The following is a 112,611-nucleotide window of genomic DNA, read 5'->3' on the forward strand; positions in this document are numbered from 1 at the left end:
AAATGCCAGGGCAGTATAAATACCCCACATGTGACCCCATTTTGGAAAGAAGACACCCCAAGGAATTCCGTGAGGGGCATGGAAATTTTTTTTTTTTTTTTTTTTTTTTTTTTTGGGCACAAGTTAGTGGAAACTGATCTATTATATTTTTATTTATTTTTTCGCTAACTTGTGACAAAAAGTTCAATCTTTCATGGACTCAATATGCCCCTCAGCGAATACCTTGGGGTGTCTACTTTCCAAAATGGGGTCACATGTGGGGTATTTATACTGCCCTGGCTTTTTGGGGGCCCTAAAGCGTGAGAAAAAGTCTGGAATCTAAATGTCTAAAAAATTTTACGCATTTGGATTCCGTGAGGGGTATGGTGAGATTTTATTTTTTTGTCACAAGTTAGTGGAATATGAGACTTTGTAAGAAAAAAAAATCAATTTCCGCTAACTTGTGCCCAAAAAAAAAAATCTTGTATGAACTCGCCATGCCCCTCAAAAGTAATCTTTTTATAGCGCCGCAGCGATTTTAACGGTGTTTTTGCAGTGATCATAAAAAAAAAAATTCTGTCACTGCGGTGGGGCGGACTGAACGCAAGTGTGCGCACAAGATCGGGCGAACACTGCGTTTTTTTGTAGAGCCTATAGAACATGTCCTATTCTTGTCTGCAATTGCGGACAAGAAAAGGCATTTTCTATATAGTTCTGGCAATGTGCGGATCCGCAAAATGCGGAAAGCATATTGCCGGTTTCCACGTTTTGCAGATCCACGCTGTCCGTGTTTTGCGGATCTGCAAAACACATACGGACGTCTGAATGGACCCTTACAGGGGGGTGATCAGGGAGTCTATATGGGGTGATCAGGGGTTAATAAGTGACAGGGGGGGGGGGGGTGTTTGGTGCTACTTACAGAGCTGCCTGTGTCCTCTGGTGGTCGATCCAAGCAAAAGGGACCACCAGAGGACCAGGTAGCAGGTATATTAGACGCTGTTATCAAATAGGTGTCTAATATACCTTTTTGGGGTAAAAAAAAAAAATGGCATCTACAGCCTGCCAGCGAATGATTGCCGCTGGCAGGCCGTAGATCCACTCGTTTACCTCCCGATCCTGTGTGCGCGCGTTCACAGGAAATCTCGCCTCTCGCGAGATGATGCGCTGGTGCGTCCAGGAGGAATAACCTGGCCGCCTGCAGGATGCAATCCTGCGTTAGGCGGTCGGGAGGTGGTTAAAGAGGTTGTCTGGTCCCAAAATCTAAATTATTTTTATGTGCTCCGAACAACCCTCAACATGCATAGATACCCACACTACCTGTTTTTCATGTCTGCTTTCCTTCCCCCTGTCTGGGCATCAGACTATCCTGGCAGATCTGTTTGTATTCGAAGCTGTGCCCATCTTATTACACCCATACATTAATCCTGATAACCTATGTCCTACTCCGTTTCTAAATCGCATCACTGACAGTCCACAGGCAGTTCCCTCACCATCTAGGAGTGCAATAATCAGCAAACACATCTGTATTAGTGTTGAGCGAGTATGCTCGGCCGAATTGCTGTTCCGCTCGGGCAACGCTATGCTCGGCACATGGCGGTTCTCAGCCGTGTACCTCGTGCTCGAGCGCCATGCTAGAGTGTCCTCCCCGCACATTTCTTGGCTGCTATGCAGCCAATAAATGTGCAGGTAAGTACTGCCATCATTGTTGTGCCGTAGCCTTGTTGGTTACTGGCATTACAGTGATTGGCCGCTATATAGTTAGGGAGAGCTGTGCTTAGGTAAGGACAGATAGTGTAGGGATGTATTTAGTTGAAAAATGTTTCAAAGACCCAAAAGTCCTTTTTAAGGACTATTGTGTGTGGTGTGGCAGCAATACCATATAGCCATCAATTTTTTTATTTTTTTTTCCTCTCAATACTTTTTCTATAGAGGATGTCTGCAGTGACTTGTGACATCTGTGCAATTCCTTGTGTGTGTGTGTGTGTGTGTGTCAGGGCCAGAGATTTCACTTATATTTTTTTCTATTTTCCTTTTTCCATATACTGTGCTTGCTGTGAACTGTGCCACATCTTGTGTGTCAAGCGTGCATATAACATTTTAATATAAAGGTGAGCGATAGCCCTGCCTTGTCTGAGGAAAATAAGTCGCTTCTTGAGGAGGACATAACCCTGGAGGAATTGGAAATGGCATTGAACTCTTTACCCAATGAGAAGTCGCCTGGTTGGGAACTATTACTTCCGCACCTTCTTACGATATTTAAAAACTCTTATAGTAATGGTAGTTTACCCTGTTCCATGAGAGAGGCGATAGTTGTAGTGATACCCAAGCCAGGTAAAGACCCCTCACTAGTGGATTCATATAGGCCCATTTCTCTCCTGACAGTAGATGTAAAACTTTTAGCTAAAGTTCTGGCCAATCGATTAACCCCTTAAGGACCGAGGACGTACCGGTACGCCCTATTTCCCGAGTCCTTAAGGACCGAGGACGTACCGGTACGTCCTGACTTAAAATCTGAATTCCGGCGCCGCGGGGGTTAATCGAAACGGGATTTCGGCTGAAATCATTCAGCCGGCATCCCGTAACAACGCAGGGGGGGGTCATTGGACCCCCCCGTATCGGCGATCGCAGAAAACCGCAGGTCAATTCAGACCTGCGGTTTTCTGCGTTTCCGGTCCATTCGGGTGTCCTGTGACCCGATGAACCGGAAAAAGACTGCGATCGGTGGCGTAATTTTACACCACAAATCGCAGTCCGAGGATTTGCAGAGGCGGAGCTGGCCCTGGTGCTGAACGCCGCTGTCCAGGGTGCTGATTGGTGCAGGGGAGAGAGGCGCGAGATTCAAACTTCCTGCGCTCCTCTCTCCCCTCCTCTTCCTGTCCAGCACCCTGACCGTGCAGCATCGTCCAGCACCAGCTCCTGTGTCCCCCTAAATCGGCATCCATCACCCTCCTGCACCCATCGCCACCCAGGTAGGTTAGGGTCAGTGAGGGAGAGGCACCTTTAGGCAGGGATAGAAGGGAAAAGTTAAAAAAAAAAAAAAAAAAAAACACATTTATTCCAAACTTTTTTGTTTCGACTTTCAGACCACTGCCACTTGCCATCTCCCCCCCCCCCACCACCCCATTCCTCCAATTCTATGAGGCAGTCCTCAAGGACCTGATCTTTTCGGAGCGGGAAAGAGCAGGCCGGAGTACCTCGGGAACTGGAGGCGCCCGAATCGTCACTGGCCAACACTTTCCAGGTGTGGTCCCCCATACTGGAAAGAAGGGACGAACCCAAAAAAAGTGTAGAGTGTGTCACAAGAGGGGGATACGGAAGGACACCACCACTCAATGTGACACGTGCCCCGATCATCCGGGCCTCTGCATTATCGATTGCTTCAGGGAGTATCACACTTCCATGGAGTACTACATTTTTATAATCCCCAACAGTCCACTAGAGAACATAAAACACTATGGCTCTCAGACTTTGGAGACACGAAAACAATTTTTCTTTCCCCAAAAAATATTAGTTTTAGTGCAGGCATCCTCAAACTGCGGCCCTCCAGATGTTGTAAAACTGTAACTCCCAGCATGGCCAGACAACCTACAGCCATCAGCAGGGCATGGTGGGAATTGTAGTTTTACAACATCTGGAGGGCCGCAGTTTTAGGATGCCTGCTTAGTGTCTCCAAAGTCTGAGAGCCATACATATTGGGCATCGTCGCGTGCGTAAAAGTCGTCGCTATAAAAATAACTTTTTACCAAACGCCTCGGATGAACGGTGTTAAAAATAAATAAAAACGGTGCCAAAACACCTATTTTTGGGCAAAATTTTAATTTAAATCCATTTTGCCGGTAATAAAGCAAGGGTTAACAGCCAAACAAAACTAAACATTTATTGCCCCAATTCTGTAGTTTGCAGAAACACCCCATATGTGGTCGTAAATGGCTATATAGCCGCACGGCAGGGCATAGAACGAAGGGAACTCCATACGGTTTCTGGAAGGCAGATTTTGATGGACAGTTTTCTTTTTTTTACACCATGTCCCATTAGAAGCCCCCCCCCTGATGTAGCCTAGACTAGAAACTCCAAAAAAGTGACCCCATCTAAGAAACTACACCCCTCAAGGTATTCAAAAGTTACTTTACAAACTATGTTAACCCTTTAGGTGTTCCACAAAACTAAATAGCGAATGTAGAAACAATTTTAGAATTTAATTTTTTTGTTACATTGCCTCAAAAAAGAGTAATATAGAGCAACCAAAAATCTAATTTTCCCCAAAAATAGTCCCAAAACAACAACCACCTTATCCCGTAGTTTCCTAGATGGGGTCACTTTTATGGAGTTTCTACTCTAGGGGGGCATCAGGGGGCTTGAAAGGGTACATGGTGTAAATAAACCAGTCCAGCAAAATCTGCCTTCCAAAAACCGTATGGCGTTCCCCTTCTATGTCCTGCCGTTTAGCCAAATAGTAGTTTACCACCACATATGGGGTGTTTCTGCAAACTACAGAATCAGGGCAACCCATTTTGAGTGTTGTTTGGCAGTTAACCCTTGTTTTACTCCTGGAAAAAATTGATTATATTGGAAAATTTTCCAAAAAATAGAAATTTCAAAATTGTTTCTCCATCTGCCATTAACTCTTGTGGAAGACCTAAAGGGTTAATAAAGTTTGAAAAAACAGTTTTGAATACCTTGAGGGGTGTAGTTTCTAGAATGGGGTCATTTTTGGGAGGTTTCTATTATCTAAGCCTCACAATATGACTTCAAACCTGAACTGGTCCATAAAAAGTGGGATTTTGAAGATTTCTCAAAAATTTCAAAATTTGCTTCTAAACTTCTAAGCCTTGTAACATCCCCAAAAAATAAAATATCATTCCCAAAATGCTACAAACATGAAGTAGACATATGGGGAATGTAAAGTCATCACAATTTTTGGGGGTATTACTATGTATTACAGAAGTAGAGAAACTGAAACTTTGAAATTTGCTAATTTTTCAAAAATTTTGGTAACAAAATGTATTTTTTTATGCAAAAAAATTTACTTTTTTGACCCAATTTTAGCAGTGTCATGAAGTACAATATGTGACGAAAAAACTATCTCAGAACGGCCTGGGTAAGTCGAAGCGTTTTAAAGTTATGAGCACTTAAAGTGACACTGGTCAGATTTGCAAAAAATGGCCTGGTCCTTAAGGTGAAAATGAGCCTGGTCCTTAAGGGGTTAAACAGTCATTCACACCATTATTCATGACTATCAATCTGGCTTCATGCCCGGTAAATCCACGGCTTTGAATCTTAGACGGCTGTTCTTAAATCTCCAGATAGAAGGAAGGGATGTTCAGGATAATAGAGCTGCGGTAGTCTCTCTTGATGCTGCCAAAGCTTTTGACAACATCGAGTGGAAATATCTATGGGCGGTCATGACTAAGATGGGCTTTGGAACTGTGTTGTTTTGTTTTTGTTTTTTATAATGGGTCAAGCTTTTATACTGTGAGCCTAGGGCTAGAATCAGAGTGAATGGCCATCTTTCACCAACAATTGCTCTGGAGAGGGGGACGAGACAAGGTTGTCCGTTGTCTCCTTTACTATTTGCAATAGCAATTGAACCTTTGGCATGTCTTTTACGTTCTACGCCTTTGAGGGGTTCTATTGAGGAACGTGTATCGTTATACGCGGATGATATGTTGATATGTAAGTGACTTAGAGAAATCCATGGATTCTATAATATCTGTGGTATCTCAGTTTGGTGACCAGTCTGGACTTCTCATAAATTGGGATAAGTCGGTGATTCTCCCAGTATCCTCTCAAATACCGTCTCGTTCTGCTGCTTTCTCTGAGCTTAAGGTGGTGCACTCCTTTAAGTACCTCGGAGTGATAGTGTCAATGAACCCTGCAGAGTATATTACTAATAGCCTCCTACCTTTTGATAGGGAAGTTTAAAAGTAAGATTGCTGTATGGCATAAATTGCCTCTGTCGTTAATAGGTAGAGGCAATCTGCTAAAAATAATATTCATGCCTCAGTTGCTCTATATTCTGCACAATTCCCCTATATGGATCCCTGTGCACTACTTCCATAAAATACAACAGTTATTTAGTTTTTTTTATATAGAAAAACAATAGGGGCAGAATAAAGTACGAAATATTGCAGAGGAATAAAGATGCAGGGGGTCTTGCTCTACCTAATCCTGTGCTGTATTTTTTTTATCGGCCCAATTGCAACATTTCAAAGGATGGGGGGTGATAGGTGACCCAGGTGGGAAGAGTGGTCATTTGATGGGATGGGTGTCGAATAGATCTCCCCCGTTGGCAGTTATTAAGGAGAGGTGAAAGGGGAAGTAGGGCGTATCCCAATACGGATACTCATGAGGAAGGGATGGAATAAGGCTAGACATATTCTAGGGATAGGGGGATTAACTAATATCTCGCCTATTTGGAATAATTCGGCACTCCATGAATTGGAGGGCCTGACTGGATTCTCTAGGTGGAATGATAAAGGAATATGGAACTTAGGTCATATTTACTCGGGTGGGATTCTAAAACAATATCAGCAATTATGTTCTGAGTTTGGGTTACCCTCTTCACAATTCTATAGGTACTTGCAACTCAGGCATGCATTGGATGCTCGAGCCAAAATGGCTCCGATAGCATTTACATTTAATCATACATTGAGCACAGTGGTAGCTGCTGGATCAGTAAAAGGGGCGATCTCTGTGGTATATCAGGCTTTTTTGGAGGACTTTGTTAAAGGGCATCCACTGAAAAGCAGACATCACTGGGAAAGGGATCTAGGTAAGCTCACGGATGAACAATGGTCAGAGGCAATAGCACTTACCCCCCACATTATCTCTTAGTGAGGCTGCACGTCTCTCCCGGTTGTACGTAATACACAGAGTGTATAAGACCCCGGTGTTTCTACATAAAATAGGTTGCAGGGATAGTCCAGATTGTCTGAAATGTGTAAGTGCTGAAGCTGGTCTATTACATATGATGTGGTCGTGCCCCTCATTGACTTCTTACTGGAAGGCGGTATTGCATCTTATAATAAGGGTATATAACAAAGTTCAAGCTGGACCGAAAATTTGCATTTTAGATTATGCCAGAGGATAATTTACATTCTGCAGTAGCTAATGGGTTAGAGAGAATGTTATATCAGGCGAGGAAAACTATAGCGGCAAAATGGATCCCGGCATGCCCCCAGATATCTCAGAATATGTTGCTAGATTGAATATGGTGGTTCACCTTGAGAGGGTGAGTTTATCAAGAAAAGGAATGTCTGTCCAAGTTTGAGGCAATATGGGGCAGCTGGATAGATAACTCTGGATGTTGTTGCCCTGGTTAGCACTTACGAGAAGTCTACTGTGTGCTTCGTTGAGTATGTTGAACGAAGATATTGTTTGTATCCTCAGTATGATTCTGAAATGCGGAAAGTGGGAGGGGTAACTCACGTTAGTGATGTGTTTGTTGGTGCATGCTAGTTATGACTGATGACTTTCTACATTTGGACGAGATATAGGTGCATGGGTTAAATGATAAAACTATATGGAAGTATAGGTGACTGGGAATTGATGCTGATTATCAATATAAGAGTTATTAGTACTGTGCCGGCGCTCCAGGAGTGTGGAGCTGAAGAGAAACTACCATAATTATGTCCTGCTCTTAGAGGGTCTGGGAGGGGGGTAGGTTTGTAGGGTTTCCTGTTGGTGGGTGGTTACGGGTTTATGTTAAAATTGAGTATCCCACTTGATTCTATGCATAGATATATGCCATGTCTTTTGTAGTCATGTGTTGTGCATTGTATATACTATATATGACTGATATTGTACATGCCTATTGTCCTGTAAACAATGTCTTACTGATGCTTAAAAAGACAAAAAAACGATAATAAAGAATTATCTGATAAAAAAATATATATATATATAAATATGAGAGCATTAAGGGACGGGGAAGTGGCCGTGATGCTGATGGTTCACGAAGAGGCCGTGGCCCTGGGTGTGTTAAAACTGTGCCTGCTGCCAAAGCGCAAGAAAAACAATCATCCACGATACGTAGCTTCTTGTCCCAGTTTGCAGGGTGTCGCAGGACAAAACTCTTGAAGTCAGACCAGTGCGACCAGGTGGTCGGTTGGATTGCAGCAGATAATGCTTCCAGTTGGTTAAGCACCACCCTGTCTTCCACCAAGTCCAGTCTCAGTAGCCAAGAGTCTGGTCAACAGAATCCTCACCCTGATCCTCCTACCATGGAGAGTCTGGCCAAACAAGTGATCCCACACTCTGATATTCCAAGGAGCTCTTTTCATCGCCATTACTTGATTTGGCCCTCTCTCCAAGCACGCTTGAAGAGGGACATGAGATCTTGTGCCCTGATTCCCAACCTCTTGAGCATCCACAGTCACAAGAACATGACTGTGGGGAATGGCAATTAGTGTTTAATGAGGTGCATGATGATGAGACACAATTGCCAAGAAGTCCACCGCAATTACTGTCTCAAGAGGTTGATGAACAGGATGAGACACAGTTGTCAATCACAGGTTGTGGTTAGGTCAACAAATAAAGAGGACGATCAGAGTGAGGAAGAGGAGGTGGTGGACGATGAGGTCACTAACCCAACCTGGGAAGGTGGAAAGCTGAGCGAGGACAGCAGTACAGAGGGGGAGGGATCTGCAACAGGCTGGAAGAGGCAGTGGGGTGGCAAAAGGGAGAAGGCGGGCCACACCACACATGCCCGCAACTGTTCCACAGAGCACCCCCTTGCGGAAATCTCCCTTACCATGGGGTAGGTGTTCCGCAGTATGGCGCTTTTTTGAGGAAAGTGCGGACGACAAAAGAATAGTAGTTTGCAACCTGTGTCACACCAAAATGAGCTGGGGCGTGAACACTAGCAACCTCACCAGCATGATCCGCCACATGGTATCCAAGCACCGCAATAAGTGGGACGAACGCATGGGCCCACAATCTGTATCTGCGGGTCACACCACTGCCTCCTCGTCCCCTATGATATGTGCTGGCCAATCGCCTGTCCTAGGCGAGGATGCCTCCCACCCTGCACCTGGACCTTCACAAGCACAATCAGCGACCACATCCACTTCCCTGTCCCAGAGCAGCATCGAAATGTCCTTTAACCCCAGGCATTTGAACGCAAGCGCAAATACCCAGCCACCCAACTCTGTGAGGTTTTAAGAAACTTTGAGAAATCAACACAGATGGTGAGCGGCGATAACGCTATTTTCAGCGTAACCATTCCACTTTTGTGTCTACGCAAACGCTCGCTGCTCAGAATTAAGGCCGACGCTTTGCATGTGGAAATGGGGGAAGAAGACATTACACAGGGTGATGGCCAGACCACCCTCTGTCCGTCTTCTCAGCGCGGATTGGACGATGAAGAGAAGGAGGAGCGGGAGACTGTTGCATCCGCTACAGAGGGTAGTACCCATGGAAGTTTAATTCCATCTGTTCAGCGTGCGTGTGCAGATGAGGAGATGGACAGTCATCCTCCTGATGAAGACAGCGAAGTCTTGCCTGTTGGTACTCTGGCACACATGACTGACTTCATGTTAGGCTGCCTTTCCCGCGACCCGTGCGTTTTAGACAACACTGATTACTGGGTGTTCACCCTTCTCGACCCCTGCTACAAAGAGAACTTCTCATTCCTCTGGTGGAGAGAATGAGCAAAACAGTGCAATACCAGAAGATCCTTGTTGAAAAATTGCTCCAAAAATGTCCATCTGACAATGCTGGCGGCAGAGTCCATACTTCCTTGGGCAACCGAGGAGGGGGGACAAGGGGAACACACAGCAGTTCAAACAGAGGCAGGGCAACTCTCTCCAAGGCCTCGGACAGTTTCATGACACCCCCCCAGAACCCTCACCCTGATGCCTAGTGTCACAAGGAGGGAAAAGTTTTGAAAGATGGTGAAGGAGTACGTAGCAGACCATGTCGCGTCCTCAGTGATCCCTCAGTGCCTTACAACTACGGAGTGTCCAAGCTGGACACGTGGCACGAACTGGCGCTCTATGCCTTGGAGGTGCTGGCCTGCCCTGCCGCCAGCATTTTGTCTGAGAGGGTATTTAGTGCTGCTAGGGGCATTATAACAGATAAGCATATCCGCCTGTCAACTGAAAATGCTGATTGACTCTTAAAAAATAAACCAGGCCTGAATTGCCCCTGACTTCTCGACTCCACCAGAGGAAAGCAGATGAACAAAGGCACTTTAAATGTGTTGTTTAATGTACTCAATACACTGTATTCCCATGCACCCCTTCCACCACAAAAAAGGGTATATGGTTAAATCTTCCTTTTCTCATCCTCCTCTTCCATCATATAAACATGCTTATTCGTCGCATATAATTTTTTACAGGGTCAGCTCACCTGCAGGCCCTTGCATATGTTTTACAGGTTCAGCTCACCTGCAGGCCCTTGCATATGTTTTACAGGTTCAGCTCACCTGCAGGCCCTCACCTACAATCATCTACAGGGTCAGCTCACCTGCAGGCCCTCGCATATAATGTTCTACAGCAGGCATGTCCAAAGTGCGGCCCTCCAGCTGTTGCAAAACTACAACTCCCAGCATGCCTGGATAGCTTACAGCTATTAGGGCATGCTGGGAGTTGTAGTTTTGCAACAGCTGGAGGGCGGCACTTTGGACATGCCTGTTCTACAGGGTCAACTCACCTGCAGGCCCTCACCTACAATCTTTTACAGGGTCAGCTCACCTTCTGATGACGATAGCGAAGTTTTGCCTGTTGGTACTCTGGCACACATGGCTGACTTCATGTTAGGCTGCCTTTCCCACAAACCGCGCATTATATGCATTTTAGATAACACAGATTACTGGTTGTTCACCCTTCTCGACCCCCGCTGCAAAGAGAACTTCTCATCTCTCATTCCTCTGGTGGAGAGGACAAGCAAAACAATGCTATACCAGAAGGTCCCTGTTGAAAAATTGCTCTGAAGTTGATAGGGCAGACATCCAAATGGATTGTCGCCGTCATCTAGAGTCAACAAAGCGGCAGCAGGCCCTCACCTACAACTCCACTCTCAGTAGCCAAGAGTCTGGTTAACACAATCCTCACCATGACGGCACACTGGGTGAACGTTGTGGAGGCTGGGAGCAAGTCGGCTGCTGGCACCAGACTTTCCCTCCAATGGATCCTCGTTAACGGAAAGTGTACTCATTCCAATAACAGGGCCTCTTGTTATTTATCGTCACTACCTCCCCGAGTCGGGAGTGGGTAATTGCTGCCGCCTGCTGCCTTCATTGGACGCTTGTGCTTTAATAACTTGACCCATCCTCTCTGGGTGGTTCAAAAATAGGGGGAAAAAAGGGGCAAGGCACCAACAGCCAATCAGATTTCAGCCACTGACCTCCCTTGGATGTGGTAGCCCTTTCTCAGGCTCTCTTTCCGGCATAGAACCCTGATTCCCCGGCCGTTACCCGTGATCACCATGGTAGGCGCAGAAAAGAACATCGAAAGTTGATAGTGCAGACATCCGAATGGATCGTCGCTATCACAGGGACTTGCAATCGCCCAGAGGTTATCTAGAGTCACCAGTGCGGCAGCAGGCCCTTGACCCTAATGTTTTAGATGGTAAGATCAGCAGGCCCTGGCTCCAAATGTTTTTGAGGGTCACCAGCACGCCATCAATCATCATTTTTCAAGGGTGTGTATGATGCCCTCATTTATGTGTAATAAAGGGTGTATTGGAGTGCAGGTTCCTTGTAATTTTCGGCAGCCCTTTCACTTAGTGCATAGGCTTTATGAGTGTAGGAGTCCCACTACCTGAACAATTGTACCACAATGTGAATGAGGCCCTCCTTTATGTGATATACAGGTTGTATCGGAGTGCCTCTTCCTTGTAATTTTTGGCAGCACTTACACTTTATATACAAGTAAATATACAGGAAAAAAATGTTTCTTAACAATTTTTTCCTCCTAAAATAGTATTTTTTATTTTTTTCCCCCCCAGTTTTGTGCGTATCATTGTCAATCTGTAAAAGTGGCGTACTACTCGGACAACATCGTTCCCAGCAGCGACCTGGAAGTCCAAGATGCATCCAGACATCCCCCCCATGCTGTTCCCGAACTATTTCAGTGGTGTTTCCATCAATTTCTGACCTTTTCCTGTGAACCAGACACCCTCCCGTCTTCAGAGCAGGGGGTGCCTGGTTTAATGCTCGGGTTCCCCCACGGACTTCCATTATACTCGGGTGCTCTGTATCTAATCCTCTAATGTACAATACAGCCTGCTGTGTATCCAATTCTATCTTGTATGATATAGTGTGGTGTGTGTCTAAGCTTATCATGTCAGATACGGTCTGCTGTGGCTCTGTATCTAAACCTATCATCTGCGATACAGTGTACTGTTCCTGTATCAAAGATTCTTGTGTGATCCTGTCTGCTGAGCTGTGTATCTAATCCTATTTTGTGTGATACTGCCTGTTGAAGTGTGTACCTGAGGCATCATGCACACGGCCATATTCGTTTTGCAGTCTGCAAATTGCGGATCCGCTAAATAATTATACTGGCCGTGTGTGGTCATCCGGGTGCTTTCCACATCCATATGTTAATGGGTCTGCAAAAAAATGCGGATCTGCGACTTACAGACCGCAAAGCGGATATGGTCGTTTGCATGAGGCCTAATCGTATCTTTTTGGTCCTTCCGGCTGAAGTGTTTTTATCTTGGCCTATCATGTGTGATACACCGTTTGACAGGACCATGATCAGCCCGTGGAACGTGGTCCGTATGCATCTCTCAGGCCGACTGCCGCTCTCGTGACTGTATCACAGTAATTAGATACAGCTGGTATCTGATTGGTGGGTATGTATCTACATTGCCCCCATAACGGTGACATCCAGGCCCCAACATAGCTGTGCTGTGACTCATACTCAATGCTTACATCGTACTGTGCATGAGGCGGTGAAGTAAAGGCTTCACACAGGAGCCTGTACCTTGACAAGACTTCCGGTGGTCCCGGCGCTACTGTGCAGGTGTCGGGACCCAGTAAAGCCGGTAGGAGGCACTGACGTCAGTGATGACGCGCCATCTCCTGCTTCAGAGAAGAAAAGAACAAAGTGCTGCAGGAGCAGTCATTTGACTGTGGAGAGGATCCTGGAAACGCCTGCAGGGCGGGGGGTAAGTATTAGGCCTCTTTCACACAACCGTTTTTTTGGGGTCTGTATACAGTCCGTATACGGAACCATTCATTTCAATGGTTCCGCAAAAAAAAAGAATATACTCTGTATGCATTCCGTTTCCGTATTTTATTTTTTTAATTCCGTTGAAAGATAGAACACATACGGAAATGCATTCGTATGTCTTCCGTATCCGTTCCGTTTTTACGGAACCATCTATTGAAAATGTTATGCCCAGCCCAATTTTTTCTATGTAATTACTGTATACTGTATATGCCATACGGAAAAACAGAACGGAAACAAAAAACTAAACAACGGATCAGTGAAAAACGGACCGCAAAACACTGAAAAAGCCATATGGTCGTGTGAAAGAGGCCTTAATGTAATAATCTTCCCTCCACAGGTAAAGTTCTAGAAATAATGTTGAACATGGGGCCGAGAACCCCTTTTAATACTGGAACTGGCTGGCATGAATCATCAACTTTGGATCAGAAGGAAGAGGCCATTCCTGGTTCATTTTCTCTCTGGATCCTGGTGAAGTTCAACAATTCTTGTTCTAATTTACTGACTTGAGACATTTTAAAAGTTTTTGTTTTCTGGTAATCTACAGTTTTCCTACAGTAAACTACTTGCGTCATCATTGTCCGATGTAAATTTTGCTATTACCAGTCCACTTTCGGGCAAGTGTGTCCTGGCTAGCAGTATGAGAACGATTTGAAAAGGAATGGTTTCTGAGGGTAGGTTTATTTTTTATTTTTTTGGGGGGTATAGTTTTCTTTGTGCGTGTGTTTTTTTTGTTTGTTTGTTTTTTATACTCTGTCCCCAAATGGTCATGAAAAAAAAACATTGTGGGACTTTCACTATAACTGCAGTGGTCCAGGTAGTGGCCTCCAAGAACCTGAATCTTGGTGATCATGTGAAGAGGGACATGATCACTGTGACTCTCCCAGTGTGGAGCTGACATTAAGCTGCCTGATCATTTGGGTGGCTCCCTTAAACCTAGGGTATATATATATATATACATATTTATATTTTTATTTTATTTTTTTGCATTTACTTATTTTGGGCTAAAAAATTTTTTTTCAGTTGGTCGTTATTAAAAAAAATGTTCAGCCGTTTTTGACATACAAGGCTTAAAGATCAGTCTGTTTGCAGAATATCAGTTCTTGGTCCCATCAGCTGACTGCTCATGTGAAGCCTTTTCTCTGTCCTCAAACAATTATTTAAGCCATATTCGTATCAGTTTGATAACAGTTTAGCTATAATGAGTGTTTGAGGTCAGGAGATCAGAAACAAGCCTTCACATCAGCTGATGGGACTGAGAAGTGATACTCTTCAAACAGACAGATTTTTTTTTTAACCCTTGTTTATCAAAAACAGCTAAACATAAAAAAATACTGAAAAATTGATTTGCAGGCCAAAATGAGTAAAATGCAACCCTAACCCTCTATACTACACCACATGGGAGAGCCGACAGATCCTGTATACTACACCGAACAGGAGAGCTGACAGATCCTGTATACTACACCGAACAGGAGAGCTGACAGATCCTGTATACTACACCGAACAGGAGAGCTGACAGATCCTGTATACTACACCGAACAGGAGAGCTGACAGATCCTGTATACTACACCGAACAGGAGAGCTGACAGATCCTGTATACTACACCGAACAGGAGAGCTGACAGATCCTCTATACTACACCGAACAGGAGAGCTGACAGATCCTGTATACTACACCGAACAGGAGAGCTGACAGATCCTGTATACTACACCGAACAGGAGAGCTGACAGATCCTGTATACTACACTGAACAGGAGAGCTGACAGATCCTGTATACTACACCGAACAGGAGAGATGACAGATCCTGTATACTACACCGAACAGGAGAGCTGACAGATCCTGTATACTACACCGAACAGGAGAGCTGACAGATCCTGTATACTACACCGAACAGGAGAGCTGACAGATCCTGTATACTACACCGAACAGGAGAGCTGACAGATCCTGTATACTACACCGAACAGGAGAGCTGACAGATCCTGTATACTACACCGAACCAAAATAAAGGAAATTCAGCATGTTTGTAACGGAAGATGAGAAAAATATCTCACACTAATTAACTACCATAACCTTCATCTGGGGGTTCGCCAAAACGCGCGTTGGGGTTGGCGCCATCCCTGAGGAGACACACTATGGGTAACTGATTCTGCCTATAGATTTTGGCTATATTTTTTGCACTTTATTTAGGATTTTACTTTTTGGACTAGTATGACTTTGTTGCCATTGTGTCCTCTTCCTGTTGATGCCGCCATTTCCCTGCACTTGTTTTGGAATACAAGTATTTTATCTATATGAATTTTGCAAATAAAGATTGCTATTGATTTCATGTGGTCTGGCTGTTTTTCATAGGTCTTTCCTAAACTAACAGTCTCTCTGAATTCTGTGATAAATCCAAAGTCCAAACAGGCTGCCAGCTCACTGAAGTATAGGCTATATAATCTGATAGAAGTTTATAGAGAAGGAAGCGGGAGGAGCATTGAGCAGCAGAATGAGACAGATACATGATTCGGCAGAGCTAGCAGCAAATTATACGTGTTGAATCTCACCCCAAGTGCTTTATTCACATCTAAACTGCTCAGTACGTCTCTGTAATGTCTTGTATGGTGCTTTTGAGGGAGTGAGAGCAAGCAGAATCTCATGTTTTCATGTGTAGTCTATGGGGGACATCAATACAGAAAGTCTGATGCACCAACTCAGAGACAACTGAGAATTAGAGGTGGGGCCTGCAGAGGGGAAGACTGAATGGCCAGATATGTCATATATAGTGCAATCACTCATGTATACACCCATAGCTTATTCAGAAAAGTCACCTGAAATGACAGGTATGCTTTAAAATTTACGATTACATTCACCATTCTTCCCTGACTGGTACTTTGGGACAATATCCTCTCCTCTGAGACCTCACCTCTTTACTGCAGTTAGTGGTCGTGCAATATCCATAGACAAAAAGTAGAGATAAATGGGTTATACGTCCCAGTGACTGACTGGTCCTATCACGTGATGATTCGGCTTTCCGAGTCAGATTAATGCATTCATGCTGTCCTGGTCACCTGTGCACTGGGGCCCGGATTGAATGGTGGATTCCACACTGAAAATGCCCATCCACACATACTGAGAAACTATTTCTCTGGCTTTTAGGGCATGCTGCAAATTTTAAAATCTGTAAAAAAAAAAATCATGTACCACAAGGCACCTACATGCCACTAAGGCCTCTTTCACACGGGTTTGCACCAGATGCGTCGCGCGCGCATTACGGGAAACCCGCTCGAGTGTGCACGCAATTTCAGTCCGTTTTGACTGCGATTGCGCTGCATTGTTCAGTTTTTATCGCGTGGGTGCAGTGCGTTTTGCACACGCATGATAAAAAACTAAATGTGGTACCCAGACCGCAAAAAAAACAGGACGGACACGGAAAGAAAATACGTTTGTGTGCATGAGCCCTAAGGGTGATGCAGAAACTTTAAACAGGCATTCCCATCTCGCACACTAATGGCATATCATTAGGATATGCCATCAATGTCAGATAGGTGCGGGTCCCACCTCTGGGTCCTCCAGAATGGGCCCGCCTTAAGTAAAGGAGAGCGTTCTCGCAACCGTGGCCACTCTCCATTCACCGAAAACAGGCGAGAACGCTGGCTCAGCTATTTCCTGCAGTGCCATAGTGGTGAATGGAACAGCAGCCGTTTCGGAACTTCCATAGCAATGAATGCGGGTGCACTCTGCTTCACTTTGGGGGCCTCGTTCTGGAGATAGGAGTGGATTCCAGAGGTGTTTCAGCACCTGACACTGATAGCATATCCTACCGCAGGGACCAGCAACCTCTGTCACTCCAGCTGCTGTAAAACTACAACTCCCAACATTCACACCTGCTCAGCTGTTCTTGTAACTACCATAGAAGTGAAAGGAGGATTCTGGGAGTTGTAGTTTTAGAGAAGCTGGAGTGACAAAGGTTGCTGATCCCTGTTCTAGTGAAGTGCCACCAATGTCTGAGATAGGCCAATCCCTTTCATGTAGAAATGTCCTCATGTCTTCAGTTAAGCAATAAACTTGTACTGGTAGACTGGTCCTCCATAGACCAAAAGGGATTGATGACAAACCCTTCCCACCGACATTTCTGAAACATATACGCTGATTTATATTATCACTCTTTGTAATGCACATTTTATAGATGTCCACAAGATGGCACTAAATCCTAAAAGTTTTCAGAAGTTAAAATGAACTCCAAAACCACAATCTACATTTGCTTAAAAATCTACATGAATCAGGGGCACACCTAGCCTTTTCTGCTGCCTGAGGTGAAAACTGAAATGGCGCCCCCCTCCCCAATGCCAATTTCTTAACCTAACCCCTTTGCCACAATGAAAGCGCTCATTGCCCATTGGCCCTTCCGCTGCCCCCCTCTTGCCCTTTCCTGGTGCTGCCTGAGGCATTCGCCTCACCCGGCCTCATTGGCGGTGCGCCCCTGACATGAATACAATAAGTATATGTATTAAATCATCTACCCCTAATAGTAGGATAAAACCCAGGAAAACTTCTACATGGAGATGGCTGGTAAAGCACACACACGGGTAAAGCACTGTTGTTTGAACCCAGTATGGTGGTACTACTTGGACTGTTACTTGTGCATAATATGGTGGTATTATTTGGGCACATGTACGGCACTGTTACTTGAGCACAGTATGGTGGTATTATTTGGGCACAGTACAGGGTTGTTACCAGGGGCGTAGCTATAGGGGGTGCAGAGGTAGTAGTCGCAACCAGGCCCAGGAGCCGGAGGGGGCCCAAAGACCCTTGTGCCGCATAAGAAGACATCGGTATTATAGAAAGTGCATGCTGGTCAAGTTACACCTCAGGCTGGAGGGAAGGGGTTAGGTCAAGAATTTCAGCCTCAGGCAGCACGAAGGATATGTGCTTCACTGCTCCTGGCCACAAAGCACTGAGGGAAGGGGGGCCCTAGCTGAACTCTTGCACCAGGGCCCATGAGCCTTTAGCTATGCTCCTGGTTGTTACTTGAGCACATTATGGTGGTTTTATTTGGGCATAGTATGGTGGTCTTTGGGCATAGTATGGTGGTATTTGGGCACAGTGCAGCACTGTTACTTGAGCATAGTATGGTGATATTTGGGCACAGTACAGGGTTGCTACTTGGGCACAGAATGATGTTATTTGGGCACAGTACAGCACTGTTGAGCACAGTATGGTGATATTATTTGGGCGTAGTATGGTGTTATTATTTTGGCTCAATATGGTGATATTTGGGCACAGTATAGCCCTGTTACTTGAGCACAGTATGGTGGTATTATCTCGGCACAGCACAGCCCTGTTACTTGAGCACAGAATGATGTTATTATCTGGGCACAGTACAGCCCTGTTACTTGAGCACAGTATGGTGGTATTATCTGGGCACAGTACAGCCCTGTTACTTGAGCACAGTATGGTGGTATTATCTGGGCACAGTGCAGCCCTGTTACTTGAGCACAGTATGGTGGTATTATCTGAGCACAGTGCAGCCCTGTTACTTGAGCACAGTATGGTGGTATTATCTGGGCACAGTGCAGCCCTGTTACTTGAGCACAGTATGGTGGTATTATCTGGGCACAGTACAGCCCTGTTACTTGAGCACAGAATGGTGGTATTATCTGGGCACAGTATAGCCTAGCCCTGTTACTTGAGCACATAATGGTGGTATTATCTGGGCACAGTGCAGCCCTGTTACTTGAGCACAGTATGGTGGTATTATCTGGGCACAGTACAGCCCTGTTACTTGAGCACAGAATGGTGGTATTATCTGGGCACAGTGCAGCCCTGTTACTTGAGCACAGTATGGTGGTATTATCTGGGCACAGTGCAGCCCTGTTACTTGAGCACAGAATGGTGGTATTATCTGGGCACAGTATAGCCTAGCCCTGTTACTTGAGCACAGAATGGTGGTATTATCTGGGCACAGTGCAGCCCTGTTACTTGAGCACAGAATGGTGGTATTATCTGGGCACAGTATAGCCCTGTTACTTGAGCACAGTATGGTGGTATTATCTGGGCACAGTACAGCCCTGTTACTTGAACACAGTATGGTGGTATTATCTGGGGAAAAAACAGCCCTGTTACTTGAGCACAGTATGGTGGTATTTTTTGGGCATAGTACAGTCCTGTTACTTAAGCACAGTAAGGTGGTAATATTTGAACTTGTGCATTGTTTGCTAATTTTCTAAGTATCCTTGCCTTGATTTTGCTGCCATTTGTAAACTTTCATGCCATCTTTTAGCTTCCCTCGCCCCTCCTTCCCCTACGCTGTATTGTCCACAGGCCTTGATCTAGAGCCGTACTTAGAAAGAAATAATCCCTAACCTATTCCCATATCGGAACATGTGTTTCCCATTTCCTATCCCTTTTAACCTGAGCGCTTTCACTTCTGTGTTTTAAATTACATTATAAATACCAATTATTGGAACAAGGACGCTGCTCATGATTTCACGTCGGGAGATTCATCCTTTGTGGATCTTTTCTGTTCAACATGGAAAGTGCGATTTTCACACCTTTCAGTACGTGAGATGTTTTTCTTTCTCTCCTGGCGGCCCTCCCTCTGTCCGGTACCCCGCCTCGGAGCTCTCCGGCCTGCACTGTGACCCAGGAGCGAGGACTGAGTGCGGGACCAGGAGAGATTTAATACTGAGGTGTTATGTATACCTGAGGAAGAGCCAGGTCTTAGTACATAGCTCCCCGGCTCTCCATCTCTGGAGGGCTCTCAGGCTTGTTTGAGTTGGCCGGTGGGCCGCAGCTGAACAGATGCCGCAGGCAGGTTTATAAGGGTATTAATTCTGCTCTCGGCCTAATGTAGTGCTGAGTTTCATGAGAATAGCACCGTATTCACTTCTCCGTGCATGATATTTTCTTTGAGAGCCGAGAGGTAGCCAGACACAGGAGGCGGTTAATACCAAAGTCAGGGGCTCGAATGTAAAAGTTAAAGAGGAAATGTTAAAACGGGAATGCAGGGCTGGAAATGGCGATCATATAATAATTAGTCAGCTGGAAAAGTTTATCATTTCACATAAAGTTCCATTTGATTTTCGTCGCCACTTAATACTTTCCAGGTCCTCCGGGCGTATCGGCTGTCGGGGCTGACAATAAGCCGTCTATGGGGCCCGCTCCCTGGGAAGGTCATTGTGGCGCTGGGTTACAGTGACACCGTTTTATATATTGTCAGCTCTCAGGCAGGACATAAATCACAATTTAACATTCACATTTGCTGTGCACGGGGCATTCACGAGGCTGGAAGTCTCCTGTGTGAGAATGAACGCAGGCAAGGCATAGAGAAAGGAGCAGGACCTGCAACGTCTGTGCAGGATAGTGGGGGGGGGGTCCATCTAAAAACAGTCAATAAGTCATGAGACTAAAATGTCCGAATATCTAAGAATACAAAAGGCATTAACGGGACAGAAAACTAAGATGTACATCTATTTGCTAAAGCTAGCCGTACAATTCAGATAGATATTTGGATATTCTTCCAGACCTGTCTACAAGCACTTGGCTCGGCTGAGCATGCATGTGTCCTCAATAGGATGATAGGAATAAGCTGCTGCTAGACACCTCTGGCCGCATGCCCGCATCTGATCTCCCATGAGAACATAAGGATTGGGCATGTTGAAATTCAGCATGTCTGACCTTTCCTTCACTGCCATCTGCTATTGGCCCCTTTCAGACGAGCAAGTTCCATGTATCGAACTTGCAGCGTGAGTATGCGGCAGCTCCCTCCCTGACCTCCCAGCACTGCCGGGGTCACATAGCAAGCATTATATTCATTTATGATGCTCTGTAACCCTTGGAGGTCTGGAATGTAGTGTATAACACTGACATAAGGCTGTCAGTGTTATCCAATACATCCAGAACTGTGAGGCCCCCTGCAGACGAGCGTGTCCGGATAAGGCCCAGGTGCGTTGCGGCAAACCCGTGCGAGTAGGTACCCAATTGCAGTCAGTTTTGACTGCGATTGCGTTTCGTTGTTCAGTTTTTATCACGCGGGTGCAATGTGTTTTGCACGCGCGTGATAAAAAACTGAATGTGGTACCCAGACCCGAACTTCTTCACAGAAGTTCAGGTTTGGGTTCAAGGTTGTGTAGATTGTATTATTTCCCCTTATAACATGGTTATAAGAGAAAATAAAAAATTCACAGTAGAGAAATATATATATAGTGTAGGAATATAGGCTGTATATCACTGAATAGTTATCCTACTTAAAACTTAACTTTTAGTCATTATCATTTAAAATAGGTCCCACAGAAGTGTTTCGATAGCTGCATATATCAGATACAGTGGACTTATGCACAATGAGACACAGGGTAAATGAACAAAATAAAGAGCACGAATTTGGACTAAATAGTCCCACTCACAGTTTGATGATTATTCTGTTTACGGAGATGAATCGTACCGCACCAGGATGTACGTGTTTATAGTGGGAGGTCCACAGGAACTGATAGAGGAGTGTTGTAGTTACCGGCTCTTCTTATAGAGGACAGGTGGATAACTGGGAAGATAAAATCCCTATCCGACTGGTGAGGCCCTGCCTAAAAGCGGAGAGGTCTCCCGCCTATATGCGGGAGAATCACCCCCAGAGGGAGCGACCCCACTTATCGACGGCTGTCCCTGTTATCCTGTCCCTGAAAAATATCTCCCAGTGTCAGTGCAGCCAAAAAAGAGTTGTTCTATAATTCCAACGCGTTTCCTCCGATATATATATATTACCGGATTCATCAGGGGATGTAAAAAATATAAAGATAGAGATAACCAGATGGATAAGTGGCACGATAGCCGTCAGCCCAATAGCTCTCTGTAGATATGTCCAACTGAATGGTGCAGTCCCAGGGACTATCGAAACACTTCTGTGGGACCTATTTTAAATGATAATGACTAAAAGTTAAGTTTTAAGTAGGATAACTATTCAGTGTTATAAGAGAAAATAATAGCATTCTGAATACAGAATGCTTAGTACAATAGCGCTGGAGGGGTTAAAAAATAATAAACAATAATTTAACTCACCTTAATCCACTTGTTCGCGCAGCCGGCATCTCTTCTGTCTTCTTCTTTGAGGAATAGGGCCTTTGATGACGTCACTGCGCTCATCACATGGTCCATCACATGATCTTTAATCATGGTGATGGATCATGTGACGGACCATGTGATGAACGTAGTGACGTCATCAAAGGTCCTATTCCTCAAAGAAGAAGACAGAAGAGATGCCGGCTGCGCGAGCAAGTGGATTAAGGTGAGTTAAATTATTTTTATTTATTTTTTAACCCCTCCAGCGCTATTGTACTATGCATTCTGTATTCAGAATGCTATTATTTTCCCTTATAACCATGTTATAAGGGAAAATAATAATGATCGGGTCCCCATCCCGATTGTCTCCTAGCAACCGTGCGTGAAAATCGCACTGCATCCGCACTTGCTTGCGGATGCTTGCAATTTTCACGCAGCCCTATTCACTTCTATGGGGCCTGCGTTGCGTGGAAAACGCACAAAGAGGAGCATGCTGCGATTTTCACGCAACGCACAAGTGATGCGTGAAAATCACCGCTCATGTGCACAGCCCCATAGAAATGAATGGGCCCGGATTCAGTGCGGGTGCAATGCGTTCACCTCACGCATTGCACTCACGCGGAAAACTTGCCAGTGTGAAAGGGGCCTAATAGCATTCTGAATACAGAATGCTAAGTAAAATAGGGCTGGAGGGGTTAAAAAAATAATAATAATAATAACTTAATTCACCTTAATCCACTTGTTATAAGGGAAAATAGCACAATCTACACAACCTTGAACCCAAACCTGAACTTCTGAGAAGAAGTTCGGGTCTGGGTACCACAGTCAGTTTTTTATCACGCGAGTGCAAAACACATTGCACCCGCGTGATAAAAACTGAACAATGGAAGGCAATCGCAGTCAAAACTGACTGCAATTGGGTACCTACTCGCACGGGTTTTCCGCAACGCATCCGGACCTTATCCGGACACGCTCGTGTGAAAGAGGCCTAAGAGTTACATAGCATCATAAATCAATATAATGCTATGTGACCCGGTCAGGACTGGAGCTGCCGCATACTCACGCTGTGAGTCTGATGCATAGAACTTGCTCGTCTGAAAAGTGCCATTATGGGAGATTTTAGAGGCACATACATACACACAAAACAGTCAACCGGTCAAATGTAGCTCTGTCCTTAAAGGCTAAGGATTTTTTTTTATTATGATTGCATTTTACGTATTTTGGTCTAAAAATCATTTTTTTAAATTGGTCTTTATTAAAAAGTTTCAGCGGGGTTAAAAATCTGTTTGCAGAGTATCACTTGTCAGTCCCGTCAGCTGATGACTCTTTATTTCTGATCTTCTGTCCTCATAAAACACTCATTCCAGCCATATTCTTATCAGTTTGATAAAAGTTTAGCTATAACCCTGCTTTCACACCTGAGCGTTTCTCAAACGCGCGTTTTACGCGCGTTTTTATGCGCGTTTTTTGTAATAGTAAACGCGCGTTTGACGCGCGTTTGTGTGATTGACTGCAGTGTCCTATGGCCACAAACGGGCGTCAAAACGCCCCAAAGAAGCTCAAGTACTTGTTTGAGTGTCGGGCGTTTTACAGCGCGTTCGTACGCGCTGTAAAACGCCCAGGTGTGAACCATTCCCATAGGGAAGCATTGCTTTTCATGTCTTGAGCGTTTTACAGCGCGTTTGAACGCGCTGTAAAACGCTCAGGTGTGAACTTAGGGTAAGTGTTTATGAGGTCAGGAGATCAGAGACAAGGCTTGACACGAGCCCTCAGCTGACTGGACTGGGAACCGATACACTGCAAATAGACCGATTTTTAACCCCTGTATCTAAAAAATGGCTGTTAATTTTTAATAAAGACCAAATGGAAAAAAAAAATTTGCCCAAAATGAGTAAAATGCAATCATTAAAAAAATTTACCTCACAGTGTCCATAGCCTTTAAGTGAACAGATTATAGAATATGGAAAATGTGGTGCCGGATGACACTGGCCAAACTGACAACTTTATTTGCTTTTCCTGATTGTTTTCACTTTATTCCTTTTTATGTACAGCATCATTATCAATAACAAGGAAAAACATATTTAATACAAAAAAAAATGGTTGGGTATCAGATAATAATGATAATTTTATGTCACATGTCTCCCATTCTAAGAACCTACAGTACATTTAGATGCTGCTCACCTTAAAGATTCCCATGTATGTACATCTTCCTCATGCTTTTTCTTTTTTCACTTTGAACTCTCCTGACCCGTTTTCACCATGTAGTCCGATCCCTCTGGTGTGTTTCCATCCTGTATGTGGCACTTCCTGTTCCTGAATCCAACCAAACCCATGATGCACTTCTCCTTCCTGTGCCACAGCTTCAGCCCCGCCACTAACAACGCCCAGCTATTTTTTAGCCCCTCCCACCCAGCTAGTTACATAGACACTCCCCTATCACTGCCCCGCCCATGCACATGACATCACAGGAAATAAGAAAGCGCTGCATGGACATGGTCATGTGACCACAGTCCAGAGTGGGAGATAGGAGCGATAAAAGGTAAAAGAAATACATGACAAAGTTACCTTCATGAATGATTATTTTACAGGATGTTGATGCAAACCGGAAAACCCATTTAATGGGGTTGTCCCACATAAATGAAAAATTTATGATAGACAAGATACACTCACCTTTTGAAATTCTCACATTTAGGCCTCATGCACACGGCCGTTGTTTTGGTCCGCATCCGAGCCGCAGTTTTGGCGGCTCGGATGCGGACCCATTCACTTCAATTGGGCCGCAAAAGATACGGACAGCACTCTGTGTGCTGTCCGCATCCGTTGCTCCGTCCTGTGGCCCCGCAAAAAAATATAAAATCTCCTATTCTTGTCCGCACTTTGCGGACAAGAATAGGCAGTTATATTAAAGGCTGTCCGCGCGGTTCCGCAAATTGCGGAACGCGCACGGATGCCATCTGTGTTTTGCGGATCCGCGGTTTGCGGACCGCAAAAAATGGAACGGTCGTGTGCATGTAGCCTAATAGAGGCGCGGCTCCAGTCTCCACGGACCAGAAGTGACAATGTCCTTTCTGTGGTCAAGTCAATCACAAGCACTATCGGTGACTCGAGAATACTTTCCTACCTGATTCATTTTTAATTATTTTTTAACATTTATTTAGGACAATCCCTTTAAGGCCTAGTTCACACGACCGTATGGCTTTTATTGTTTTTTGCGGTCCGTTTTCACGGATCCGTTGTTCCGTTTTTGAGTTCCGTTGTGTTTCCATTTCCTTTCCGTTTTTCCGTATGCCATGTACAGTATAGAGTAATTACATAGAAAAAATTGGGCTGGGCATAACATTTTCAATAGATGGTTCAGAAAAAACGGAACGGAAACGGAAGACATACGGATGCATTTCGGTAGGTGTTCAGTTTTTTTTGCGGACCCATTGACTTGAATGGAGCCACGGAACGTGATTTACGGCCAAATATAGGACAAGTTCTATCTTTCAACGGAACGGAAAAATGGAAATACGGAAACGGAATGCATACGGAACACATTCAGTTTTTTTTACGGAACCATTGGAATGAATGGTTCCGTATACAGACCATATACGGAACACAAAAAACGGCCCGTACACTCGCAAAAAAAACGTTCGTGTGAACTAGGCCTAAGCTTCATTGCTTTTTTTTTCCTTTCTATCTCTTCAATCAGTGTCGCTTCCCGGTAATCATTAGGACAATAGTGACAGGGGTCACAGTTTTACGATGTCACAATTTCAGGGCCTTTTTCTCTGCCCTTGGAGCTGCTATAATATCTCTATTTATTTTAAAAATGATAATGATAAAAAAAGGTCACAAACCCATACGGCATCTGTCATCCATGTCCTTGTTCTAGCACAATTCTTTTAACTAGAGCAAGGGTCAGCAACTGGCGCTCCAGCTGTTGTGAAACTACTACTCCCAGCATGCACAATTGCTTGGCTTTTCTCGGAACTCCCATGGAAATAAAAGGCGCATGCTGGGATTTGTAGTTTCCCCCTAAACGTGGGTATGTAAGAGTACATTCACACTAGCGTTTTTCTTTTCCGGCACTGAGTTCCGTCACAGGGGCTCTATACCGGAAAAGAACTGATCAGTTTTATCCCCATGCATTCTGAATGGAGAGTAATCCGTTCAGTTTGCATCAGGATGTCTTCAGTTCAGTCTTTTTGACTGATCAGGCAAAAGATAAAACCGTAGCATGCTACGGTTTTCTCTCTGGCGAAAAAAACTGAACACTTGCCTGAATGCCGGATCCGTCCTTCCGGCCTGCGCATGCGCAGACCGGTAAAAATGTGAAAAAAGATATAAGGATACTTTCACACTTGCGGCAGGACGGATCCGACAGGCTGTTCACCATGTCGGATCCGTCCTTCCGCTATTTCGCCGTGCCGCCGAACCGCTGCTCCGTCCCCATTGACTATAATGGGGACGGGGCGGAGCTCCAGCGCAGCACGGCAGTGCACGGCGAAAGGCCGCCGGACTAAAAGTCCTGCATGTCCGACTTTTTAGTCCAGCGGCTCTTGCCGTGCACTGCCGTGCTGCGCTGGAGCTCCGCCCCCGTACCCATTATAGTCAATGGGGACGGAGCGGCAGTCCAGCGGCACGGCGAAATAGCGGAAGGACGGATCCGACATGGTGAACAGCCTGTCAGATCCGTCCTGCCGCAAGTGTGAAAGTAGCCTAAGGCTACTTTCACACTAGCGTTCGGGCGGATCCGTTCTGAACGGATCCGTCTGCATTAAAATGGCAAAAAAAAAGCTAAGTGTGAAAATAGCCTCGGACGGATCCGTCCAGACTTTCAATGTAAAGTCAATGGGGGACGGATCCGCTTGAAGATTGAGCCACATTGTGGCATCTTCAAACGGATCCGTCCCCATTGACTTACATTGTAAGTCTGGACGGATCCGCACGGATCCGCACGCCTCCGCACGGCCAGCCGGACACCCGAACGCTGCAAGCAGCGTTCAGCTGTCCGCCTGTCCGTGCGGAGGCGAGCGGAGCGGAGGCTGAACGCCGCCAGACTGATGCAGTCTGAGCGGATCCGCTCCATTCAGACTGCATCAGGGCTGGACGGCTGCGTTCGGGTCCGCTCGTGAGCTCCTTCAAACGGAGCTCACGAGCGGACCAGCGAACGCTAGTGTGAAAGGAGCCTAAGACGGATCCGTCTGTCCGCATGACAAGCGGAGAGACGGATCCGTTCTTGCAATGCATTTGTGAGATGGGTCCGGATACGTTTACAAATGCTGTCCATTTGCATGCAGATTGCCGGATCCGGCAGCCAGTTCCGACGACGGAACTGCTTGCCGGATCACACCGCCGCAAGTGTGAAAGTAGCCTAAATGGAAGACGTTACCGAACACAAATATATATTCTATGTAAAACATTCTCTGAGTAAAAACGAAATATGTTAATTCAATTTAAATAAACCCCAAAAAAGTTTTCAGATACAAATATATATTTTTTTAAATGCTGCATATCTAATGTGTCCATTAAGATGTTGCCTCCAGATTTTCACATTTATAATTACACAGTATAACCAGTATCGTTTCTAAAACTTAAAGTAAAAGTATAGAAATAAAACGACGTCTTCTCAGTAGGTTTCTTCCTGAATTAGAAGTGTATTAACGGAGTCCTCCGGGGCACTAATCTGAAATCATTAATGGCTGCGCTTGCATAAGTAGATTGCCTATTACCCAGAATTAATGATGCGTGCAGGTGAAATATATTAAGACGCAATAACGTTTTCCACAAATGCCCCTGTGAGAAAAGACCTGCGGTTGTGTAGACAGCCCCGTGTTAAAGGAACACGCACACATATGTTGCTCATACGATAGCAGGGGTGTAACTCATCCTAAATTTTAATTATTTAACAGGGAAATCTCCCACTTTCATAGTTATAAATCCCAATTGTCTTAGATTACATAATGAGCAAATCGATTTGTGCAAATCAAATTCGTTCAAAAAACTGTTTCCTTGAGCAGCGAGGGGCTTGTCTGCGCTGCTCAGGAGACTCCCCCTCTGATTGACATGGCCAAACATCTCGCCTGGTCCTGTCAATCTCACGCCTGCGCCGTTGCTCCGAGTCGTGACAGAGTGCAGAGGTTCTGCTGCTTCTACCTGAACAGCGCAGATGCTGACTGTGCATGCGCCACTCACATCAGCCTATACCTGCACAGTCAGCATCTGCAGTGCTCAGGAAGCAGCAGCAAAGCCTCTGGACTTTTGCCGCTACTCAAAGCAACGGAGCAGGACTTTCGTCTCCGCTCAAAAATCATGTTCTGAGCGGACACCGAACAGACCCCATTATAGTCCATGGGGTCTTTAGGCTCCGTTACGCTCAGTTAGGTCTCAGTTATCTGCAGAATCCGTCCTTTCCTCAACGGAGCCGGAGAACGGAAAGGAGAAACAGTGATGTGAACGAGGCCTAACCCCTTCCCTCCTATCATCACATAATACAGCCCCACACACCTCTTACATCCAGTGACGTCTCCTCTGATGTAGACATTCTCTTTCTTCATCTTCTCCATTCAGATCAGACCACCATGATGATTTTCCAGCCATTTCTCGTCTCAGAAGTTTGACAAACAGACATCTTAGTTTCCTACTTTTCCATCATCGTCCCACCTTCTGAACACCCTATCCTGTCACCCCCAATATTGTGCCCGCTGTGCTCCCCAATATTATACTCCAGAAATAGTCTCCCTGAAAATACTGGTACCGCACAGATATTGAGCCTTCAATAATTATTGGCACACATTGCCCTAAAAAGTTACTGCCCCCAGCAAACAGTGTCCCTGACACTAATCATGTAAACATAATGTCCCCCACAAAATACTGGTACTGTGCCAGGGTACTCCCACAGTAATAGTGCTCCCCAAAGTCCCTGCCAGAGCGCACTTAGTAGTAATAGTGCCCCAACAGTACTAATGTCCCCACTGTGCCCCAGAAGTAATAATGCCTCCCATACTAGTAATCATGTACCCCATAGTCCCCCAGTAGTACTTAAGCTCACCATAATGCCCCCCAGTAGTAATAATTCTCCTTATAATGTGACAGTAGAAAAATGGCCCCTAATGTGTCCAAGTACAAAAAAATGCCCCTTTAAATGAGCGCCAGTACAAAAAATGCCCCCTTATAATGTGTGACAGTGCAAAAAATGTCCCCTAATAATGTGAACTAGTACAGAAATGCCCCCGTTCTGTGTGCCAGTACAAAAAATACCCCCTCTTAGTGCCCCCAGTCGAGCTACTGTCCCCATAGTGCCCCCCATAATGTGCCAGTATAAAATGCTTCTATATAGTGCACCCAGTAGATGCCCCATAGTGCCCCCATCTCCATAGTGTTCCCCATAATGTGTGCCAGTATAAAATGCCCCTATATATTGCCCCTAGTAGATGCCCTCATAGTGTGCCCCATAATGTGCCAGTATAAAATACCACTTCTTAGTGCCCCCAGTAGATGCCCCCAAAGTGCTTCTGTCCTCCCCTTTCCCATAGTACCCCCCATAATGTGCCAGTAAAAAATGCCCCTGTATAGTGGCCCCATAGCGCTCACCCCCTATAATGTGTCCAACAGCATTGTGACAAATTTTAAAAAAACCCACTAATACTTACCTCCATGTTTCTAGTAGCCATGCGATGCAGGCCTCTTCCAGCCTGTGTCCCACGCTGTACGCTGCCCGGCTCAGGCAGCATGACGATGGTGACATCATCTCGTCGCTTGTGCCGGCCTCTGATAGGCTTTAGGCCTAGTGCCAGCAGCCTGTGAGAGGAACGTGGAAGGGAGACACCTCTCAGCTGCCTCGCCACAGAATCCAACGGTATTGCTGTCCTGAGGACGGCAAGAAAGATGAATGTAGAGATGAGCGCTTCCACTTATCTCCAGGACTGAGCCGCCCGAGGCGATCGCCTCACCGCGCCTAATTGGTGGTGCAGCCCTGTTCAGATCAGGCCCAGCAGCTGCTCCGTCTGTTTCTTACACGTATATACTGTATGTCATGTCACTGTATATACTATCACTATATATAATGTCATTGTATAATACTGTTGTGAGGGCTCTGACAATAAAACCTTTCAGTCCTCCTCCCAGATAGGCCCTTCAGAGTTTGGGCCCCAAAGCAGGTGCTTCTCTTTCTTCTACTATATACTATAGCTATGCCCCTGTATTTATGATATGAGCTTCTAGTGCTGTATTTCCCTTATGAGCCTGGTTCTGGTGCTGTGTTCATGTAATGAGCTTGGTTCTGGTGCTGTGTTCATGTAATGAGCCTGGTTCTGGTGCTGTGTTCATGTAATGAGCCTGGTTCTGGTGCTGTGTTCATGTAATGAGCCTGGTTCTGGTGCTGTGTTCATGTAATGAGCTTGGTTCTGGTGCTGTGTTCATGTAATGAGCCTGGTTCTGGTGCTGTGTTCATGTAATGAGCTTGGTTCTGGTGCTGTGTTCATGTAATGAGCTTGGTTCTGGTGCTGTGTTCATGTAATGAGCCTGGTTCTGGTGCTGTGTTCATGTAATGAGCCTGGTTCTGGTGCTGTGTTCATGTAATGAGCCTGGTTCTGGTGCTGTGTTCATGTAATGAGCCTGGTTCTGGTGCTGTGTTCATGTAATGAGCCTGGTTCTGGTGCTGTGTTCATGTAATGAGCCTGGTTCTGGTGCTGTGTTCATGTAATGAGCCTGGTTCTGGTGCTGTGTTCATGTAATGAGCCTGGTTCTGGTGCTGTGTTCATGTAATGAGCTTGGTTCTGGTGCTGTGTTCATGTAATGAGCCTGGTTCTGGTGCTGTGTTCATGTAATGAGCCTGGTTCTGGTGCTGTGTTCATGTAATGAGCCTGGTTCTGGTGCTGTGTTCATGTAATGAGCCTGGTTCTGGTGCTGTGTTCATGTAATGAGCTTGGTTCTGGTGCTGTGTTCATGTAATGAGCCTGGTTCTGGTGCTGTGTTCATGTAATGAGCCTGGTTCTGGTGCTGTGTTCATGTAATGAGCCTGGTTCTGGTGCTGTGTCATGTAATGAGCCTGGTTCTGGTGCTGTGTTCATGTAATGAGCCTGGTTCTGGTGCTGTGTTCATGTAATGAGCCTGGTTCTGGTGCTGTGTTCATGTAATGAGCCTGGTTCTGGTGCTGTGTTCATGTAATGAGCCTGGTTCTGGTGCTGTGTTCATGTAATGAGCTTGGTTCTGGTGCTGTGTTCATGTAATGAGCTTGGTTCTGGTGCTGTGTTCATGTAATGAGCCTGGTTCTGGTGCTGTGTTCATGTAATGAGCCTGGTTCTGGTGCTGTGTTCATGTAATGAGCCTGGTTCTGGTGCTGTGTTCATGTAATGAGCTTGGTTCTGGTGCTGTGTTCATGTAATGAGCCTGGTTCTGGTGCTGTGTTCATGTAATGAGCTTGGTTCTGGTGCTGTGTTCATGTAATGAGCTTGGTTCTGGTGCTGTGTTCATGTAATGAGCCTGGTTCTGGTGCTGTGTTCATGTAATGAGCCTGGTTCTGGTGCTGTGTTCATGTAATGAGCCTGGTTCTGGTGCTGTGTTCATGTAATGAGCCTGGTTCTGGTGCTGTGTTCATGTAATGAGCTTGGTTCTGGTGCTGTGTTCATGTAATGAGCTTGGTTCTGGTGCTGTGTTCATGTAATGAGCCTGGTTCTGGTGCTGTGTTCATGTAATGAGCCTGGTTCTGGTGCTGTGTTCATGTAATGAGCCTGGTTCTGGTGCTGTGTTCATGTAATGAGCCTGGTTCTGGTGCTGTGTTCATGTAATGAGCCTGGTTCTGGTGCTGTGTTCATGTAATGAGCCTGGTTCTGGTGCTGTGTTCATGTAATGAGCTTGGTTCTGGTGCTGTGTTCATGTAATGAGCTTGGTTCTGGTGCTGTGTTCATGTAATGAGCTTGGTTCTGGTGCTGTGTTCATGTAATGAGCTTGGTTCTGGTGCTGTGTTCATGTAATGAGCCTGGTTCTGGTGCTGTGTTCATGTAATGAGCCTGGTTCTGGTGCTGTGTTCATGTAATGAGCCTGGTTCTGGTGCTGTGTTCATGTAATGAGCCTGGTTCTGGTGCTGTGTTCATGTAATGAGCTTGGTTCTGGTGCTGTGTTCATATAATGAGCCTGGTTCTGGTGCTGTGTTCATGTAATGAGCTTGGTTCTGGTGCTGTGTTCATGTAATGAGCCTGGTTCTGGTGCTGTGTTCATGTAATGAGCCTGGTTCTGGTGCTGTGAATTAACCTGAGATTAGTCCTGTCCCTGACTCATCTCACATACAGGACTCATCTCAGGTTAATTTGCATATGTATCAAATTGTTTTTTTTACACAATAAAAGCACACAGAGCTATGGGGACTGGGTATTGCGAATGTGCTAGCGGCCATCTAGCAACCCATGTCCTCAGCTCTATACACAAAATCCCGGTGACAGGTTCCCTATAAACTTGAACTACCTATTCACATCTGTGTTGGAAGCTCCCGTTCGCAGCCTCGATTACAGATTCTCTGAAAAAGTCTGGACAAAAAAGTCCTAAATGCAGGATTTTTTGCCGGGTAAAAAAGCGGCACCCTGAACATGAACCGATTGGACCCCATTGCAGGACAATGAAGTCTGCGCGCGCTCAGTTTATTTTACTTGTGTGCAGTGTTCCCTTTAAAGAGGTTATCCAACCCCTATTATCACCCCCCTAATGCCTGGGCCCCTCAGATAGGTTATATACTTACCCCGCTCCCTGGCACCCACTTAGCTCCTGATGCTCGCAAGGCCTCTGCTACATCTCAAAATCGGTGATGGGGGAAGGGGGGCAGCCAATAGCAGGCCGCGATGGGGACGAGTCTCCCTAGTGTCACCCGCAATGCTTAGTGCAGATAATAACCCTCCTTGGGTTTGCTCACCTTTCACGATGTATTGCCCAGCTACCTAACTGCTCCACTCAGCAACTACAGTGGCTTAGAGGGAACACTAGTTATGCCGAATCCGGCACTTCCGTTATTTTTCCTTCTTCTGCTCCTATAATGGACCAAAGCAACAGAATGTAATAACGCTCTTATGAAGAGTAAAAGTATTTAGGGGTGTAAAAAATGCTGCAAAGTTTGCTGTGCACTGTACGTCTTTTTCACTCCTCTCAGTCCATAGTGAATGCACCGTCCATGATTATGATGCAGATATAGGACTATAATTATAGAGGTTATCCGAGAAATGATATTGAATACCTATCCTAAGGACAGGTTATCATTATCACATTGGTGGGAGTCCCAGCACCTCCACCTATCAGCTGTTTCAGTAAGTGGCACAGGAGCTCTGGTGAGCGCTGAAGATACCTGGCAGCTTACCACAGCGCCATACATTGTATAGTGACTGTGCTTGGTACTGCAGTTGACTAGAATGGGACTGAGCTGCACCTAGGTCCTGTGACCAATGTCAGTCGCCGTCATTGGCCTAGGAAGAGGCCTAAGCGCTCACAGAGTGCCATAGCCTCCTCTAACAGTTGATTGGTGGGGGACCCAGGAATCAGACCTCTGCTGATCCGATATTGATGACCTATCCTAAGGATAGGTCATCAATATCAGTTCCCAGATAATCCCTTTAAGTTGGATGTGTTTGAGTAGGTATGTATGTAGATGTTAATACATATATATATATATATATATATATATATAAATACTAGCAGAAGGACTCGGCTTCGCACGGGTATATTTCATCTATTTCATTTAATGTTTCTGTGTCCTCCACAGTGCCCGCCCCTTTAACAGTGACCTCGACAGTGCCCGCCCCTTTAACAGTGACCTCCACAGTGCCCGCCCCTTTAGCAATGACCTCCACAGTGCCCGCCCCTTTAACAGTGACCTCCACAGTGCCCGCCCCTTTAACAGTGACCTCTACAGTGCCTGCCCCTTTAACAGTGACCTCCACTGCACCCCGCCCCTTTAACAGTGACCTCCACAGTGCCCGCCCCTTTAACAGTGACCTCCACAGCGCCCTGCCCCTTTAATGCTAGGGCTACACGACGACATGTGTCGCGCGACATTTTGTCTCAACGACTTTTACAATGATAGGCTATGGTGTCGCACTGCGACATGCGATATGCTGCGACTGCGACACGACAGTCGCAAAAAAATCCTGTGTGTCGTGCGACTTATTGTCATCCTATAGCCCTAGCCTAAAGCTGACCTACAGCAGTGAAGAAAAATGGCTGGGTTGTTATGGAAACCTGGAGTAAAACTGTGTGTATGGCAGTTGGGATTTGAAGAGAAAGACTTGCAGGCTTGTATTGGCTAATGCAGGTCATTTTGTGGGAATATCTCAGGAACGGTACGTCCTAAAGAGCTTAGACCGGTCTAAAACCTTCCCGGACACCTGATGTACCTGTGTGCCAAATTTAGTGAAGATCGGTTCAGTTGTTTGGTCACGCATAAAGAACAGACACACAGACAGACTTACAGACAGACACTCATTTTTATATATATAAGAGATATACTACAAACCTGCCACTTCTCCTAGAACATACAGGAAGCTCCAGGAATAAGGGGAGACCTTCTGAACTCCCAGAGGTGGTAAATACCCCCCACAGGGCATGGAGGACACGTCATGAAGTGGATGTGGGCAAACATGGAGGGAAAGTAGAGTCTCATAACGAGGAGTGTGTCCACACCTAAAAAAAAATTGGTCTTGTGCGCCGCACTCTCCTGCCTCCCTCCATGGGCGGATTGGCCATAGACCTTATAGGGAAATTTTCCATAGGCCGGTGCTCTATGGCAGGGGCCTCCCAAGCCCCCATCTCTGCCGCTGGCTGGGTACATAATATGCTAGCAATAGTAATTAACTCTGTGAGAATCAGGTAATCAGCTACATGTCCTCCTGAATTCAACTATGTCCCGCATCTCACCTCCTAAGCACCGTGCTCCATATCTTAATCAGACAACTGGAGGAGAACAGAAAATGGCCTCTGTTGATGGCGAACTCAGAGTGACAGCTTTTGGGGCAAGATATTGTGCGGCACTGTGGTATGTGGTATTTTGCTCTATGGCAGGGGTACTCAACTAGTTTTATTAAAGGTCCACATACCTGGGTCTGCAGTCAGACAAAGGTCCGAGCTGAATGCCAACAGTAAAGATAAATGCCCCAGTTAGTGCCCCCAGTAAGAATATCCTCCAGGGCACTCTCTGTTGCAGGGAACACCAGCCAGATGTTGGTTGAGATGCCCTTGATGGTAATTGGTGTTTAAGGTGCTTTGGTGGCTGGGCCCCTGGTTCGTGAAGCCAGCACCGTAAGGTGCAAATGTTGAGTTTAGTAGTGGAAATGATGAGGAGTCAGTTGTTATCAAACAGTTGAACATTTACTAAATTAATTGTCCTTAGGTAGTCAGTACAGACACAGTTCATTTGTAGGATATAAGTTTAATTGTATTCCTTTTATCAGGTTTAGGAAATTGTCAGTTGAGGAGTTCTCTTTAGGATTGACTTTTTACAGGCCAGACTTCTGTAGTTATTCTATGTCCAAACTATATCACCCTGGTACTGAATATGCAGTTTTCTACTTATCTTGAGCTATCCTATAAGGGCGTTCCCCTCACGGCAGGCAAACACTTCTGCTTCATTATTTGCAGGATGCTCCCCTAAAAAGGTTTAGGTTTTTCCACTATGTCCCGGAAGGCTTGTGTAGTGGATAAGGACAATTATGGCCTTAATCATCCAGTTGTGTCCAGGCACTCGTAAAGCTACTCCTGGTCACTTGTGCTGATATGGTCCATAAGCTGTGTTCAGCTGTTACCCTCACTAGTCTCTCTGCAGATACTGTCTGGTGCTTGGTTGCTGTAGAGAAATGTTCACTGTACTCCCTTAGCCTGGGCATGACCAAGGGGAAGAAATAGCAGACTACATGGTGGACGATGCCTGTTTCTCTCCTTTGTACACTTGCTTTTCCTCCTCTCACTAACTACTAACTTCCTGTTCTTCACACAGCTAGACACACCCAAGCTATATATATTATGTGGTGACAGCACCACCTAGGGGGGACTGGGTGTAATGACATTGCCAGCCTGATAATAGGAAATACCATACAATGCAAATACATAGGCAGATGTTTAAAGTGTCCCATTTACACACTGATGTGGGACGCTGCAAAAATACCGGCAATTAATATTGCCGGTAGAAAAAAATTACCGCCACTGGCAGGGCCACTAAAATACCGGCCTTGCCGGTGAGCTACTGACCGGGTGGCAACCCTAGCCGCAGAACAGACATATGTATCTTTGTTCCACATCCAATCCCCATTATTGGTGGATTGGATGCGGACCCCATCATTTCAATGGGGCCACAAAAGATGCAGACAGTACACGTGTACTCTCTGCATCTTTTGCGGCCCCATCCGCATCCAATCCACCAATAATGGGGATTGGATGAGGAACAAAAATATCATGGTGTGAATCGAGCCTTATCTTTATGTCACCATTACAGAAAGAGACACAGGCAAGATGGAATATGCCACTGATACTGTGGAGTCCCTTCCTGCAGTCAGTGATGCGTTCCCGCCCTGTCTGTACCCCTCAGACATCACCCCCCACCCCCAAACTGTGGACTTTATTCCATTGGTGGCAGTGGTGATGTCCAGCCTCATCTCCAGCAGCACCTTACGTGCCGCTGCTGCAGGAGCGGAGGGACTGAGCGCGCTGAGAAAGACAGCTTCCTCCACGTGCAGGCGCCGGATGAAAGCGCTGAGAAAGACAAGTCCCGGTGCCTGCATGTGGAGGAACCTGTCTCCCTCAGCGTGCTCCTCCCCTTCCATCCAGCTCCTGCATGGGTAGGAGCTTGTGCCCCAGCTCTTTCCGGCGCACTGGCAGATTAGGAAGCAGCCTAAAGAGCTGCTTCCTATGGAAGGGATAGGCAGGGGTCCGGACAGCTGGCATCCGCGGTCCGTATTTAGACCGCGGTACACCAGTTGAGTACCCCTGCTCTATGGTATCGCTGACTGCGCCTACTTTTGTTGCCCCAGCCTCCTGTCAATTTAGACCCGCCTATCATATGGGGCCACTTTTAGGTATTTTTTTCCAGGGCCACTTTAGGTTCCCAATCCGCCCCTGCCTCCCTCAAACCTACTAGGTCATGTTGTCAAGTATGCTACAGCATGGTGCACACTGCACTGAAAATTCCTCCTGGATTACTCCAAAGCAGTCTTGGTGTCTTGTGCTGTGCTTGGCATTGCAGCTCAGCCCCATTCACTTCAATAGGACTGAGCTGCACCCAGGCCACGTGATCTATGAATGTGATGTCACTGGCCTGATCAGTGAAGGTGCTGGGTGTCAGACCCCTACCGATCAGATATTGATGACCTCTCCTAAGGTTAGGCCATCAACATATGAATCCCAGAAAACCCCTTTATCTCAGACAACCCCTTTAACACAGCTCCAAAATAACAAATGCCACTTTTAGCATATACTGTATATCATATGTTTCAGAGGGACATTTTTGCTCCTTAACCTCCAGCTCCGAGTTCCACCTGCAGCTTCTGCACTCCATATTTACGTTCCTTCTTATGGAGAACCCCTTAAAGGTTCATTGACCCAAAAATAGATAGATACTGAGCAAGTTTTTGAGCAGTCATAAATATATAAGATCAACTAGCCATGACCTACATGAGGAAAAATGATATTGTGTCTCCAGTACAACACTCACAATATACAACAAAAATGTACATTATTATTTTTTTTTGGGAGGTCTGGTAATTTCGAGAATGTCCACCAGACTTCCCACTTATCCAGAGCAACATGATTTATCCATGTGCATTCAGTGGAATAAATTATTATAAAACATGGCACAATACTACATATGTACAAGTCCTTCCATTTCTCAGATTCCATCTAGTTGTTCTAGAAATACAGTAAACATTGCAAGGATATAATAACAAATTCAAGAACGTCCTGAAATGGAAATGGATCAAGTGATTCTGCTCCAGTCAGACAAAGTCATTAATCTGATAACCCTGGCGTGATGCAGATGACCAAGTCGGTGTATGGCTACTTTTATAGACTGGCGTTGGCCTGCTCATTGGTACCCTCCTCAGGTTGCGTGAAGGGTGGATGTAGGCTACTTGAGGAATGTCCTTCTGGCATGCCGTAAAGAGAAGAACAATTCCACCAATTATTGTCAAACCTGCTGAGATGAAGCCAACATAGAGAGCTTGGCCAATCTCAAACTTCATCCCGTAAGGAAGTGCTGGGTTATAAAAGTCTTGGACAACATCATTGGTCGACCATGCTACTGGAATGAGACATGTAAGACCAGCAAAGAGAAAGGCCACCCCACCAAGGATGACAATCATCTTCTTCGCTGAAGACCCTTTGGCACATTGGGTGCAGTTCATGCCAAACACAGAGACAACACATGCCAGGACTGAAAGGACACAAGATGTCACCATCATACCTCGTGCGATCTGAAGATTGCGGGGAAGTGCTAGCTGAGATTGATGGACTTGACACTGGTAGATTCCAGTGGTGTGCCATACACATTCCATCCAAAGGCCCTTCATGTATTCCACGGCCGTAATGATATTGGTGCCGACATGAGCGGTTCTCCACCAGTGAGGGAGTACGGTGGCAATAATCGTCCCAATGAAACCAATCAGGGATATGAAGAAGCCCAGTAACTGTAATGCCTATGCCTGCCATCGTCTTGAGTTGGCTTTACTCACTCCCACATCCAACGTGACTTTGTTTCCTCTCACTTGGTCAGATGTCTCTGAGGTCTCACACACACTTCAACCCCGTACTAATACCTCAAGCCAAAGTGGAAGAAGTTAAACATTGTATGAATACATAATGTAGGTGACCAATGAGGGCGAGACAAAAAAAATTCTAGCCTGAAGATTAGCATATTAACTGCATGTGCTGCTAGTGAGGGTGAGTTATGGGTTTTCCTCTCTGGAAAATTATATACCGGTTATGTATGAGTAAGAGAAGACGTGTTCCAGATTTGTATTGTAGCAATTTTTTTATGTGCTTTTTCTATGGGGTTAAAGTATTATTATTACTATTATAAGCATTGCATGAAGCATAAATATGGCGTCAATGTCTGATTGTTGGGGTCCAACCACTGAGAACTTTCAGTTGCTTAGAACGTAGAGGAACATGTCTGCCCTTCCGTAATGGTCAGACTTGCGAAAGAAAGGTGTTTATACCCCAATACGCACAGGCAGGCGGCGGGGCAAACACTGGTCCCTCCTGAATGGCCGCAGGTAAGAAAAGCACAATGTGGCTGTAACTACAGGGGGCACTATCGAGTTCCCTAGGGGATCAGTAGTCACGTGTTCAGTGTGTACTGTTCAAGGGCAAGAAAAAGGACCTGTCACCTCTCTGGATATGTGTTTTAGTAAATACTTGCACACTCCTGAGGCATTTTATTTATTTCAATACTACATTGTTTTATCCCTCTGTTATTCAACCTGGAAATGTATGAATGAATTGGCAACTGGGTGTTACTATTCAACTTGCTGTGTCGGCTATACACTGTTCTATCAGCGCTGACAGTGTCAGGCTGTATTGAAGAGGGGAATAACCCAGATGTAAGTAATGTGCTCTGAATGTATGACCACATCGCATGGTTGTGTTGTGGTTACGACACGGCCCCACTATGGTCGGGAACCACGCAGCCATACGGGCCGCATGCTTGCTCTTGTTAACTAATGAAGACCATAGCACAGCCACTTCGCAACCACGCCATGTGATCGGTAGCCTTAGTGGATAATCCATCTAGTCCTTAAAGGGGTTGTCCCACAAACAATATTCTATGCCCATGCTAGTACTAGTTTGGGAATGCAGAGAGAAGGACAAAAATGCTGTGCATATGGCTTTTTATTGTGCCATGTTTTGCTCCAGCAAGTGCCCAGGAGGTGCAGCTTCCTGTGAAGTGCTCTCTGCTTCCTAGCCCCTCCCCTCTGCCCTGAGTGACAGCTGTAGCCGGTGCTGTCAGCAGTTTTGCATGGTTAAAATTGAGACTTCCTTTAAAGGAGTTATCTGAGTTCCGAGCTGAACCCGGACATAACCCCTTCTTCACCCATTCAGCCCATGTGAGTGGAGTGTTTAGGCTAGGGCAGCGCTAAAGACCGCCCATTAGTGCCGGTGACATCACCGGGATCACGGCTAGACAGAAGTTGACAGAAGTTTCCAGAAGTCAAGGCGATCTCTTTAGGACAGGAATATACACTAAATACTACATCTGCTGGTGCTATACCGGCAGGGCCGGCTCCAGGTTCATGTGGGCCCTTGGGCGATAAATCCCAGTGAGCCCCCATGAGGCATTTTTTTACATTTACATGTCCCCCTGTGGCTTCCACACTGTATAATGACCCCCAGTGGCCCCTATACAATTATAATGACCACTAGTGGCCCTTCACACAGTATAATGCCCCCCCAATGCCCCCCCACACACACTTTATAATGACCCCCAGTGGCCCCACACACAGTATAATGACCCCACAGCGGCCCCCCATTCAGAATAATGACCCCCAGTAGGAATACTGTATGGAGGGGGCACTGGGGGTCATTGTACTGTATGGTGGTCACTGGGGGTCATTATATTGAATGAGGGCTCTGGTGGTCATCATACTGAATGGAGGGTCATTGGGGATCATTATACTAAATGGGGGACACTGGGGGTCTTTATACTATGTAAATGGCCCTCACAGTATAATGACCCCACAGTGGCCCTCCATTCAGAATAATGACCCCCAGTCACCCCCAAATTGGGGGTTATACTGTATGGAGGGGGCACTGGGGGTCATTATATTGAATGGGGGCTCTGGTGGTCATTATACTAAATGGAGGGTCATTATACTAAATGGGGGGCACTGGGGGTGATTATATTGTGTAAGGGGCCTTCACAGTGTAATGACCGCCCCAGTGGCCCCCTCACATACCTATCATTGGTGGAGCGCAGGAGAGCAGGCGGTCCTGTCATTCACTAACCGCAGCTCCCTGCGCTCCTTCTCTCCTCAGGCCCGCTGAAGCAGTGAGACACGCGTCATGACGTCACTGCTGGGCCGGGACTGGAGGAGAGAAGGAGATGTGCAGTGATGTAGCTAGAACTGACTGGGCCCCACAGAAAATGTTAGTACGCCCCCCGCTCCCCAGTGGGTTCACATCACGTTTTTCCTATCGCTTTGATGTATAGAAATGTGCAGCACTCCACGTTTTTGTATCCTGCAGAGTCCAGTAAAAAATGCATACATTAACGAATATGTTTTTTTACAATGGAACTGTATGGTGATCGGACGGCGCTGTACGGCATCAGTCTGAGGCATCTGTTAACGCATACATTTTTGGTATACATTAGATGGATGGCACAAATGGGATGTGAACCCAGCCCTAGTGTCAGAATAAGCACCAGTACACAGCGGAGCAGCGTGGCGGAGAGGGGAGGCCGCCATGTACTGACAGAGCGCTACCTGGTCCTGGTGGTCAGGGGTGAGGACTGTGTTTCCCAAGGATCATTTATCTACTGGGAAATACAGGGCACAGTATAATACACTAGAATCTATATAATATAAAGATATTAGCGCTACCCCCGAATAATAAAATAATAATACAATTAGGTGGTCTTTTATTATATAGAAATACGTCTATATTAGGCGTATTTCTGACACAGATTGTGGCGCAAAGGTCCTTAGCACCGCAATCTGTATCTTTTCCCGCTCATGCCAGGTCTAAAAAAAGTGGTGTGGGCATGGAAGGGGATACAGTTATGGCCATGCAGTTATTGGATACCACCGCCATACATTGACCGGATAACAACTCTGTACAGTGACTGGATAATACCGCCATACCGTGACCGGATAAAAGGGGGCACAATACAGGGAATTACAAGGGGCACTGCACAGGGTGTGGTGAGAGGGCACAATGCAGGGTATAGGGGCACAGTACGGGGTGGGGGGCACAGTCACATGACCCTGTGACGTTAGAAGGTCCTTCTGGTGAATGTGGTTCAGATGCCACCATAATGAGAGGCAGAGGAGTGAGACAGGGGCCCTGGGCCCTGGATGGACAGGAGGGGCGGACACAGCAAGTAGGTGGAAGTGGCTCTGAGGGGGATTCATACAACAAGTAGTGGCAGGAGGTCCGTGCAGGGCAGCAATAGGAGATAGGAGGGTGGAACAGGAGCTCTGGATACATGAGGGAGGAAAGGAGACAGCAGGGGCTCCAAGAGGATGAGATAGAGCAGGATATGGGGGGGGGGGGTGGACAGGTGTCATGGAGGTAAACTGCTTAATAAAACAGTAAAACAACTAAATAGAATGAAGCAGCATCCAGCAGCAGATCAAAGAGTCCCCCCCCCCTCCTGTCCCACAGACAAGAGACAGTCACAGTGCAGACTCACTGACAACCTGTGTTCACACTTCTGCTCCAGCCCTGCCGGTCTCTCTCCTCAGGCAGCATGTCCTGTGTAGAAGGGGCGTGTATGAGTCTCTGCAGCAGCCGGCCTCATGTGACTCAAAGGGCCCACCAAAGGGCTACTGCGTAAGTGAAATGACAGCAATGAGATCTTCCATCTGTATTGATGGAAGTGCTCATAGCAGCTCAGTGGTTTGCCGGGTTATGACACCGGCCCTGTATACCGGCCTCAATTAAATTCAGGGAATGCAGGTTTCACATGCATGCTGATCCCCTGAATTTAATGGAGGCCATTGTGGTACCAAAAGAGGTATAATACATCGCTCTGATAGAGAGGTGTGATCCGCACCTACACTTAGAATGGCGCCCCTAAAGTTATGGAGGGTGCAATGCGCATGCGCAGCCGCCTTCCATTTATTATTATGGGGCCGCTGAAAATAGCCAAGCACTTGACTGGTAGCGGTTGCCGCACAAGCGCGGTGCGTTCCCATTCACTACTATGGGAAGAGCGTTTGGTGGTGGCCGGATGCCGTAAACCTGGGGTCTTCCGGACACCTCCTTCTCCACTCTGTTCTAAGTGTAAAGGTGGGACCCGATTTGCCCCCATTATCTGAGATTAGAAAACCCCTTTAAAGTCAATGGATATATGAGTTGTCGCTGGATAACCTCGTGAAAACGAGATATATTAAGATATTAATTAGCGCAGAATTTTGGACATAAAATGAATTTAAAAAGGGGACAGTCACCAGAATTCAAGGTCAATCATTTCACTAAATGGACACTTAGAGATTCATTAACCTTACTGGTGAAGGAAATCTGCTCCCGAGCTAATGAACCCCGGAATGTTCCGTTTCCTAATGGTCGCTGCTATTTTTAGAAGCCATTAAGGCGCTATTTTTAGTTCTCCGCTTCAAGGCTAAAAAAAGGAAGTTTTTTAAATTTGGAAAATTTGTGCTAAATGCAGTTTCACAGCATCCAGGTCATAAAAGGGTTTGGGTTTGGTAATATCTAACTTTAGTGTGTTTGACCTGTTGCTTTAATGGTTGTGACATATTAGTAATAATGTTTTACTCTCACTTCTGTTTTACATGTGTATTTTTCTATAGTTTTCTGGTACAACTTATGTCCCTCATTTGTACAAATGTGAAAAATTCAGATTAAATGGTTAGCCCACCTTTGGGGCCTTTTGGACAGATCTCATGTTGCCAGACCTGCTGAGGGAAACACCGTATTTATCGCCCCATAAGACACACTTTCCCCCCCCAAAAAAATGTGGGGAAAATGCCAGTGTGTCTTATGGGGTGAATACTAATGAGTGTTTCCATTATGGAGGCGCTCATTAGTACTGGAGGACCGAGAAGCGGTGAATGCAGCGCTGCCCAGGCTCTGTACTCACCGCTTCCTGGTCCTCTGCCATTGGCTCTGCTGTGACTATGCACAGCATTAGGACGTCAGCACTCTGTGACCTCTCGCTGTGTGCGTCGGGTCACAGAAGAGAGTGCGGTAGGAAGAGAAGAGAGCTGGATTCTCCAAGCAGAGGCGGCGGCGTCTGCAGCATTAATTTTTTTTGCTATGAACAAGGCCGTCTAAACTGAGGTCTGGGGTCATTCACATTCAGGGGTCTGATCTGAGGTCTTAATGGGGGGGGAGGTTTATTCATAATGGCGCTGTTATCTGAGGTCTGGGGATCATTCATATTGGGGCTCTGATCTGAGGTCTGATTGGGGGTCATTCACATTGCGGTCTGAGCTGAGGTCTGATTGGGGGGTCTGATCTGATGTCTTATTGGCGTCTTATTAACATTGGGGATCCGATCTGAGGTCTGATTGAGGGTCTTATTAACATTGGGGTCTGAGCTGAGGTCTGATTTAGGGTCTTATTAACATTGGGGATCTGATCTGAGGTCTGATTGAGAGTCTTATTACATTGCGGTCTAATCAGAGGTCTGATTGAGGGTCTTATTAACATTGGGGGTCTAATACTTGTCCTCTAAAACCTAGGTGCGTGTTATGGTTAGGTGCGTCTTATAGAGTGAAAAATATGGTACTTACTTATGGACCCAATTGAGGCAGTTTTCACGTCACCATTATTTTTCCATTCTTCTGATCTATCAGAAGAGAAGAAAATAAAGAAATAAATGTATCCGGGGAAAAAAATACGGATCCTGAGCATCAGTTATGCACATTTGGCATCTGTCTGAACCATTTTGTTTGAGAACCCGGCCTGACTTGTATTAGGATGAAGAGTAAAGATACAAAAACATCAATTTTTTCCCCAAAAATAGATTTTGGAAAACAGCAACCACAACTTGAACACACAGCCTAAAAAAATCTGGTCCTGTAATGTGCAGGTGGAAAGGTGATAATTAGGCTACATGCACACGAACGTTGTTTGTTTACGTGTCCGTTCCGTTTTTTTTGCGGACACGATGCAGACCCATTCAGTTCAATGGGTCTGCAAAAATGCTATCCGCACCCGTATGTCCGTTCCGTAGCCCCGCAAAAAAATATAACATGTCCTATTCTTGTCTGTTTTAGGCAATGTTACAATGGATCCGCAAAAAAAAACGGCTGGCATATGGATGTCATCCGTTTTTTTTTTGCGGACCGCAAAACACATACGGTTGTGTGCATGTCGCCTTAGACTGTGGAAACTCACTAATTTCTTTACTGGAGAGAATGCAGCAAAATATATCAATGCAACAGGCCAAGCACCAACTTGCATATAAGGATCACCCCTATTAAACCATGTATATAGGCTGGTAGGGGTGATCCTGCAGTTTAAAATAATACCTTCCTCCTCACTCTCGGTGCCACTGTTGTTGAAAAAATCGTACTTTTATTCCTTTTCTGGCAGGCAATTTTGAGCACCAGGAAGCAGGCCTTTTCAGTACGAGCACCGATATAGTACGCCTACTGACGACTAAACACCAGCCCTTCCCCTTGATTGACAGCGATAGACCAAGTCGAAGTCGTACTCTAGCGCTGTGAATCAAGGGAAGGGGGAATGTTTAGACGTCGGTAGGCGTCTCATAGCGGTAGGAATAAAAGTACGATTTTATCAACAACCGTGGCGCTGACAGTGAGGAGGAAGCACATGTGCTCCCTCTGGAACAGTTCTGCTCTCACATGCACTGACTGGAACCCCCCCCCCCCCCTGTCCAAGTCATATACCCTTCCCCGAATGTTCTGGCCAAGAATCTGTCACGCTTTGCTGAGCACACAGGAATAAGATGTTGTAACTGCGTCTCTGTATGTTATAGGCCAGTGGGTCTCATTTATCAAATTGTGTTGCCCATAACAACCAATGGGAGCTCAAATATAATTTTTTTTCTGACCAGTTTCCAAAATGAAAGCTGTATAGCAATTCTTTTTTATTTTAGACAGTTTTGACAGATGAGGTCCTATGGCAACATTTTAGTGTAGGTGGATCTTCAGTATAAGGCCTCATGCACACGACAGTATTTTTTCACTGTCCGCAAAACGGGGTTCCGTTGGTCCGTGATCCGTGACCGTTTTTTCGTCCGTGGGTCTTCCTTGATTTTTGGAGGATCCACGGACATGAAAAAAAAGTCGTTTTGGTGTCCGCCTGGCCGTGCGAAGCCAAACGGATCCGTCCTGAATTACAATGCAAGTCAATGGGGACGGATCCGTTTGATGTTGACACAATATGGTGCAATTGCAAACGGATCCGTCCCCCATTGACTTTCAATGTAAAGTCAGGAGTCCCTTTTATACCATCGGATCGGAGTTTTCTCCAATCCGATGGTATATTTTAACTTGAAGCGTCCCCATCACCATGGGAACACCTCTATGTTAGAATATACCATCGGATTTGAGTTACATCGTGAAAACTCATATCCGACAGTATATTCTAACACAGAGGCGTTCCCATAGTGATGGGGACTAGAGTTGAGCAAACACCTGGATGTTCGGGTTCGAGAAGTTCGGCCGAACTTTCCGGAAATGTTCGGGTTCGGGATCCGAACCCGATCCGAACTTCGTCCCGAACCCGAACCCCATTGAAGTCAATGGGGACCCGAACTTTTCGGCACTAAAAAGGCTGTAAAACAGCCCAGGAAAGGGCTAGAGGGCTGCAAAAGGCAGCAACATGTAGGTAAATCCCCTGCAAACAAATGTGGATAGGGAAATGAATAAAAATAAAAATAAAATAAATAAAAATTAACCAATATCAATTGGAGAGAGGTCCTATAGCAGAGAATCTGGCTTCACATCACCCACCACTGTAACAGTCCATTGTCATATATTTAGGCCCCGGCACCCAGGCAGAGAAGAGAGGTCCCATAACAGAGAATCTGGCTTCATGTCAGCAGAGAATCAGTCTTCTTGTCATAGCAGAGAATCATGCTTCACGTCACCCAAAACTGGAACAGTCCATTGTCAGATATTTAGGCCCAGGCAGAGGAGAGAGGTCCCGTAACAGAGAATCTGGCTTCATGTCAGCAGAGAATCAGTCTTCATGTCATAGCAGAGAATCATGCTTCACGTCACCCAACACTGGAACAGTCCATTGTCAGATATTTAGGCCCAGGCACCCAGGCAGAGGAGAGAGGTCCCGTAACAGAGAATCTGGCTTCATGTCAGCAGAGAATCAGTCTTCATATCATAGCAGAGAATCAGGCTTCACGTCACCCAACACTGGAACAGTTCATTGTCAGATATTTAGGCCCAGGCACCCAGGCAGAGGAGAGAGGTCCCGTAACAGAGAATCTGGCTTCATGTCAGCAGAGAATCAGTCTTCATATCATAGCAGAGAATCATGCTTCACGTCACCCAACACTGGAAAAGTCCATTGTCATAAATTTAGGCCCCGGCACCCAGGCAGAGGAGAGAGGTCCCGTAACAGAGAATCTGGCTTCATGTCAGCAGAGAATCAGTCTTCATGTCATAGCAGAGAATCATGCTTCACGTCACCCAACACTGGAAAAGTCCATTGTCAGATATTTAGGCCCAGGCACCCAGGCAGAGGAGAGAGGTCCCGTAACAGAGAATCTGGCTTAATGTCAGCAGAGAATCAGTCTGCATGTCATAGCAGAGAATCAGGCTTCACGTCACCCACCACTGTAACAGTCTATTGTCATAAATTTAGGCCCCGGCACCGAGGCAGAGGAGAGAGGTCCCATAACAGAGAATCAGGCTTCATGTCAGCAGAGAATCAGTCTTCATGTCATAGCAGAGAATCAGGCTTCACGTCACCCAACATTGGAACAGTCCATTGTCATATATTTAGGCCCCGGCACCCAGACAGAGGAGAGGTTCATTCAACTTTGGGTTGCCCCGCAATATAATGGTAAAATGAAAATAAAAATAGGATTGAATGAGGAAGTGCCCTGGAGTACAATAATATATGGTTAAGGGGAGGTAGTTAATGTCTAATCTGCACAAGGGATGGACAGGTCCTGTGGGATCCATGCCTGGTTCATTTTTATGAACGTCAGCTTGTCCACATTGGCTGTAGACAGGCGGCTGCGTTTGTCTGTAATGACGCCCCCTGCCGTGCTGAATACACGTTCAGACAAAACGCTGGCCGCCAGGCAGGCCAGCACCTCCAAGGCATAAAAGGCTAGCTCTGGCCACGTGGACAATTTAGAGACCCAGAAGTTGAATGGGGCCGAACCATCAGTCAGTACGTGGAGGGGTGTGCACATGTACTGTTCCACCATGTTAGTGAAATGTTGCCTCCTGCTAACACGTTGCGTATCAGGTGGTGGTGCAGTTAGCTGTGGCGTGTTGACAAAACTTTTCCACATCTCTGCCATGCTAACCCTGCCCTCAGAGGAGCTGGCCGTGACACAGCTGCCTTGGCGACCTCTTGCTCCTCCTCTGCCTTGGCCTTGGGCTTCCACTTGTTCCCCTGTGACATTTGGGAATGCTCTCAGTAGCGCGTCTACCAACGTGCGCTTGTACTCGCGCATCTTCCTATCACGCTCCAGTGCAGGAAGTAAGGTGGGCACATTGTCTATGTACCGTGGATCCAGCAGGGTGGCAACCCAGTAGTTCGCACACGTTAAAATGTGGGCAACTCTGCTGTCGTTGCGCAGGCACTGCATCATGTAGTCGCTCATGTGTGCCAGGCTGCCCAGAGGTAAGGACAAGCTGTCCTTTGTGGGAGGCGTATCGTCATCGTCCTGCGCTTCCCCCCAGCCACGCACCAGTGATGGGCCCGAGCTGCGTTGGGTGCCACCCCGCTGTGACCATGCTTCACCCTCATCCTCCTCCACCTCCTCCTCGTCCTCCTCGTCCTCCAGTAGTGGGCCCTGGCTGGCCACATTTGTACCTGGCCTCTGCTGTTGCAAAAAACCTCCCTCTGAGTCACTTCGAAGAGACTGGCCTGAAAGTGCTAAAAATGACCCCTCTTCCTCCTCCTCCTCCTGGGCCACCTCCTCTTCCATCATCGCCCTAAGTGTTTTCTCAAGGAGACATAGAAGTGGTATTGTAACGCTGATAACGGCGTCATCGCCACTGGCCATGTTGGTGGAGTACTCGAAACAGCGCAACAGGGCACACAGGTCTCGCATGGAGGCCCAGTCATTGGTGGTGAAGTGGTGCTGTTCCGCAGTGCGACTGACCCGTGCCTGCTGCAGCTGAAACTCCACTATAGCCTGCTGCTGCTCGCACAGTCTGTCCAGCATGTGCAAGGTGGAGTTCCACCTGGTGGGCACGTCGCATATGAGGCGGTGAGCGGGAAGGCCGAAGTTACGCTGTAGCGCAGACAGGCGAGCAGCGGCAGGATGTGAACGCCGGAAGCGTGAACAGACGGCCCGCACTTTATGCAGCAGCTCTGACATGTCGGGGTAGTTGTGAATGAACTTCTGCACCACCAAATTCAGCACATGCACCAGGCAAGGGATGTGCGTCAAACTGGCTAGTCCCAGAGCTGCAACGAGATTTCGCCCATTATCGCACACCACCAGGCCGGGCTTGAGGCTCACCGGCAGCAACCACTCGTCGGTCTGTTGTTCTATACCCCGCCACAACTCCTGTGCGGTGTGGGGCCTGTCCCCCAAACATATGAGTTTCAGAATGGCCTGCTGACGTTTACCCTGGGCTGTGCTGAAGTTGGTGGTGAAGGTGTGTGGCTGACTGGATGAGCAGGTGGAAGAAGAGGAGGAGGAAGCCGAGTAGGAGGAGGAGGCAACAGGAGGCAAAGAATGTTGCCCTGCGATCCTTGGCGGCGGAAGGACGTGCGCCAAACAGCTCTCCGCCTGGGGCCCAGCCGCCACTACATTTACCCAGTGTGCAGTTAGGGAGATATAGCATCCCTGGTCCACGTATCTGTGTTTAGGTGGACCTTGCCACAGATGGCGTTGCGCAGTGCACACTTGATTTTATCGGATACTTGGTTGTGCAGGGAAGGCACGGCTCTCTTGAAGAAGTAGTGCCGGCTGGGAACAACATACTGTGGGACAGCAAGCGACATGAGCTGTTTGAAGCTGTCTGTGTCCACCAGCCTAAATGACAGCATTTCATAGGCCAGTAGTTTAGAAATGCTGACATTCAGGGCCAGGGATCGAGGGTGGCTAGGTGGGAATTTACGCTTTCTCTCAAATGTTTGTGAGATGGAGAGCTGAACGCTGGCGTGTGACATGGTTGAGATGCTTGGTGACGGAGGTGGTGGTGTTGGTGGTACATCCCATGTTTCCTGGGCGGCAGGTGCCAACGTTCCTCCAGAGGCGGAGGAAGAGGCCGAGGCGGCAGCAGCAGAAGAGGCCGAGGCGGCAACAGCAGAAGAGGCCGAGGCGGCAGCAGCAGAAGAGGTAGCAGGGGGAGCCTGAGTGACTTCCTTGGTTTTAAGGTGTTTACTCCACTGCAGTTCATGCTTTGCATGCAGGTGCCTGGTCATGCAGGTTGTGCTAAGGTTCAGAACGTTAATGCCTCGCTTCAGGCTCTGATGGCACAGCGTGCAAACCACTCGGGTCTTGTCGTCAGCACATTGTTTGAAGAAGTGCCATGCCAGGGAACTCCTTGAAGCTGCCTTTGGGGTGTTCGGTCCCAGATGGCGGCGGTCAGTAGCAGGCGGAGTCTCTTGGCGGCGGGTGTTCTGCTTTTGCCCCCTGCTCCCTCTTTTGCTACGCTGTTGGCTCGGTCTCACCACTGCCTCTTCCTCGGAACTGTGAAAGTCAGTGGCACGACCTTCATTCCATGTGGGGTCTAGGACCTCATCGTCCCCTGCATCGTCTTCCACCCAGTCTTGATCCCTGACCTCCTGTTCAGTCTGCACACTGCAGAAAGACGCAGCAGTTGGCACCTGTGTTTCGTCATCATCAGAGACGTGCTGAGGTGGTATTCCCATGTCCTCATCATCAGGAAACATAAGTGGTTGTGCGTCAGTGCATTCTATGTCTTCCACCGCTGGGGAAGGGCTGGGTGGATGCCCTTGGGAAACCCTGCCAGCGGAGTCTTCAAACAGCATAAGAGACTGCTGCATAACTTGAGGCTCAGACAGTTTCCCTGGTATGCATGGGGGTGATGTGACAGACTGATGGGGTTGGTTTTCAGGCGCCATCTGTGCGCTTTCTGCAGAAGACTGGGTGGGAGATAATGTGAACTGTCGGCCACCCAATTGACTAATGCCTGTACCTGCTCAGGCCTTACCATCCTTAGAATGGCATTGGGCCCCACCAAATATCGCTGTAAATTCGGGCGGCTACTGGGACCTGAGGTAGTTGGTACACTAGGACGTGTGGATGTGGCAGAACGGCCACGTCCTCTCCCAGCACCAGAGGGTCCACTAACACCACCACGACCATGTCCACGTCCCTTACTAGATGTTTTCCTCATTGTTATCGTTCACCACAATAAGAAAAATATTATTTGGCCCAATGTATTGAATTCAAATTCAGGCCTTTTTTTACAGACACCTAACACTATCTGGCTATCTATTTAGGTACCGTATTACACTAATACAGGCACAGCAGTAACCACAGATTTAGCTGAATATAAATTTGAGGCCTAGTATTTAGGCGCTGGATGACAGGTATACGTTTACGGACAGAATTAGACTTGGAAATGCACGGTAGCGTGTGAAGTTATTGTGGATGACCCTATCAGCACCTTGAATCTAATATACCCTTTTATGGATAGATTTAAAGTAGGTCTGATACAGCAGAAAACACTAATTTAGGAAATTGCTAAATTGGGAATTGTATTTTAACCCAGAACAAAAACTGTGCTTTGACGGACACTAAATAACTTGACCAGCCACAGCAATAAACACAGATTTAGATTAATGTAAATTTGAGGCCTATTATTTAGGCGCTGGATGACAGGTATACGTTTACGGACAGAATTAGACTGGGATATGCACAGTAGCGTGTGTGTGAAGTTATTGAGAATGACCCTATCTGCACCTTGAATCTAATATACCCTTTTAGGGATAGATTTAAAGTAGCCCTGATACAGCAGAAACCACTAATTTAGGAAATTGCTAAGTTGGGAATTGTATTTCAACCCTGAACAAAAATATATCCTTTGCCAGACAGCAGACAATATTACAATTGGATGGCCACAGCTGAAACTCCAGATTTAGGGTACTGCTATTTTGGCAATTGTATTTAACCCCTCAATAAAATAGCAAGCACAGCCAGGCCCCTGATGTAGGATATAGCCAAAAAATAACCACACTATTGATGGTTAAATGCACTTGGTGACAGCTTGCCCCTGATGTGGGATATAGCCAAAAAATAACCACACTATTGATGGTTAAATGCACTTGGTGACAGATTGCCCCTGATGTAGGATATAGCCAAAAAATAACCACACTATTGATGGTTAAATGCACTTGGTGACAGCTTGCCCCTGATGTGGGATATAGCCAAAAAATAACCACACTATTGATGGTTAAATGCACTTGGTGACAGCTTGCCCCTGATGTAGGATATAGCCAAAAAATAACCACACTATTGATGGTTAAATGCACTTGGTGACAGCTTGCCCCTGATGTGGGATATAGCCAAAAAATAACCACACTATTGATGGTTAAATGCACTTGGTGACAGCTTGCCCCTGATGTAGGATATAGCCAAAAAATAACCACACTATTGATGGTTAAATGCACTTGGTGACAGCTTGCCCCATATGTAGGATATAGCCAAAAAACAACCACACTATTGAGGGTTAAATGCACTTGGTGACAGCTTGCCCCATATGTAGTATATAGCCAAAAAATAACCACACTATTGATGGTTAAATGCACTTGGTGACAGCTTGACCCTGATGTAGGATATAGCCAAAAAAATAACCACACTATTGATGGTTAAATGCACTTGGTGACAGCTTGACCCTGATGTAGGATATAGCCAAAAAATAACCACACTATTGATGGTTAAATGCACTTGGTGACAGCTTGACCCTGATGTAGGATATAGCCAAAAAATAACCACACTATTGATGGTTAAATGCACTTGGTGACAGCTTGAACCTGATGTAGGATACAGCCAAAAAATAACCACACTATTGATGGTTAAATGCACTTGGTGACAGCTTGACCCTGATGTAGGATATAGCCAAAAAATAACCACACTATTGATGGTTAAATGCACTTGGTGACAGCTTGACCCTGATGTGGGATATAGCCAAAAAATAACCACACTATTGATGGTTAAATGCACTTGGTGACAGTTTGACCCTGATGTAGGATATAGCCAAAAAATAACCACACTATTGATGGTTAAATGCACTTTGTGACAGCTTGCCCCTGATGTAGGATATAGCCAAAAAATAACCACACTATTGATGGTTAAATGCACTTGGTGACAGCTTGACCCTGATGTAGGATATAGCCAAAAAATAACCACACTATTGATGGTTAAATGCACTTGGTGGCAGCTTGTGCTGGCGTACCACAAGACACAAAATGGCCGCCGGTCACCCCAGAAAAAAGTGAATGAAAAACGCTCTGGGCAGCCTAAAAACAGTGAGCAATTGAATAGCAGCAGTTCAATGATCCACAGCTGTAGATCGATCACTGAATTAAGTCTTTTGGATGAGTTAATCACTGCCTAATCTCGTCCTAACGTCGCAGCTGCAACCTCTCCCTATACTGATCAGAGCAGAGTGACGGGCGGCGCTACGTGACTCCAGCTTAAATAGAGGCTGGGTCACATGCTGCACTGGCCAATCACAGCCATGCTAATAGTAGGCATGGCTGTGACGGCCTCTTGGGGCAAGTAGTATGACACTTGTTGATTGGCTGCTTTGCAGCCTTTCAAAAAGCGCCAAGAAAGCGACGAACACCGAACCCGAACCCGGACTTTTACTAAAATGTTCGGGTCCGTGTCACGGACACCCCAAAATTCGGTACGAACCCGAACTATACAGTTCGGGTTCACTCATCCCTAATGGGGACGCTTCTAGTTAGAATATACGACAAACTGTGTACATGACTGCCCCTGGGGAGGGAGGGGGGTCTTCCCCCTGCTGCCTGGCAGCCCCTGATCTCTGACAGGGGGCCGTGATCAGCACAATTAACCCATCAGGTGCCGCACCTGATCATAGCCCCCTGTAAGAGATCAGGGCTGCCAGGCAGCAGGGGGAAGACCCCCCTCCCTCCCCAGTTTGAATATCATTGGTGGCCAGTGCGGCCCCCCCTCCCTCTCTCTATTGTAATAATAACATTGGTGGCCAGTGAGCGGCCTCCCCCGGCCCCCCCTCCCTCTATCGTAATAATAACATTGGTGGCCAGTGTGCGGCCTCCCCCGGCCCCCCCTCCCTCCCTCTATTGTAATAATAACATTGGTGGCCAGTGTGCAGCCCCCCGGCCCCTCCCCTTCCTACCTCTAATGTATTAATGCGTTGGTGGCACAGTGTGCACCCCCCCCCCCCGCCCCCCCTCCTTCCCTCTATTGCATTTATAACATTGGTGGCCAGCCAGTGTGCGGCCTCCCCTCTCCCCCCCCCCGATCATTGGTGGCAGCGGAGTTCCGATCGGAGTCCCAGTTTAATCGCTGGGGCTCCGATAGGTAACCATGGCAACCAGGACGCTACTGCAGTCCTGGTTGCCATGGTTACTTAGCAATAGTAGAAGCATCATACTTACCTGCTGGCTGCTGCGATGTCTGTGTCCGGCCGGGAGCTCCTCCTACTGGTAAGTGACAGGTCTGTGCGGCGCATTGCTTAATGATCTGTCACTTACCAGTAGGAGGAGCTCCCGGCCGGTCACAGACAGCGCAGCAGCCAGCAGGTAAGTATGATGCTTCTACTATTGCTAAGTAACCATGGCAACCAGGACTGCAGTAGCGTCCTGGTTGCCATGGTTACCGATCGTAGCCCCAGCGATTAAACTGGGACTCCGATCGGAACTCCGCTGCCACCAATTATCGGGGGGGAGGGGGGGGGAGAGGGGAGGCCGCACACTGTGCCACCAATGTTAATATTACAATAGAGGGAGGGAGGGGGGCCGCGGGGGCCGCACACTGTGCCACCAACGTATTGATACAATAGAGGGAGGGGGGGCGCACACTGTGCCACCAATGTTATTAATACAATAGAGGGAGGGGGGTGGCTGGGGGGGGCCGCACTGGCCACCAATGATATTGATACAATAGAGGGAGGGAGGGGGGGGGCCGCACTGGCCACCAATGAAATTTAAACTGGGGAGGGAGGGGGGTCTGCCCCCTGCTGCCTGGCAGCCCCGGATCTCTTACAGGGGGCTATGATACGCACAATTAACCCCTTCAGGTGCAGCACCTGAGGGGTTAATTGTGCTGATCACGGCCCCCTGTAAGAGATCGGGTGCTGCCAGGCAGCAGGGGGCAGTCATGTACACAGTTCGTTGTATATTCTAACTAGAAGCGTCCCCATCACTATGGGAAAGCCTCTGTGTTAGAATATACTGTCGGATCTGAGTTTTCACAAAGTGAAAACTCAGCTCTGAAAAAGCTTTTATGCAGACGGATCTTGAAAGTCAATGGGTCCGCAGAAAATCACGGAAAACGGAACAACGGCCACGGGTGCACACAACGGTCGTGTGCATGAGGTCTAACTGTTATAGTGGAAGCCCATGCAAACCGCGGGTCTGCTCACACTCTGTCTGGTTCTCCAGCAGTTTGGCCCCATTGCCCTCCCTTTTCTGCTGCCTGGGGGACCGAACTTCCAGAGCAGCACTGATCAACTCCTTTGCAGGCTGAGGCCTGCTCCTTGCCATCACCTCCATCACAACCTGAGGCCTGCTCTTTGCCAGCACTACTTCCCTATAGCGCAAGGTCTTCCTGTGGTACTTAACGTCCTTTTCCCATGACTGATGTAAAAAATGAAAATCAGCAATCGTATAGTACATGACAATCTGTTTTTAACAAAGCTAGAACCGGCCCTGTATCTCACATGGATCCTGAGATCTCCACATTCATTGCTCTGCTAGATTTATATCAAGCTGACTGCTCAGTGGGAGTGTCTTCTCTGCTGCAGCTCAGGGGGCGTGTCTCAGCTCTCCCTATCACAGCTAAGGGGGCGTGTCTCAGCTCTCCCTATCACAGCTCAGGGGGCGTGTCTCAGCTCTCCCTATCACAGCTCAGGAGGCAGTTGAAGGATGAAACTGAGCATGTGCGGCCATCTCAGTGAGCAGGACAAAGAAATAAGAAAAAAACTAACAGCAGGTGGCGCTATACAGATACATGCAATTAAAAAAGGATTCAGATTCAGGAGCTTGTTTGAAAACTGTAGAATATTTTTTCTGGGACAACCCCTTTAAGACACCTTGCTCCTGCTAGTTCGTTAACGTCCTGCAAAAGGAGTGCTGTTTCTACGTTAATCTGCCCATGTACCGTCCTTCGTTTTTTTCCCCAGATCTGACCCTTCACTGCCTGACCTGACATCTACCTGATCTCCGCTCTGACCGAGCTGCCTGCCCTGTTTATCGGATAACAAGAACTCTGCCTGCCCTGTCCTCGGCCTCTCCGTGACTATGGTTTTTCCTGATCCCGTCATACTCCGCACTGGTGTCCTGACCCCTGTGGGTCAGCAGTTACTTGAAAAGAGACTACTCCAAGAGGTAGCAGCCTGGTGTCTCCCCTGCAGCAGAGTCCGGATCCATGTATAGGGATTAAAGGGTGAAGACCAGGGAGGCCGCAACGATAACACCCTCAGGAGTAGCCCTAGGCAAAATCTGTTCAAGTGACACAGCAGATCGATATATGCTTCGTAATAAATATTATACATTATAATACACATTGTGAGTCATCTGGCCTAATTTATCAAATCTAGCTAGTGGAAAAATGCACCGTGTTGTCCATAATAACCAATCACAGTGCAGCTTTCAGTTTTCTGAAATAAAAGCTGTATTCTGATTTTTCCTACCAATTTTTAAGGAATAAGGTCAAATAATTTGCAAGGCATATTACCAAGCTGTATAACTTTTGATTGTACAGCGATTAAACCGTAGAGCCCCTGTACTGAAATATGGAGCGATATCATGGGAGCAAATTTCAGCAACGAAAAGAATGAAATAATTTGTTCTACGCGGACGTCTAGATTAACACAGAATTTAATCTCGCCAAGAAATAGCTCTTAAAAAATGATCCTACAATGTCAATGAACTTTACAGTAGTAAAACCAAGTATGAGAAAGTTCAGCGGGGCTGGAAAGAGTCATTAAACTTTATGATAATATGTGGTGGGGGTCTGTGTACCCTGCGCTGCTCATGAACGTTATCTCAGAGGACATGTAATTACACCTGGCTGAGAAAGCAGATCCCCACGCTAATAACCCTGCTCCCTGGCACTCTCCACTGACTCGTATGGTATTTCATGGGGTAAGTGACATAATACATATGTATACAGGAACCTTACCGGGAAAAGGATCTATATTGGGTTCTCTATATACCTTACATGCCGGCACGGTGTGCGAGACTGGTTTCCTGGTATGAGGTGACTCATGGACGATATTCACCAAGCTGAAAGGAAATATGATAATAATGAACAGCAGTTTGAACTCTCCGGGGTCTTTATTTCCAGAGTGCAGCCCTGTTTAGTGGGTAGATCTATAACTATACTCTACTACTTTTGATTACATACAGTATGCCCCCCCATTTACTGTATATAGGACGTACCCCAATTTATGGTTTTATGCATATGACCGTATATATTAGGGTGTGCACAACATTTAATATATATAAACCAGACAACTGGCATAAATACACTTAATGACAAAAAAAATGTTGGATCAGGAAGGAGTTGTTGGAATGAAACTTTTTATGTGTGACTGTAATGATGATTTATGGAAGTGATCATAATATAACTATAAGGAACTGAATGGAGGCTCTAGGACCCTGTTGTGTTACCTCTAGCCTGGATACAAGATGAGATACGGCCTGTAGCCTGGATACAAGATGAGATATGGCCTCTAGCCTGGATACAAGGTGAGATATGGCCTCTAGCCTGGATACAAGGTGAGATATGGCCTCTAGCCTGGATACAAGGTGAGATATGGCCTCTAGCCTGGATACAAGATGAGATATGGCCTCTAGCCTGGATACAAGATGAGGTATGACCTCTAGCCTGGATACAAGATGAGGTATGACCTCTAGCCTGGATACAAGATGAGATACAGCCTCTAGCCTGGATACAAGATGAGATATGGCCTCTAGCCTGGATACAAGGTGAGATATGGCCTCTAGCCTGGATACAAGATGAGATATGGCCTCTAGCCTGGATACAAAATTAAATATGGCCTCTAGCCTGGATACAAGATGAGATACGGCCTCTAGCCTGGATACAAGATGAGATACGGCCTCTAGCCTGGATACAAGATGAGATACGGCCTCTAGCCTGGATACAAGATGAGATATGGCCTCTAGCCTGGATACAAAATGAGATATGGCCTCTAGCCTGGATACAAGATGAGATACGGCCTCTAGCCTGGATACAAGATGAGATATGGCCTCTAGCCTGGATACAAGATGAGATACGGCCTCTAGCCTGGATACAAGATGAGATATGGCCTCTAGCCTGGATACACGATGCGATACGGCCTCTAGCCTGGATACAAGATGAGATATGGCCTCTAGCCTGGATACAAGATGAGATACGGCCTCTAGCCTGGATACAAGATGAGATATGGCCTCTAGCCTGGATACAAGATAAGATACAGCCTCTAGCCTGGATACAAAATAAGATACGGCCTCTAGCCTGGTTACAAGATGAGATACGGCCTCCAGCCTTGTTACAAGATGAGATATGGCCTCCAGCCTCGTTACAAGATGAGATATGGCCTCCAGCCTGTTTACAAGATGAGATACGGCCTCCAGCCTGTTTACAAGATGAGATATCGGCTCTAGTCTGGATATAAGATGAGATACAGCCTCTAGCCTGGATACAAGATGAGATACAGTTTGGCGTGGAGGCATATAGGTTCTGTATGGTATCCTGAGGCATATTTGCCCACAGATGTTACAGCTGGGCCTGTAGATCCTGCACACTCATAGGTTGCTGATGCTGGCATCCCAACTGGTCCCATAAATGCTGGATTAGCGATACATCCGGTGACCGGGCAGCCAAGGAAGTGTTGTAATCTGGTGGAGACATTCCTGAGAAACCCTTGCTGTGTGTAAGCTATTATCCTTCTGAAAAATGCCAGATGGGAGTCCTGCCATGAGAGGAACACATGTGGCCTCAGTGAGTGTACATTGATAAATCTCCTGCTTCCTATTACAAAGCTGTCTGCCTGCAGCCACCACTAGGGGGGGCTCAATGCATAGGAATTTACACAATTACCATGGAAGCTGTGATAATATATTTGCACTCAACTCCCTCTAGTGGCGGCATCATGGAAATGCAGTGTTTTTTTGTTGGGAAGAGAAGAGCTAGTTCAGTGCTGGGTTCCATAGCAGTCGCATGGTCTTCTTCCATTGAAGGTACACCACTGCTTGGCAAGTATGTCTAAAAGACACATAAACATGGGGTAGTAGGTGTTTATTCTATGAAGGACTGCTTCCTTTGCTTTCTTTATGTCATTAATAGGACCAAACAGGTGATAATCAACTATTTGTTTTAATTACAATTTCTTATGCTTTAAAAAAAATATATAAATACGATAGAAATCTAGGGAGTAAATGGGTTGCATTTCGCATTGTCTAGGAATATTTGATGTACACATACTGGGGAAACTTGGTGGGGCAGAGGGTTTTGCTATGGGGCTCTATGAGATCAGTGTACATCACTGCATGCTCAACCTGCGGCCCTCCAGCTGTTGTAAAACTACAACTCCCACAATGCCCTGCTGTAGACTGATAGCTGTAGGCTGTTCGGGCATGCTAGGAGTTGTAGTTTTGCAACAGCTGGAGGGCCGCAGGTTGAGCATGCCTGGTGTACATCACTGCATGCTCATCAAAGAGTATATACAAATGGCTAGGGGTAGACAGCCGTAGCCCATGTTAGCAAATACTGAACTAATCCCTGGAAGAAGCGACAGCAAAGCGTACACGGGGTCTGCGTTCCTACCTCTGGTCTGTATGTTCTTATATTCATAGGATAATCTTTGTGGTTATATCATAGTTGTGTTAACATTGAACCTGTTTGTCCATTTTACATACAGCTATGGTTCATGCATAATGATGGGGAACATGGATTTTTTATTAAATTTTTTACCACAATGTGCAAAAATCCGGAACGGGTCTGCAAAAAAAACGAAAGTTACTCCGTGTCCATTCCGTTTCCGTATGTCCAGATTTCCGTTCCGCAAAAAAATAGAACACGTCCTATTATTGTCCGCATTACGGACAAGGATAGTACTGTTATATGCAGGGCCAGCTGTTCCGTTCTGCAAAATACGAAATGCACACGGATGTCATCTGTATTTTTTGCGGATCCGTTTTATGCAGACCGCAAAATACATACGGTCGTGTGCATGAGGCCTATGTCAGTATACTACAGCTGATGACACACAGCAGATGTGTATCTAAATGCTGAAATGAGCATTTTTGTTTTCGACTTGCTGCTCTGGGTAAGGTGTTTTTTATATTACTGTCCCCATAGACTTCTCTAGTCTGTCACTTTAGATGTGCGAAGATGCGTACTGCCGCACTTACACCATGCAATGCAATTGTTTTTAAAGTGCAACTGTGAAGTGATAGCAAAGTCAGCTGCAACTTCCTACTGGTCTGATGTCATGGTCCTCCTAAGAGATAGCCGGCTATCTCGTCTCTGTAGCCATTAGCAGGATGGCCAAACTGATCCTTTTCTTTATTTTCTGGACATCTCATAAATTCCTGGCCTGATATAATTTTTTTTTACAGATACATAAAAAATATATAAATCAATAAAGATCATAAGTAATATATGACTATAATTTGCATACTAATATGAAGATATCAGGTAGTTTTTCCAACTTGAAAAAACGTGGAAAAAAAAATATTAGACACATTGCAATTTATGGCCACTAGATGGCGTATGGATCTTTTATTATTCACATGGACATAGTCCTTTTGCTGCAAATTGTCGATTTAGGCCTCTTGCACACGACCGTATGGCTTTTTCAGTATTTTGCAGTCCGCAAAAAACGGATCCGCAAAAAATACAGATGATGTCCGTGTGCATTCCGTTTTTTGCGGAACGGAACAGCTGGCCCCTGACAGAACAGTACTATCCTTGTCCATTATACGGACAATAATTGGACATGTTCTATCTTTGAACGCAACTGAAATCCGGAAACGGAAGGCATACGGACTACTTTCCGTTTTTTTTGCGGAATGGAATGAATGAAATAAATGGTTCCGTATACGGAACGCAAAAAACGGAACGGAAACAGAAAAAAAAAACGTTTGTGTGCAAGAGGCCTTAGGGTATAAGGGTACCTGCATGCTGATGTGGATTAAGGGCTCGTTCACACGAACGTATTTTTCAATAGTTCCGCAAAAAAAACGTACTGAATGTACTCTGTATGCCTTCCGTTTCCCTATTTCCGTTTTTCCGTTCAACATGTCCTATTATTGCCCGCAAATCACGTTCCGTGGCTCCATTCAAGTCAATGGGTCAGCAAAAAAAACTAAACACATACGGAATGTACTCCGTATGTCTTCCGTATCCGGTTCCATTTTTGCGGAACCATCTATTGAAAATTTTATGCCCAGCCCAATTTTTTCTATGTAATTACTGTATACTGTATATGCCATACGGGAAAACGGAACGGAAAAACAGAATGGTACTGGAAACACTACTGAAACAAAAAACAGGAAAACAGATCCATTAAAAAAGGCCCGCAAAACACTGAAAAAGCCATACGGTCGTGTGAACAAGCCCTAAGGCCTCTTTCACACGGGCGAGTATTCTGCGCGGGTGCAATGCGTGAGTTGAACGCATTGCACCCGCACTGAATCCGGACCCATTTATTTCTATGGGGCTGTGCACATGAGCGGTGATTTTAATGCATCACTTGTGCGTTGCGTGAAAATCGCAGCATGTTCTATATTGTGCGTTTTTCACGCAACGCAGGCCCCATAGAAGTGAATGGGGCTGCGTGAAAATCGCAAGCATCCGCAAGCAAGTACGGATCCGGTGCGATTTTCACGCACGGTTGCTAGGAGACGATCGGGATTGGAGACCCGATCATTATTATTTCCCCTTATAACATGGTTATAAGGGAAAATAATAGCATTCTGAATACAGAATGCAAAGTAAAATAGCGCTGGAGGGGTTAAAAAAAAAGAAAAAATAATATAACTCACCTTAATCCATGGTAAAAGATCATGTGATGGACCATGTGATGAGTGCAGTGACGTCATCAAAGGTCCTATTCCTCAAAGAAGAAGACAGAAGAGAAGCCGGCTGTGCGAACAAGTGGATTAAGGTGAGTAAAATTATTGTTTATTATTTTTTAACCCCTCCAGCGCTATTGTACTATGCATTCTGTATTCAGAATGCTATTATTTTCCCTTAAAACCATGTTATAAGGGAAAATAATAAAATCTAAACAACACCTAACCCAAACCCAAACTTTTGTGAAGAAGTCCGGGTTCGGGTCTGGGTACCAAACATGCTGATTTTTCTCACGCTCGTGCGAAACGCATTTAAACACTTTGCACTCGCGCGGAAAAATCGTGCCTTTTCCCGCAACGAACCCGCATCCTATCCCGCCCTCACACGCAATGCCTGTGTGGAGCGAGTTTTCACGTCACGCATTGCACCCGCACTGAATCCGGACCCATTAATTTATATGGGATGTGCACACGAGCGGTGATTTTCATGCATTACCTGTGCGTTGCGTGGAAATCGCAGCATGTTCTATATTCTGCGTTTATCACGCAACGCAGGCCCCATAGAAGTGAATGGGGCTGCGTGAAAATCGCAAGCATCCGCAAGCAAGTGCAGATGCGGTGCGATTTTCACGCACGGTTGCTAGGAGACGATCGGGATTGGAGACCCGATCATTATTATTTCCCCTTATAACATGGTTATAAGGGAAAATAATAGCATTCTGAATACAGAATGCAAAGTAAAATAGCGCTGGAGGGGTAAAAAAAAAAGAAAAAATAATATAACTCACCTTAATCCACTTGATCGCGCAGCTGGCATCTCTTCTGTCTTCTTCTTTGCTGTGCACAGGAAAAGGACCTTTGATGACGTCACTGTGCTCATAACATGGTCCGTCACATGATCCATCACCATGGTAAAAGATCATGTGATGGACCATGTGATGAGTGCAGTGACGTCATCAAAGGTCCTATTCCTCAAAGAAGAAAACAGAAGAGATGCCGGCTGCGCGAGCAAGTGGATTAAGGTGAGTAAAATTATTGTTTATTATTTTTTAACCCCTCCAGCACTATTGTACTATGCATCCTGTATTCAGAATGCTATTATTTTCCCTTATAACCATGTTATAGGGGAAAATAATACAATCTACACAACACCGATCCCAAACCCAAACTTCTGTGAAGAAGTCCGGGTTCGGGTCTGGGTACCAAACATGACGATTTTTCTCACGCGCGTGCAAAACGCATTACAATGTTTTGCACCCGCGCGGAAAAAATATGGAACGCAATCGCAGTGAAAACTAACTTGTTTTAGTGTCAAAATCGCACCATTTTCCCTGAACGCATCCGGCCCCAATCCGCAACGCCCGTGTGAAAGGGGCCTAAGTGTGTTTTCCACGCAGAAAAAACATTTGCGAAATCTTGCTTTTTTCTTCTGTGCAGAAATCGATCAGCCGTCTGTATTTTAAAATCTGCAGGATGTCAACTGGTTGTGCGATTCCGCGCCTTCTGTAGAGGGGTTCCCCCATAGACTTCAATGGAGTTGTTAACATGAACAGAAAATCCGCACCAAAAACCGAAACAAAAAAAGGCACCAAACCTGCAATAAATAGTGTGGATTTATGAGCAGATTTCATGTGGATTTTGTGCACACAAATCTTCCCCACGTGCAGGTATCTTTAGTGCTCCTGCACACGACCGTTGTAGTTTTGCGACCCGTTTTTAACGGATCCGTTGTTCCGTATCTGAGGTTTTTTTTCTTTCCTGTTTTGTGGCTGCATCCGTTCCGTTATGCAACAAAACATATCCGTATGGTTTCCGTATGCGATCCGTTTTTTTGCGGATCGCAAACGGAAACAGGAAGTTTGTGATCATTACTATAATCTACTGTAATGTTTGCAAACAGTAAACACATGGGCAAAGTGGGCATGGATCTGCAAAATATGGATGACATACGGATGTGTTCTGTATGCATTCCGTATTTTTTGCAGACCCATTGACTTGAATGAAGCCACGGACCGTGATTTGCGGACAATAATAGGACATGCATTACTTTTTTGCGGAATAGCCAAGCGGCCATACGGAAACGGAACGCAAGCAGAGTCATTTCCGTAGTTTTTGCGGACCTATTGAAGTGAATGGTTCCGCATACGGTCCGCAAAATACCCGATACGGACACGGAAAGAAAATACGTTTGTGTGCATGAGCCCTTATGCACTAGGTTATACAACTGTTAGTGGCGTTACATTTTCAGCTGCATCTGAAATGTAAGAACTATTAAGATATCACGCGCTATGAATGTCGTAACTGGTGAAAAAAAACCAATTTGCTTTCTTTTGGTCACCTTGACACCCCAAAAAACTGAATAAAAAGTGATTAAAATGTCATATGTACCCCAAAATGGTGCCATAAAAAATAGAAGTTCTCCTTTCAGAAATACAAGCCATCACACATCTTTGTGGACTCGGCTGTGTGTGTAACCCCCATCATTGCCGTTGTCCAGACGTTGCTATTGGAAAAGGATTTGCACTGTGATCTACTTTGGAACTGTGCCTTGTCATTGTCGGATGTACTACTACTCCTATTCTGCACTTTAGTAAAGACAGACTTATGTATTTATACCAACTGGCCTTCTGCCTTGCACCCAGAACAACACTTAACCCCTTCAGGACCCTGAGATTTTCCATTTATGTGTTTTCGTTTTTTACTCCCCTCCTTTCCATAGTCCTAACTTTTTTATTTTTCCATTCACATAGCCCTATGAGGGCTTATTTTTTTGCGGGACAAGTTGTACTTTCTAATGTCACCATTTATGGTTGCATACCATGTAGCAGGAAGCGGGCAAAAAAATCCAAATGGGGTAGAATTGTGAAAAAACACAATTCTGATAAAGGTTTTTATTTTATTTTTTACACTGTACACTATGTGGTAAAATTGACCTGTTATCTTCATTCTCCAAGTCAGTACAGTTACAACGATACCACACTTGTATAATTTTTCCTGCGTTTTAATACTGATTTTTTTTTTTTAAACCTCTACCCCAGCCGCAAGTCTTTTGCAGCCTCTACCAGGTTTTCCTCCAGAATTGCTCTGTATTCCATCCATCTTCCCATCATCTCTGACCAGCTTCCCTGTCCCTGTTGAAGAAAAACCTCCCCACAGCATGGTGTGTTCAGGGTGATGTGCAATGTTAGGTCATTTATTTATAAAACGACTAAATTAGATGTATTTATGGCTTCTGACGCCAGGTTAAAAAAGAATTGGCGGGGAAGGGGACCATTTTGTATGCCTGTTTTAGGCGTAGAAAATGGTCTACAAGTAAGACAGCTAGGAGGCTCTCTTAGGCCTCTCTCACACGAATGATACGGTTTGCGTCAGGATCTGTTCATGGAAAAACTGATGGTTTTGCATGCAAGTTCAGTCAGTTTTGTCTGCAATTTAGTTCAGTGCTTTCTGTGCGGGTGCAATCAGTTTTTGATGCTTTTTTCAGTGAAAAACGCTTTGCATCCGGGTACAATCCAATTTTCATCCAAATCTGTCATTATTGCTGTGGCTGGTCAAGTTATTTAGTGTCCGTCAAAGCACAGTTTTTGTTCTGGGTTGAAATACAATTCCCAATTTTGCAATTTCCTAATTTAGTGGTTTCTGCTGTATCAGGCCTACTTTAAATCTATCCCTAAAAGGGTATATCAGATTCAAGGTGCACATAGGGTCATTCTCAATAACTTCACACACACGCTACTGTGCATATCCCAGTCTAATTCTGTCCGTAAACGTATACCTGTCACCCAGCGCCTAAATAATAGGCCTCAAATTTATATTCAGCTAAATCTGTGGTTACTGCTGTGCCTGTATTAGTGTAATACGGTACCTAAATAGATAGCCAGATAGTGTTAGGTGTCTGTAAAAAAAAGGCCTGAATTTGAATTCAATACATTGGGCCAAATAATATTTTTGTTGTTGTGGTGAACGATAACAATGAGGAAAACATCTAGTAAGGGACGCGGACGTGGACATGGTCGTGGTGGTGTTAGTGGACCCTCTGGTGCTGGGAGAGGACGTGGCCGTTCTGCCACATCCACACGTCCTAGTGTACCAACTACCTCAGGTCCCAGTAGCCGCCAGAATTTACAGCGATATTTGGTGGGGCCCAATGCCGTTCTAAGGATGGTAAGGCCTGAGCAGGTACAGGCATTAGTCAATTGGGTGGCCGACAGTGGATCCAGCACGTTCACATTATCTCCCACCCAGTCTTCTGCAGAAAGCGCACAGATGGCGCCTGAAAACCAACCCCATCAGTCTGTCACATCACCCCCATGCATACCAGGGAAACTGTCTCAGCCTCAAGTTATGCAGCAGTCTCTTATGCTGTTTGAAGACTCCGCTGGCAGGGTTTCCCAAGGGCATCCACCTAGCCCTTCCCCAGCGGTGGAAGACATAGAATGCACTGACGCACAACCACTTATGTTTCCTCATGATGAGGACATGGGAATACCACCTCAGCATGTCTCTGATGATGACGAAACACAGGTGCCAACTGCTGCGTCTTTCTGCAGTGTGCAGACTGAACAGGAGGTCAGGGATCAAGACTGGGTGGAAGACGATGCAGGGGATGATGAGGTCCTAGAGCCCACATGGAATGAAGGTCGTGCCACTGACTTTCACAGTTCGGAGGAAGAGGCAGTGGTGAGACCGAGCCAACAGCGTAGCAAAAGAGGGAGCAGTGGGCAAAAGCAGAACACCTGCCGCCAAGAGACTCCGCCTGCTACTGACCGCCGCCATCTGGGACCGAGCACCCCAAAGGCAGCTTCAAGGAGTTCCCTGGCATGGCACTTCTTCAAACAATGTGCTGACGACAAGACCCGAGTGGTTTGCACGCTGTGCCATCAGAGCCTGAAGCGAGGCATTAACGTTCTGAACCTTAGCACAACCTGCATGACCAGGCACCTGCATGCAAAGCATGAACTGCAGTGGAGTAAACACCTTAAAACCAAGGAAGTCACTCAGGCTCCCCCTGCTCCCTCTTCTGCTGCTGCCGCCTCGGCCTCTTCTGCTGCTGCCGCCTCGGCCTCTTCCTCCGCCTCTGGAGGAACGTTGGCACCTGCCGCCCAGCAAACAGGGGATGTACCACCACCACCACCACCACCTCCGTCACCAAGCGTCTCAACCATGTCACACGCCAGCGTTCAGCTCTCCATCTCACAAACATTTGAGAGAAAGCGTAAATTCCCACCTAGCCACCCTCGATCCCTGGCCCTGAATGCCAGCATTTCTAAACTACTGGCCTATGAAATGCTGTCATTTAGGCTGGTGGACACAGACAGCTTCAAACAGCTCATGTCGCTTGCTGTCCCACAGTATGTTGTTCCCAGCCGGCACTACTTCTCCAAGAGAGCCGTGCCTTCCCTGCACAACCAAGTATCCGATAAAATCAAGTGTGCAATGCGCAACGCCATCTGTGGCAAGGTCCACCTATCCACAGATACGTGGACCAGTAAGCACGGCCAGGGACGCTATATCTCCCTAACTGCACACTGGGTAAATGTAGTGGCAGCTGGGCCCCAGGCGGAGAGCTGTTTGGCGCACGTCCTTCCGCCGCCAAGGATCGCAGGGCAACATTCTTTGCCTCCTGTTGCCACCTCCTCCTACTCAGCTTCCTCCTCCTCTTCTTCCACCTGCTCATCCAGTCAGCCACACACCTTCACCACCAACTTCAGCACAGCCCGGGGTAAACGTCAGCAGGCCATTCTGAAACTCATATGTTTGGGGGACAGGCCCCACACCGCACAGGAGTTGTGGCGGGGTATAGAACAACAGACCGACGAGTGGTTGCTGCCGGTGAGCCTCAAGCCCGGCCTGGTGGTGTGCGATAATGGGCGAAATCTCGTTGCAGCTCTGGGACTAACCGGTTTGACGCACATCCCTTGCTTGGCGCATGTGCTGAATTTGGTGGTGCAGAAGTTCATTCACAACTACCCCGACATGTCAGAGCTGCTGCATAAAGTGCGGACCGTCTGTTCGCGCTTCCGGCGTTCACATCCTGCCGCTGCTCGCCTGTCTGCACTACAGCGTAACTTCGGCCTTCCCGCTCACCGCCTCATATGCGACGTGCCCACCAGGTGGAACTCCACCTTGCACATGCTGGACAGACTGTGCGAGCAGCAGCAGGCCATAGTGGAGTTTCAGCTGCAGCACGCACGGGTCAGTCGCACTACAGAACAGCACCACTTCACCACCAATGACTGGGCCTCCATGCGAGACCTGTGTGCCCTGTTGCGCTGTTTCGAGTACTCCACCAACATGGCCAGTGGCGATGACGCCGTTATCAGCGTTACAATACCACTTCTATGTCTCCTTGAGAAAACACTTAGGGCGATGATGGAAGAGGAGGTGGCCCAGGAGGAGGAGGAAGAGGGGTCATTTTTAGCACTTTCAGGCCAGTCTCTTCGAAGTGACTCAGAGGGAGGTTTCTTGCAACAGCAGAGGCCAGGTACAAATGTGGCCAGCCAGGGCCCACTACTGGAGGACGAGGAGGAGGTGGAGGAGGATGAGGATGAAGCATGGTCACAGCGGGGTGGCACCCAACGCAGCTCGGGCCCATCACTGGTGCGTGGCTGGGGGGAAAGGCAGGACGATGACGATACGCCTCCCACAGAGGACAGCTTGTCCTTACCCCTGGGCAGCCTGGCACACATGAGCGACTACATGCTGCAGTGCCTGCGCAACGACAGCAGAGTTGCCCACATTTTAACGTGTGCGGACTACTGGGTTGCCACCCTGCTGGATCCACGCTACAAAGACAATGTGCCCACCTTACGTCCTGCACTGGAGCGTGATAGGAAGATGCGCGAGTACAAGCGCACGTTGGTAGACGCGCTACTGAGAGCATTCCCAAATGTCACAGGGGAACAAGTGGAAGCCCAAGGCCAAGGCAGAGGAGGAGCAAGAGGTCGCCAAGGCAGCTGTGTCACGGCCAGCTCCTCTGAGGGCAGAGTTAGCATGGCAGAGATGTGGAAAAGTTTTGTCAACACGCCACAGCTAACTGCACCACCACCTGATACGCAACGTGTTAGCAGGAGGCAACATTTCACTAACATGGTGGAACAGTACGTGTGCACACCCCTCCACGTACTGACTGATGGTTCGGCCCCATTCAACTTCTGGGTCTCTAAATTGTCCACGTGGCCAGAGCTAGCCTTTTATGCCTTGGAGGTGCTGGCCTGCCCGGCGGCCAGCGTTTTGTCTGGACGTGTATTCAGCACGGCAGGGGGCGTCATTACAGACAAACGCAGCCGCCTGTCTACAGCCAATGTGGACAAGCTGACGTTCATAAAAATGAACCAGGCATGGATCCCACAGGACCTGTCCATCCCTTGTGCAGATTAGACATTAACTACCTCCCCTTAACCATATATTATTGTACTCCAGGGCACTTCCTCATTCAATCCTATTTTTATTTTCATTTTACCATTATATTGCGAGGCAACCCAAAGTTGAATGAACCTCTCCTCTGTCTGGGTGCCGGGGCCTAAATATATGACAATGGACTGTTCCAATGTTGGGTGACGTGAAGCATGATTCTCTGCTATGACATGCAGACTGATTCTCTGCTGACATGAAGCCAGATTCTCTGTTACGGGACCTCTCTCCTCTGCCTGGGTGCCTGGGCCTAAATATATGCCAATGGACTGTTGCAGTGGTGGCTGACGTGAAGCCTGATTCTCTGCTATGACATGCAGACTGATTCTCTGCTGACATGAAGACAGATTCTCTGTTACGGGACCTCTCTCCTCTGCCTGGGTGCCTGGGCCTAAATATCTGACAATGGACTGTTGCAGTGGTGGGTGACGTGAAGCCTGATTCTCTGCTATGACATGCAGACTGATTCTCTGCTGGCAGGAAGACAGATTCTCTGTTACGGGACCTCTCTCCTCTGCCTGGGTGCCGGGGCCTAAATATATGACAATGGACTGTTCCAATGTTGGGTGACGTGAAGCATGATTCTCTGCTATGACATGCAGACTGATTCTCTGCTGACATGAAGCCAGATTCTCTGTTACGGGACCTCTCTCCTCTGCCTGGGTGCCTGGGCCTAAATATATGCCAATGGACTGTTGCAGTGGTGGCTGACGTGAAGCATGATTCTCTGCTATGACATGCAGACTGATTCTCTGCTGACATGAAGCCAGATTCTCTGTTACGGGACCTCTCTCCTCTGCCTGGGTGCCTGGGCCTAAATATATGCCAATGGACTGTTGCAGTGGTGGCTGATGTGAAGCCTGATTCTCTGCTATGACATGCAGACTGATTCTCTGCTGACATGAAACCAGATTCTCTTTTACGGGACCTCTCTCCTCTGCCTGGTTGCCTGGGCCTAAATATATGACAATGGACTGTTACAGTGGTGGCTGACGTGAAGCCTGATTCTCTGCTATGACATGCAGACTGATTCTCTGCTGACATGAAGCCAGATTCTCTGTTACGGGACCTCTCTCCTCTGCCTGGGTGCCTGGGCCTAAATATATGACAATGGACTGTTACAGTGGTGGCTGACGTGAAGCCTGATTCTCTGCTATGACATGCAGACTGATTCTCTGCTGACATGAAGCCAGATTCTCTGTTACGGGACCTCTCTCCTCTGCCTGGGTGCCTGGGCCTAAATATATGACAATGGACTGTTACAGTGGTGGCTGACGTGAAGCCTGATTCTCTGCTATGGGACCTCTCTCCTCTGCCTGGGTGCGTAGGCCTAAATATATGACAATGGACTGTTACAGTGGTGGCTGACGTGAAGCCTGATTCTCTGCTATGACATGAAGACTGATTCTCTGCTGACATGAAGCCAGATTCTCTGTTAAGGGACCTCTCTCCTCTGCCTGGGTGCCTGGGACTAAATATCTGACAATGGACTGTTACAGTGGTGGGTGACGTGAAGCCAGATTCTCTGCTATGGGACCTCTCTCCAATTGATATTGGTTAATTTTTATTTATTTTATTTTTATTTTTATTCATTTCCCTATCCACATTTGATTTACGTACATGTTGCTGCCTTTTGCAGCCCTCTGTCACGGACGGTGTACAGGAAACAAGACAAAGCAACATGCATATATGACTCATCCAAAGCTAAGGAACCAAAAGGGAGACCCCTGCACAAGACCTGAGACTTTCCTTGGCTGCTCAGCCTATGCAAAGATCCCAGAGGTGGATGGTTGCATATCCACGTACCTCGACTATATAACCACTGAACACCCTACAATAGTGAGGGGACACGACCACCGGCTCCCTACACCAGACACGAAGGGGGTCAGGGTCACCTGGGATCCAGCAAACAGAAAATAACAGATAAATGTTCAGCACTTAACTTTGTAGCAGACTGGAAAACAAGATCAGCATGCACACACACTCCAGGAAGTAGTATAAGCCGCCCAGTAATGCATTATGGGGCGGAATTTAAAGGGATGCAATCAGTCCAACTACAGGACAGCTGAGAGAGGCTAACGAGATGAGGAACTGAACATCACAACAAAGAAACTCAAGGAGGAGGTTCTGAAAGGCTTCTGTCAGAGCTTCTCAGCTGTCTGGTTGTGACAGTACCCCTCCCTCTACGAGTGGACTCCGGACACTCAGAGCCCACCTTCTCAGGATGGGACCTATGGAAAGCCCTGATGAGACGAGAGGCCTTAATGTCCGTAATGTCCGTCACTGGGACCCACATCCTCTCCTCAGGACCATAACCCTCCCAATGAACAAGGTACTGGAGAGAACCGCGGACAAGCCGAGAATCCACAATCCTAGAGACCTGAAATTCAAGATTCCCATCAACCATAATCGGAGGAGGAGGCAAAGGCGAGGGTACAATGGGTTGAACATAAGGTTTCAAAAAGGACTTATGAAAAACATTATGGATCTTCCAAGTCTGAGGAAGATCAAGACGGTAGGCAACAGGATTGATGACAGACAGGATTTTGTAAGGCCCAATAAACCTAGGACCCAACTTCCAGGAGGGAACCTTCAATTTGATATTCTTGGTAGACAACCACACCAGATCACCAACATTCAGGTCCGGACCAAGCACACGTCTCTTATCTGCCACACGCTTATATCTCTCACTCATGCTCTTTAGATTATCCTGAATCTTTTGCCAAATAGATGACAAAGACGAGGAGAATCTGTCCTCATCAGGTAAACCAGAAGACCCCTCTCCCGAGAAAGTCCCAAACTGCGGATGAAACCCATATGCACCAAAAAATGGTGACTTATCAGAGGACTCCTGACGACGGTTATTTAAAGCAAACTCAGCAAGGGACAAAAAAGAACACCAATCCTCTTGATTCTCCGCCACAAAACAGCGCAGATATGTCTCCAGATTCTGATTGACGCGCTCTGTCTGGCCATTCGACTGCGGGTGGAAAGCAGAAGAGAATGACAACCGAACCCCCAAGCGAGAACAGAAAGCCTTCCAGAATCTGGAAACAAACTGCGTGCCCCTATCAGAGACTATGTCTGAAGGAATACCATGCAATTTGACAATGTGATCAATAAATGCCTGCGCCAGCGTCTTAGCATTGGGCAAACCAGGAAAAGGGATGAAATGCACCATTTTGCTAAAACGGTCCACCACCACCAGAATCACAGTCTTCCCTGAGGAACGAGGCAGGTCCGTTATGAAGTCCATGGACAGATGTGTCCAAGGACGGGAAGGAATGGGTAAGGGAAGGAGAGGACTTGATGGCCGTGAATGAGGGACTTTGGCACGAGCGCAAGTCTCGCAGGCTGCCACAAAACCCTCAACCGACTTACGAAGCGCAGGCCACCAGAATCTCCGAGCGATGAGATCCAGTGTGGCTCTTGCCCCCGGGTGCCCAGCAAGGACCGTATTGTGGTGTTCCTTAAAAATCTTGTGTCTTAAAGCGATAGGCACAAACAACCTCCCAGGAGGACAAAGATCAGGAGCCTCTGACTGGGCTGCCTGCACCTCTGCCTCCAATTCAGAAAAAAGAGCAGAGACCACTACACCTTCAGCCAAAATGGGACCCGGGTCTTCAAAATTCCCGCCTCCCGGAAAACAACGTGACAGGGCATCTGCCTTCACATTCTTAACTCCAGGGCGGAACGTGACAACAAAATTAAACCTAGAAAAGAACAAAGACCATCTGGCCTGTCTCGGGTTCAGACGCTTGGCTGACTCCAAGTAGGCCAGATTTTTATGGTCAGTAAATACGGTAATAGGGTGTCTGGCTCCCTCTAGCCAATGGCGCCATTCCTCAAAAGCCAACTTGATGGCCAACAATTTCCTATCTCCCACATCGTAATTTCTCTCTGCGGAGGAGAGTTTTTTCGAGAAAAAGGCACACGGTCGCCATTTGGCAGGAGAGGAACCCTGAGACAAGACCGCCCCCACACCCACCTCAGAAGCATCAACCTCAACTATGAAGGGTAAAGAAATATCAGGTTGCACCAAGATGGGAGCGAAAGCAAAACGCTCCTTGATATTAGAAAAAGCCTTACGCACCTCTACTGACCAAGAAGAAAAATCTACCCCCTTTCTGGTCATATCAGTGAGTGGTTTAACAATAGAGGAATAATTCAAAATAAACTTCCTGTAATAATTGGCAAAGCCCAAAAAACGCATCAGCGCCTTCTGATTCTCAGGAAGCTCCCACTCAAGCACAGCGCGGACCTTCTCGGGGTCCATGCGAAAACCAGAAGCGGAGAGAAGAAACACCAGAAATTGAATTTCTGGAACCGCAAACACACATTTTTCCAGTTTCGCATATAATTTATTCTCCCGCAGGATGAGCAAGACCTGACGTAAATGTTCCTTAGGAGTTTTGAAATCAGGAGAAAAAATCAAAATGTCATCCAAATACACTAATACAAATTTTCCCATCAAATGATAAAAAATGCTGTTCACGAAATGCTGAAAAACGGCTGGGGCATTCATCAAACCAAAAGGCATAACCAAGTTCTCAAAATGGCCCTCAGGGGTATTGAAGGCCGTCTTCCATTCGTCTCCTTCTCTGACCCTGACCAGGTTGTATGCCCCTCTTATATCTAATTTGGAAAATACTTTATCCCCAACAACCTGGTTAAACAGGTCCGGGATCAGAGGAAGCGGATAAGGGTCACGAATAGTGATACTGTTCAGCTCCCTGAAATCCAGACAAGGTCTTAAAGAACCATCTTTTTTCTTAACAAAGAAAAAACCAGCGGCAACAGGTGACTTTGAGGGTCGTATGTGTCCTTTTCTCAGACTCTCAGAGATATAAGCACGCATAGCGATCCTCTCAGGTTGGGAAAGATTGTATAAACGAGATTTAGGCAGCTTGGCTCCTGGGATGAGATTAATAGGGCAATCGTACTCCCTGTGCGGGGGCAAATCCTGAACGCCACTCTCAGAGAAGACATCCAAAAATTCAGAGAGAAAAGATGGTACAGTCTTAGTAGCAACCTCAGAAACAGATGTCGTGAGGCAATTCTCTCTGCAAAAGTCACTCCAACCATTTATTTGCCTCGCTTGCCAATCAATGGTGGGGTTATGTTTAGTGAGCCAGGGTAGCCCCAACACTAGAGGAGTAGGCAAACCGCTAAGGACGAAACATGACACATCCTCAACATGAGCATCACTCACAATTAAACGGATATTGTGAACTATGCCCTTTAATGATTTCTGAGAAAGTGGAACGGAATCAATAGCAAAAACAGGAATATCCTTTCCCAAAGTGCGCACCTGGAAACCATGAGTTATTGCAAATTGATTATCAATGAGATTGACAGCTGCTCCACTATCCACAAAAATCTCACAAAAAATGTTCTTGCTCTCTAGCGCCACCCTAGCCGGCAGGACAAAACGGGAACTACAAGCAAACGGAAAACCTTCAATCTCCGCCTCAACCCTGCCAATAGTAACAGACGGAACATTTTTAAAAGATTTTTTCCTGTTTGTTTCTTTATTACTCCCAGAAAACTGCCTGAATCTCCTAGAAGGACAAACATTTGCCAAATGATTTATACCTCCACAACAAAAACAAACCCTCCCATGCGAGCTGAATCTTCTATTGTCAGAAGCAATCAACCCCAGCTGCATGGGCTCCTGCTCAGCAGGGGCTGACAGCGACCGAGACCCCTGCGCACAGAATGAGACCGCTGCACTGTCCTGGGACTGAGTATGACAGGAAGGGGACATCTCTCCTCTCTCTCTAAGACGCCTGTCAATACGAACGGCCTGAGACATAGCAGAGTCCAAAGAAATAGGCCTCTCATGAAAGGCAAATGCATCTTTCAATCCCTCTGAAAGACCATGGCAAAATTGACTTCGGAGTGCAGCATCATTCCAACCAGTATCAGCTGCCAATCTCCGAAATTCTGAGCAGTATATTTCTGCGGATTGTTTACCCTGGCATAATTGACGTAGTCTAGACTCAGCCAGAGCAATACGATCCAGATCATCATATATCTGACCCAGGGCTAAAAAGAATTCATCCACTGAACGGAGAGGCCGTGCCCCCTCCGGCAGCGAAAAGGCCCAAGACTGAGCGTTACCCCTGAGCAGCGATATAATGATCCCCACCCTCCGTTCCTCATCACCAGAGGAATGGGGAAGAAGGCGAAAATGGAGTTTGCAAGCCTCTCTAAAACGCACAAAATTCTCATTACCCCCGGAGAACGTATCCGGGAGTGAGATCTTAGGTTCAGAACAAACTCCATGAACGCAAGCTGAACCGGTCACTTGAAGCTGAGAAAAAGTCTTACGGAGATCAGCTACCTCCAATGAAAGACCCTGGAAGCGTTCAGCCAAAAGTGAAACCGGATCCATGCTTGAGACGGTTTTGGCGGCTTATAATGTCACGGACGGTGTACAGGAAACAAGACAAAGCAACATGCATATATGACTCACTGGATCCAAAGCTAAGGAACCAAAAGGGAGACCCCTGCACAAGAACTGAGACTTTCCCTGGCTGCTCAGCCTATGCAAAGATCCCAGAGGTGGATGGTTGCATATCCACGTACCTCGACTATATAACCCCTGAACACCCTACAATAGTGAGGGGACACGACCACCGGCTCCCTACACCAGACACGGAGGGAGTCAGGGTCACCTGGGATCCAGCAAACAGAAAATAACAGATAAATGTTCAGCACTTAACTTTGTAGCACACTGGAAAACAAGATCAGCATGCACACACGCTCCAGGAAGTAGTATAAGCCGCCCAGTAATGCATTATGGGGCGGAATTTAAAGGGATGCAATCAGTCCAACTACATGACAGCTGAGAGAGGCTAACGAGATGAGGAACTGAACATCACAACAAAGAAACTCAAGGAGGAGGTTCTGAAAGGCTTCTGTCAGAGCTTCTCAGCTGTCTGGTTGTGACACCCTCTAGCTCTTTCCTGGGCTGTTTTACAGCCTTTTTAGTGCCGAAAAGTTCGGGTCCCCATTGACTTCAATGGGGTTCGGGACGAAGTTCGGGTCGGGTTCGGATCCCAAACCCGAACATTTCCGGGAAGTTCGGCCGAACTTCTCGAACCCCAACATCCAGGTGTTCGCTCAACTCTACTCACGATAAAACACAATGTGAGTCGGTGGGCATTGATATTGATGGACTGACAGATATCCAGATACTGGCGGATCTTTGGGAGGAAGGGAATAGAGGTCCAGGGGAAGGTCCGTTTACTAACTTGTAACTCCCATCTTCTAAAAACCCTCCCATTGGTGACCATACATCATGTGAATTTGTTTTGAAGGTGGTAATGGACCAACTGAAGAAACTAGAGGGACATAGGCTGGGCCTGAGTAATCTGACTAGGGCAGAGATGACAGTGCTGAGGTCTTTAGAATCAGATCCCTCAATTGTAATAAAACCATCCGATAAGGGAGAAAATATTGTGATTCTAGACTGTCAGCAATACACAGATATGTGTATGAAGATCTTGAATGACCGACAATGCTATGCAGTTCTTCCATCTAATCCAATGACAGTACACCGTCATGAACTGTAGACTATCCTATCACGGGCCTTAGCGCTTAGGTTGATAAGCAGATCGGAGTTTGATTTCTTACTGCCCAAAAATGTCCAAATGGCTTGTTTTTATGGCCTCCCGAAAATTCATAAGGGTCTCGACCCGCTGAAGGGAAGACATATCGTGTCAGGCATGAATAGCCTGACGCACCCCATTAGTACGTACATGGATCACATTTTAAGACCATTCATCATTGCCTTGCCCTCATACCCCAGGGATTCCATGGATGTCATCAAACGTATTGAGGTAGTTCTATTCCCCATGACAAAGGATTTGAGGCAGTGGGGAAGGTTTTGTGTGAGCGAGGTACCCACCTCCACATGCACAATACGTTTGTGCTCCAATTGATGTCATTTATTTTGGAGCACAATACGTTTCTCTTCAGCAACAAGTTTTACCAGCAAACAAAGAGCGTGGCCATGGTGAGCCCATGCGCCCCCACCTTTGCTAATATATAGGCAGGTGGGAACGGGGAACGTGAGATTGTTACTGGAGAGGCATTTAGGGAAGAAGCATCGTCAATTATGTGGATCAGGTACATTGATGACATGTTCATTCTCTGGAATGTTTGCATCTTTTGTGGCCAAACTCAATGTTAACAACTGGGGCTTATTTTTTACATGCAAGACTCATCCATCGAGTATTACATTTTTGGATCTAACCATCTATTAGAGAGAGGATGGTGTCCTGGGTACGAGAATATTCCGAAAAAAGACAGCCACTAACAGTCTTTTGGGTTGGAAGAGCTGTCATCCGTTACCCCTGAGACGTGGTATCCCCAAGGGCCAGTACTTGAGACTGAGACGTAACCGCTCGACCTTACGGGATTTACAGGTGGCGGCTGCAGACTTGTGGCAGAGATTTACATTTCAGGGGTACCCTGACAGGGTTCTGAAACAGGCGTATCAACATGCCCTTAGTCAGGAGAGAGCACTTTTACTGAACCCGCGGGTAAGGGATAAATCATCTGAACAGATCCGCATCATAGACAACTTTGATGACTTGCATGAGGCTGTAATGGGGGTGCTGTCTGAATTTTGGGGTATTCTACATGCTGACCCGGATGTTGGATATCTGATTGGAGAGAGACCAGCTATCACATACCGACGAGGCCGTAACATCAGAGATCGCCTGGTGAATAGCTTCTTACAACTGGCTGCAGAATCATCTTAAGGGTACGTTCAGATGTGGCAAGTGTATTGCCTGCAGCTCCATTAAGAAGGGTAGCACTTTCATAAGTACATCTACGGGCCGGTCCTATGGGATCAGAACATTCATCAATTGTAAGTCCATGGGACTGGTGTATCTTGCTACCTGCACATGTGGGATGCAATATGTAGGTAAGACTCTGAGATAGTTCAGGCGGCGCATAGGTGAACATCTAGGGGATATACGCAAAGAGGCTGATACCCCGATTGCGCGTCATATGTCTGAATGTCATAGGGATGATACAGCCACCTTGAGTTTCCAAGGTGTTGAAGTGGTCAGACCCTCACCCAGAGGGGGTGATATGGATAAGCGTCTGCTTCAGAAAGAGGCCCAATGGACCCTTCGTCTTAAAACAGTACGTCCGGAGGGTCTAAATGACCACATTTCATATAGTTGTTTTCTGTAATATCTCTGTAGTCACCTCTGTCATTTGATAGCTGGGCCTTGGATGGATATACAGTACATCCATCTGAGTACCCAATGTATCCCCAAATAAATTATGAATCTAGGGTGGCTGATTCAACAACTCTTGTTGTACTTTCAAAAAGTTTAGTTCCAACTAGTAAATTATATTATTGAGAGCAATGATATCTGTATATTATGGCGCCAAGTGACGCTGCTAGAAGTAGAATCATTGTCTCATACTATACTTTGTCCACAGGGCCAGCACAACCTAGTCCCCTGTTGGGACATGTGTTGTTTTGTGGCCCTCATTATTTAATATTATGTGTCCCATCGAGGATATGTTATGAGCCATATTAATATAGGTCATTCTATTTTCCCTTTTTAGGAACCTGGTTTTATATTGCCCCCAGTGTTGGGATCGCCTGATAAATATTAAAGTCCACCACACGAGATCCCTGTGATACATAGATTTGATACCTATACATACTGACCGGCCTCCATGAGATGCAGCTGACGTCTGCCCGGGGGAGTGTCTTAGTGACCGCCTCTGCCTCCCGAGCCGGGTCAGCTGATTGGATATGCCGACCGCTAGTGGGTGGAGCCACTTGGTTAAAGCATTCGTAATTTGGCGGCTGCTTCACAGTGTTAGCAGACGAATCATAGATGTATTAGACAGCGTCAGTTAGTTTTTAATGCAAGTTAGTAGTGAGTGAGCTCGGCATTGTAGCAGGGGTGTTGGAGGAGAGGTAGTCTATTTGATAATGTGCTGAATATCACTAGGCATACCCTACCCCACTATTACTGATCCTCACTGTCGATGTTATACTGGAGCTATGCTTTTCAATATCACAAATATCCAGTGTGATTCTACAGGGTGGGCCATTTATATGGATACACCTTAATAAAATGGGAATGGTCGGTGATATTAACTTCCTGTTTGTGGCACATTAGTATATGTGAGGGGGGAAACTTTTCAAGATGGGTGGTGACCATGGCGGCCATTTTGAAGTCGGCCATTTTGAATCCAACTTTTGTTTTTTCAATAGAAAGAGGGTAATGTGACCCAATTTCACAAGAAAAGCAACGATGTGCTTAGTTTTAACGTAACTTTATTCTTTCATTAGTTATTTACACGTTTCTGACCACTTATAAAATGTGTTCAATGTGCTGCCCATTGTGTTGGATTGTCAATGCAACCCTCTTCTCCCACTCTTCACACACTGATAGCAACACCGCAGGAGAAATGCTAGCACAGGCTTCCAGTATCCGCAGTTTCAGGTGCTGCACAGCATATGCTGTGAAGATACGAGATGTGCAGCACCTGAAACTGGCCGACTTCAAAATGGCCGCCATGTTCACCACCCATCTTGAAAAGTTCCCCCCCCCCCCCATATACTAATGTGCCACAAACAGGAAGTTAATATCACCAACCATTCCCATTTTATTAAGGTGTATCCATATAAATGGCCCACCCTGTAGTATTCACCATAGGTTGCTCCCAGCAGCAGATATAGGAGCTAAGGTGGTTGCGTTCACATACATGTATTCAGCTGGATAGCTCTGTGGAATAATATTGGACAATAATATATTTTAGGTGTAGTTCCCCTATTTTGAAGCAAGTAACAGAATAAAGTTGGTTTGTTATTTTTATTTTTTATAAATACTGTGATTCCGTACTCATCCAGCATGCAAAAAAAATAATAATGGAATGGACACAGAAACAAAATACGTTATTGTGACTGCAGCCTTATTGTTGTCCATTTTGCGGAGAATAGGCTTTTTTACAGTGCGTCAGTGAAACATTGCGGGACGCACACAGACCGCATCTGTATTTTGCAGATCTGCGGAGAGCAAAACGGATATGGTTGTGTGCAGGGGACTTAAGGGCAACTAGCAAATTTTGTAAGCGTCTATGTATCTGAAAAAAGAGAGAATGCAACATGCAATGGCTACTAAAACAGCACTTAAAATGATGGATATTTATATAGAATTAACCCATTCAATGCAGCTAGAGATAAAACCACCACCTAGCGTCAGGTATACATTTATCCATTGCTCAGCTATAGTCCTGTGTACAGCAGAAGTTAAAGGCAGGCCTGTCGATGACACGTGACATTTTTATTGGAGTGACTAATGAGACACACAAGTGAGGACTCCCATTTCCATTTTGTGCTGGCAGTGATACCTACATACGGTGGGTTAGATAGGTATACATTTTACGCACACAGAGACACAATGACAAGCAAATTAAAAGGGTTTTCCAAGACTATCCTCCTGAGGATAGGTCATCAGTATCTGAGTGATGGGGGTCCGACACCCGGGACCCCCGCCGATCAGCTGCTTGAGAAGGCAGTGGCGCTCCTGTGAGTACCGCAGCCTTCTCTCAGCTCACCAAGCACAGTGCCGCATATTGTATAGTGAATGTGCTTGGTATCACATCTGAGCCCCATTCACCTCTATGGGGCTGAGCTTCTCCTAGGCCACGTGAGCGATGAACATGACGTCACCGGCCTAGGGAAAGCTGGAGAAGGCCGTGGTGCTCACCTTCTCAAACTGATTGACGGCGGTCCTGGGTGTTGATCCCCCACCGATCAGATACTGATGACCTATCCTGAGCATATTAAAGGTCGGAAAACCCATTTTAAGGGAGTGTTCAGACATTAGAATACAAGACAAATACTCTTGACCTACATATATCTCTTATGTCTACAGTCTTATAAGAAATTCTGTATCCTTGTAACAGTGTAAGAAATTATTATATATATATAAATATATACTATATATAACACACCCTCTTACTGGGTCTAATGCGAGGTTGGATGCAATAAATGAGACACAAGATTGAACGCATTAAAAAAAGATATATTGTATAGTGTGGAAAATTGATACTATAGTTATTATTGATGAGTATATATGGAGTTACAGTGGAACAAAAATAAATAAATATTACATAGAGACTTGTACACACATAACAATAATTACAATTACTAGCAATTTCCAGAATACAATATAATGCCTCCTCCTCCAGCTTCCCCCATATACCCAAGGGATCTTTTATTCCTTGAAAGTTCTCAACCCCGATCCTTCCCAACGCCCCGTCTCTGTGGGCCGGCCCAGAACCTGTTATCTTAGCATTTTATGACCCCTTGTCTCTTATTCACATATTTTGGGTTCCTTTTGTTCTCTACCAATCAGCATATGTAAGAGATACGGGATATTCCAGGACCTAGATACAAAAGGAGCTAGATACATACTAATGAAGTATACACACGGACGGTCACCTACCTGTCTGATTAACACAAATAATTCACACAAATATAATGCATATATTATTTCCAAAACCTGTATTTCTTACAACAGGAGGTCCATTTGCAGTAGTTGTATTGCATATTCTATGTAAAGAAAAAAAAGTCTGAAAGACCAGCTACAATCCAATGTCTCTTCTCGTCTTCCATGGCCTTTTTTAAGCAGTACCAACCTCGATGCCCTCCATTATACCGAGATCCCGATTCGCGAATAGACTATTTGCCCAGAATGGGCTTTAATGATACCTTTGACAATCCTTTAGATTGAAGTGCCGCTTCTCGCTGTGTGGACCACTTACTGACACTGTTCTCATTTAGGGTATCAGACAAGAAGGTAACATCCTAGAGAGATAAACCTCTGCCCGACTGCCCGTGGTTACAGAGCATGGGTCTATTCTCCCGGCTGAGAGGGACGGAACCAGTTACTAACCAGTAGCTTCCACCTTTACTATTGGTAACGTACTAGGGGTATAGGATGAAATGGTTAATACCTGTGCCCCAAACCTATCATCTAATGGCGGCTAACACGGCAGTTAATATCTGCTGTATTACAGTGCACAAGAACTGTCTGGCATTATGTCCTGGGAACCCTCTGTGCATGGTCTTGAATTAACCCCACAAATTCCCTAAAGGAATAAAACATTGACAATCACAATGAATTTACAATCACCGACCAACAAGCAGGTAAACTGAATACAAAATTCTTATTGAGCAGTTAAAGGGCATCTGTCAGCAGTTTTGTACCTATGACGCTGGCTGACCTGTTACATGTGCTCTTGGCAGCTGAAGGCATCTGTGTTGGTCCCATGGTCATATGTGCCTGTATTGCTGAGAAAAATTATGTTTTATTATATGCAAATGAGCCTCTAGGAGCAATGGGGGGCGTTACCATTACACCCAGAGGCTCTGCTCTCTCTACAGCTGCTTTGCTCTCGGCACTTTGATTGAGAGGTCCAGACATGATAATGTGTATACACCTGGTTCTGTAAATCATGGTGCAGAAAGCGTGGTCATTGCAGAAAGAGCAGAGCCTCTAGGTGTAACGGCAACGCCCCTGTTGCTCCTAGAGGCTCATTTGCATACATTAAAACATCATATTTCTCAGTAATGCGGACACATATGAACATGGGACCAACACCGATACCTTCAGCTGCCAAGTGCACATGCAACAGGTCAGCCAGTGTCATAGGTACAGAACTGCTGACAGATGCCCTTTCAGAAAAAAGTTACCCCTTCTGCAGATACAATACAACACCCATATTATACTCAGTGCTGTACTTGTTTGACATTTTCTGAGCTTCTATAACAGATAACTTCAGTATAGTGAATTGGAGAAATTTGAATGTGACACATCTTGTCCCAGGGTCCGGTCTTGCTCTAGAAGTAAATGTCCTAATAAGTGACATCGTTCATGGTATCATATTCAATAAAGGTTATTTTTGCCGGTAGTCCTTGTACGCGCCCCTTTAATATGCATGGTGATACACTGCCATTAGGGGTTTCTCTTTCAGTCCAAACTTGTTCTTCATGTAATCAGATAATAATTCAATTGGATATTTCAGGCCTATATCACTACTAAGAAATATGTTAGAGTCACTTTACTTTCACGCACTTTCATTTACTAAAGAATGGTATAAATAGCAAATTTCTAAATCACTTCATTAAAAAAAACAAAAAACTGCCTGCATCCACCTGAAAAAAAATAATAAAGCTGTAAAGTCATGGCCACTAGAGGTTTCACTTCCACCTAATTTGCAGTCCACTGCCTGTTGTCAGACAAGATCCATTCCTGGTAACAAAGACACAGAAGACGTCTCACAGGAAAAACATGATAAAGAACTGCTTCTAAACAGATTGTGAAGATTATAGCAGCCTCCCCTTTGTCCCTGATCTGTTCTGTGAGCTCCAGAGCTGAAAATAAACACAGTGTGAAGTAAGGGAAAGGTTGTCACAGCAGTACAGTGCTGGCAATTTTACAAAAGGTAAATGCCCCCTGCTTCTAAGTGAAATGCATCTAGCCGTGCAGCTGAAACAGGGAATAATATGGCTGAAAGAGACATTAGGAAAGACCTGTTCTTGTAAAATGAAGCACAGCCATTCTGAAAACCTTTATTTCTTTTTTAAACTCAGGTACGCTTTAAGATTCTTTTAAAGATACAGACTCTGGTACCTTGAATGATTTTGAGGGTCCATTCTCCATGAATAATAATAAATAGACCCTTGTCACAAGTGATCTGCTCTGAAGTCAACTTCGAATCTTTTAGGACCTTGAGGGCAATTACTGTGTTAGGCCTGAACCCACTGGACGACCCAGTGCTACTAACAGCTGTGACAAACTATATTGGGCTTACAGTACAGAAGTATCATTTTACATTTAGTAGATGAGAACCTTTGGGCAATCTTGATGGCACAGTGATATTTTGTAAGAGGCTTCCATTCCTATTTTTGAAGAGAGACTTGACAATAGCGTGATGATGAGTGGTTTTTTTCACACTAAATGGGCTCCTATTAAAATATAGTCCTGATACAAGGAAGAATTATTGAGCTTTGTATAAACAGTCTGGATGAAGCCATGGCAGTAACACTAGACTGTGCGCAGATTCTTACGTTTTATGCTCTTTATACACATACATATCTTTGTGGTTTTGTATACAGATTCAGCGATTGTAAAGATTTGAGTTGTACTAAGAATACATTCTGCTCTCCAGACAAGGAACTGCTTTGAAACATTTACACATACAACACTGCCTTCGTGGGCATCAGACTATACAACTTCTATGGGAAGAGCAAACCCTTAGCCAGTACATGCTTTGCATTCTGGATACCTCGAAAAAATGATATATAGAATAAATTGTCAATTTTCAAGAATATTTCTGGTTTCCTCCCATGGAATCGTGCCACTCTATGGCAGTAGATGCCACCTCCTCTTGGTTTTGGGCACCCACCTGTCTTTTCCGTGCCTGGCTGTGGTTACTGGCTCCTTTTGTTTCAAGATTCATCCACAGAACACACAGTGGATGAGTTCGGTGCTGAGCCTGGATGGACTGCCTTGTCTCCGGGCTCCTCACTCGTTGGATGAAGATGTGTGGGGCTATGAGGGTACCTTTATCTGGTGCCCCTTCTCCTTGGCTGAAAACAAACTACCTGTGGCACTGTGAGTGTAACACCTGCTCATGTTAGATGAGATCAACACTTGTTTGAGGAGAGGTGGTCAGTCTCTAACTCCATGGCTAGTGCACTAAGAGGTCTCACCTGTCCCAAGGCAAAGGAAAAGACATAGGAATGCCTCCCTCAGACAAGTCACTGTCCTGTGCCTCAGGAATGGTCGGAAGCAGATTCTGCTGACACAGACGACGTCTCAGCCCCAAGAGCAAAGGTTGGGGCATGGAACAGATGTCTACATTATTACCCAGATCTACCCAGGACAATGAGGGAAAGTTGGCACTGTCCTTCATGGCTTCGCTGAGCTCCTTGAGGGTGGCACAAGAAAGGCGGTTTCCGTTAAGTGAAAGGTGCGTAATGTTGGGAAGAACTGCCAGAGCAGGTAGAGCCAAACTCAGAATGCTGTCTGTGAGTTCAGTAAAGCTTAAGTCCACAGTGGTCAGACTATCTCCATGGCTTTGTAAGTAGAGGATCACACGCTGAACATCTCTGGGAGTCAGGGGAATACCAGACAGATCCAGGGATTCAATACTTGATTTCTGTTGTAGGCTGTTCTTCAGGCTGCCAAAAGAGAAGGCATTGACATTGGGGTGGTAGTATTCAGTATTCATTACTATGTATTAAATACAGCGACTAATACAGTTTAATTCTACCCAGAGGTTTACTTTATTGAGTTTACTACAATTCAAAAAACACTTCTTCGGGTGTTAAAATCTGAGATTTCTCATGTGAAAATGTCATGTTACTTTAAAGGGATTCTCTGGTTTAGACCACTTCTGTTCTTTAGCAAGGTCTTTAAGGGAAACCTGTCACCATGAAAACGTAGGGCAATCTGTGGATGGCACGTTATAGAGCAGGAGGAGCTGAGCAGATTGAGATCTAGTTTTCTGGGCTTTGAAGTCCTATCAGTGGTTGACAGTTATCTCTGTAAACACAGTCCTAGAGGGAAGGCTGTCAGTCACTGATAGGACCGCCTCATCATAGAGGGAAGGCTGTCAGTCACTGATAGGACCGCCTCATCATAAAGGGAAGGCTGTCAGTCACTGATAAGACCGCCTCATCATAGAGGGAAGGCTGTCAGTCACTGATAGGACCGCCTCATCATAGAGGGAAGGCTGTCAGTCACTGATAGGACCGCCTCATCATAGAGGGAAGGCTGTCAGTCACTGATAGGACCGCCTCATCATAGAGGGAAAGCTGTCAGTCACCGATAGGACCGCCTCATCATAGAGGGAAGGCTGTCAGTCACTGATAGGACCGCCTCATCATAGAGGGAAGGCTGTCAGTCACTGATAGGACCGCCTCATCATAGAGGGAAGGCTGTCAGTCACTGATAGGACCGCCTTATCATAGAGGGAAGGCTGTCAGTCACTGATAGGACCGCCTCATCATAGAGGGAAGGCTGTCAGTCACTGATAGGACCGCCTTATCATAGAGGGAAGGCTGTCAGTCACTGATAGGACCTCCTCCTCATAGAGGGAAGGCTGTCAGTCACTGATAGGACCGCCTCATCATAGAGGGAAGGCTGTCAGTCACTGATAGGACCGCCTCATCATAGAGGGAAGGCTGTCAGTCACTGATGAGACCGCCTCATCATAGAGGGAAGGCTGTCAGTCACTGATAGGACCACCTCATCATAAAGGGAAGGCTGTCAGTCACTAATAGGACCGCCTCATCATAGAGGGAAGGCTGTCAGTCACTGATAGGACCGCCTCATCATAAAGGGAAGGCTGTCAGACACTGATGAGACCGCCTCATCATAGAGGGAAGGCTGTCAGTCACTGATGGGACCGCCTCACCATAGAGGGATGGCTGTCAGTCACTGATAGGACCGCCTCATCATAGAGGGAAGGCTGTCAGTCACTGATAGGACCGCCTCATCATAAAGGGAAGGCTGTCAGTCACTGATAGGACCGCCTCATCATAAAGGGAAGGCTGTCAGTCACTGATAGGACCGCCTCATCATAAAGGGAAGGCTGTCAGTCACTGATAGGACTGCCTCATCATAAAGGGAAGGCTGTCAGTCACTGATAGGGACCGCCTCATCATAGAGGGAAGGCTATCAGTGACTGATAGGGACCGCCTCATCATAGAGGGAAGGCTGTCAGTCACTGATGAGACCGCCTCATCATAGAGGGAAGGCTGTCAGTCACTGATAAAATAAGAAAAAAAGACGAACGTGTAAAAAAAAAAAAAAAAACGATCCTGTGCCTCAGTTATGCACATTTGGCATCCGTTTGACCCATTTCCATCTGAGATACGTTTTTCTAGACGGGAAAAAAAAGTACTGCATACAGGACTTTTTTTCCTTCTCAAAAAACGTATCTCAGTTGGAAATGGCTCAAACGGATGCCAAATGTGCATAACTGATGCACAGGATCCATTTATTTACGGGATATGTTTTTTTCCCTTATTTTTCTGTTCTTCTGACGGATCAGAAGAATGGGAAGATAATGGTGAGGTGAACCCTCCCTTTATCAGTATTACATCAACGGAGGTCTGACACCCTACTCTAGAGTTTAGTGGACGGAGATGGTCACTGCAGCACTGCTTCCATTCACTTCAATGGGAGCAGAGCTCCAGTAACCAGCTCTGTCCACTACATAATGAGGCCTTGTTCACATCTACTCGTCCTTTTGGTGTCCATGAAAAAAAATCAGTCCGTGTTTCATCCATGAAGATGTCCATGTGTTCTCTTTTTGCCCTCCGGGTGTCATTCGCATTCCATGGACAATGTTCAGCTGAAGATCAATTTCCAAAGCATCTCCTTTCAGCTGGCAGTGAAAAACGGACCAAAAACAGACGCAACACGGATGCCATCCCTGATGTGTCTGTATTTTTCCATGGACCCGTAGACTATTCTGAGCATATTTGGTCTGCATTATGGACTAAAGTAGTGCATGTCTCCGTGATTTCTTCACTGACCCACAGTCAGTAAAAAATACTGATGTGTGAATAAACACATTGAAATCAATGAGTATGTGTGCTGTCCGCAGAAAAAGAGGAAACGCATGTCAATTAAAAACGCAAATGTGAAGAAGGCCTGAAGCTACTCTCGCAAACCTGAGCTACGTAGGTGCTAGATGTCGGACCTCCTCTGATCTGACACTAATGATCTATACTAGGGATAGCTCATCAATTGTTAAATCATAAAGAACCCCTTTAAATTCAGAAGGGTCTAACCAGGCTACCCACTTAAGGACTCATTCACACGAACATAACGGCTCTCTGCTGTATTGCAGACCGCAAACCCACTGACTTGAATGGGTCCGCGATCCACAAGATACGGCAAATGATAGGACATGTCCTATCGTTTGTGGAGTGGAGGCATGGATTGGAAACCCATGGAAACACTCGGAAGGGGTCAGTGCCTCCGCATCGCAAAAGGTAGGGCATGTCCTATCTTTTGCCGTATCATGCTAATTGCGGACCCATTCATGTCGATGGGTCCTCACCACAATATAGGATTCACACGGCCGGAGACAGTGATTTTGCGGACTGCTATTTGCGGTCCGCAGCATGGGCATGGAGCCCTTACGTTCGTGTGAATGAGCCTTAAGGGCTGTTTCACATGAGCGGATCCCACACGTGTCATCCGCAGAGACACGGAGCAGTAACATGATTGATAATGCTCTTTGCCTCTCTGTGGTCTTTTTACTACAAAATCACGGTGAGATAAAGTTGTCACCCTGATTTTGTAGTAAGAAGATCACAGAGAGGCAGGGAACATTATCAATCATGTTACTGCTCCGTGTCTCTGCTGTCCGGAGCACGGCTTGGCTCTCTTTCACGCTGCGGATGACACGCGTGGGATCCGCTCGTGTGAAACAGCCCTAAAGGTGTTGTGTCATCAGACACAACCCCTTTTAAACTGCGGCTGCCATGGCTATCAGGAGGTATGATGTAGCATTGTATTACTTGGCGGTAATACAAGGATGGTTTGAATCCGCTATATTGGGAGCTGCTCTCACACAGCGGCTCTTTGATCTGGCTTGTAGAGGTGGACCCCAAACAGGGGACTAACCCATGTGCTTAAACAGTCCATATAGACAACCCTTTAAGTTCTTAGTGTTTCATGTTCCAGTTAAAAATGTGATGCTGACTGGTGTGACCACAAGAAATGTCATCATATATTGTATATATATATATATATATATATATATATATATATATATATATGCAGAAATGTATTAATCAGTACAAATATTGGCTTTATAAAATGTGTGATTATGGAAACTCTGGTCCACAGGGAGTTGTAATTGTACTACTTTCCCCCCCAAAAATACCGGCCAAGTTAAGCCACACCCCAAAGGTGTGTGGCTTAACTTGGTCACACCCCAAAGAGGGTGTGGGGGCATGGCTTAACATAGGGTGTTAAGTCGCTATGTCATAATGTGGCTCCTAGTATTAATAATGCCCCCCATTAGTGCCCCTCCAGTAATATTAATGGCTCCATTAGTGTCCCCCTGAATTGATAATAACCCCCATTAGTGCCCCCAGTGATAGAAATGATAGAAATGCCTCCATCAGTGCCCCCCAGAATTAATAATGTCTCCATTAGTGCCCCCCAGTAATATTAATGCCCCCATTAGTGCCACCCAAAATTAATAATGCCACCATTGGTGCCCCACAGAAATAGTAATGCCCCCATTAGTGCCCCCATAATGAATAATGCCCCCATTAGGGCCCCCTAGAATAAGGCCCCCATTAGTGGCCCTCAGAATTAATAATGCCCCCATTAGTGCCCTGGATAAGTAATAATGCCCCCCAATAATAGTAATGCCCCTATTAGTGCCCCCTAGAATTAATAATACCCCCCATTAGTGCCCCCCCAGCGATAGTAATGCTCTATTAGTGCCCCCCAGAATGAATAATTCCCCCCATTAGTGCCCCCAGTAAAAGTAATACACTACACCCATTAGTGTCCCCCAAAATTAATAATGCCCCCTGCTCTGCTTGTGCAAAAAAAGAACTCCCCTCATCCATTTGATCGCGCCGCTGTGAACACTCGCTGCTCACTGGAAGCTCAGGACAGGACCTGCGAGACGTCATCCCGCTGGAGGGCAGGTCCTGTCCTGAGCTTCCAGTCAGCAGCCATTGTTCACCACGGCACGATCAAATGCATGAGGCAATATTATTTTCTGGTAGAAAAAAATTACCGGCAGGGGCACTACATTACCGGCTGGGTGGCAACATTACACATACAATGCATATATTCTGCTGTGTTTCCATCAGTCTCGTTTTAATAGTCTACTCACCAGGCCATACTTTTCCTTCGAGGTAGACTGTGTCGATGCCACTTTGAGTGTGGTGTCAAATGGTAAAGAAGCTGCCGACAGATTCGGTCTGTAGATTTCATCTGGTCTTGTTCCTAAAAAATTCACATTTTTACAGGAAATGTATGGTAGTCGTGTATTTAGACAAGAACACTCGCTAGCAGCAAATAGAAGCTACAGAAATGCAATGCAAACTGCAGGCAGCACTTTATAGAGCAGGAGGAGCTGAGCAAACTGGTATATATGGCACTGCATTGCAGAGGCAGATGTATACAGAAGAACCTTAAAGAGGACCTGTCATCACGATATGCAGTGCAATGTGCAGGCAAGATGTTATAGAGCAGGAGGAGCTGGGCAGAATGATATATAGTTTTTGGGGAAAAGTCTCAGTAAGATATGTAATTTAATCACTTAAACCTCTGCTCTTTCTGAACTTAAGTCCACCCCTGTGAACAGCAGTGACTGACAGCTATTTCTGTATACACACTTACACTGAGAATGCTATCAATCACTGATAACACCTCCCCTGTGTACAACTATCAGTGACTGAAAGCTATCTCTGTATACACACTTACACAGCGAATGCTATCAATAACTGATAACACCTCCCTGTGTACAGCTATCAGTGACTGACAGCTATCTCTGTATACACACTTACACTGAGAATGCTATCAATCACTGACAACACCTCCCTGTGTACAGCTATCAGTGACTGAAAGCTATCTCTGTATACACACTTACACAGCGAATGCTATCAATAACTGATAACACCTCCCTGTGTACAGCTATCAGTGACTGACAGCTATCTCTGTATACACACTTACACTGAGAATGCTATCAATCACTGACAACACCTCCCTGTGTACAGCTATCAGTGACTGACAGCCATCTCTGTATACACACTTACACTGAGAATGCTATCACTGATAACACCTCCCCTGTGTACAGCTATCAGTGACTGACAGCTATCTCTGTATACACACTTACACTGAGAATGCTATCAATCACTGATAACACCTCCCCTGTTTACAAGTATCAGTGACTGATAGCTATCCCTGTATACACACTTACCCTGAGAATGCTATCACTGATAACACTTCTCTGTGTACACGTGCAACATAAGAAAATAATCCAGCGGCACTCACCAATCAACGTTTTCATTTTCTTTATTCACCACGGGTCAGGAGCAGACACGATACAGTGCAACCAAACAAACAGTAAGCGGCGACGGCCACAGCTCTCAAGTCAAGCACACCTATCACCTTATATAGGTAAATGCACTAGGGGCGTATACCCACTACATCACTTCTCATCCAGCTCAGGTGTACGGCGCTGTTGTGATCGCGCTCACCCACCTCCATCACATACATCAGGTGATATTAAAAACAAAAATGAACATTGAGCAAATCCCTAGTAAATAATTACAAAAATACGCTTAAATCTATTTTTTCATTTAGCTCAAGGGGGCCCATAGCATTGGACCGTAGAATCCACCTGCCTTCCCTTCTAAGAAGTTCACGATCCTTGTCCCCTCCCCTCTGAGGGGTTGGGACAACCTGCAGATCTGCAAACCGTAGAACTCTACTGTCTCCGCCGTGTACCATGCGGGCATGTTCTATTAATCGTGAGACCCCTTTACCTGAGGCAATTGATCCCACGTGTTCACGAAACCTTTCAAATAGACAGCGTATGGTCTTACCAATATAAAACCTACCGCACACACATAGTACTAAATAAACAACAAAATGACTTCTACATGTTATCAATGTGTTCACTCTATGATGTAAACCTCCAAACGAGACCGAGGACCCTTGTAAGTTGAATTTACAAAAGGAGCAACTTCCACAACGTTTATTCCCCTGTGGGCGCCAACCATTCAACCATGTATCCCGTTTTTTTCTTTAAAATGGCTCCTTACTAGTTTATCCCTTAGGGTATGACACCTTCTGAAGGATACGAGGGGTCGTGAACCCCCAATATCCCCAAGACTGGCGTCTCCCTCCAACATGTTCCAATTATTCTTAATGATTTTCCTGACTGTATTTGAAAGAAAAAACTACCGGAGAAGGCTGACCCCTTATATTGGATCTTTTCTTTGCTCGTAATTCTCCCCCTCGAATAGAATCGGATGCTCGCATCATCGTGTCATTTAATAATTACACGGGGTAACCCCTAGAAGATAACCTACTCTTCAGGTCTCTTGCTTGCTTTTGGAAGCCTTCTTCGGTGGTATTAGTTCTGGACAGTCGTGTAAACTGGCCAAATGGTACAGCTCGCTTAACACTACTTGGCCGTCTCCGCTTACTGTTTGTTTGGTTGCACTGTATCGTGCCTGCTGCTGACCCGTGGTGAATAAAGTAAATGAAAACGTCGATTGGTGAGTGCCGCTGGATTATTTTCTTATGTTGTACGTGAATTATTAATGCCTGACACCAGCTGAGCACCGCCTGACCAGGGGATACGCTGAACATTGTCCGTAGCTGTACTTGCAGGAGGAAGCGGGGTTATGTGCAGTGCCATCGGATCTGTTGTCTAACTCCATTGACTTCTCTGTGTACAGCTATCAGTGACTAACAGCTATCTCTGTATACACACTTACACAGAGAATGCTATCAGTCACTGATAACACTTCTCCCGTGTACAACTATCAGTGACTGACAGCTATCTCTGTATACACACTTACACTGAGAATGCTATCAATCACTGATACCACCTCCCCTGTGTACAAGTATCAGTAACTGACAGCTATCTCTGTACACACGCTTACACAGAGAATGTTATCAATCACTGATAACACTTTCTCGTGTACAGCTATCTCTGTATACACACTTACACTGAGAATGCTATCAATCACTGATACCACCTCCCCTGTGTACAAGTATCAGTAACTGACAGCTATCTCTGTACACACGCTTACACAGAGAATGTTATCAATCACTGATAACACTTCCTCGTGTACAGCTATCTCTGTATACACACGTACACAGAGAATGCTATCACTTCCCCGTGTACAGCTGTCAGTGACTGATAGTTGTCTCTGTATACACACTGAGGGGGCCTAAACTGGATTTTATGTGCATGATTTATCTCCCAATACCCCATCTCACTGATGCCCCCTCTCCCCCAAATAGCCCTGGAAGAAACTGATCCCTGGTCGAAAAACGGTTGTGGACCACGGATCTACAGCATATAAAAAATTTTTTTGTCTGCAGCACATCGTCCTGTGTGATCAGGGATCTGCTGCCTGCAAACACTGAGGGAGTCATTTATTATACTGAAATACGCCTATATTACGCGTATTTCAGGCGCAGATGGCGGCGCCGCTATCTGTGACTTCTCCCAGCTCAAGCCAGGTCTAAAATTGTGTGCATGGTGTGGGTGGGGAAGGGGACTCATTCATCATTTTCTATGCCTGTTTTAGGAAGCTGGCCTACATTTTGATGCAACAAAGTTATGGAGCTTTATTAAGACCGGCGTCCAGGGGCGGATTGGCCATAGACCCTACAGGGAAATTTCCTGGTGGGCCGATGCCCTCCTCATGGCCGCCAGCGGGGTACATAATGGTCTGATTCTCTCTTATACACCTGGCCGGCAGCCACAGGTGCCCTCCTGAATTCAGCTGTATAACCATCCTCAGCGATACAGTTGAACACTGTGGTGATTTGGCAGTATTTTGTGCTGCACTGTGGTATTTGGCTCAGCTTGGGCAGTATATTGCTCTGCATTATGGTATTGCTGGCCCTGCCTACCTATGTTGGTCCTACCTAATTATGTTGCCTCGCCTTCTGTCAATTTAGACCCTCCTGCAACATGGGGCCACTTGTACCTTTTTTTCCAGGGCCACTTTTAGTTCCCAGTCCGCCCCTGCCGGCGTCTAAAACGCTGGACTTAATAAATGTGCCCCTAAATCTGTATGGAGAATGGTTCATTCCCACTAATCGCCTGTCAATCAGCCTGTGTAAAAGGCCTTAGGAGATTTTGTTTGGTACCCACATTTTTTTTTTGTTAACCTGGTCTTTCGCATCTCTGCGGGGAAAGGGTAGTGACAAATTGTCTGAATGTCACAGGATGGCCGCCATGCCACTTTTAGGTCCCACTACATTATCTGGGTGAAGATCTTTGAAAAGTTAAAGGCTACAGTTGCAAGAAAAAGTATGTGAACCCTTTGGAATTATATGGATTTCTGCACAAATTGGTCATAAAATGTGATCTGATCTTCATCTAAGTCACAACAATAAAAAAATCGCAGTCTGCTTACACTAATAACACACAAAGAATTAAATGTTACCATGTTTTTATTGAACACACCATGTAAACATTCACAGTGCAGGTGGAAAAAGTATGTGAACCCCTAGACTAATGACATCTCCAAGAGCTAATTGGAGTGAGGTGTCATCCAACTAGAGTCCAATCAATGAGATGAGATTGGAGGTGTTGGTTACAGCTGCCCTGCCCTATAAAAAACACACACCAGTCCTGGGTTTGCTTTTCACAAGAAGCATTGCCTGATGTGAATGATGCCTCGCACAAAAGAGCTCTCAGAAGACCTACGATTAAGAATTGTTGACTTGCATAAAGCTGGAAAGGGTTATAAAAGTATCTCCAAAAGCCTTGCTGTTCATCAGTCCACGGTAAGACAAATTCTTGCAACTGTATGTACACCTTTGGCAGCAATTTTTTATTACTATTACATTTTGGGCTAAAAATCATTTTTAAATGGTCTTTCTAAAAAAAATATGGAGCCTTTTTTCCTGCACAGCTCTGAGTTTCTTTAGTATCAGGCTCTGAATTTTCTCTCTGTTCCGTCAGGCAGCTCAGCTGATGGCTCCTCATCTCTGTTCTCTGACATTACAAACACTCATTATAGCTCAGCTCTTGTCTTACTGATAAGAATGTGGCTAACACAAGTGTTTATGACCTCTTAGTAGTTTAGAGATGAGGGTTATTAGATGACCGGCACAAAGTGAAAGTGAAATATTTCAACAGCTAGTAAAACAGTTAAACCTTTGTGACAGAACAACTCAATATTTGTAATAAAGCGCCATGAGTGCGGAGGGGATAGCGGCTCAATATCACACATACAGTATGTGACATCGTGTCTGTTAGCACTGGTAAGAAATGTGTGTTCACGACTAGTCCAAATAACGTAAATATTTCCATAGGGAACCCCTTTTTGTAATTGCAGTATTCATTTTGTGACACGTACATCTGATGAGCAGAACCTACATGTCGGGGCCCCCTGTCTACCTACAGCAAGGTGCTCGGATTCTATTCTCATTGTGAGTGCTGTGTTTTCTGCCTGGACAGTTACAGCTACCACTGATTTCAGATATGCCACAGCATTTTATGTAGAGCAGACACCGCTGAGGAACGTGGGATCTTAGGAGACCAACAGGTCGGAAGTCTGCAGGATCCACTGTAATATTCCACCAGAAACCTAAATCTAATACTACAGGTGGAGTAACAGCTTTACAATATGCACATGTGTAAGGTGGATCCAAACTCATATCTATCTATTTAATATCTAATTATCTATCTATTATCTATCTACATCATTATCTATCTGTCTATCATCTAATTATCTCTCTCATATCTATCTATCTATCTCATATCTATCTCTCATATCTATCTATTATCTATCTATCTATCTATCTCATATCTATCTATCTATCTATCTATCTATATATCTATCTTTCTATCTAATAGCCACTGTCTGTCTGTCTATATCATATCATCTATCTATTATCTATCTACATCATTATCTATCTGTCTATCATCTAATTATCTCTCTCATATCTATCTATCTATCTCATATCTATCTATCTATCTATCTCATATCTATCTATCTATCTATCTCTCATATCTATCTATTATCTATCTATCTATCTATCTATCTCATATCTATCTATCTATCTATATATCTATCTTTCTATCTAATAGCCACTGTCTGTCTGTCTATATCATATCATCTATCTATTATCTATCTATCTATCTATCTATCTAAGGATACTTTCACACTTGCGGCAGAGGATTCCGGCAGGCAGTTCCGTCGCCGAAACTGCCTGCCGGCTCCGTCAAAACGCACGCAAACTGATGGCATTTGTCAGACGGATCAGGATCCTGATCCGTATGACAAATGCATTGAAATGCCGGATCTGTCTCTCCGGTGTCATCCGGAAAAATAAATCCAGCATTTATTTGTTTTCACATTTTTTGCAGTCTGAGCATGCGCAGACCGCAATGTCGGATCCATTTTGCCGGAACACTCGGGGCCGTATCCGGCATTAATGCATGGCAAGTGTTCCGTAATTTTGGACGGAGATAAAACCGCAGCATGCTGCGGTATTATCTCCGTCCTGAAAAGGCAAAAAGACTGAACTGAAGACATCCTGATGCATCCATACTCTACATTCAGAATGCATTAGGATAAAACTGATCAGTTCTTTTCCGGTATTGAGCCCCTAGGACGAAACTCAATGCCGGAAAAGAATAACGCTAGTGTAAATGTACCCAACTCATCATTAATCCCATGCACAGTGTCTCTCATCTGTCTCCCCTCCAGGACCCCCCTCCTGTATTCTCCTCCCTGGTCTCCTGCCTCCTCCCTCACCACCAGTTACATGTCCTATCATTGATATTCAGCCCAAGCCTCGTTGTTTCTGGAAGCTTTTCCCTCCAAGCAAGGGCAGAGAAACAAAAGCCTGGGCCAGCTGCTTCTCCATGAGGGAAATCACAATCTACATAACAAGCCGCCGTTCGCAGCCCGCCCCATCTGGACAGGAGACTGTTCACACTGTGAGATGGAGGACAGACCTTACCTTCCTTGGACACTGAAGTTCCCTGGCCAGACTGAGGAGCAGTTCATGGGAGATGGGGTCCACCAGGTTGAGGAAAGTGACGTGCTTATATAAGATATCATTGAGGAACGTCCCCTCCAGGCCCAGGTCCTACAGAGACAGTAAAGAGCAGGTCACCACACGCTGGAGCAAGGTTAATGTGAGATGTAGGAAGCGACCACCACTGCTTATGATGCTGGGTGTATTGTCACATGTGTGCCGTGTACATCCACAGGCATTGTGGCCCCCGGGGCCCCTTACCTTGCGGAGCAGTTTGAGAATGTGCAGCGCCCGCTCTTGCTTGTGGTCTCGGACCAGCGCCTGTATGTCCCGTATCCAAGCTGCTCTCCTCACGTACGGAGCCGGCTTGTTCCTGCGCAGAACCCCGGGGATCCGCTCTGAGTTCAGTATCAGCGACGTGAGGGCAAAATCACTGCGGGCCCCTGCAGCCTCCCCCCGCAGGGGCCCCATATCCATCACGTCTTCAGCCTCATCCTCCAGGCTGCTCTGTCTGCTCAGCCGGCCTCCCATCACCCTGCTGTCACCCACTGGAGCCTACTCTGCCGTGCCCACCGTCAGCACCAGTGCTAGCATGTACCGCCACCCCCGGTGTGAACGGCTACTAAGGGAAGGTACATCCTAGCCCCTCTACTACCATCTGTACCATGGCTCCTGCCAGGAGCTGTCCACAGACGCTGGTGCTGGAGCGGTCCCTAGGCTGAGGCTATGCACCTGTGGTCCCCAGGCTGTGTCTGCAGTGGTGGTCCGGGCTGTGTCTGCAGTGGTGGTCCAGGCTGTGTCTGCAGTGGTGGTCCGGGCTGTGTCTGCAGCCGCCTGCCTTGTGTTTGTTTATATTTCAGCTTCCAGTCTCTGACCAATCCTGGGCGAGGATGCTCAGAGCGGTGGGGGATGGTGGGAGCAATGTGTCTGGGCTGCCAGTGTGTCTGAGGAGCGAGGGAACAGGGAGGGCACTGTGTCAGGGTGTGACATCTTCATGTGGCACGTAGACAGACCCTCTAGGCTCACCCATGAAATGCCATCTCAGCAGCTAGCACCCCCAGAAAGCACTGACGGCTCCTCTTCTGCCAAGTTTCCAAATATCTCTTCAGACATGTCAGACATTATTACGTGAATATAATCCCTATGGACTGTCACACAGGATCAGACCTACAGATGTAGCAGAGTTATCTCTGATAACTCTGCCACATCTGTACCTAAGGAAAAAGGCTGATGAGGGCTGGGGCAGAGAATACGGCCATATAGACTCAGTTTGTATTGGGTGCGGTGACTTTCCAGGTGCCCCTTATTGAGGCGTTGTACATGCAAATTACATTAAAGGGGGATTCTGGTTGTCGGTCTATTAATTTCACGGGAACGAGGCCCCTGCTCTCCTAATGATAGGGAATGCCAGCAGTCAGACCCCCTCTATTCTAAGCTATCCGGTGGATAATCGGAGCACCCCTACCCCCCCCATTTTCGTAATCAATGTGGATCCCAGTGATCAAAGTTATCCCCTGTCTTGTACATAATCAGAATACCCCCATTTTCATGATGTGTGGATCCCAGCAGTCAGACCCCACTATTCTAAGTTATCCTGTTTCCAGTGGATAGTCGGAGTACCCCTGTTTTCTGAATCAGTGTAGATCCCAGCGATCTAAGTTATCTTTTATCTTGTATATAACCAGAATACCCCCATTTTTGTGATCAGTGTGGATCCCAGCAGTCCGATCACCCCCCCATCTACGTTACCGACCATCCTGTGGATAACCAGAATACCCCTTTAATCACTGGAGGTTATTAGATGGAGATCTCTATTAACCTTCTGGTGACCTTGAGCTAATGTACAGCAGTCCATCTGCATAGGAGAAGCATCGCCTCCTCTTAATGTAATAAGACATTCCTTATGTTCATCCTGTTCTATAGGTTTATGTGCATATGATAGAGTCCTCGTCACCGTAATCTGCAGTGTAGGAACAGGGTTCGCCTCGGCAGGTCTGTAGGTTTAGAACTTGGATGGTCGTGGCCCCCTTTCCTGGTAAAGCTGGTCACGTTCATTTACAGGGTGGTTGCGATTGTCAGTGATCCTGCTTTGTCCTACAATGTACAGAATATAATGACACTGCACAAGTCATACCATACCTCCAATGGCGGATTACAATAGGACAACATGAAACCCCACATACTGCGGCGGGGCATGGGAGCGCATAGTGTTCCCTGCCCCGCCGCCCATCACCGCCATAGGCTTCAGGCCATGCGGTAGTGAAATCCCGGCACAGGCAGGCGTGATGACGACATTGTGCGCCTGTGCCGGGATGCAGCACAGTGACGTGTGCGCGCCTGCCATCGCGCGCCTGGACATAGGTGAGTATTTAGCTTTTTTTAAAAAATTTTTTATGTGCCAACTTTGGGGGGGGGGGGGGGGACACACACAGGAGGACATATTAGTGAAGAGACAGTACATCGGGGGGAAATGACTATATTGGGGCTGTCTGTATGGGGGCAAATTATTATGAAATGGATTACTATGTGGGGCAGTGTGGGGGGCAAACTACTATATGGGGGCAATGTGGGGCAAATTACTATATGGGCAGTGTGGGGGGGGGTCAAATTACTATGTGGTGAAAATTACTGTATGGGGGCATTGTTATTGGGGAGGCACTGTAGTGGCAATTCTATAATTTTTTGAGACACTATACAGGGATTATTAGGGTACTTTCACACTAGCGTTTTTCTTTTCCGCCACTGAGTTCCGTCAAAAGGGCTCAAGGCCGAAAAAGAACTGATCAGGCATATCCCCATGCATTCTGAATGGAGAGCAATCCATTCAGGATGCATCAGGGTGTCTTCAGTTCAGTCATTTTGACTGATCAGGCAAAAGATAAAACCGCAGCATGCTACGGTTTTATCTCTGGACCCAAAAAACTGAAGACTTGCCTGAATGCCGGAGACAGCATTTTTTTCCCATAGGAATGTATTAGTGCCGGATCCGGCATTCAAAATACCGGAATGCTGGATCTGTCCTTCCGGTCTGCGCATGCACAGACCGAAAAAAAGGTGAAAAAAATAAATGCCGGATGACACCGGAAAGACGGATTCGGCATTTCAGTGCATTTTTCTGACTGATCAGGCATTTTTAAGACTGATCAAACTCCTGATCAGTCTTACAAATGCCATCAGTTGGCATAAGTATTGCCGGATCTGGCAGGCAGTTCCGGTGATGGAACTGCTTGCCGGATTACTCTGCCGCAAGTGTGAAAGTAGCCTTACCTGGAGCACAATATAGGGTGTTATTATCAGGGCTGGCCTTAGGTGTTCAGGCGCCCTGTGCAAGCTAATCTTGTGGTGCCCCCCCCCATTGGGACCCATAACGCTGCTACATGATACAATAAAAAAAATATATATATTTAAAAGAGAGGCCCTTTTAAGTATAGATACAAAAGAAATGCAAGATTCGCAGAAGCAGTGTACAGATAATATGAATTTCCTAAATGAAGTACGCCAACATTTGCGCCAAATAAAGCATAAATAAACAAAATACCAAATAACATAGGGCTGCACTAGATACCACCTAGCGATCAACTAAATAATACATAAAACCTTGTACTGCAGGTATAGATCAACCCCTTCATCAATCCCCAGGCTGCACCCCTTTATCAATCCTTTGCTCCCCTTAATCATACCCAGTCCCCTGCCCCCCTTAATCGTACCCAGTGTCACCCAGAGCCAGTCCCCTGCCCCCTTAATCATACCCAGTCCCCTGCCCCCCTAATCATACCCAGTCCCCTGCCCCCCTTAATCGTACCGTGTCACCCAGAGCCAGTCCCCTGCCCCCTTAATCATACCCTGTCACCCTTACCCAGTCCCCTGCCCTTCTTAATCATACCCAGTGTCACCCTTACCCAGTCTCCTGCCCCCTAAATTAGAACCTGCCCCCCTTAATCATACCCAGTGTCACCCATAGCCAGTCCCCTGCCCCCTTAATCATACCCTGTCACCTTTACCCAGTCCCCTGCCCCTTAATCATACCCAGTGTCACCCATAGCCAGTCCCCTGCCCCCCTTAATCATACCCTGTCACCTTTACCCAGTCCCCTGCCCCTTAATCATACCCAGTGTCACCCTTATCCAGTCCCCTGCCCCCTTAATCATACCCAGTATCTGTCACCCTTATCCAGTCCCCTGCCCCCTCCGTATGCATTCCGTTTCCGTATTTCCGTTCTGTTGAAAGATAGAACATGTCCTATTATTGCCAGCAAATCACGTTCCGTGTCTCCATTCAAGTCAATGGGTCCGTAAAAAAACCGGAACACATACAGAAATGCATCCGTATGTCTTCCGTATCCGTTCCGTTTTTGCAAAACCATCTATTGAAAATGTTATGCCCAGCCCAATTTTTTTCTATGTAATTACTGCATACTGTATATGCCATACGGAAAAACGGAACGGAAACACAACAGAAACAAAAAGCGGAACAACGGATCCGTGAAAAACGGACAGCAAAACACTGAAATAGCCATACGGTAATATGAAAGAGGCCTAACTGTTATCTTGCAGCTCTGGTGCCACAAGTTGGCACTGAAACTACACAGCTCTGTCCATTGTGTCCTGGAACTGCAGCATTGTTCCCGTTCACTTTAGTGGGAGCAGTGCTGCAGTTACTGGCTTTGTCCACTACACAATGGAGGGAGCTATGTAGTTCTGGTGCCAACTTCTGGCGATATACAAAGAAAACAATTGATTGGCAGGTGAGATATAGATGGCTTATCCTGAAGAAAGACCATCAGTATCAATATTATGGACACCCTCTTTAACTCCTTGAATACTGGAGATTTTAGCATTTTCATTTTTCTTCCCTGTCTTCACAGAGCCATAACTTTTTTATTTTTCCATTCACATAACCGTATGAGGGCTTGTTTTTCGCGGGGCAAGTTGTAATTTCTGATGCCAACATTTAATGTGGCATACAATGCAGTGGGAAGAAAAAAACATTTCAAATTAGGTGGAATTGGAAAAAAAAACTTAATTCCGCCACAGTTTTATAGTTTGTGTCCTTACAGCAGTAGAACGGGACAATCAGTAGTTTTTATACTTAGTTTTGATACCAGTTTGGAGTGTGTGTGACTTTTTGATCACATTTTATTAAAACATTTTTTGTAAATGAAGCGATGAAAAAATGCTGAACCAGCCCTTTTGACTTTTTTTTTTTTTCCATTACGCCATTTCCATATGGGATAAATATTTATATATTTAAAAAGTATGGGCGTTTTCGAACACTGTTATGCCTATGATGTTTATGTATTTATTTATTTTTATTCTAGGGAAAGGGGGTGATTAAAATTTTTGTTTTCCATTTTTTTAAACCCTCTAGGTCGGAGGTTACAATATTCAGTTAGATTTATTTTTATCCATAGAACTACAGTACAAGCTCAATTTGCAGTTATCCTGTGTTGGCCTGCCACCTGCAGGCCGCCATAGGAACTGCAGCTTTAATACGCTGGGTCTTCATTAGAACAAAGGACCGGCTTCCCTGATTGCCGCTCGGGAAGCCGGTTCTCGCCCAGAAGCACCCTTCCATATTTTTTATTTTTTTTGCTATTTAGCAGTATTGCCGGTCACAGACATTAGCCCACAGGGCTGGCTATAGCGCCCACTGCACCGTTTTATGTCAAAGGCTTACGAAGCCCATACACATCCGATCAGTGTAATTTTAAGTTGCTCCACTCTCCCCATTAGTAACACCTGCTGAGCTGAGCATGCATTTGTGTTGGGGTCTTGGGAGGAATAGCTGTCAGACGAACAAGCCTTTGACTGACGCTATCTGAAGTATATTAAGAGGCAGATACTGTGTCTATCAGTTTGGCCAGGCTCATTATATAGGATTCTCAAAGCAGTTCTAGTTCTGATTTTTTTTTTTTCCGGGAACTTTCTCAGAAATTAGTGGAGAGAGGTATGCATGCTTTGCCCCCTTCCATTTGCAGCGGCAATGGTACAGGGTCAGAGAAGATAGGTGTGAGCCCCAGAGATGCCGTCCACATCTATCAAACATTTATGGCATACACTGTGAGTATTAGAAGAGGGAAAATATAGGTGAATACAATAAACAGTCAAGTTACCAGCAGTCAGTTGAGGGTAAATTCAGAAGCCACATGCAAAATCACCGGATATCCACAGAGTAAGGGCTCATGCACACGAATGTGTGTCGGCCAGTGCCCGTATTGGGACCCGCAAACAGCGGTTCCGCAATATATGGGCCCCAGCTGCTTTTGCACCGCATCACGGATTCACTTGAATGGTACAGTGCGGAACGGAGGCAAAGAACCCCACGGAAGCACTGCGGAGCAAACATGTTCTATTTTTTTGCAGTGCGGATGGATCAGGGACCCATTCAAGTTGAATGGGTCTGAATCTGTTAGCGGAATTCGCACAGATGTTGCTGTGCACTGGAGACCGCAAATTGCTGTGTGCCTGCTGTTTGTGGATGTGGACCCATTCTCATGAATGAGTCCGCAATCCACAAAATTCAGTCGGCAACACAAAAAAATTGAACGTTTTAATTTTCTGCAGTGCGGAAGCACAGCCCCAAACCCAACAGAAGTACTCTGTAGTGCTTCCACTCCATGCCCCTGCTCTGTTTGGGGGCCGCAATACCGGCATGGGCCGCACATGGTTGTGTGCATGAGCCCTAAGCATCACAGCACAGTAATTTGGTTAGAAGCTCAATAACTGGCAAAAAAGTCCTGAGAGCTGGATTATACAGGTCCTTCTAAAAAAATTAGCGTATTGTGATAAAGTTCATTATTTTCTGTAATGTACTGATAAACATTAGACTTTCATATATTTTAGATTCATTACACACAACTGAAGTAGTTCAAGCCTTTTATTGTTTTAATATTGATGATTTTGGCATACAGCTCATGAAAACCCAAATTTCCTATCTAAAAAAGATTAGCATATTTCATCCGACCAATAAAAGAAAAGTGTTTTTAATACAAAAAAAGTCAACCTTCAAATAATTATGTTCAGTTCTGCACTCAATACTTGGTCGGGAATCCTTTTGCAGAAATGACTGCTTCAATGCGGTGTGGCATGGAGGCAATCAGCCTGTGGCACTGCTGAGGTGTTATGGAGGCCCAGGATGCTTCCATAGCGGCCTTAAGCTCATCCAGAGTGTTGGGTCTTGCGTCTCTCAACTTTCTCTTCCCAATATCCCACAGATTCTCTATGGGGTTCAGGTCAGGAGAGTTGGCAGGCCAATTGAGCACAGTAATACCATGGTCAGTAAACCATTTACCAGTGGTTTTGGCACTGTGAGCAGGTGCCAGGTCGTGCTGAAAAATGACATCTTCACCTCCATAAAGCTTTTCAGCAGATGGAAGCATGAAGTGCTCCAAAATCTCCTGATAGCGGCTGCATTGACCCTGCCCTTGATAAAACACAGTGCACCAACACCAGCAGCTGACATGGCACCCCAGACCATCACCGACTGTGGGTACTTGACACTGGACTTCAGGCATTTTGGCATTTCCCTCTCCCCAGTCTTCCTCCAGACTCTGGCACCTTGATTTCCGAATGACATGCAACAGTCCAGTGCTGCTTCTCTGTAGCCCAGGTCAGGCGCTTCTGCCGCTGTTTCTGGGGAATGCGGCACCTGTAGCCCATTTCCTGCACACGCCTGTACACGGTGGCTCTGGATGTTTCTACTCCAGACTCAGTTCACTGCTTCCGCAGGTCCCCCAAGGTCTGGAATCGGTCCTTCTCCACAATCGTCCTCAGGGTCCGGTCACCTCTTCTCGTTGTGCAGCGTTTTCTGCCACACTTTTTCCTTCCCACAGACTTCCCACTGAGGTGCCTTGATACAGCACTCTGGGAACAGCCTATTCGTTCAGAAATGTCTTTCTGTGTCTTACCCTCTTGCTTGAGGGTGTCAATGATGGCCTTCTGGACAGCAGTCAGGTCGGCAGTCTTACCCATGATTGCGGTTTTGAGTAATGAACCAGGCTGGGAGTTTTTAAAAGCCTCAGGAATCTTTTGCAGGTGTTTAGAGTTAATTAGTTGATTCAGATGATTAGGTTAATAGCTCGTTTAGAGAACCTTTTCATGATATGCTAATTTTTTTAGATAGGAAATTTGGGTTTTCATGAGCTGTATGCCAAAATCATCAATATTAAAACAATAAAAGGCTTGACCTACTTCAGTTGGTGTGTAATGAATCTAAAATATATGAAAGTCTAATGTTTATCAGTACATTACAGAAAATAATGAACTTTATCACAATATGCTAATTGTTTTAGAAGGACCTGTATAGCCAGGCCTGGAATACTTAATTAGCAATTACTGCACAGAAGAACTCAGAGCTGGAGGAAAACCAAGTTTATTTGTCAGCATTTGTTGGTTGTGGAAACATAGCACAGTTCAGATAGAAAGAGAGGAACAGTGAGATGAGTAATCCACAATACATCAACAGCCAGCAGACTGTACATTTGTGACAGTAGGGTTTGGCAGTTGTTGTTTTTTTTTTTGGGGGGGGGGGGGGGGGGGGGGACTGGAGAAAGGTATTGCTCAAAGGGACTTGTGAAAAAGATTTGGTATTCTGATTGATGTCAGAAGCTCTACACTAGCGTTAGACATTCCGTCCTAGGGGCTCAATACCGGAAAAAAACGCATCAGTTTTATCCTGATGCATTCTGAATGGAAAGCAATCCGTTCAGTATGCATCAGGATGTCTTCAGTTCAGTCCCTTTTACGGTATTTGGCCAGAGAAAATACCGCAGCACGCTGCAGTATTTTCTCCAGCCAAAGTTCCAGAACACTTGCCTGATTGAAATGTATTGATGACGGATCCGGTTTCAAGTGTTCTGGAAAAATGGATCCGGTTTCCCTAAATCAGTGGTGGGAAAAAAATCTAGAGCGCTGTATTTTTGCAGCACAAAATGGCGCCTGCACTATATATTACAAATAGTACAGGCGCCATTTTGACCACATATAGAAGTCTAATATTTAAGTTGAGAATGTTATACAGTCAGGTCCATAAATATTAGGACATCGACACAATTCTAAAATTTTTGGCTCTATACACCACCACAATGTGAAATGAAACAAACAAGATGTGCTTAAGGCCTCATGCACACGACAGTATTTTTTCACGGTCCGCAAAAACGGGGTCCGTAGGTCCGTGATCCGTGACCATTTTTTCGTCTGTGGGTCTTCCTTGATTTTTGGAGGATCCACGGACATGAAAAAAAAGTCGTTTTGGTGTCCGCCTGGCCGTGCGGAGCCAAACGGATCCGTCCTGAATTACAATGCAAGTCAATGGGGACGGATCCGTTTGACGTTGACACAATATGGTGCCATTTCAAACGGATCCGTCCCCCATTGACTTTCAATGTAAAGTCTGGAGTCCCTTTTATACCATCGGATCGGAGTTTTCTCCAATCCGATGGTATATTTTAACTTGAAGTGTCCCCATCACCATGGGAACGCCTCTATGTTAGAATATACTGCCGGATATGAGTTAGATTGTGAAAACTGGTGATGGGGACGCTTCTAGTTAGAATATACTACAAACTGTGTACATGACTGCCCCTGCTGCCTGGCAGCACCCGATCTCTTACAGGGGGCCGTGATCAGCACAATTAACCCCTCAGGTGCCGCACCCAGTGTGCGCCCCCCCCCCCTCTATTGTAATAATTTGTTGGTGGCACAGTGTGCGCCCCCCATCGGCCCCCCCCCTTTCTCCCTCTATTGTAATAATTTGTTGGTGGCACAGTGTGCGCCCCCCATCGGCCCCCCTCCCTCTATAGCATTAACAACATTGGTGGCCAGTGTGCGGCCTCCCATCTCCCCCCCCCCCCCCGATCATTGGTGGCAGCGGAGTTCCGATTGGAGTCCCAGTTTAATCGCTGGGGCTCCGATCGGTAACATGGCAACCAGGACGCTACTGCAGCCCTGGTTGCCATGGTTACTTAGCAATAGTACAATAGTAAAAGATTCATACTTACCTGGGAGCTGCGATGTCTGTGACCGGCCGGGAGCTCCTCCTACTGGTAAGTGACAGTTCATTTAGCAATGCGCCGCACAGTCCTGTCACTTACCAGTAGGTGGAGCTCCCGGCCGGACACGAACATCGCAGCAGCCAGCAGGTAAGTATGAATCTTCTACTATTGTACTATTGCTAAGTAACCATGGCAACCAGGACTGCAGTAGCGTCCTGGTTGCCATGGTTACCGATCGGAGCCCCAGCGATTAAACTGGGACTCCGATCGGAACTCCGCTGCCACCAATGATCGGGGGGAGGGGGGGGAGATGGGAGGCCGCACACTGGCCACTAATGTTGTTAATGCTATAGAGGGAGGGGGGCCGATGGGGGGCGCACACTGTGCCACCAACGAATTATTACAAAAGAGGGAGGAAGGGGGGCGCACACTGTGCCACCAACAAATTAATACAATAGAGGGAGGAAGGGGGGGTGCACACTGGCCACCAACGAATTATTACAATAGAGGGAGGGAGGGGGGGGGCCTGAAGGGGTTAATTGTGCTGATCACAGCCCCTGTAAGAGATCGGGTGCTGCCAGGCAGCAGGGGGCAGTCTTGTACACAGTTTGTAGTGTATTCTAACTAGAAGCGTCCCCATCACCATGGGAACGCCTCTGTGTTAGAATATACTGTCGGATATGAGTTTTCACGAAGTGAAAACTTAGATCTGAAAAAGCTTTTATGCAGACGGATCGTCGGATCCGTCTGTATGAAAGTAACCTACGGCCACAGATCACGGACACGGGTGCCAATCTTGTGTGCATCCGTGTTCTTTCACGGACCCATTGACTTGAATGGGTCCGTGAACCGTTGTCCGTCAAAAAAATAGGACAGGTCATATTTTTTTGACGGACAGGATACACGGATCACGGTCTCGGCTGCAAAACGGTGCATTTTCAGATTTTTCCACGGACCCATTGAAAGTCAATAGGTCCGCGAAAAAAAACGGAAAACGGCACAACAGCCACGGATGCACACAACAGTCGTGTGCATGAGGCCTTACCTGCAGACTGTCAGCTTTAGGCCTCATGCACACGACAGTATTTTTTAACGTCCCACAAAACGTGGTTCCGTTGTACCGTGATCCGTGCCCGTTTTTTCTTCCGTGGGTCTTTCGTGATTTTTGGAGGATCCACGGACATGAAAAATAAAAAAAAAAAATAAGTCAAGTTTACCATTGAAATGATAGGAAAAACGGACACGGATCACGGACACGGATGACAATCTTGTGTGCATCCGTGATTTTTCACGGACCCATTGACTTGAATGGGTCAGTGAACCGTTGGCTGTGAAAAAAATAGGACAGGTCTTATTTTTTCACGGCCAGGAAACACGGATCACGGATGCGGCTGCCAAACGATGCATTTTCCGATTTTTCCACGGACCCATTGAAAGTCAATGGGTCCGCGAAAAAAAACGGAAAACGGCACAACGGCCACGGATGCACACAACGGTCGTGTGCATGAGGCCTTAATTTGAGGACATTTACATCCAAATCAGGTGAACGGTGCAGGAATTACAACAGTTTGCATATGTGCCTCACACTTGTTAAGGGACCAAAAGTAATGGGACAATTGGCTTCTCAGCTGTTCCATGGCCAGGTGTGTGTTATTCCCTCATTATTCCAATTACAATGAGCAGATAAAAGGTCCAGAGTTCATTTCCAGTCTGCTATTTGCATTTGGAATCTGTTGCTGTCAACTCTCAAGATGAGATCCAAAGGGCTGTCACTATCAGTGAAGCCATCATTAGGCTGAAAAAACACAACAAACCCATCAGAGAGATACATCAGGCATGGCCAAAACAACTGTTTGGAACATTCTTAAAAAGAAGGAACGCACCGGTGAGCTCAGCAACACCAAAAGACCCGGAAGACCACGGAAAACAACTGTGGTGGATGACCGAAGAATTCTTTCCCTGGTGAAGAAAACACCCTTCACAACAGTTGTCCAGATCAAGAACACTCTCCAGGAGGTAGGTGTATGTGTGTCAAAGTCAACAATCAAGAGAAGACTTCACCAGAGTGAATACAGAGGTTCACCACAAGATGTAAACCATTGGTGAGCCTCAAAAACAGGAAGGCCAGATTAGAGTTTGCCAAACGACATCTAAAAAAGCCTTCACAGTTCTGGAACAACATCCTATGGACAGATGAGACCAAGATCAACTTGTACCAGAGTGATGGGAAGAGAAGAGTATGGAGAAGGAAAGGAACTGCTCATGATCCTAAGCATACCACCTCATCAGTGAAGCATGGTGGTGGTAGTGTCATGGCGTGGGCATGTATGGCTGCCAATGGAACTGGTTCTCTTGTATTTATTGATGATGTGACTGCTGACAAAAGCAGCAGGATGAATTCTGAAGTGTTTCGGGCAATATTATCTGCTCATATTCAGCCAAATGCTTCAGAACTCATTGGACGGCGCTTCACAGTGCAGATGGACAATGACCCAAAGCATACTGCAAAAGCAACCAAAGAGTTTTTTAAGGGAAAGAAGTGGAATGTTATGCAATGGCCAAGTCAATCACCTGACCTGAATCCGATTGAGCATGCATTTCACTTGCTGAAGACAAACGTGAAGGGAAAATGCCCCAAGAACAAGCAGGAACTGAAGACAGTTGCAGTAGAGGCCTGGCAGAGCATCACCAGGGATGAAACCCAGCGTCTGGTGATGTCTATGCGTTCCAGACTTCAGGCTGTAATTGACTGCAAAGGATTTGCAACCAAGTATTAAAAAGTGAAAGTTTGATTTATGATTATTATTCTGTTCCGTTACTTTTGGTCCCTTAACAAGTGGGAGGCACATATGCAAACTGTTGTAATTCCTACACCGTTCACCTGATTTGGATGTAAATACCCTCAAATTACAGCTGACAGTCTGCAGGTAAAGCACATCTTGTTCGTTTCACTTCAAATCCATTGTGGTGGTGTATAGAGCCAAAAATGTTACAATTGGGTCGATGTTCCAATATTTATGGACCTGACTGTATATTTATTCGGCATTAATGGCAGTCAAGCTCATCCCAGTGGGCTCCAGAGATGGGTTCACCCAGCTGTCACTCTCCCTGCCTCTTTCTTTGCAACTGTCCTTACCTTTGTTCCTTATTCAGCCTCAGATCTGCCCCCCCATCCCCATCAGCCTCAAATCAGCCTCCCATCCGACCCCACAGCCTACATCAGCCTCTGATCAGAGCCTCATCAGACCCTCCCCAGCCTTAGATCAGACCCCCAGCCTCAGATCACACCCTCATCAGACCTCCCAACCTCAGATCACACCCTCCCTAGCCTCAGATCAGACCCTCATCAGACCCCCCAGCCTCAGATCAGACCCTCCCAACACTCAGACCAGCCCCAATCAGACATTTAAAAATAAACTTCTCTCCAGCTCCGGATGGCGCTGCCACTTGGCACAGCGTCAGGTCATAGTGCGCATCTACGTGCACTACGTTCTGACACTGTACGTGTCAGGACACAGTGCGGGCCCGGAAGACCATGGAAGGTGAGTACAGCTAGCAATGCGCTGTTCTTACCTTCCTGTGCCTCCCGCATGTTAATGACCGCTTCCATAATGGAAGCGGTCATTAGCATTTTCTGGCAGGGGGCCGGGGACCACATGAAATGATGCGGCCCGCGGGCTGGAGGTTCCCCACCCCTGCTCTAAGTGGCAGGTGGCTGGATTAATGTTCTCCATTATCTCTTAGAAACCTATGAATTTAGGGCTAGTTTAGGCTACTTTCACATAGCGTTTTTGCTGGATCTGGCAGGGATCATCAAAAACGCTTCCGTTACTGATAATGCAACTGTCTGCATCCATTATGAACGGATCCAGTTGTATTATCTTTAACATTGCCAAGACAGATCCGTCATGACCTCCATTGAAAGTAAATGGGGGACGGATCAGTTTTCTATTGTGTCAGAGAAAACAGATCCGTCCCCATTGACATGCATTGTGGGTCTTGCTCCGCATCCCAGGACGTAAAGCAAACTGCAGCATGTTGCGGTTTGCTCTCTGGTATGAGAACGCAACTAAACGGAACAGAATGCATTTTGGAGCGCTCCATTCTGTTCAGTTTTGTCCCCATTGACAATGAATGGGGACAAAACGGAAGCATTTTTTCCCGGTATTGAGACCCTATGACGGATCTCAATACCGGAAAATATTAACACTAGTGTGAAAGTAAAATACACGATATTGGCGTCTTTGAACTGCAAACTGACATGCGCAGGAAACTATAGTGCAGGCACTTGCGCCAAGTCTGAAGCAACTATACGAACACCACCAGCTGGGAGAGACATGAGGTCCTAGCACATATGTATGGCCCGGTAACTGGCAGTTATCCAAATATTGGACTCCGAACTTATACTAGTAAGCAACAGCTATACGAAAGTGGTGGACTTGTTGCCCCCGAGTTTGGTGTGGAACTATATACTGTATATAAAAACCATATACTTACAAGAGACTATAGAGCTACGAGCCTCCATTAGATAAACTCCTATATAAATCTTACACCACACAAAATAATAAACATCTTTATTACATGATCCAAAATAGGACATACATATATAACAAACAAGTAAAATTACATATATTGTAGGAGAGCAAGAATATGGAGAAAGGTCCCTCCAGCTAGGAATAAAGGTGCAATAATACAGCTCAAGAGTCACTGTACACAATAGCATGAACCCACATTATTAGCGTTATATGGTGCCAAACGCCCTCCTGAAAATCAAGCACTGAAGAAACAGTACTGTACCCAACATGGGGAACAGCCCAATTAACCAGTTATGGACTGAGAGCGATAATAAAACAAGGTAATAGTACAAACCAAGCTGGAGGGAATGGCCCAACGTCCGTTTCGTAGTCGCGCTTTTTCACAGGTACCCTGGAATCGACTCATTAACATGTAACTTCTCACACTACTTGGACCAATTCTTGCAGCCTTATGTGTAAGCAACCCCATCGTATTTGAAAGATACTACGATGGTGGTAAAGATTTTAGAAGATTTAATATATGAACCTGGGTGGGTCATGGCAACCTAAGACGTAAGTTTCTTATATACTTGCATAGAACATAAATCGGGACTACAGGCAATTTCAAAAACATTAATAC

The 112,611-nt window shown here is 46.1% G+C and overlaps 2 protein-coding genes across 2 annotated transcripts; both read right to left on the bottom strand.

Annotated features, from left to right (window-relative positions):
• Positions 1-35,597: 35,597 nt before the first annotated feature.
• CLDN14 (claudin 14) lies at positions 35,598-56,498 on the bottom strand. The gene is made up of 2 exons (XM_044285922.1): positions 56,391-56,498; positions 35,598-38,825 (listed from the first exon to the last, which is right to left on the bottom strand). Exons 1-2 carry the CDS (start codon positions 56,496-56,498, stop codon positions 38,127-38,129), a joined length of 807 nt encoding a protein of 268 aa, XP_044141857.1. The 3' UTR covers positions 35,598-38,126.
• A 26,918-nt stretch (positions 56,499-83,416) lies between these two features.
• Positions 83,417-97,997, bottom strand: LOC122933045 (leucine-rich repeat-containing protein 75B-like). The gene is made up of 4 exons (XM_044287781.1): positions 97,728-97,997; positions 97,449-97,577; positions 90,613-90,725; positions 83,417-85,915 (listed from the first exon to the last, which is right to left on the bottom strand). Exons 1-4 carry the CDS (start codon positions 97,995-97,997, stop codon positions 85,441-85,443), a joined length of 987 nt encoding a protein of 328 aa, XP_044143716.1. The 3' UTR covers positions 83,417-85,440.
• Positions 97,998-112,611: the final 14,614 nt, after the last annotated feature.

This window comes from Bufo gargarizans, chromosome 3 (genome assembly GCF_014858855.1).
Source record: "Bufo gargarizans isolate SCDJY-AF-19 chromosome 3, ASM1485885v1, whole genome shotgun sequence".
NCBI lineage: Eukaryota > Metazoa > Chordata > Amphibia > Anura > Bufonidae > Bufo > Bufo gargarizans.

Coding starts and splice junctions, on each gene's coding strand:
- LOC122933045 (XM_044287781.1), bottom strand. CDS start 97,997: ATGGGAGGCCGGCTGAGCAGACAGAGCAGCCTGGAGGATGAGGCTGAA. Junction 97,578..97,727: donor TTCTCAAACTGCTCCGCAAG/GTAAGGGGCCCC, acceptor CTGTCTCTGTAG/GACCTGGGCCTGGAGGGGAC. Junction 90,726..97,448: donor AACTTCAGTGTCCAAGGAAG/GTAAGGTCTGTC, acceptor TGAATTTTTTAG/GAACAAGACCAGATGAAATC.
- CLDN14 (XM_044285922.1), bottom strand. CDS start 56,498: ATGACGGGATCAGGAAAAACCATAGTCACGGAGAGGCCGAGGACAGGG. Junction 38,826..56,390: donor TCGGTCAGAGCGGAGATCAG/GTAGATGTCAGG, acceptor TGGCAGGCATAG/GCATTACAGTTACTGGGCTT.